General features: G+C 43.2%; 3 protein-coding genes and 2 pseudogenes across 14 annotated transcripts in view; 2 read left to right on the top strand and 3 right to left on the bottom strand.

The window, feature by feature from the left end:
* Window positions 1-20,983, bottom strand: part of TPST1 (tyrosylprotein sulfotransferase 1) — a 116,844-nt gene extending 95,861 nt beyond the window's left edge. Inside the window, exon 1 of the mRNA XM_060032189.1 lies at window positions 20,767-20,983. The gene's annotated coding sequence lies outside the window, so the exon portion shown is untranslated. The remainder of the gene's footprint in view (window positions 1-20,766) is intronic.
* Window positions 20,984-59,624: 38,641 nt separating this feature from the next.
* On the bottom strand, window positions 59,625-126,362 carry CRCP (CGRP receptor component). 9 transcript variants are annotated; one of them, XM_060032182.1, is made up of 8 exons: window positions 107,745-107,806; window positions 100,641-100,739; window positions 100,174-100,237; window positions 99,339-99,375; window positions 94,109-94,207; window positions 91,472-91,566; window positions 75,882-75,939; window positions 59,625-70,838 (listed from the first exon to the last, which is right to left on the bottom strand). In XM_060032182.1, the coding sequence occupies exons 5-8, from the start codon at window positions 94,184-94,186 to the stop codon at window positions 70,689-70,691; spliced, it is 381 nt and encodes a 126-aa protein (XP_059888165.1). In that variant the 5' UTR covers window positions 94,187-94,207; window positions 99,339-99,375; window positions 100,174-100,237; window positions 100,641-100,739; window positions 107,745-107,806; the 3' UTR covers window positions 59,625-70,688. The 9 variants fall into 9 exon arrangements, with proteins under 9 accessions (XP_059888165.1, XP_059888163.1, XP_059888164.1 ...); XM_060032180.1 differs by lacking the exons at window positions 100,174-100,237; window positions 100,641-100,739; window positions 107,745-107,806 and adding exons at window positions 121,005-121,239; window positions 126,233-126,362; XM_060032181.1 differs by lacking the exon at window positions 100,641-100,739 and having other exon boundaries at window positions 107,745-107,815.
* Window positions 79,926-81,437, bottom strand: LOC132438556 (DAZ-associated protein 2-like; annotated as a pseudogene).
* On the top strand, window positions 118,150-127,750 carry ASL (argininosuccinate lyase). 4 transcript variants are annotated; one of them, XM_060032172.1, is made up of 17 exons: window positions 118,150-118,261; window positions 118,374-118,526; window positions 121,649-121,843; window positions 122,159-122,242; window positions 122,451-122,507; window positions 122,654-122,751; window positions 124,188-124,265; window positions 124,353-124,430; window positions 124,828-124,880; window positions 125,248-125,310; window positions 125,500-125,614; window positions 125,757-125,841; window positions 125,954-126,013; window positions 126,254-126,337; window positions 127,131-127,211; window positions 127,374-127,480; window positions 127,563-127,750. In XM_060032172.1, the coding sequence occupies exons 2-17, from the start codon at window positions 118,515-118,517 to the stop codon at window positions 127,705-127,707; spliced, it is 1,395 nt and encodes a 464-aa protein (XP_059888155.1). In that variant the 5' UTR covers window positions 118,150-118,261; window positions 118,374-118,514; the 3' UTR covers window positions 127,708-127,750. The 4 variants fall into 4 exon arrangements, with proteins under 4 accessions (XP_059888155.1, XP_059888154.1, XP_059888153.1 ...); XM_060032171.1 differs by having other exon boundaries at window positions 118,162-118,261; window positions 118,472-118,526; XM_060032173.1 differs by lacking the exon at window positions 118,150-118,261 and having other exon boundaries at window positions 118,286-118,386; window positions 118,472-118,526.
* A 13,304-nt stretch (window positions 127,751-141,054) lies between these two features.
* On the top strand, window positions 141,055-141,602 carry LOC132438841 (large ribosomal subunit protein uL6 pseudogene; annotated as a pseudogene).
* Window positions 141,603-144,179: the final 2,577 nt, after the last annotated feature.

Here is a 144,179-nt window from a genome sequence, read left to right as displayed (position 1 = left end):
GCGAACTCTTCAGTCCTGCAGCATGCATGCGGAATCCAGTTCACTGACCAGGGTCTGAACCCGGCCCCTTGCATTGGGAGCAGAGTCTTACCCACTGGACCACCAGGAAGTCCCTCATTACTTTTTCACTAAGTATATGAAGCCTAATTTTCTGTCTTTAGACGTTTCTTAACTTGAAGAATCATAGAGCATGACTGCTAAAAGGGGCCTTTACGTCATTTGGTCCAACGCTCTCATTTTACAGACACAGAAACTGAGGCCCAAGTAGCACATTCTCCTCACCACCTCTCTAAATCTTACCTCCTCTTCAAAGGTCACTCTTCATTTTACTGTGTGTATTTTACTTACTCCCAAAGATTTTAAACTCCTGAAGCTCAGAGACCTTGTCTATGTTCCGTCCCTTACCACAGCATGCTTAACAGAGCACCAGGTCACAGTGTACACTGAGTCTTCAAAATGTAAAAGTAAACTAATCAAACTGAGAAGAAAATGTCTATGGAAGAGAGATGCTGTAGAGCTTGAGGTCTCTACTCAGGCCTCAATACTGATTCTTCTCAAATTCTTGAAAAAAGTAGTCCTATAATTTAAGAAGAAAGTACAGTAAAAGCTTGTCTGACCATTACCCTTATATATTTGACCACTGTCCACAGGCGCATGCACGAATACACAAACACACACCGGCCTCTTTCCAATATCTTAAAGTCCAGGCCACTGTATTTTCAGACAAGTAGTATCAATATTTTCTCAACTGGGACGTTTACAAAGCTGAGGCTGTGCTAGAAGGAAACACTAGAAAGTTCAGTCTCATTTTTATCTGCAGTAGAAGGAAAAAGCACTGAAACACAGCAACAAACATATCTGAAAAATTACTATTAATAAGACTGTTCTTTCCCAGCAAGCCAAATGAAAGACTCCCAGAAATAATGCTCTAGAGAAGAAGAGAATGATGACATTATACTTCCATACTTAGATCTTTGTAAATTTTATAAAGATTTCTAATCAAAAATAGTGTCAGTCAACAAACATGGGAGTGTAAGAGGTTGGTAGTCAGCAGACCATTTTCAACACTCAGCACATATACACAGGCCCAGGCACATGCACTCATGATCACATTCCTTACACCCAGCTTTTATAGTAGGAAAGTAGCCATGTGCTACGTACAAAGAGATGCTGGGTAAATTTCCCAGCAAAAGGTAAATTATAGGAACGTAACAATCCCCTAAATGCTTTCTTTCCGTTATTAATCATTAGCTCCTTGCTTCCCATGCTTATTCATCCAACCAACGTGGCAAATGGCAACACCCAGTGACACTTTGCCTTCTGTCTAAAGTCCAATTTATAGCTGGTTTCTCTATTTGCTTCCAGCTTTTTTAGCAAAAGGAAAAATAACTGTTTCGTGTGCTTGAACTTGCCAATTAATAAGTGTCCAGGGTTTAATTTGAATGACAGCTTTGCATTCAGCAGAAACTTCAAATAAACCCACTGTTGTAAAACCAATCCTTATGTCAGCTCATGGTCAGAGTACCAACATGCGAACATCTTTTCCTAGCCACACCCTGGGGGCTGGCACTAAAACCACTGACAACAAATGTAAGAAAAATACAGTACACACAGCTGACGATCTTTGGGAGTCTGCTGGGACCCATCTTCATAAAGGAGCAGTGTACTGGAATTTTGTTTCCAATAAAACCCCATGGTCAGGAGGGAAAAGAGCTGGTCAAATACTAAGAACTGGACCTAATGCTTAGGACACAATTAGAGACAAGAGCACAAGTTAAACTCAAGCACAACGTTTTTAAAAGTTCAAATTAAATGAAATGATGTCTGGGAATTACTTCAAAAATATCTGAAGGCAGATGTGGCAGGGGGAGGAAGGGTTTATATGAAATCAGATGACTACGAGTTAGTAACTGTTGAAGCTGAGTGATGAGTACTTGAGGGCTCAGTGTAATTTTATGTTTTTGCATATGTTTGAAATTTTTCATAATACAGAGTTAAATGAAATAAAACAAAATAAAAAGTTTAAGTTACTAAGTTCTAACCTTCTCAGACCTATAAATCAGAGGGCCATTGTAGGCTAACCATTCCTGTTCTAGATTCTTCACTCATGTTTGTCGTCTGTTTAAATCATCCATGAGAGGGAGCACAAAGAAAAGAAAAAATAATTTGCTCAAATCATATACTCTCATTCAGTTACTCAATTATGCAAATTTTCCACCAACCTCCTAAGTTTTAGAATTAAAAGTAACTAGAATAGGTAAAGGAGAAAAGAAGATGGCATTGAAATAATGTAAAGGCAGCCTAGTATATTAGTCAGAAGACGTGGGCTCTAGTCTCAAGACCATTTTTTCTTAGCTATATGAAACTAGATAAATCACTGAGCACCAAGTCTCTCATTCATAAAACAGGAATAATGATAATCAAGCTCTTTTCCACATGTAATCAGAGTAGAAATTACAAGAAGACTGCAGAGAAAATGCAAAGATAAAGGAATGCCTGCAAGTCCTCTTTGCTTCCACAGTGCGGCTGTGGCCATCAGGTGGATAACGTGTGAAAGGACTTTTAAAGAACATGGGCCTGTGGCACCCTTCATACACTGGCTCCTGCTCTTCCACCAACTTCATCCCTTGGCACTCCTCCCATGACGCCTGCCCCCTTCAGGACCACCCCTCATTCAAACCAGACACCTTCACACACACCTGGCCTCTGCTCATGCTGCTTCCTCCTGTATCAAGTCCCTTTCTCTCTTTTATACACGCCTCCTCAGGGCTCTTTACTCATCCCCCTCACCCCCCAAATCAATTTTTCCCTCTTCTGTAACCTCAAGCACTTGGTAAAAACACATTGGCTTGCATGTTCATGCACTGTATTGTGGTTAGTGTACCCCACTAAACTATAAGCTCCTTTAAAGCAAACATTTAAAAAAAATAAAAAAAGCACAAATTAAAACCCATTCATCATTCATGCAGTGGGTGCGTTATTATCAAATAAAATATAAAGCAAGGAATTTATAGATGAATCAGCACCTAGTGAAATCTCTCTTAAATCTCCTTAACATGCCTACAGAGTCATCTGAAACAAATAATATCAAAAATGAAAAAGGAACTACAAACAAAACCAAAGTAATCTGGAGGCCATGACAAAATTTTGCAATCCCAGTCATTATTCCAACAGGATTTTTAAATTGAATCTACAAAATTCATAGCAGATGGGAAAAATAGCTTTTCCGAGACTTTGGAAACAGCCAAACAGATATTAAGGTATTAACAAAACAGTCACAAAACGTTAATTTATGGTATTGGGTTCCCTCATCCACACTCCTACACTCATCCTGCTTCATCTATGGCTACCCCCTACTTATTTTCTGATGCCTCACAAATCTGCCTGCAACCAAAACTATGCTAAATCCCAAGACCTGACCATTCAAAGGCCAAGGGACAAATTCTATCTGAATGTTCCACTGGGCCTGTCAAATTCAAAGAACACCAAATGGAACATATCTTCCCTAGTAAATCAATCCTCCTCTTCATTTTCCTCTACTGGTAAATGAACCACTTCCTCCCAAATGCTTAAGCTAAAAATCTGGGAGCATTTATGTAGTTTCTCTCTTAACCTCTCCATACACAACAGGTATAAGTCCTGTCAACTCTTCCTCCTTCATAGCTCTTGAATCAATTCTCCTCCCTTTTCTTCCTCTGCTGGTATGGCTTTAATTCTCATCCTCATCTTATTCTCAAGGATAACTCCATAGCCTACTGACTGGTACTTTCTGACTTCCTTTAATCAGTTCATTCACTATCCTGTTTCAGGAGTGATCTTTTTTTTTTTTTTTTAATTTATTTTATTTATTTATTTTTGGCTGCGTTGGGTCTTCGTTGCTGCGCGCGGCTTTCTCTAGTTGCGGCGAGCAGGGGCTACTCTTCGTTGTGGTGCGCAGGCTCCTCAGTGCAGTGGCTTTTCTTGTTGTGGAGCACAGGCTCTAGGCGCGCGGCCTTCAGTAGTTGTGGCATGTGGGCTCAGTAGTTGTGGCTCTCGGGCTCTAGAGCTCAGGCTTAGTAGTTGTGGAGCACTGGCTCAGCTGCTCTGCGGCACGTGGGATCTTCCCGGACCAGGGATTGAACCTGTGTCCGCTGCACTGGCAGGCAGATTCTTAACCACTACACCACCAGGGAAGCCCCCAAGAGTGATCCATCTAAAATGTAAATATACTTATGACACTCCCCTTCTTAAAACCCTTCAATGACTTTCTACTTCTTTCAAAAAAATCCTTACCATAAGGCCTTTCATGATACAGCCCTTGCCTGCCCCTCAGCCTCTTATTACTCCTCATCAACTCCCCTACACAGACACACACACACACACACACACACACACACTCACTCACTCAAAGCTGCCTTCATCTTCAACAATGTGCAGCATCTCTTACTCACAACTCCCATTCATCCTTCAATATTAGGTTTCAATACTATCTCTTCTAGGAAGCTTTCCTGACAGCTCTCTGTCTCATATGACGCAGTTGTCCTTCCTAGTGCTCTTGTACTTACCCATATCTTATTTCTTCTAATTTGTCTGTTTTTTTCAGTAGATTGTGAACTCCTTGAAAGTAAGGACTTTTGAATGAGTTCATGGATTCTTGATTGCCAATAAGTTAATGTAACTAGATTCTATGAGTGTAATTTGTTGTGAGTTCTTGGAAGGTACTGACTATATCTTATCCTTTTCAGTTTTCCCCATAGCATATAACATAAAATGCTACATGCATATTGAGCACTCAGTAAATATGCAATGAGTGACCCCACTAAAACTTTCTTTCTCACTAAAATCCCAGACAGCTAACTCTTTCCTATAATTAGAATACTGGTCTTTCCTCCTGATTCCAGTGTTAAAATATGGATCGACTATATTCAGAAAGACTAAAGTACAAAGTTCACCTCTTGTTTTTCCCCCCTCTGGCCCTTGCTCTTCGAATCCACCTTCTTTATTGATCAGTCTATTTCATCTGCCTCTATCATTTTACACTCTCATTAATGAATAAATCAGAATCTTATTTTTTTGTACTCCCTTAGACTCACTGCAACAAACCAGGAGTTAAAGTTAACATTTCTGTCCTAGAATCATTTTACACATAAGGAAAGTGAAGCTCAGAAAGAATAAGTAACTTACTTAAGGTATCAATACTTGGCAAATTGTTGACCAAGTTGCAAACCAGGTCTGACTCTAAAAGTATGATGATTATTCCACGGTTGATTCCCAGACATTAGGCTTGGCATGAACAAAAAGCAGTGTAGGCAACATATGGTGCAAATGAAGTGAATTTAAGACTCTGATAGTGTTATAAGGTTTTCATTAGCATATGGTTTAAAAAATGTACCTAGCTTTTGTTTTTTAATACATTTATTTATTTATTTATTTATTTTTAAATTTATGGCTGCGTTGGGTCTTCGTTGCTGTGTGTGAGCTTTCTCTAGTTGCAGTGAGCGGGGGCTACTCTTCATTATGGTGCACAGGCTTCTCATTGCAGTAGTTTCTCTTTGTTGTGGAGCATAGGCTCTAGGTGTGCAGGCTTCGGTAGTTGTGGCACGTGAGCTCAGTAGTTGTGGCTCACAGGCTCTAGAGCACAGGCTCAGTAGTTGTGGTGCACGGGCTTAGTTGCTCCACAGCATGTGGGATCTTCCCGGACCAGGGCTCAAACCCGTGTCCGCTGCATTGGCAGCCAGATTCTTAACCACTGCATCACCAGGTAAGTCCCTGTGGATTTTTGAATTATCCTATTTCGATCATCTTAGATCTAATTAGAATGATAAACGAAAACTCTAAATCCATGTATGCATTCTGCTTTATTTGCATAAATGAACAGCATGCATTTTTGCACACTTTCTGCAAGTCCCTGATGATTTTATCTAGATAGCATTAAGAACGGAGAGCTAAAAAAAAAAAGAAAAAAAAAAGAATGGAGAGCTAGATCTGGTCCTAAGAGATAACAGACATACACGGAAGCTAAAATCTAGCATGTCAAGAAGTAGCTCTACATTTCCTGTGTTTTTTAGCAGTTTAGTTTTGCTTCAGCACAGTCACTCTCACATGTAAATAAGTTCCCACTTCTGTCGTGAGAAATTATGCCTCTGACACAAAGTTACTCAGAGCTGGAATTCTGTGATCTTCTCTATAAAAATCTGGGTATCAAATCTTTGATCAGAAACCACTATTATAACAACCTCTATGGGAAAAGCTGAATTTTGCCTTTATAGTCTCACCTTCCTGCACCTTACAAAGGATTATATAGTATAGTGTGTGTACAACTATGTATTGTTATATTTTTCCAGAGGAGACATTTTCCTTCAGTTCAAAAATAAATGAACAAAATGCAATTCCCAGTAAAATACCTAAAATGTGGAGCATTCTTGCTATGAAACCTTACACTTACACTTGAATTAAACAACCATTTACTGAGCACATAAGTAAGTATGATTCATCATTTGGCTTCAAAGAACTAGCAACTCAGCAGGGGAAAAAGACAATAAACTATGTATGCCTACTATACACACACACACACACACACACACACACACACACACACATATACACACATGATGAAAGTATAAGATCATACAAAAGGTATGAAAAAGAATACAAGTTTTCCAATAAAGGATCACATCCATGGGCTCATAAAAAGCTAAATGAAGAAAATGACATCAGAATGAATCTTAGAAGATAAGCAGGACTCCAACTGTGGGACTGAGGGAAGAAAGAGTATTTTGAGCAGAGAAAATAAGATAATAAGAAGCCTCAAAGTGGAAGAGTACAGCATGTATTCAGAAAATGTTAAGTAATCAGTTTAACCAGAGTGTATGGGAACAAAAGCAAAGAAAACTGGAAAAACAAAAATGTATTATCTCAAAGTTGTCAGTAACCTAAAAAAATGTGCTAAAATCTAATGCATGAAACTCTTCTACTACATAAATGTAAGAAAAGGCTGAAGGAAACACATCCAGCATGGCAGAGTAGGACCTCTAAAAGTCTGATCTTCCATAAAATTAATGAGAACACTGACACAAATGGTCAAAATCAACTTTTTCAGAAATCTGAAAACCAAAGGCTTGCAACAATCTTAAAAACATTTAGTCATGAAAAGCAGCTGGATTTCAGCAAGCAGAGCAAGCTTTATGGCATTTCAATTTGTCCTATTTCCCTCCTTCCAGCTCCATGGAAGCCTGGGAAATCAACAACCTGCAAACACGGTAGGTGGGAATAACAGCAGTCCAGTAGCCACTGAAGGGAGCAGAAGAGGTTAGGCGCTCCCTCTGAAACCACAACTCCAAAGAATTGTATTACTTAACCAGTCTAGCAGTTCACTGGAAAAACTCCATTCTCAGGGCTTATCTTCATTGGACCTGAATCAGAGCACCCTCAATGTAAACAATTCCATCCCCAGGGCTTTTGTTAAAATAACCAGAGACAATTTTTTAATGCCATAGCTGTCTGCAGTGGCAATAACAATTGGGGCAAACAATATATTGATCAAAAAACTTAAAAGGAAAAACTGAGGAATGAGATGTAGAGGGTTTAGAAAAGCTCCAACATATTTTTAGTAATCTAGAAGGCATGCACATGCCCAGGAAAGACCTAGGAAGGCCCTATTCTCTCACTTCTGGCTGACCCTGATATTCTACACAACCAGGAAGTAAAGGCTAAGGCACAATGCAAATTTCTGGTGCATTAAGGGAGCCACAACACACACACACACACACACACACACACACACACACACACACACACACAGTCCCTCAACAAGGTTAGGAGACTTATGGGTTCAAGACATAAGGAAATCTGCCCAATCATTAGCTAACCACTAAGCAAACCAAGCAGAGACTTCAGTGGTTACACAGGACAAAGAGTACAGGGTTTACAGAATTAGTCCAAAAAAGTAACAAAACTAATAGCAACAACAACAAACCCTGGGAGAGAGGGTGATTTTCAGAGTAGCTACATTATATTATTTAAAATGTCCATTTTCAGCAAAAACTATGAGACACACAAAGAAACAAGAGAGTATGACCCAAACACAGGGGAAAAAAGGGCAGTCAACAGAAACTATCCTTAAGGAAGCTCAGATGTTGGACTTACTAGACAAGGACTTTAAATCAGCTTTTGTAACTATGTTCAAAGAACTAAAGGAGGACTTCCCTGGTGGCGCAGTGGTTGAGAGTCTGCCTGCTGATGCAGGGGACACGGGTTCATGCCCCGGTCCAGGAAGATCCCACATGCTGCGGAGCGGCTGGGCCCGTTAGCCATGGCCACTGAGCCTGCGCGTCCGGAGCCTGTGCTCCGCAACGGGAGAGGCCACAACAGTGAGAGGCCCGCGTACCGCAAAAAAAAAAAAAAAAAAAGAACTAAAGGAGATCATGTCTGAAGAATTTAAAGGAATTACGAGAATTTCTCACCAAATAGGGAGTATCAATAGAGATAAAAATTATTCTTTAAAAAAAGAACCAAGCAGAAATTCTGGAGTTAAATAATTAAAATGAAAAATTCACTAGAGGGGCTCAACAGCAGATTTAAGCTAGCTGAAGAATCTGCAGACTTAAAGAGAGATTGATTTTCTAGTCTGAAAAACAGAAAGAAGAATGAACAAAAGTGAATTCAGCCTCAGATCTCTGGGATATCATCAAGCACACCAAAATATGCAGAAGTCCCAGAGGAGACAAAAAGAGGAAAAAATCAAGAGTTACATAAATAAATGGCTGAAAACACCCTAAATTCAGTGAAAAACATTAATCTTAACAACTGAGGAACGAGATAAACACCAAGTAGGATAAATCAAAGAGATATACAGCTAGACACATTATAATCAAACTGTCAGAAGCCAAAAACAGAGGTTATTGAAGGTACCAAGAAAAAAGTGACTCATCGCATTCAAAATCCTCAATAAGATGAAAAGCTGACTTCTCATCAAAACCACAGAGGCCAGAGACAGTGGGATAACATAATCGCAGTGCTAAAAGAAAAGGAAAAAGACTATCAATCAAGAATTCTAAATCCAGCAAAACTATCCTTCAAAAATGAAGGAGAGGGACTTCCCTGGTGGTGCAGTGGCTAGGAATCCACCTGCCAATGCAGGGGACATGGGTTCGATCCGCGGTCCGGGAAGATCCCACATGTCATGGAGCAAATACGCCTGTGTGCCACAACTACTTAGCCTGCACTCTAGAGCCCACATGCCACAACTACTGAAGCCCGTGCACCTAGAGCCTGCACTCCGCAGCCAGAGAAGCCACCACAAGGAGAAGCCTGAGCACGGCAACGAAGAGTAGCTCCCACTTGCCACATCTAGAGAAAGCCCGCGCACAGCAACGAAGATCCAGCACAGCCAAAAAATAAATTAATTAAATTAAATTTTTTAAAGAATCTAAAAAATAAATAAACAAATAATTTAAAAACTAACTATCTCTTTTAAAAAAAAAGAAGAAAGAGAAATTAAGATATCCCCACTAAACAAAACTGAAAGAATTCATCGCTGGAAGGGCTGCTGTACAAGAAATAAAGGGAGTCCTTAATGATGAAATAAAAAGACGCTAGACAGTAACCCAAATCCACATGAAGAAATAAGCACTAATAAAGATAACTACACAGATAAATACAAAAGGCAGTATAAAGATATTTTTGTTCATAACTCTTTTCCTACATGAATTAAATGACAACTGCATAAAGCAATAATTAAATAACTGTTGATGGGATTTTATTATAAAATATGCAGTTTGAATGACAATAAGAACATAAAGAAGGAGGAAATGAACAGAACTCTATTAAAACAAAGTTTTTGCATACTATTGAAATTAAGTTGGTATTAATCCAAAATAGATTGCTCTAAGATACTAACTGTAATCACCAGGAAAATAAAGAAAATTATAATAAAAGAAATAACAAGCTAATTAAAACATATCCTAGAAAATATTTAATACAAAAAGGCAGTAATGGAGGAATAGAGAAACTAAAAAGACATAAAACATATAGAAAACAAATAGTAAAATGGAAAACATAAATCCTAATATACCAGTAATTACATTAAATGTAAATCGATTACACACTCAAGAGGTGAGGATTGGCAGAAGGGACCAAAACGAAAACAAAAAACAATTAAAAAAAATCCAAATATATGATTTCTACAAGACATACTTTAGACTCAAAGACTAAGTGGGCTGAAAGCAAAAGGAGAGAAAAATACACACACATAAACAGTAGCCAAAAGACTCTGGAGTAGCTATACTAGCATCAGATACAATGCACTGTAAGATAAAAATTGTTACTAAAGACAAGGAACATTTTTATAATTACAAGAGGACAAATCTATCAAGAAGATATAACAATTATAAACATATATGCACCTAATAACAGAACCCCCAAATATACGAAGCAACATCTGACAGAATTGAAAGGAGAAATAGACAATTCAACAATAACAGTTGGAGGCTTCAATACTCTAATTTCAATATGGATAACACAACCACACAAAAGATCAGCAAGGAACCAGAAGACTCGAACAACACTACAAACCAACAAAATCTAGCAAACATCTATAAAACAGTCCAAGCAACAATAGCAGAATATACATTGTTTTCAAGTGCACAGGTAACATTCTCTAAAACAGGCCATAAAAGAAGTCTCCGTAAATTTAAAGGATTGAAATCATACAAACTATATTCTCCAACAACAATGGAATGAAATTAGAAAACAATAACGGGAAAATAATTTAAGAAATTTACAAAGATGTGAAAATAAACACCACTCCCCTAAATAACCAATGAGCCAAAAAATCATATGGGAAGTTAGAAGATATTTTGGGGGACATCCCTGGTGGTCCAGTGGTAAAGAATCCACCTCCCAACACAGGGGACACAGGTTCAATCCCTGGTCAGGGAACTAAGATCCCACATGCCATGGGGCAACTAAGCCCACATGTCACAACTACTGAGCTTGTGCACCTCAAGGAGAGAGCCTGCATGCCACAAAACTACAGAGCCCATGTGCCCTGGAGCCTGCATGCCACAACTAGAGAGAAGCCTGCTAGAGAAGACCGTGTACCACAACTAGAGAGAAGCCAACGTGCCACAACAAAAGACCCCGAATGCCTCAATGAAGATCCTGCATGCTGCAACTAAGACCCAACACAGCCAAAACAAAGAAAAATACTTTGCGATAGAAACCAAAACTTATGGGACGTGACAAAAGCAGCAAGAGCCATGCTATGAGAAAATTTATCGCTGTAAACACCTGTATTTAAAAAAAAGATCTCAAGTCAACATGTTACACACCTTAAACGTACACAATCTTATATGTCAATTATATCTGAATTAAAGATTTTTTTTAATTTTAAAAATTAAAAAGATCTCAAATCAACAACCAAACTGTACGCTTTAAGACACTAGAAAAAGAAGAACAAACTAAACCCAAAGCCAGCAGACAGAAGGAAATAATTCGTGAAATAAATACAATAGAGAATAAAAGAATAGAGAAAATCAACAAAACAAAAAGTCGGTTCTTTGAAAAGATCAACAGAATTGACGATCATTTAGTTAGAGTGAACAAGAACAAAAGAGAGAAGACCCAAATTACTAACGCCCAAATTACTGAAATTACTACCAACTTTACATAAGTAAGAATGATTATAAAGGCTTGTATGGAATACTATAAAAATTGTAATATAACAAATTACAAAACCTAGGTGAAATGGACAAATCCCCAGAAGACACAAACTGCTCAAATCAACTCACAAAGAAGTAATTTGAATAAAGCTATAACAAGTAAAGAAATTGAATAAATAATCAAAAACATCCCACAAAGAAAAGCCCAGGACCAGATGGCTTCACAGGTGAATTCTATGAAACATTAAGAATGAACACCAGGGCTTCCCTGGTGGCACAGTGATTGAGAGTCCGCCTGCCGATGCAGGGGACATGGGGTTGTGCCCCGGTCCGGGAGGATCCCACATGCCGCAGAGCGGCTGGGCCCGTGAGCCATGGCCGCTGGGCCTGCGCGTCCGGAGCCTGTGCTCCGCAACGGGAGAGGCCACAACAGTGAGAGGCCCGCGTACCACAAAAAAAAAAAGGAATGAACACCAACCCTTAACAAACTCTTCCAAAATACAGAAGAGATGGGAACACTTCCCAACTCATCCTATGAAGCCAATTTTCCTGATTTCAAAACCAGACGAAGACAATACAAGAAAACTATAAATAAACATTTATTATATAAATGCAAAAATCCTCAACAAAATAGCAGCAAACCAAATCCAACAACATATATAGAGAATCACACATCATGACCAAATGTGGTGTATTCCATGCATGCAAAGTTGCTTCAACATATGAAAATCAATTAATGTCATACAAAAGAGCAAAAACCACATGATCTCAAATAGGCACTGAAAAAAGCATTGGACAAAATCCAACACTCTTTCATGATAAACACAATGAATAAACTAGAAATAGAGAACATCATCAACTTGAAAAAGGACATCTAAGAAAACCCACAGCTAACTTCACATTTAACGATTCCCCCTAATATCAGGAACAAGACAGGATGTACACTCTCACCATTTCTATTCAGTATTATACAGGAGATTCTAGCCAGGGCAGTGAGACAAGAAAAAGAAAAGAAAAACAATCCAGATTGGAAGGAAGAAGTAAGACTATCTCTCTTCAGAGATTATATATCATGTATATATAAAATCCTAATAAGTCACTAAAAAACTATCAGAACTATTAAATTAATTTGGTATGGTTTTAAGGTACATGACTAATATAAAGAATTCAATTATATTTCTATATACTATCAATAAAAATCCAAAAACAAAATTGAGAAAAGAATTCCACTTACAATAGCACCAAAAGAATAAAATATTGGGCTTCCCTGGTGGCACAGTGGTTGAGAGTCCGCCTGCCGATGCGGGGGACACGGGTTCGTGCCCCGGTCCGGGAGGATCCCGCATGCCACGGAGCGTTTGGGCCCGTGAGCCATGGCCACTGAGCCTGTGCGTCTGGAGCCTGTGCGTCTGGAGCCTGTGCTCCGCAACAGGAGAGGCCACAACGGTGAGAGGCCCATGTACCACAAAAAAAAAATAACTAAATAAAATATTAAGAAATACATTTAACCAAAAAATGCAAAACTTGTACACTGAAAACTAGAAAACACTATTGAAGTAAATTAAAGAAGATCTAAATAAGTGAAAAGTCATTACATGCTCATGGATTGGAAGAATAATACAGTTAAGATGGCAATATTCCCCAAACTGATCTACAAGTTCAATGCAATCTCTATCAAAATTCCAACCAGACAAGAGTGCCAAGACAATTCAAAGGGAGAAAGAATAGTATTTTCAACATATGGTGCTAAGACAACTGAATATCTATAGCAAAAAATGAGGTTGGACCCCTATCTCATACCACATACAAAATTCACAAAAGTGGATTAAAGATCTAAATGTAAGAGCTGAAACTATAAAACTCTTGGAAGAAAACATCGGAGTAAGCTTTCATGACCTTGAATCAGGCAATGGTTTCTTAAATATGAAACATAAAGCGCAAGCAACGAAAGAAAAAAAGAAGACAAACTTGACTTAATCAAAATTAAAAACCTTTGTGCCATCAAGAAAGTGAAAAGAGGGCTTCCCTGGTGGCACAGTGGTTAAGAATCCACTTAACCACTGCCAATGCAGGGGACATGGGTTCGAGCCCTGGTCTGGGAAGATCCCACTTGCTGCGGAGCAACTAAGCCTGTGCTCCGCAATAAGAGAAGCCACCGCAATGAGAAGCCCGCGCACCACAACAAAGAGTAGCCCCCGCTCGCCGCAACTAGAGAAAGTCTGCGCACAGCAACAAGACCCAACACAGCCAAAAATAAACGAGTAAAATAAATAAATTTTAAAAAAGAAAGAGAGAAAGAAAGTGAAAAGACACCTACAGAACAGGAGATTTGTATCTGCAAATCATATCTGATAAGGGTCTAGTATCCAGAATATATAAAGAAATCTTACAACTCAACAACAGAAGGACAAATAACTCAATTTAAAAATGGACAAAGGAACAGATATTCCTCCAAAGATATACAAATAGCCAAAAAGCACATGAAAAGATGCTCAACATCATTAGCCATCAGGGAAATGCAATCAAAACCACAATGAGATATTACTTCATACCCATTCAGATAGCTAAAATACGAAGGTCAGATAATAACAAGTCTTGGCAACGAGGTGGAAAAATTGGAACCCTCATTTCTTGCTAATAGAAATGTAAAATAGAGTAGCCATTTTGGAAAACAGTCTGGTAGTTCCTCAAGATATTAGACCTACAGTTCTAGAGTTACCACATGACCCAGCAATTCCACCCATAGGTATAAGAGAAATGAAACATGTCCACGCAAAAACTTGTACACAGATGTTCATAGCGGCATTAGTCATAACAGCCAAAATGTAAAAACAACCCAAACACCCATCAACTGATTAATATATAAATGTGGTCTATGCATAAAATAGAATATTATTCAGCAAGAAAAAGAAATAAAATATTGATACATTCTACAACACGGAAGAACCTTGAAAACATGCAAAGTGAAAGAAATCAGTAACAAAGGACTACATATTGTATGATTACATTTATATGAAATGTCCTGAATAAGCAAATCTATACAGAGAGAAAACAGAGTAGCAGTTGCCTAGGGATGGAGGGGATGACAAGTGGGAGAGTTGGAGGTGACAGGTAAGGAGTGTGCAGTTTCTTGAAAATGTCCTAAAATTGACTGTAGTAAGGGTTGCACAACCCTGTAAATATACTAAAAAAAATTTACACCTTAAATGGGCGAATGTATGGTATGTGAATTATAGCTCAATAAAGCTGCTACCAAAAAAAGAAAGTAGGCTGGGCCCTACGCATTAAACTTTCTAGGGTGACTGCCTACTAAAATAGAAGGCATTTTTTAATTGAAGTGTAACTGACTTACAATTTATATTAATTTCAGGTGTACAACATAGTGAGTCAATATTTTTATACATTACAAAATGATCACTACCATAAGTCTAGTTGCCAGCTGTCACCATACAAAGTTATTACAATATTATTGACTATATTCCCTATGCTGTATATTACACCCCCAAGATTTATTTATTTTATAACTGGAAGTTTATAACTTTTAATCTCTCTCACCTATAAAATAAAAGATTTAAATAGGATCCAGAGTCTCCTAACAAAAATATCAAAACTGTCCAGGACACAATCAAAAGCCACTCATCACACCAAGAACCAGGAAAATCACAACTTGAATGAATAAAGACATTAACATAGACTAACACCAAGATGAATCAGATGTTGGAATTATCTGACAAGAATTTTATAGCAGTCATCATGCTTTAATGAGCAATGAGACATATTCTTGAAACAAAACAAACAAAATAGAAAATATTATCAAAGAAAGAGAAGACAAACAGAAAAAAATCAAATGGAAGTTACAGAACTGAAAAATACAATAACAAAACAAAACCTCACTGGATGGGCTCAACAGCAGAATGAATATGACAGAAGAAAGAAGGAGCAAACTTGAAACTAGAAGTAGAACATTAAGAATTACCCAATCTGAGCACCAGAGGAAAAAAAAAAAGAATGCCTCATGCCCTGTAGGACAGTAACAAAAGACCTAATATTTGTATCATCAGAGTCACAGAAAGAAAAGAGAGTGGGGCTGAAAAGTTATTCTAAGAAATGGCTGAAAATATCCCAAATTTGGCAAATGACATTAACTCACAGTTCAAGAAGCTAACAGAATTCCAAATAGGATATACCCAAAAAAATCCATGCTAAGACGTACCATAATTAAACTTCTGAAAACTGAAGACAAAGAAAAAATCTTTAAAGCAGCCAGGAAGAGAGAATACATTAGCTATAGGGAAACACAAATCCCAATGACAGAAGATTTCTCATCTGAAATCATGGATATCTGAAGGAAGTGGCATTTTTCAAATGCTGAAAGTAAAGACCTGTCAACCACAAATTCTATAAAGAGACATAGCTGACAAAGTCTTAAGAAAACTAAGAAACAGGGAATCCATTGGTTTCCAGTGGTCCAGTGGTTAGGACTCAGCGCTCCCACTGCCAGGGGCTAGGGTTCGACCCCTGGTCGGGGAACTAAGACCCCAAGAGCTGCCCGGCATGGCCAAAAAAAAAAAAAAAAAAAAAACTAAAAACTAAAAAACGGCAAACTACTCTACAGTTTACATCTTAGCTCTGAGGAATTATAAAATATGCTGATATTAATATATGAGCAATTACAAGTTTTTCCTATAACAGTAATTAAATATTTGAGAATTACAGATTTTCCCCCCTCACCATCACCAATGCTATTCACATAGGTAGATGGCTTTAATCCTACTTCCTTAATTCTCTTAGTTAAAAAGAAAGCTCTGGCTTCCCTGGTGGCGCAGTGGTTGAGAGTCCGCCTGTCGATGCAGGGGACACGGGTTCGTGCCCCGGTCCGGGAAGATCCCACATGCCGCGGTGCGGCTGGCCCGTGAGCCATGACCGCTGAGCCTGTGAGTCCGGCCAAAACAGTGAGAGGCCCGCGTACCGCCAAAAAAAAAAAAAAAAAGAAAGAAAGTTCTGCCACTGTTCAAGATCTTTATCAATTGGACAGTTTTTGTTCTAAAGATTCCAAAGCTTATAAGCCTAAAATCAGAGCTATTTGTTTAAAAAAGATATATCTGCTTCAACCATATGAAATAAAATCTATTTTAAATAGTATCTGCTAAAGAGGAAGCCTGAATGAACCTCTATAATACTGTCATAGTTTAACCATCTTAAAAGCCAAAGCATAAGAGCAAATATTTCTCTTAATGCACTCTAATTTATAGAGTGTGTGTGTTTTTAAAACAAGAATGACTGTGCAGGTATGACCAGTGACCTGTTAAGCAGCCAAAAAAGAAACAGCTGGTCAGCTTGCAAAACCGTGAATTCAGTGATCTGTTTTACATTATTTACCAACTGATTCATTCAGCCAATTTTTATCATTTCTAAAATATACCAAGTATTGTGCAAGGCAGTGATGAACAGATAAATAAGGCACTGTGATATTGTGATATTATAAGATTTATTGTAGAATAGAACAGTGTATCAATCTTCATCCCTGGTTCCTAGCATAGAGCTCCTAAGACCCTTAAATTTCTTGATAGGGGTGAGAGGAACATCTTTTGTTATTCATAATAGGGTCCTTTCAACCACATCTGGGAAAATGGGAGCTGGTTGCCAGAGGAATCAACCCCTGACCTCTGGAAGGGGAAAGAAGCTAATAACCAGCGGCCAGTGATTTAATCAAGTATGCCTACGTAATGAAGCCTCCATGAAAATCCTAAATAAAGGGGTTGGGAAAGCTTCCAGGCTGGTGAATACACTGAGGTGCTGGGAGGATGGCGAGCCCAGAAGAGGCATGGAAGCTCATGGAAGCTCCATGCCCCTTCCCACATACCTTGCCCTATGCATCTCTTCCATCTGGCTGTTCCTGAGTTACAGCCTTTATAATACAGTAAATGGGTAAAGGTAAGTAAAGAGCTTTCCTGAGTTCTGTGAGCCATTATAGCAAATTACTGACCTGAGGAGGGAGCTGTGGGAAGCCCCAGTTTATACCCAATTGGTCAGAAGTACAGGTCACAATCTAGGACTTGTGATTGGTCTGAAGTTGGGAGGAGTCGTGCAGGACTGAGTCCTTAATCTGTGGGGTCTGCACTAAATCCAGGTAGCTAGTAATAATTAAGTTGAATTGTAGAATACCCAGTTGTAGCCTGGAGAGTTGGAGAAGTATTTAATGTGAGGGGAAGACCTACATGTTTGGTATCAGAAGTGCTCCGAGTAGTATAAGAAACAGTAGTTTACCTTTAGGCATAATCCCAGACCTCCAGGAACTCCTAGTCATGACAAAAATGGGCCCATGAGAAATAATTTAAATAAAATGTGATAAGTAGTTTAATAGGTACATGTACAAAATATCAGGAAAGTAGGCAACTAACCATGCCAACAAAAGTGACATTTATGCTGATTTATAAAGGATGAGTTAAATGCTATATATAGTTCCTCAGGGTTCTCACTCCCTCTTAGAGCTCTCAAGCCAGTTCTCAGCCCTAGCTGCCTGTTACTGCCACATGAGAAACTTTTTTTTTTCATACACACACACTGTATTTTATTTTTACAAGAGGAGAAACATTTTTTAAATGAAAAGGTCTGGCCCCACACCAGACCAAGAATCAGAATCTCCTGGATGCCTTGATCCCCTCATCCTTAACCTTTAAAAGCTCCCCAGGTGGTTTTAAAGTAGAGCCTGGGTTGAAAACGGCCTACTCTGTTCAGGAAAAACATAACCCAGACCTCAACCAATCTTCTGGCAATGAGGAGAGAAAGAAAAGAATTTCAGGTAGGAACAATAGGATCTATGGTAGACTTAATGATAGGAAAGAAGAGGATTCTAAGGTTTCTAGGGTGAAGACCCTAAAATAGGAAGCTTGTGGATGAGCAAGATGAGGGAAGAGAAAGGAAAAAATAACCAAGTTTGAAGTACCAAGTATCCAAGTATAGTTACCCAATAGACAGACGAAAATACGAAACACCTGAAAGTTCAAGAAAAATGAGGACTGAATATACATCTTTGAAAACCAAAAATATACAGGTGCTACTTAAAGCCATGAAGGGAAGTGTACTCACACAAGGAAATTAGAGGACAGAAAAAAGAACAGAAAGTAAAACCCTAAGGAATACCACATTAATCTGAGGGAAAGCATATCAAGGCAATGTTTTGTTTTTGTTTGTTTTCGTTGGTGAAAACCTGAGCATGTGTGCAGGCTGAGAAAAAGAGAGAGAATATAGAATAGGAAAGATGTCAGTCAGCCTTAGAAAGTAACACCTTCCTCTGGTAAAAGGAAAGGAGATCAGATATCAGAGAGGTATAAGCACACAGAAAAATGACACACCCTTAAGAGTTCAGGGCTGATGCCCACCAATTTCTTCTGTGAAGTAGGAGACAAGATGAGCAATGTAGAGAAGTCAAGAGTAGGACAAGGAAAGGAGAACGGTAGAAACCTACAGACAGCAATTAGGTGTGGGTACATAAAAGGAAGCTGAGGAGTAAGTCAAAGCATCTCCAGACAGTGCAAGTGAAGTTGGGATCCAGAAGTCTAGAACAGCACCAGCGGCTGTTACACACTTTCCTCCAGCCTGCTCTGGAGACCCAAGGAGCAGGAAAAGCCGACTGTTTGATTCATCCAGGCTTGGAAACCATCAGAGCAAATGTGGCAAGAATGGCTTGAGGCCAGTAACACTGCTTTTATAATTTTAAAAAGTCAAACTTATTTTACTCTTTTTAAAAATCGACTATAGTCATTTCCTCTGAGAGCCAGAAAGGGGGACGGGGGTGGCTAATTCCTCTTTCACTCTTAGAGAACTTGTCAGAACTTCCACTCCTAAGCATTTTGGTCCCTTCAACAGTTGATTCCAAGAAATCTGAACCTGATTCCTCCCGGCAGACTCTTAAAGGATGAAAATTCACTGCAGACTGGACTATCCAGCTGGGAGATAAACATGTGAAATACTTCTTACACACAATGCTATTTCAACTAGGAGTTAGGGGCTATTTCTTCCCTAAAAAATAAAGGTTCAGCAAACACCAGACGGGGGGGGGGGGGTTTAAGGGGGCAATTACATTGCAAACATTGTTAAGAATACTTTACAAAGCCAATTATTATAAAACAACACATGGCACAAAGAGAGCAGAATTCAGTTCTTCGGGATGACTGCAGTAAGTAACTGACAATGTAATCTCTATCACACTTGGAGTTCACTAATTCATCCCGCCACCTCCTATACCACTCTTCAGGTAGCGCATCAATTCCCTTTGGATGCTGGACCTCTTGCTACCACCATGTGGAGAGTACAAAGGCCTGGAAGGAGGAAGATGGTAAGACGTGTGAGCACCTACCATGTACCAGGCCTACTGTGTGCCAGACTCTGGGCAATACACTTGACACGTTATGGGTGCAGCTCACTGAAAGACGAACTACGGTGTTAAAACTACAGACCGGGCATTCAGGAGAGTCGCAGTGTGTGAAGGTTTCAGTGTAAAGGAAAAGAAGTGCTAGCGACGGTGGTTGATGGAAGCGAAGGGAGAAGGGGCGAGTTGGGAAAGGAAGGCAACTGGGAGCAAAAGGGCAAAACCCAGGAATACTTGGCATGGGGGTGGGGGGGCGCGAGTGAAATGTCCAGAGGACACCGTATAGGAGGCAAGGATAGGGTGAGACTGAGGAAGGGAAGCCCGGGTATAGGTGAGGGCAAAAGTCCAATCCGGGGGGGCCAGGGCGTCTCATCCCCGGCAGGCGCCCCGAAGGACCGCGGGGTCTGGGAAACGATGCCAGCCCCGCGAGAGAGAGGGAAAGGCGCGGAGGAGGCGGGAGAGGGCGGGAGGCCGACCACGGCGGGGGCGAGCCGGGCTAAAAGGAAGCCCGAGACAGGGAAACGCCGGCGCTGGGGGAAGGGGTGGGCGCCGGGCCGCCGGGCTCTGCGCTGAGGGGGCGGAGCTGGACAACCGCCCGAGGGCAGAGGGGAGATGCAGCGGCCGGCGGCGACTGGGGCCGAGGGATGCCAGGACAGAGGCGGCCGGGACTCGGAGCTAGGTGAGCGGCGGAGGGAGCACAGCGGGGCCGGGGCGACGCTCCGACCCGAGCCGCAGCGAGCGCGGCGTCCCCCTTACCTGGGATGAGTGAGGAGCCGCCGCGCCGCCTCCCCAGCATCCTCGGCTCAGCTGCTTCTCCCACCGCCCTAGGTGAGGGCCATTCCACCCATCCGGGAGCCCGCCCTCACCGCCAGGCGCCAGCTGCTGCCAGCCCGGCTCGGCCGCGCGGAGCTACGCCGACGCGACCCGGGCCCGCGGCCGCCTCAGCAGCGACTCCCCCAGTCGCCGCCTTAGCGCCTGCAGCCGCCCTCCTGGACGGGCGCGGGATCACACACGTGCGGCGATTGGTTGCCCGGCGCCCGGCCGGGGGATATGTCGGACTCTCTGATTCGTGGGCTCCGCTGGCTGCCTTCCCCCCCGAGGGGGGCGGGGCTCGGCCTCCCTCCCGGTCTGACAGGCGCTGAGGGGCGGGGTGGGTCTGACGTCGGGGCCGCCCGGGCGTCCCTGCGTCCCTGCGTGTGCGCGCTCCCCGCGGGGTTCTGGGGCCGCCACCTGTGTGAGCGGGTTGTTGCCGAGCAACGGTGCGCGTGACCTAGCTGGAGGCGAGACGGGGGCAGGTGGCTGTCCACCGTAGCCCCAACCTCCAGCGTGGGTGCCTTTCAGCCTTGAAACCCTGGGACAGGACAGGAGAATGAGCTTTTCCAAGAAATCCTCTCTCTGCTTGTCCTTGCTTCAGAAACCACCTCTGTGCTGTTGCTGGCAGAGGAGCTTTCATCTCATTGAGGTGACCCAAAAATATAAATATCAAATTCACACATTTCATTACACACAAAGTGAGTGATAGATTCTGTCCCCACCACAGGGGCGGGGAACTGATACTTGAAAGAAAGAAGTGAAAACTAGGAAAGGAGAAAAGGGCAAAGAGATGGGGGACATTGGGGAGAGGGCTGAAATTTCACAACTGAAAAATACCCGTTCGTGTTCACAATACCTACAGGTATATCCACACGAGGTTCTGTCAAAGCAATTATTTCAACTCTATGAACATACATTGGAAAAAGCATAGGCTCAGGAATATAACAGCTTTATTCACGATGCCTATCTACCGTCTTGGAATGAGTTTTGTTATCTATAGAAAGAGGTCTGTAGAATATGTACCTCAGAGAGTTGCTGTAAAGATCAAGTGAAGTCCACACAAAAATCTGTACACGAATGTTCATAGCACCGTTATTCATAGTAGCCAATAAAGTGGAAATAACCCAGATGTCCATCAACTGATTAATGGATAAGTAAAATATGGCAAATCCACACAATGGAATATTATTGGGCCATAAAAAGAAGTGAAGTTCCGATACATGCTACAACAGGATGAATCTTGAAAATATCGTGCTAGGTGAAAGAAGCCAGTCACAAAAGACCACATATTATATGAGGCCCTTTATATGAAATGTCCGGAATAGGCAAATCCATAGAAAAAGCAAGTACATTAGTGGATGCCTTGGGCTGAGGAGATTGGGGGGAAATGGAAAGTGATTGCTAATGGCTATGGGGCTTTTGTGGGGGGAGTGATTGATGAAAATCATCTAAAATTGATTGTGGTGATGATTGTGCAATTCTGTGAATATCCAAAAAAATTGAATTGTGTACTTAAAGTAGGTGAATTGTATGGTATGTGAATTATATCTCAATAAGCTGTTATTTTTTAAAAAGAGCAAATAAGGTAACAAACCTCTGAAAGCCCCAGGCTGTGATGCCGCTCTAAGAACCAGGGCTCAGTATATCTAACTGTTTTCTCTTTATTCAATTGGCAAAACCTTGTAAGCAGTTTGACCTGAGGAAATTTAAAGAAATACCCACCACAATATTTTTCTATGGAACATTTAAATCAAATGAAGAAGATGATCTGATTTGACCCAAGCTGCTTTGGTGCGTCAGAAATGATCCACTAGGATTACAAAGCTCACCAAAAGAAAATGAACAACGTCGGCAGGCAGAAAGCAAGAGGAAAGGGAAAGGACACAGCATTCAACAAGGTGATTCTAGATACATCTGCACCCAAAGTCGTTTGTTTAACAAGTCTTTTAACTTTAAGTAAGAGCTGTGTCCCATTCCACTCCCTGCATTCCAGACCCCTTCAGGGAAACAGCTCACCCTGACCTGTGTAATCTTGAAGCCATGGCCAGCACCATGGAGTGTTAATCCCTTAAACACAGCCCCTGCCATCGTCTCTCCACAAGCCAGAAATGCAGCTCTGAGATGACCTCCACAATACCCAGAAAATACTTCACCTATCTACAAGACCTGAAAACAAAAATTTGAGTAGCCAGGTGGGGGCCTGCTGCTGGTATTTCACATATAAACTCTGAGAACAAATTCCAAATGTGAGGAATTCAGTAAGAAGGGGGGACATGAATCCCAGTGAAATCTGGCAGGGAGGTTGACTCCCTGCCCGTCCTGTGGCAGGATGTCTCCCTGAGCAAGACAGCTTCAGGTGGCCCAGGGACCACACTGTCTGTAAAAAAAAACAGCCCCAAACAAGGAGCTGCTTGATCTGAAGCAAAGCTCAGGGTCATATGGGAACAAGTTTTTCTGCTTTCCAAATCTACCCCCAACCCATATATAAGAAAAAAGTCTCCAAAATATACTCTTAAGTGAAAAGAACAATGTTAAAAACAGTATATATAATATGTCCATTTGTATTTTTTTCAAGTACACACACACACACACACACACACACACACACACACCCTTGTAATTTTCAGAGACAATCTCCAAAAGGATGCACAGTAAACTGGCAACAGTGGTTGTTTCTGGGAGGGAAGCTGAAAAACTTGGGTACAGGAGAGGGAAAGACATTTATTTTTCACTATGTATATACTCTTTGGCACTTTTTAAAATGTTGTGCCCTGTGCTTGGGTTACCTATTTAAAATGAATAAATACATAATTTTTTTTAAGAAAAGAACTCTTTTCTGGAAAACTCACTGATCAAGCCTATATGAATATCTGGTTTATGTGACATATGTATTGCTCTGTGTCATTTAGTAAGTCTCACACTGAGTACACATACTCTGAACACTCTGGATCTACTTTCTCTCTCCCCAGCTTTACCTCTTGCAGGTGATCAGCTCAGACTCAGAGAACCTCACCTGAGGGCCTAGACAGCTTCGTCCCCTGGCTGATAGGCAGTTCAAAGGCTCAGAGATTGTTTCTTCCAAACAGGCTGGTAGGCCCAAGGAAAGAGAGGAAGTACACAAGTGCTCACTGACACCCCAGTGAGTACCCGGAAGCCACTGTTGTCTTCTAGTTCAAACTTTGCCTGGCTTCTACTTCAGGGAGTCATCTCCCAGCAAGAAGGCCTGGCTGAGAGTAAGTGAGGACACCTTCCTACAGTCATCTCACCTCCTGGAAGGACAGTCTCCGTGCAACACACCTAAGAATGTTCAGGCTTTGAGGAGAACTGAAGAGGCAGCCCAGCACTCCAGCACTTTTATTTTGGGAGGTTGTTGGCTTTGCTTTGGTTTCTTTTTTTTTTTTTGGTTGCGCCGAATGGCTTGCAGGATCTTAGTTCCCCGACCAGGGATCAAACCTGGGGCCCTGGCAGTGAGAGCGTAGAGTCCTAATCACTGGACTGCCAGGGAATTCCCTGGAAAGACAAAAGTACAGCAGCTCCCCACTCATGGCACTTCCATTCCAGGATCTGGCATGGAGAGAGGATAGTGGTGGAGGTGGAAGGTGGATGGGATGGGGAGGATCTCAGAAATGGAAAATTGGGGAAGAGAATCATGCCACGTTCTACTTTTGTATTCTCTGTCTCAGCCCAAGGGAGCTGGAAATGAGGGCCGGGAGCAAGGGGTTTGGACGCAGATAATGGAGAGGGCAGGCTACCTTTGCCATGAAAGGGAAGGAACAGAGGTCTTTCAGAGAGCATGGACATGGCCTTGGGAGGAAGTGGAGAAGTGGGGACAAAGAGTTGTCAAGGGTAAGGGCAGAAATGGTGATGACAGAAGATGGTTGGTCAGCCTGACCCTCCATGCTGTCCCCAGCACAGGGCCTGGCACTGGTTGAATGAATGGATGGGTGAGTGAATGGATGATTAGCAAAAACTGCAGAGCTAAATAGACATTTCTCCAAAGAAGACATTACAGATGGCCAACAGACACATGAAAAGATTCTCAACATCACTAATTATTAGAGAAATGCAAATCAAGACTACAGTAAGGTACCACCTCACACCGGTCAGAATGGCCATCATTAAAAAGTCTACAAATAACAAATGCTGGAGAGGGTGTGGAGAAAAGGGAACACTCCTACACTGTTGGTGGGAATGTAAGTTGGTGCAGCCATTATGGAAAACAATATGGAGGTTCCTCAGAAAACTAAAAATAGAGTTGCCTTATGATCCAGCAATCCCACTTCTGGGCATATATCCAGGCAAAATTACAATTCAAAAAGAAACATGCATCCCTGTGTTCATAGCAGCACTATTCACAATAGCCAAGACATGGAAGCAACCAAAATGTCCATCAACAGATGAATGGATAAAGAAGATGTGGTACATATATACAATGGAATACTACGCAGCCATAAAAAAGAATGAAATAATGCCATTTGCAACAACGTGGATGGACCTATCATACGAAGTGAAGTAAGTCAGAAAGAGAAAGACAAATATCATATGATATCACTTATATGTGGAATCTAAACTATGACACAAATGAACTTACCTACGAAACAGAAAGGGATGCACAGACATAGAGAACAGACTTGTGGTTGCCAAGGGGAAGGGGGGAGGGGGAGAGATGGAATGGAGTGGGAGTTGGGGGTTAGCAGATGCAAACTATTATATAGAGAATGGATAAACAACAAGGTCCTACTGTACAGCACAGGGAACTATAGTCAATATCCTGTGATAAACCATAATGGAAAAGAATATAAAAAAGAATGTATATATATGTGTAACTGAATCACTTTGCTGTACAGCAGAAATTAGCTCAACGTTGTAAATTAACTATACTTAATTAAAAAAAACAAAAGCTGCTGCTCTCGATAAAGATGAAGGCAGCAGGGCAAAGCAGAGAGAGACACAGGGAAGAGAGTAGGAGGGCACTCAGGGTCCTGCCTGGAAGGGCAGGGAGACTGCAGGTGAGGGCTCCAGAGCCAAAGATCCTTGATGGGGAATTGAGGGTTAAACTTGCACTCAACTTGAAGCGACCCCAGAGCCCTGGCTGACTTGAGACACGATGAAACACTTACCTGCAGGCAGCATCAAAGAGCCCATGAACCGCAGGAGACGCCTCACAATTCTCTTGAAGCTTGTGGGTTAGAGGGATTTGAGACAAAAAGAAAATGGTGATACAATTTAAAGAAAAAGAGGAAAAAATGAGCATGCCTCTTTACTTTCCCCACCCCTAGATCCAGGAAAACTGGCCAGGTCAGACCGCTCAGCCACATCATCATTTTAAAATGAGAATCCAGCCCAGCCTATGAGCAGGCATTTTCCAAATGGTTACAGAATTCCTGCACCTTCCAAAAATACCTCTTCATGCAACTCCCGCCGGGGAGGGAGGGCCACATGCCCAGGCTGGAACCAACCAATTGGGCTTCCTGAGTCCAGAAGTTGCCCCCCCAGGCTCTGCAGACCCCAGATGCAGGAAATGCCCGCTGCTTCACGGGTAAACCTAGCTAGACAGCTACTGGTGCTGAGCCGAACGCTGGGAGCGAAGCTACCTCTGGTTCCACTTACAACAAAGAAGATTATATGACTTCCAGGAGGAGTTGCCAAACCTAGTTATGCAAGTAAACCACCTGTGCAGCTTTGTAAAATAGAAACGGGGCATCAGGTCAGTTTTATGAAGCAGACACTCTGGGAGAAGGATCCCCCCGACTCCCAAGGGAAAGAGATGGGGGTAGCGACTAGGAGGTGGCACTTGGGGAACTTCAGAGAGGCTAGCTGATGACATCCTGTTTCCTGACTTGGGAACTACCCGGTTTGGTCACTTTGTGAAAATTCATCAAACTATACACACAAGTGCACTATTCTGTATGTTTGTTACAATACATTTAAAAAAAAAAAAAAAAAAAAGCTCCCAGGTAAATTCTGCTCCCCTACCAGGCGTCAGAACCACTGAGTTGGAAGTTCAGGATGAGGGGTTTAGGTTACACAAAAGAGAGATGCTGGGTGCTTTTGAGTATTGGCTAGAGTAGCTACAGGGTCTGCCTCCATCTGAGGCAAGTCTCTGACCCTCAGAGGAGAAAAGCTCCAGGGAGGGGAGGGGCCCGGATGGGAGGTGCTCCAGGGAGCAGGCAAACCTTCTCTGCCGGTGGATGCCGACCCATGACACCAGTGCAGACTTTTCCTGGGCCCTGCCTCTTGGACAGAGCTTGCTTAGACCTCCTGTGGTCTAATTCAAGAGGGCCATTTTCTCCTGTGGCTTTGGTTTTCCCTCCCTGGTTAAAGAGGCTGCAGAGGCTACCAGCTTCTTGCCACCCTCCCAGGTCCCTTTCCTAGGTCAAGCAGCTTCTTCGAAGAGCGTGCTACTCCCAGCAGGATCTGGGGGACTCCAGCACTTGGGATTTACCAATGTCCTGCACCAGGCACTGTTCTAGGTGCTGAGGACACAGCAGTGAACAAGTCAGTCCCAGCTGACTTTATTCGGCTTATATTTGTTAACCTAAAACAATGAAAGAGCCAGTTATTTTTATCAGCAAAATGAGTTTATCAAGGAGCAACAAAGAACTGCAATTTGGGACATGCAACTGTTGCAGGAGAATAGGGATGAGAGAATGGTCATATCCCAGGTCTCGGATGAGTCCCTGGGACCGCCAAGGGAGGGTCCTTGGCTTTGCACAGGAAAGAATTTAAGAGCGAGCCATAGTTAAGTGACAGTAAGTTTATTTAGAGAGATACATATTCCATAGACAGAATGTGAAGCGTCTCAAAATGCACAATTTTTAAGAATAAGACAACAATGAAGTCTGCTGCACTGACTGACTCTTCCTTTCATGAATGATTTCTCTGTAGCCGTGCAATACTGTTTGATAGCATGTTACACACAGTAGAACTTCCTCCAAAATTGAAGTCAGTCCTCTCAATCCCTTCCACTGCTTTATCAACTAAGTTTATATAATATTCTAAATCATTTGTTGTCGTTGCAACAGTCTTCACAGCATCTTCATCAGGAGTAGATTCCATCTCAAGAAACTACATTTTTGCTCATACAGAAGCACTTCTTCAAGCATTAAAGTTTTATCATGAGATTGTAGCAATTCAGTCACATCTTCGAGCTCTATTTCTAATTCTAGTTCTCTTGCCATTTCCACCACATCTGCTGTAACTTCCTCCACTGAAGTTTTGAACCCCTCACAGTTATCCATGAGGGTTGGAATCAACTTCTTCTAAACTCCTGTTAATGTTGATATTTTGACCTTTTGCCATGAATCACAAATATTTTTAATGTTCTTAATGGCATTTAGAATGGTGAATCCTTTCCAGAAGGTTTTCAATTTCCTTTGCCCAGATCCATCAGAGGAATCACTATCTATGGCAGCTATGGCTGTATTTCATAAATCATAAGACTTGAAAGTCAAAATTATTCCTTGATCCATGGGCTGCAGAATGAATGTTGTGTTAGCAGGCATGAAAACAACATCAATCTCATTGTCCATTTCCACCAGAGCTCTTGGGTGACCAGGTGCATTGTCAATAAGCAGTAATATTTAGAAAGGAATTCTTTTTTTCTGAGCAGTAGGTCTCGACAGTGGACTTAAAGTAGTCAGTATTTGTAAACAAATGTACTGTCATTCCAGGCTTTGTTGTTCCATTTTATAGAGCAGAGGCAGAGTCAATTTAGCATAATTCTCAAGGGCCCTAGGATTTTCAGAATGGTAAATGAGCATTGGCTTCAACTTCAAGTCACCAGCTGCATTAGCCCCTTACAAGAGAATCAGCCTATCCTTTGAAGTTTGAAGCCAGGTGTTGACTTCTCCTCTCTAGCTATGAAAGTCTCAGATGGCATCTTCTTCCAATAGAAGGCTGTTTTGTCTACATTGAAAAATCTGTTGTTTAGTGTAGCCACCTTCGTTTATGATCTTTGCTAGATCTTCTTGATAACTTGCTGCAGCTTCTACATCAGCACTTGCTCTTCACTTTGCACTTTTATACTATGGAGATGGCTTCTTTCCTTAAACCTCATGAACCAACCTCTGCTAGCTTTAAATTTTTCTTCTGCAGCTTCCTTACCTCTCTCAGCCTTGACAGAACTGAAGAGAGTTAGGGCCTTGCTCTGCATTAGGCTTTGGCTTAAGGGAATGTTGTGGCTAATGTGATTTTCTAACCAAACCAGTAAAACTTCTTCTATAAAGCAGCCGCATAGCACAGGGAGATCAGCTTGGTGCTCTGTGACCACCTAGAGGGGTGGGATAGGGATGGTGGGAGGGAGACGCAAGAGGGAGGGGATATGGGGATATATGTATATGTATAGCTGTTTCACTTTGTTATACAGCTTTGTTATACAGCTGTTTCACTTTGGTAGTTATATACAGAAACTAACACACCATTGTAAAGCAATTACACGCCAATAAAGATGTTTAAAAATAAAGAACTTCCATATCAGCAAAAAGGCTGTTTTGCTTTCTCATCATGTGTGTGTTCACTGGAATAGCAATTTTAATTTCTTTCAAGAACTTTTCCTTTGCATTCACAACTTGGCTAACTGTATGGCTCAAGAGGTTTATCTTGTGGCCTGTCTTGGCCTTCAACATGCCTTCCTCACTAAGCTTAACCACTTCTGGCTTTTGATGTAAAGTGAGAGACATGCAACTCTCCCTTTCCCTTGAACACTAAGAGGTAATGGTAGGGTTATAAATTGGCCTAATTTCTATATTGCTGTGTCTCAGGGAATAGGGAGTCTTGAGAAGAGGGAGAGAGATGGGGGAATGGCTGGTTGGTGAAACAGTCAGAACACATACATTTATTAAGTTTGCCATCATATATGGGTACAGTCCATGGCTCCCAAAACAATTATAATAGTAACATCAGGACTTCCCTGGTAGCACAGTGGTTAAGAATCCGCCTGCCAATGCAGGGGACACGGGTTCGAGCCCTGGGCCGGGAAGATCCCACGTGCCATGGAGCAACTAAGCCTGTGCGCCACAACTACTGAGCCTGCACTCTAGAGCCCGCGAGCCACAACTACTGAGCCCACGTGCCGCAACTACTGGAGCCCCCGCGCTTAGAGCCTGTACTCCACAACAAGAGAAGCCACTGCAATGAGAAGCCTGTGCACGGCAACAAAGAGCAGCCCCCGCTCGCCGCAACTAGAGAAAAGCCCGCACACAGCAATGAACACCCAACGCAGCCAAATTTTAAAAAAGCAACCAGTAACATCAAAGGTCGCAGATCACCATAATGAACATAATAATGAAAAAGTTTGAAATATTACAAGAATTAGCAAAATGTGACACAGAGACATGAAGTGAGCAAATGCTGTTGGAAAAATGGTGCCAATAAACTTGCTCCTTGCAGGGTTGCCACAAACCTTCGATTCGTAAAAAATACACAGTATCTGTGAAGCACAACAAAGCGAAGCACAAAAAAACAGGGTATGCCTGTAATGTGCTGTTTGTCAGTTTAATTCTCAGGCTACAGCCACTGAACCTAAGAAGAGCAGAAGACAAGCACTGCCTTTCCTACACATACTTAACAAAGGCACTCAAGGCAACAAAGACTTGCTCACCACTCAGTGTGCCCCTGTCTCTGCTCTGGTCCTTGCTCATGCATAGCCTTCTACTTGTGTTGTACTCCTCAACCCAGCCAGTGAAAACTCAGTGCAACTCTACCAGTGCAAATTCAGCCAACCTTACATTACACTGAAATGCCAACTCCACTCGCAAGGGTCTCATCTCTGTGACTCTTGTGACCTGTGTCCCAATTTACACCTTTCTTAAGGCCTTTCTCCCATTCTACTTTGTATTCTTGTTCTTTGTGTATTTGTCTGGTTCTCGTCCCTCACCCCCATCAGATAGGAAGCTGCTTAGATGGGGGATGGAATTTTCCCTGCAACACCCAACACTGTTTATGGGCCCATAAGAGGCCTTGGAATGTTTGCTGAGATGGATTAAATTGAATGATGGGACAGCATCTCCCTGAAGAATCAACAGTTCACTTTGTTCTACATCTCTATAGTTCATAAAGCTGTTTTTTTTTAACTTTATTTTGAAATTTTTTAAACTAGAAAAAAATTGGTGAGAATAGTACAATTAACTCCAATATACGTACCCTTACCAAGTGACTGTTGATTCATCAATTGCTAATATTTGCTACAATTGTTTTAATATCTCTCTCTATCCATCTAGCTAGCTAGCTATAATGATCATTATTTTTAGTTATTGAACCATTTGAGAATAAATTACAGACATTGTGTCTTGTGTCACTTTACCCCTAAATACTTCATTGGTACCTCCTAAATATAAGGACATTCTCTTGTACCATGATCCAATGAAGGAAATTTAACATTGATATGATGCTATTTACTATCTACATACACAGTCCCTATTCAAATTCCCCAATTGTCCCAATTATGTCCTTCACAACCATTTTTTTCATTCTCATTGTCTACTGAAAAAAATGTACAACCTAAACGTTGAGAATTATGTTTTATTTGGAGGACTTTCTTTTTTTTAATATTTATTTATTTATTTGGCTGTGCTGGGTCTTCATTGCAGCATGCAGGATCTTTTAGTTGCGGCCTGTGGGATCTAGTTCCCTGACCAGGGATTGAACCCAGGCCCCCTGCATTGGGAGTGCGGAGTCTTAGCTACTGGACCACCAGGAAAGTCCCTCGGAGGACTTTCTGAGCACTCAAGCCCGGGAGTATCCTCGCAGATGGCTCTGAGGGACAGCTCCAAAGAGGTCAGGGAGGATCCAGGTATACAGGCGTTTAGCAACAAAGACCTGGTAGCTGGCATATCAAAAGATTACTGTTGGCAGACCCTCCTGGTCTTGCCGGCTGTTCCCTTGCAGCGTACTTAATAAATCTCGCTTTCTACACTCAAAAAAAAAAAAAAAAAAAAACCTGTTAATTAAAGAAAACAACCAGACATCTGAAGGTAATGAATTTGGTGCTTTTCTATATACGGGAAGATGCAAGAGTCTGGGCTCACTGAAATCATTCCTTTGATAGGCACCTTAGCTATCCAGGGCCAGTATCCAGTTCTTTCCCATCCTGAGTTCCACAGGGCTCACCCTCGGGGGTGCCTGTAATGTGATGGCTTGATGGCTGCAGCATCCTTTGTTTACTGATAGGGCAGGTGACATTTTTGATTCACATCATCTATGTGTTGCATTTAGTTGTATCACTTTAGTCTCTTACAATATCGAACAGTTTCTCCCTCTTTCATTCTTAAGGCATATTAGTTATTTGTAAAATAGCCTTTGACTTGACTTTGCTGTCTCAGGTTATGCATTTGGGGGGGCAGGAAGGCCCCGAGAGTGAGGCTGTGCCTTTCACAGCACACAGCAGCAGGAGGCACACACGAGGTCAGTTTGTCCCATTATTGGTGACGTTGACTTTGATGATCTGGTTAAGGTATCTGCCGGGTTTCTCCACTGAGAAGTTACAGTTTTTCCTTTTGCAATTATAAGCAATCTGCTGAAATGACTTAGCATTTCAGAGACTGTGAAAATATCCTGCTCCCTGTCTGATGATGATTCTTGCCTGGCTCTGATGTGCCTGCCAGTCATTCAAGGGAAGTGGAGTTGGTCGGCGGCCCGGAGCTGAGGCTCTGGACATCACAGAGCCGGGATGGGCAGAGAAGGAGAAGCACTGGGGACAGGAAACTGTGTGGACGGCAGGGCAGGCAGCCTGAGTGCTAATGCTGGGAGCTGAGCTGCAGCTCACTGAGGTGTGGGTGGCAGTCACACCACACCAGGCACCTCAGGGCAGCCTCAAGGGTACTGGCCCCTTCACCAGAATCATGACCTGGAGAGGGACCAGTTTGCAGGAAGCAGGAAGACCATCCTTTCCTCCTTATTCCCTGGTGGCCCCTAGTGCTCAGTGGGGCGGAGGGGGGAATGCCTTAGAAGCATTATTTCCAGAATATTTCCAGGGGGCCCCCAGCGAATCTGAAGGGTTCCAGACCTCTGGGCCTGGCCTGGCCTTCCTTCCCAGCCAGGCTCCCTCACAGCCCCCTGCCTGTTTGCTCCACTCCTTACAAATATCTGCTCTGCTGTTGTACACAACCCTGGGCTGGCAGTCACGGTGGAAAGTAAGGGGTGCACACCCACAGGACACACACAGCCTGGGACAAACTGGCCATGAGTTCTTGTGTGCTGGACAGAAGGTGTATTCATTTTCTGTGGCTGCCGTAACAAATGACCACAAATGGGGGACTTAACACAAAAGGAATTTATTCTTTTACGGTTCTGAAGGTCAGAAGTCTGAAATCGAGGCGTCAGCAGGGCCGGGCTCTTTCTGCAGGCTCCAGGCGAGAATCTTTCCTCGCGTCTTCCAGCTTCTAGTGGCTGCTGGCAATCCTTGGCTTCCTTGGCCGTATCCTCCAGTTTCTGCCACTGCGGTCACATGGCCTCCTCTTCCTCTCTCTTATAAGGAAACTTGTCATTGGATTTGAGGCAGGATCCTAGGGACATCTAGACAATCCCAGATGATCTCACAGTGAGATCCTTAACTTATTTACATCAGCAAAGAGCCTTTTTCCACATAAGGTCACACTCACAGTTTCTGGGAGTTAGTACATATCTTTTGGGGGCCACCAGTCAACTTGCCATGGAAGGAATTCATGTATGCTCTTGTGTATACGTTAGTTTTCCATATATTTCTCTAACAAATTCTATATTGATGATTAGGAGTAGTTAAAATAGTCCCTGATGGCTATTTGGGGCCTACCCAAATATTTCTGTCCTCCCCCTGCCACACATATACACACACACACACGCACATGCACAAAATAACATATCTACACAGAGATGTTTACACATTGTACCCAGGTCCTTGTACAGAAATCTGCATGTATGCTGTATTCATTCATTTGACACATGTTTATTGAGTGCCCACCACGTGCCAGGCCCTGTGCAGGCACTGGAAACACAGCAGTGAACAAGGCAGCAAGCCCACACCTTGTTTACATTCTGGTAAAATATTTACACACACACACACAAAGAGCATAATACGGATGCAGAATCTGCAGGGCTTTTCCATGCCCAGGGCTCCCAGAAGGGCTGAAGTCAGCAATTCTAGGCCACAGGCAGCAGGGGAATGTGAAGGCCCTTAATGCAAATAAAGTCACCAGCAAAGTCATTTTTAAAACAACAAATCCTTGATTAAGTGAAACATTTGTGGGCAGGGGTGAACCCCAACCCCAAAATCTCTGCACTGTTGTGGAGGGGCTCAGAGTTCTGGGGTGTGAGATGGAGGAGTCTGAGCAAAGGGACCAGCTGGGCCTTGAACAGCCAGAGAGGCCTGAACACACGCACATGCTGGATTTGAGGTGGGCTCAAAGTACAAGGTGGGCAGGGCCACTTGGAGGGGAAAGATCCTGACTACAAGAGACACAGCCAGAAGCTGGGGGTCAGCTGTTGGCAATGATGTGCAGGATAAGGTGAGACTGATGACTATATCCTGGCATTATCTATCAAAACCGGCACTCACATTAGTGCAGAGGACGTGTGAAGTGGCAAGCTGGCTAGGCTGATCTACAGACTCCAAAATTCCCTTTCCAGTATGTTCCAGTTAGGGTGGGCTACCAGCGATGCTCTCTCATGAGAGTCAGAGGATGGAAGGAAGGCAGCACCTACTGTACAGCACACAGTTTCTCCCCGTTATTCACTTAATTGTTCATCTTTTCCCCCTGGATCTTCCTTCCTGTGTGCCTGTGAACAAGCTTCCGGCTGTGCCTTTGGAGCTCTAGCCTGCTTTTGACCTTCCCTTCCTTTATTTAGTGAAAACTGTGAGTAGTATGCTGCTAGTTTTTCTTTCTTTCTGACATTTTTTTAAAATGTCACATCTTGAGTGAGTAAGAAGTGGATCATTTCTAGACCAGAGCTTCAGAACAGACCACTATCTTGGCTTTTCTTGGCCCTTTGTATTTTCATATAAATTTAGAATTAGCTTGTCAAGTTCTATTAAAAAACATGTTGAGAAACAGACTCACAAACATAGAAAACAAACTTATGGTTACCAAAGGGGAAATGGGGAGGGGGAGGGATAAATTAGGAGTTTGGGATTAACAGATATACACTACTGTATGTAAAATAGATAACCAACAAGGACCTACTGTATAGCACAGGGAATTATATTCAGTATCTTGTAATAATCTATAATGGAAAAGAGTTGGAAAAAGAATATATATATGTGTGTGTGTGTGTATATATACATATATACACACACACACGTATGTGTAACTGAATCACTTTGCTGTAAACCTGAAACTAACACATTGTAAATCAACTATACTTGAATAAAAAGTTGTCTGTTTTGAAAAAAAAAGAGAAAGTAAAGACCTAAATAAATAGAATATAATCATTTAAAAATTATAAATAAATACATAAATTTTACAAAATAAATAAAAATCATAATTTAAAAATGAAACAAATCCCAAAAAAAGAAGAAAAAAACACGTTGAGATTTTGATAAGGATATGTATAATCTAGAAATCAATTTGGGGAGAACTGATCCTTAAAATATTGTTTTCCAATCTATGAACATGGCATATTTCTCTAGCCTCAGACATAGATCAACGAATACAAAAGAAGATATCAAAATGGTGGGATTGTTGGCTCAGTGGACACCCCACAGGAATGACTGGCTGGCACTGCTCGCCTTTTAGTTGCTGCCCTTGCTCCTTGCTTCCCGCTTCCAGGCTGCCAGGTTTTCATGTGACCTTGTCCGCTGCCCACAGCTGATTGGCTCAAGGGAAGGCACCTGCCTCAAGCTGATCCAATGAATGCCTTCTCCCAGATTTTTTGAACCAGAGACTGATAGAGAATTGAAACAGGCTCTTGTTGGTGTCTGAGGTTGTAAAAATATAGAATTTAGGAGCTCGCTACAATCATGTTTCAGATGATCTGGACTGAAGGATTAGAGGCAGATGCATTGCTGAGAAGAAAGAGTGAAGCTCAGAGAGGCACAGAAACAAGACAGAGAGGCTGGTGGTGTTTGAGTCTCCGACTCCATATAGTTTCTGAGGCCCACTTGCATTCTTGCTCCTGGGTTCCAAGACACCCATGTTCCAAGAGATCCATTGGTTCCAAGGGTCCAGTGTTCCTTAAAGATAAATTCATCTTCAGGCTTAAGCTATTTTGAGTTTCTACCACTCACAACCAAGAGTCCTACCTAATGCAGTTGGGTAGACTGAAAACGGGTATTCTCAAACAGATTCCAGGTAAGTGAGCCTCGGCACCTGGCCTTAACAGGCTCACAATTTGGACTGCAGTCTGGTGCCCTTAGAGAGAACCTTCTGTAGCACAGGCCAGCACTCTTTTCCCCTCCTCTGCAGGAATTCTGCTGCCTCTCTTGGGATAATTAATCAGAGGTGATCGCCCTTATCCTCCTTTTTACACAGGATTTATCTATTCTAAGCACTTGCCTTATTTTTATGTGTGGATGGCAAACTTTGGTTAGAATTTAATTACCATATTTGTCACTATGATCACCCAGATGATCACTTGAGGGCTGTTATAGGCCCAACTGGCAAGTGTCCCATGGGTCAAGATATCAAGAGGCCCCCAAAATAAGATGCAAGCTCCAGATGGGACTTCAGGAGAAATACTAAAAGTCTCCACCACTTCTGCCACTCTTGATAATGACCCTATGCACCATGAGGCAGGGGTTGTTATAGTGACAGGAGAGTCAGCCTCTGAGTTTTCAGGAGATTGGAGGGAAGAATTTTGGAGATACGGTGCTGCAGGGAAAGGGTTTGTCCTATATATACAGACAGTCCTCAACTTTGCTAAATTCAAGACTTAAACAGTCTACACATTCATACATTTCATACACTATACACGGACAGACCTAATGCACTTTTCAGAGCCCGAATTTGCACTTTTATCTCTCATCTGACTCTGGATGATTTCAGGCTAAGTCCTGGGGGTGCTACGTGGCTGCCAAGAGTCCCATTTCAGCATCACCAGTGGTCATCATTCTCAGGACAGCAACTGATGTCGTTATTTAAATATCTAATTGAAGAGAAAAATACTATACAAATGACAGTGCTGGTCAGTGATAAGAAACAAAGGTCTCATGAACTTAACCCAGTCGAGACAGAAGTGGGAATGATGAGCTGAACTAAAATTGGTGACTCTTTAGCTTCAAGTCAGGTGTTTACCACACTGAAACTAGTCAATTGCATGTTTATTTGTGAAGGAAAAAAAAAATTAACTTTTGTAGGACAATAAAAGACCCAGTAGACTGGGAAAATGCATTCTTTTGGACAGGGCCTGAAATGGTGTATGGCCTGCTTCCACGGCCTTGGGAAGCATGATAAAGATAGTCCAGTTTTCTATGATTCTAAAAGGCAGCCTATCGTTGGCATTTTCTAAGTTACTTTGACAGCTCCAAGAAGGTTCTGGTCACTAAACTTTAACAGGGTTGTAAAAATTGTATCACGTTCCAAACTTTCTAAATCAAGATTATATTATTTTTGTTAAAAACAAGACAACAGGCCCAAAATGGAGTCACTTATACTAAGCCCCATGACACCTAAGTGAGACTTAATAATTATAGTTTTGGGGACTTCCCTGGTGGTGCAGTGGTTAAGAATCCACCTGCCAATGCAGGGGACACGGGTTCGAGCCCTGGTCCCGGAAGATCCCACATGCTGTGGAGCAACTAAGCCTGTGTGCCACAACTACTGAGCTTGTGCTCTAGAGCCCGCGAACCAAAACTACTGAGCCCACGCACCACAACTACTGAAGCCCACGTGCTCTAGGGCCCGCATGCCACAACTACTGAGCCCGCGTGCTGCAACTACTGAAGCCTGCGCACCTAGAGCCCATGTTCTGCAACAAGAGAAGCCACCGCAATGAGAAGCCTGTGCACCGCAGTGAAGACCCAACACAGCCAAAAATAAATAAACAAATTATAAACTTATTAGAAAATAATAATAATTATAGTTTTGGCGTCTCCTGGAAATCAAATCTTAAATCAGTCAATGAGGAATTACCTGGTCAGTGAGGTAATCTGCCTGATAGACCCCTTCTCTCCCCTAAAGAAAGGTGACCTTGCTGAAACCAATCCACTTTTTGCTAGTTTAACTTCCTTACCCCCTTCCTTCTGCCAGTAAGTCTTTTATTCTGTACAGCTCCTGGGAGCTCCTTTCTATCTGCTAGATGGGATGCTACCCGATTCAGGAATCATTGAATAAAGCCAATAAGATCTTTAACATTTCCTCAGTTGAATTTCTTAACACCCTGTAACACAAATATCTCTGCAACTGTCAATCTATATCTAGATGATGATAGAGAGATGACAGATACACAGATAGATGATAGATAGGGAACTATTCTCTGAGACTTATAGAACCTTTAATCAATGATGTCTGGGTCTGATTCTCTGGGAGAAAAAGGATCCAGACCTCAAGGACTGAGGATGGGGACTCTAGAATTTCTGAACCGATGAGTTAAAATAGCTTGGGAATGTGCTGTCTGTTGGGGAATAGCCACATGAGAACACATTTTACTCATTAATGCTGATGCAGGCCAGATTGCTTTCCAAGAAAGCCCGCCCTGTCACTTTTTCCAGCCACTCTTGTCCGAGGACACAGAGGAAATTAAGAGAGCCTGGGTATTCTTGGAAGGAATGCTATGCCTGAGCTTGGTGGCCAGAGTTTCAGCAGGGGTGTGTGCAATGCAGGAAGTGATGACAGAAAGAGCAACTCCCTGGGTCCTCCAGGCAAGAGAAGGGGATTCGGCAACTGGCGACTCCCAGAGACAACAGTTCCCCAGGTTTGGAGGCCTGAGAAGATTCCACTCCAGAATTCAAGTATGACCCTATTTCCCCTGTGCTTCTGAAACATGGCCAGGGATCATTTGGTAGCCAATTATTCTCTTTCAAGAGATTCTGCAACTTGGATAGTTGATTTGGAAGGAAGCAGCTAAGTACCCAGTAAAGTTAGCCCAGGGGACCTTAACTGAGAACACATCACCTGGAGAGACGTCTCAAAAGTCATAGGCCCTGAACCCACTGAATCAGAAATCTGGGGCCTAGACCCATGTAGTTTGGGGAAGGTTGTGGAGATTCTAATGCAAGCCCCGAGTTAAGGGCCAGTGCAAGAGAATACTGTGCCAGTAAGGCCAGGCCATGGCCTTGATATTTTTTTTTTCTTTTTATGTTAAAAATGTCAGTTTCGGGACTTCCCTGGCGGTCCAGTGGTTAAGATTCCACACTTCCACTGCAGGAGGCACGGATTTGATCCCTGGTCAGGGAACTAAGATCCCGCATGCCGCCGTGTACTAGACCAGGCTTCCCATTTTAATGAGCATACAAATCACACATCTTGTTCAAGTGCAGATTCTGATTCAGCAGGTCTAGGGTGGGGGCCTGACAATTTACATTTCTAACAAGTTCCCAGGTGATGCTTATGGTACTGGTCCATGGTCCACACTTTGAGTAGCAAGGGGGCTGGGTCAGTGGTTCTTAACCTGGGGCGATTTTGTCATCAACACCCCCAGGGGACATCTGGCAGTGAGAAATGTCTGGATATGTTTTTGCTTGTCAACTGGAAGTGGAGGGTGTTAACCACCTAGCTGGTAGAGGCCAGGGACACTGCTAAACATCCTACAGTGCATGGACAGTGCCCACAGCAAAGAATTATCCAACCAAATTGTCTGTGGCTCTGAGGCTGAGGAACCCTGGGCTAAAACCAAATACAGAATTTATAAGGTTTCTGAAAAGTAGTTACTTTAGTCTTAACTCTTTGCCCCGTCAAAGGTCTGAAAAGGTTGGCAACTGGATTTAAGGAGGAAAATTTGGGGAGAGAATTTTCTGGAAGGAGAGGTGTGTTTGCTTCACATCTAGTGACTGAAGAAAAGGATTCCTCGGAGAACTCACCCAAGTACCCAAGCCTCAAAGATCTGGCTTTAAACATTCCACAAATCCGAAACCAACTCACAGCAGTAGTGCTCAAATAAGAACTTTCCCGTTTCCCTTTTCTCTCTTCCCTTTTTTGTATTCCATGTCCAAGCTAGCTACTCAAAAGTTAACTACTCGGACTCCATTCCCCACTTCAGGCTTCCCACCTGGGTCCCAGATTACAGGCTTCACCCTGAGAATCCTCTCACCTCTTCTTAAGTCCCACCAGGTTTTCGGGGCCTCACTGAAACACTTTCCTTGACCATCCTAGCCTGGGGTGGTCTGGCTTTTTTTTTTCTGTTTTTTCTAGATGCTGTCACAGCACTCTATGTATGCCCCTGTGACCACAGTTCTCTTCGCATTGTATTCTTTAAAAAAAAAAAAACAGCTTTATAGAGATGTAATTCACATTCCATACAATTCACCCATTTAAAGCATACCATTCAATGGTTTTTAGTGTATTCAGATATATGCGCAACCATCACCATAGTCGATTTTAGAACAACTTCAGCACCTCCAAAAACTAAATCCTGTACCTTTAATTATTACCCCTCATCCTCCATCTCCCTCTAGTCCTAAGCAAACATTAATCTACTCTCTGTCTCTATAAATTTCCCTATTATAGACATTTCATACAAATGGAATAATATAATATATGGTCTTTTGTAACTGGCTCCTTTCACTTAGCATAATGTTTTCAAGGTTTATCCATGTTGTAGCACGTATCAGCACTGCATTCCTTTTTATGGCCAAATAACATTTCATTGTATGGGTATGCTACATTTTGTTTATCCATTCCTCACTTGATGGACATTTGGGTTGTTTCCACCTTTTAGCTATTGTGAATAATGCTGCTGTGACATTTGTGTACAAGTTTTTGTGTGGACATATGTCTTCATTTCTCATGGGGATGTATGTAGGAGTGGAATTGCTGGGTCACATGGTAACCCTATGTTCAGTCATTTCAGGACCTGCCAGACTGTTTTCCACGTAGCTGCACCATTTCACACTGCCACCCGCAGTGTCTGAGGTTTCCACTTTCTCCACATCCTCATCAACACTCATGTGTTTTTCTGATTAGCCATCTTGGTCATATGAAGTGGTATCTCACTGTGGTTTTGATTTGCATTTCCTTGGTGGCTAATGATGTTGAACATCTTTTCATGTGCCCTTGGGCCATTTGTATTTCTTCCTTGGAGAAAAGTCTATTCAGATCCTTTTTTGCCTATATTTTAATTGGATTATTTGTTTGTTTCTTTGTTTTTATTATCATTGCACTGTAAGAATTCTTTATATATTCTGCAGACAAGTCACTTATCAGACATAAGATTTGCAAATATTTTCTTTCATTCTGTGGGTTATCTTTTCATTTTCTTGATAGGGAGCAAAGATAGTCCATAGAGGAATCATATGTTGGGCAAAAATATCCAGGTCCTAGTGTCCCTGTCATACGTATCATGGTCTGGGGCTGCCCAGTAAGACCCTGGCCTCAGTGTGAAAGCTGAGGCAGATCGTGAGATGCAGACAGCTGGAGGCTGTCAGCTACCTGCACACCTGGCAGCTGAAGGACACGTTCTTTCTTGAGGGAGATCCAACTATCACATCTCCATGGCTCCCAGCGCCTTTTGTTTCTAAAAGGATAATCCCATAAAATATATTTTCTTTCTCTTTTTTTTTTCTTTTTTTCAGAAGCAAGATGAGGAGAGGCAGTGTTTCTTCAGATAAAAACAGAGTCCTCAGCCTGGGTCCTGCAAGCCAAGAGTGTCTGTAATGTGCCCTGGTGGGGTTCCCGGGATGAAGCAGTGTACCCAAGGGAGTAGCTCCGAGTGGCCCAGGGAGGCCAGATGCTAAACAGACCGGGAGTCCCAAACGTACCAAAGACCCTTGAGCACAGGTCCCTTGGAGCAGAATGTTTGAGAAACCTGCAGGCCTGGATTGTGGGTGAAGACGGAAGAAGACAGACAGACAGAACCAGCGTCAAGGGTGAAGCCAGGTTGTCTCCTAGGTGAGTGAGCCTGGCCTGGGGCCTGTACTCTGGTGGGTAAAAGAGTCCCCACTTAAACAAGACACCATTTCCTGCCTCCTTTCCCACTGCTTCCTCTTATGTCTTCTCATCCTATTCTTCCCTAGTTTCATATCAATACACTGTTCTGTGAATTCATGGGGGTCACTGTGATCCCCCTTCAGAAACGAAGATCCCCTTTCAGGAATGAAGCACAAACTACCTCAGCGCGACCCCCATGGATAAGCCTCAGCCACCTTCAAGAATAGTAGCCTCAGCTGAGGAGAGCCACCTTACCCAAGGTCACATCCTCACCTCAGGCAGCCCTCATCTAAGGACTGACTGACATCAGAGGATAACAGTCAGGCCCTCTCACTCCACCTCCCACTTCAAACCAGCTCTGAAGGTTTGTCCCAGCCTCAGCTAGAAGCAGCTCAGGCTCGGGGCTTCCCTGGTGGTGCTGAGGTTAAGAATCCGCCTGCCAATGCAGGGACACGGGTTCAATCCCTGGTCCAGGAAGATCCCACATGCCACGGAGCAACTAAGCCCGTGTGCCACAACTACTGAGCCTGCGCTCTAGAGCCTGCGAGCCACAACTACTGAGCCCACGTGCCACAGCTACTGAAGCCTGTGTGCCTAGAGCCCGTGCTCCACAAGAGAAGCCACTGCAATGAGAAGCCTGTGCACCACAACGAAGAGTAGCCCCTGCTCGCCGCAACTAGAGAAAGCCTGCGGACAGCAACGAAGACCCAACGCCGCCAAAAATAAAAAATAAATAAACAAATAAATTTATAAAAAAGAAAAAAAGAAGGAGCTCAGGCTCTAACAGAAACATCAGGAGATCCTGGCTATCCCTTCTCTCACTCCATCCTGCTCCACATCAAAGGAATCCCCCATCAGCATAGTTCTCCAGTCTCACAGCTTGGACTGGAATAGTTCATCCAAAGCTCTGGGCGAAGCCAAAAGTCACAATACATAGACGCTTAGAGCAGAAGTCTGTTCAAGGGGATGCTGAACACAAGAACCGGACTAGGTGCTATTTGTGGTGCTCTGCAGATCCAGCAACACAGGAGTGGGTGAGGAGGAAGAGAGAAACATGCCACTCAGATTGTATTGCACTTCTCAGGTTGCTCTTCTGGAAAATTCAGCCCCAGGAAAGCAACCAGCCTTCTAGCTGTAAATCAATTTCAGTTATTTCTTCCTTTCCTCCCTCACTTCCTCTCCCTTTCTCTTTCTTTCTCTCTTCCTCCCTCACACCTTTCCTTCCTTCTCATTCTTTCTTTTTCTTTCTTTCTCTCTCTCTCTTTCTTTCCATTGTTCAAACAATTTTTTCCAAAGATAAAAAAAATACTTATTACAAACACCTTGGAATGCACAACAAAGTACTAAAATGGAAAGACAACTACCAATCAGAGATAATCACTAGTAACATTCTGACAGCTCCTTCTGGCCTTATTAACATACAGTTCTTAAAAATCATAGATGAGGGGGGCTTCCCTGGTGGTGCAGTGGTTGAGAGTCTGCCTGCCGATGCAGGGGACACGGGTTCGTGCCCCGGTCCGGGAGGATCCCACATGCTGCGGAGCGGCTGGGCCCGTGAGACATGGCCGCTGAGCCTGCGCGTCCGGAGCCTGTGCTCCACAACGGGAGAGGCCACAACAGTGAGAGGCCCGCGTACCGCCAAAAAAAAAAAAAAAAAAAAAAAATCATAGATGAGGGACTTCCCTGGCAGTCCAGTGGTTAAGACTCTGCACTTCCACTGCAGGGGCCGCAGTTTCGATCTCTGGTTGGGATCCCGCATGCCGCATGGCACGGCCAGAAAAAAAAAAAAAAAAAAAAGATGAGAACATATTTGAGGTAGACTCTTGCAGCAAAGGATTCCCTCTATCCAAGCCCTTGTCTGATGCCCTCCCACACTGACTCTGGGCTTGGTCATCCTGACTGGCTCTGGCTAACGTTGATGTAAAGGCCTGGATCTAAGTCCTTTTTTCCCTATATATAAATACAAATATATATATACATATTACATATATACATATATATATATGACAAGTATACCCCAAATATTTATTCTCATCTGGGATCACACATTATTACAGGTGTTTTTTTTTTTTTTGGCCGTGCCATGCGGCATCAATGTGGCATTGGTGCTGGTGCAGTAGTGGTCACAGTTGGTTTACATCCCTAGCATCAGTGCCGATGGGCTCAGTGCCCAGCAGTGGGAAGACTGGTTCCCTCATTAGGTCAGTTCTGCAATGTGTCTGGGCACTGTTCCTCGGCGCTCAGTGCCAAGGAGTTCTGAGAGTTCCCCAATGCTGACTGATAAATACCTTTTCTGTGCAGACAAGCTAGAGTGTGTTCTGATGTAACTGAGAATCTTGAATGACACACTGGGAAAAACTAAATTAGGGAAGAGATGTATCCAGAATGAATTGTATGTATTGTCTGGAGTCTAGAGGACCTTGATATTTAACGTGTGGTCCATGTGGACCAGTAGCACCAGCAGCACCTGGGAATTTGTTAGAAATACTTAATCTTACCTCTACTTCAGTCTTGCTGAATCCAAATTTTCATTATAACAAGATCCCCAGGGGATTCGTAAACACAGATTGAGAAGCACCGGTCTAGCAATTCCCAATGCTGCTGCACTTTAAAATCACTTGGGTACCATTTTAAACATTGATGTCCATTTACATCCTACATGACAACAATTGATTCAGGAAAGAGTCATCAGTGGAGCCAAAACCACGGGGCAAAATGTTGTTGGGGAATAGGTTTTCCCACACAGCTCAAAGAATTTCCCCACAGATGACTTACTAGTTATAAAGGGGGAAAAATGACCTTTACGGCAGAGAAATCTGGCAGACAATAGGCAAACAAGTGACACAACTTAACATCACAAATAATTAGTCAAAGTGACAGCATAAGCCTCCTGATAAGAACACGATATCACCTATGTAGAATTTCTGCCAAAAAATGATTAACCTGAATCTCATACTGCGGTGGCAAAAAACAGACAAATCCAAATTGACAATCTGAAGAACAGCTGCTCAGACTCTTCAAAAACTCGTCAAAGGGCTTCCCTGGTGGCGCAGTGGTTAAGAGTCCACCTGCCGATGCAGGGGTCACGGGTTCATGCCCCGGTCTGGGAAGATCCCACATGCCGTGGAGCGGCTGGGCCCGTGAGCCATGGCCACTGAGCCTGCGTGTCCGGAGCCTGTGCTCCGCAATGGAACCTTGTCAAAAAGTTTCACGGGAGTCTAAAAAGACTGAGAACTGTTCTAGATTAAAGGCAACTAAAGAGACATGATAACTAAATGCACTGTATAATCTCTAATTACATACTGACTTGAGGGGGAAAAGGCTATAAAGCACATTTTCAGGACAATTTTGGGGAAATCTGAATATTAGTAGAATTGTATCAATGTTAAATGCTCCAGGTGTGATAATTATAATGTGGTTTGTGAAATTAATTTTCTTAAACTCAGCTAAAATTGGAGTTGGGACAGGCCTGTAGGGGGAGCTCTCATGACCGCCATGCATCATCAATTGCTCCAAACAGGAAGAGACCTCACCTACACCTCCCACCAGAAGGTGCCTCTACACTGCTATCCAGCAGGGAGAAGAAGACTCTTTCTGCCCCATGACAGCCCAGCTAATCAAAGACTAGCAGCCCAACCAATGAGAAGCCACCATACTTTGGACTCCCAGCTTCCTCCAATGGATTCTTTGGTTATCACAGACCCTCTCAACTCCCCACTTTTCCCCATAAAAGCAAGTTCCCCTTCCTTGTTCTCTGGATTTGCCTATGGTGTGCTGTAGTTCACACGTTCCAAATTGGAATTCCTCTGCTATCCCTAAATAAACTCACTTTTGCTGGTAAAATAGCTGGCTATTATATTATTAAAGTTGACATATTTGGTGTCAGAAGTGGGGTCCAAAGGAGGTGGACCTGAGAGATGATGGCTCCCAGAACTGAATGAGGTACCTGAACCAAGCCCTTTATGCTCATTGCTTCCGTGGGTCACCACCTGCTTTCAGTTTGGAGTCTCATCTTGGTTTCCAAGCTCCACTCTTTTTGCATTTTGAGCTCTCGGACTTCATTTGGGATCTGGAAAGGTTTTGTTCTTTCTGGCTCAAGGCTTCATCCTGGGTGAGTACTCAGTTGCTTTCTGGAGCATGGCAGTGAGGTCCTCTTTTGGGGACCAAGCTAACTGGGATATAAGATTTTGTTTTAGTCCTTTTGGAATCTGGGTTAGGACTCTAGCAACTTTCTTGGGTTTCCAGGAGAACTTAAGAAAATGAGACCCTGGCCATCTAAACGCTCTGAGGGCAGCCCTCCTTTGGGAACTCCAGCTGGTTTCATGTTTAAAAACTATGGGCTCCCCACATGCACATTTTTAACTAAGTGGGCTGAGAAAACTAAAGGTAATTCAGAATTACAGTGGCCATTATGGGTAGTTTTCAGTCTTCCCAAACTCATTTTTTTTTATAAGACTAAATTGGAGGTCCATGGTTTTAAAATTAAACAAAACAAATGGTATATTTATTTTTATTGGTACCTGGAAGCTTCCAAATACACACAAAACTCTAAAATTACCTCTTTGCAAGATACCGTTTCTAAATTGGCAGAAACAACCAAAAAAGTAGAAAAGAACAAAATGACTAGGACTTCCTTGGTGTTCCAGTGGTTAAGACTCCGGGCTTCCAATGCGGGGGGTGTGGGTTTGGTGACTGGTTGGGGAGCTAAGATCCCACATCCCACATGCTGCACAGTATGGCGCCCCCCCCAAAAAAAAAAAAAAAGAGAGAGAAAAGAACAAAATGACTTCTGAAACCTCATACTTCTTGTGTTCCCCTCCCCCAGGTTCTTTGTCTCAGGGGCCATCTTGTGTGTCTTCTCTGCCTCCTTTGTCTCAGACTCCACCTTGTGCTCTGGCCCCACCCCCAATGCCACTTTCCTCTTTCCTCTGGGAAAACCAGCCCCTTTAAAATCGAACCCTCTGAGGATCCAAATGCTAAACCACTAGTTACTGTTTCTAAGTTATCTGGAGCAAATAAACAACTAGAAGGAAGGATTTAAATATCAACTGCCCTGGATTTTTGATAATAGGAGAAAAGTTGCTTTCTGTTTGTCTGTCTGTTGAAGCTTTTTGGTAAGTCACCCCACCCTGTTCAGAAGGGGGCACCTTGTTTTAAATAAGTCCAGGGCTTCACTGGTGGCGCAGTGGTTGAGAGTCCGCCTGCCGATGCAGGGGACACGGGTTCGTGCCCCGGTCTGGGAAGATCCCACATGCCGCAGAGCTGCTAGGCCCATGAGCCATGGCCGCTGAGCCTGCGCGTCCGGAGCCTGTGCTCCACAACGGGAGAGGCCACAACAGTGAGAGGCCCGCGTACCGCAAAAAAAAAAAAAAAAAAAAGTCCAACTTACGGAGCACCCTTAAAAGAGAGAACTCCAAACTCTTAGGGAGACAATAAAATGCATTCTTTGATTGGTATGCAGAAGCTTCTAAAAGACAAATTGACTCCACCCATAAACAGCTCTAAAAGCATTCTTACAGCATGCCAGAGACACAATTTGGATCTAACTATTCTTTTGAGTTTGTATCTGAGACACAGCTAAAATTTAAAACAAACCTAGAAGGTCCCTGTTTGCATCTGTCTGTATTTTCATTTGTGTCTATGTGTATATATGTGTTATAGATGTGTGGGTTTTGTTTTTTCCTTTTCTACCTGTAGATGGTATCGCTAAAATTAATTTATAAAAGAGCTCTATTTAATTGGTTTAAAAACAAACAAGCACTTATATGAGTTAAAATATAACAGAGACTGGACCAGGTGCTTTTCAGGTTTACATGATCTGAGATTAATGTTGGTGAATGAAAGCTAGTTTGGGATTTAATTAAAATAGGCATATCTTTGGAGTTATCAACACTGAAAATAATGCAGGCATACCATTTTTATTCTACCTGAGCTTACTGGTCAGATAAGTTCATGTTATCTTTGTTACAAAATTTGTCAGCAAGAAAAAGAACTTGGTATGATAAAAAGTTTTGTGAGTGATCTAAACATGACTGTTGAAAACAAGTAAATTGGATGTGAATGAGATAAAGGTTTATAAGTAATGCTTTTAGGTAGCTTCCCCAAATCTTTTTGGTAACTTGGAATCTTACAGTTTTGCTATGTTAAATGATGGGTAATCATTAAATATCTACATCATTCCCAAGTAAGATAAAATACTGAAACATTACTAAAAATGGGTTCATTCACTTTGGGCTTCCTTTACAAAGGAATTAAAGATAGTTGGATCTATTGGTAAGCATGCCATATTTTGGAAATTTTACTGTGGGGAAAACATGCTTTTAGGAATTATGAAATGTATGCAGAAATTTGTCAATAACAGACCGTTCTAGTGAAGTTACTAGGAATAATAAGGGAAAATAACTCTGTACGCAAGGAAAGAAGAATATGTGCTTTTGGCATTAAAAGGTACGAGGAATGGAAATTTTGTTGAGGGAAAGAAAGTAATTTTGTCCTAAAATAAGGCTGATTGTTTCAGAATAGGAAAGAGGAAAGACAGGACAAAGCTAAATGGAAATAGTAAGTTGTAGAAGATTTGTGGAAAAAGAATCTTTGAAAAAAGAAACTTTATGTGTGGTCAAGCTGGTGAAGATTATAAAGGTTTTGAGACTAAGCTTTAAAATCAGTGGTGTACTTATATAAAACTAAAACAATTTTCTTTCATTTGCTAAAAGAACAAGATTTTCTTGGAATATTGATCTACTCCTGACAAAAAATTGTGAAAGGTTTTTCCTTACCTTTAAGTAATCGGCTTAGAAAACAGAGATTTCTATTTTACCAAAATTATTTCCTGTGCTTCATGTTGTCTTAGTCAAGTCTCTGATTAGTTAAGAAATCTTCTCAATATTAAAAGAGCTAAGTCTCCCTTACAACTATGTAACATTTTCTATTTGTCTTTGAAATCTTTGTTACTTTGATCAAAAAGATAATTAAGTATCATTTTATAATGATCTGTGGTCCTGTTTGTTAAGTTCTGTACCTATTGCTTGTTGAACCTTTGCAAAAATGACATGCCTAATAAGATGAGCTAGTTCAGCACTTTGAGGTAATTTCTAGCACTTACAACCTTGACTAAATATGGACTTTAAACAAGAAATGCCTGAGAGTTCTTCCTACCACCTTTCCTCGTTACTCAAATAGAGACTCAAGAGGTTTCTGATTTGTGTACTTCCCTCCCACATGGGACATAACAACCAGGGAAGATCCTTCCTGGCACCGAGGGACAAACCACTACGTGCAGAGATCCTGACTCTTGATCAGCAATGCTTTCCAGGAAAGATTTTGATCAAAAGGGGGAAATGTGGAAACAATTAAAGAAACCTCAGCTAAAACTGGAGTTGGGACAGGCCTGTAGGGGAAGCTCTCATGCCCCACCACGCATCATTGATTGCTCCAAACAGGAAGAGATATATACCTACATCTCTGACAGGAAGATGCCTCTACTTTACTATCCAGCACAAGAAGAAAACTTCTCTCCACCCATGACAACCCAGGCAATTACAGACTGTAGTAGCCCAACCTGTGAGTACGCTCCATACTTTGACCTACCAGCTTCCTCCAATGGACTCTTTGGTTATCACAAGCCCGTCACAATTCCCTGCTTTTCCCTATAAAAGCAAGTCTCCCTTCCTTATTCTCTGGACTTGCCTGTTGTCCACCATGGTTCACATATCCCAAATTTCAATTCCTCTGCTATTCCCAAATAAACTCACTTTTGCTAGTAAAATAACTGGCTATTATATTTAAATTAGAGTTGACAGGTTATGTATAAGAGTACACTTATTCTTAGGAAATACATACTGAAATATATAAAGCGTCATGATATCTACACTTTATTTTAAATAGTTTAGGGGAAAAATCCATATATAAAAGAGAGAGAAATAAAAACAAAAGTTACAAAATGCCAAATGTCAACATTTGGTAAACTTAGGTCAAGGGTCAGCACATTTCTTCTGTGAAGGGCCAGACAGTAAATATGTTAGGCATTACCGTCTCTGTTGCAATACTCAACTCTGCTATTTTAGTGTGAAAGCAGCCATATGTAAATAAACAGGCGATAAAACACGATATGGGAAATCGTGTACTAATTTTATCTCATTAAGATTAGAAAACAACCATTTCAAAAATTTCCTTCTCTGAAAGGACATGCACCAAAATGTTACCAATGATGACTCCTGAAGGAGCAGGGAGTTGGTGAAAGGGAACTTTATGTTTTACTTTATATATTTTTGTATTGTTTAAATGTTCAAAAGAATGCTTTGGGTTTTTTCTCTTTTTTTTTTTTCATTAAGTTGCTTCTTGGAATAGTCAGCTTTTGCTGCAGTAACAAACAACCCCAAATCTCAGTGGCTTATAACAACAAATATTTGTTTTTCATGTTACATGAGGGCTGAGGATAGGCTGCACTTTGGATCTGTGTACTTTCTCACTCTGGGACCCAGCCCAAAGGAACAGACCTATCTGAAACACACTTTTCTCATAGCAGAGGGCAAAATCACTAGAGACCAAGCCAAACTATGCAATTTTTTGCTTTTAAAGTTTCTGCTCAGACATTATATGAGTCATTCCTGCTCACTTGCCAAAAGCCATAAGAAGTAACATGGCCAAACCTCACAATGGACCACTTAGCAAGAAGGTATATATAATCACCTTGCAGGGAAGGGAAGGAGTAATGGTGAAACAATTATATATCCTACTATAGGTCTGTTGAATTAATTAAATCTACTTGGAGGAAATATATATTTTTTGTTCTTATATATATTTTTTCTATTGACTTTTTTTCTTTTTCTTTTTTTTTTGTGGTACGCGGGCCTCTCTCACTGCTGTGGCCTCTCCTGTTGCGGAGCACAGGCTCCGGATGTGCAGGCTCAGCAGCCATGGCTCACGGGCCTAGTCGCTCCACAGCTTGTGGGATCTTCCCGGACCGGGGCACGAACCCGTGTCCCCGGCATCGGCAGGTGGACTCTCAACCACTGTGCCACCAGGGAAGCCTTTCTTCTCATTTTTTAATTCCCTATTTGAAGACAGAGACAGAAGAGTTCTCAGCAATGCTTTTCAAACTATGGGTGCTAACCCATTAGTGAGTCATGAGATTGCATGGAGGCATAATCAACGTATTTGTTTAAAAGGACAGACTAGAATACAATAGAAGAGAAAATTATAAGAGAACATTGTACATAGTAAAGATAAGGACTGTTTCATAAAACTTTGGTTTCACTTACATATATATGTATATATGTCCATATGCTGATATTAACTGTATATTTTGCTGTGAGTTTTAGTTAAAAAAAATTTTTTTAAAGCCTTGACCCAGAGGACAGGACAGATTGAGAGACTGACTGCTCCCCATTCCCATTTGGACTCAAGGATGCTGACACCAAGGATGAGGCTAACACTAAGGACCACAGGAAAGCCAAGAAGAACTTGGGGCACAAAGCCAGAAATGAACCAAGACATAAACTCAGAAAGCTAATATTTGCTGGACACTGACTCTGCCAGGAATGCATTAGCCCTCTGTGAACACGATTTCATTTGATAACACCCCCGCTAATATCCCAGGAGGTAGTTACTCTGATTATTCACATTTCATAGATGGAAAGATAAGGAAGTTAAGTAATTTCAAGGTCCTGCAACAAGTAAACAGCAGAACCTGGATTCATCTGGCCTAGGGCTTGTACTCCTGCTAGGCACTCACCAACATGGCTTCCAAGAGCAAGGGCCAGGTCACTCAAAGGAGGCTGAAAACCAGAGAGAGTATTAAAGGGCATGTGAGGTGTATGTTCTTGCACAAAAGTATAGACAGGATTCAGCCACTCAGAACAGCCCAATCGTAGTTGTCCTTTACTCAAGATACCTCATGGGGCTGCCCCAACCCTCATTCTCCAAGACATTGTTTATAGCCTTCACCGCTGTTCCCACACTGTCAGTGCCAAGAAAGTTCCTGACGGACTGTAAGGTTCTCTCCCATTCCTGGTAACCAGAGGCTGAGTTAGAGCCCCAAACTGTTCAGGCCTCTTATCCTGGCTCATGTGTGATCCAGGTGGGCTCTGGCCAGAACAACTGCTAGAAGGAGGGCTGGTTGGTGGGCATGGCTGAAAGTTCCAACCTTCTAATCACTTGGTCTTTCTGGTGACCAGCCCCATCCTGAAGCTATCTAGGGGCTCCACGCTATATCATCTCATTAGCATAAACTCAGGTGTGCTCAAAAAAATGGGCTCCTTATGAGTAACTAAAGATAATCCCATCACTCAGGAAATCTCAAGGGTCTCAGGAGCTCTGTGCAAGGAACTGGGAACAAAGACCAAATATATTTCTTATTATATCACACATATATAGTATGCTAACTTTTGCTTGAGAGTGAAGGGAAAATAAGAAAAATATACGTATAACTGATTATCATTACGAAATAAAACACAAGAAGGATAAATCAGGAAACAATGTCATTGGTTACCTACAAGGGGCGGAGGAGAATAGGTGGAAGTGATAGTCCTCTGAGCATACCTTTTTTTATAGATTTGACTTTTGAAAGTATGGTAATATGTCACACATTCAAAAATAAAATTAAATCAATAAGAATGGAAAGGAGGTAAGTTAAAACTGAAAGCAAAGCGAAACAATGGAAATAATCAAATAAGCACCATAACCACACTAAAAAGAAAAGAAGAATCAACTCAAGTAACTTAACACAGTATTTGACTACATACCCTCAACTGGGGGCAGGGGTGTGGCGGGAGGGGGAAGAATTGGAAACAAATCCTGAACTCCTTTTGGTAGGTCTGCTGTTTGTAATGGTGTGGGCAAAGCAATTCAGAAACCATCTTGGATGTAATAAACCACTTTAGATGTAATATAGGATTGAGCAAATATGTTGATACGGTTGGGAGCCAGGATTCTTACTGAGGGAGGGACATATAAATACAGAGTGGGCAAAGCAAGAAATAACTCTGTGAGGAGGTATCAGTGTAAATTCATGATTTCTAAAATACGTATATGCATGTTGATATTATACATATGTATGAATATGCAAATATGTGTATGTATGTACATGTGCATACACAAGCATATATTTCCTAGCTCTGTCCATTGAAAGAGCCAGGAAGCAAAGGCACTCCAGTAGCAATGAGGACACCCAGTTCTCTGAACTTGATCTCTGATACCTTCACCACTACAAGGAGTCATGCTCCTCGCTGAAATGACTGAGTCCAGGCCTGGTACAAGATAGGCTTGGAACCCCACCCAGGAAGTAAGGCAGCACTTTTGAAAAAATGGGGTTTTGAGGGCAGAATGGAAGATGTGGAGGAAGTGCTGGAGTCAGCAAACCCGTTTTTTAACCATTGCGGTAAAGACCGGATTAGGGAAGAATCAGGGGATGCTCAATCTAGGGGGCAATTTTGTTAAGGAAAATTTGCATGGTCTCCCAGCACTGCTTATTCATTGTAAGGGAGAAAACACTAGCAATAATTAATTATATAGTATTTAGGTGTCAAGAGTCATGATGTATTTAACTCACTTTAAGATGGTTTGGGGGAAAAATGCATATTTTTATATTGTGCTGCTTTTATTTTTGCAACTTTTTGTAAGCTTGGAATTATTTCTGGATGGTTAAAAAAACAAAAACAAACAAAACAAAAAAATGCCAGTACACGGGAAGTGTCTGAGAGTCAAGCTCATGAAGAATGCAGTTTTCATCCAAGAGAGGGTTGGGGTCTGACTGAGTAATCACAGCAGATGAGGAGCTGAGCTAGGTGACCCCAGCTGATAGGATACAGAGGCTGAATCCCAGGCAGTGGAGGTGGGTATGGGCCTATTGGAGATGCCCAATTGTAGCTGGAGAGGTGAATGTCCACCACGAAGCCTGATCCAATAAGGCACCTGTGACTAATGCACACACCTGGCCTTGTGTGGCTTAGGCCACTGTCAGCCCTGGAGAATAAGCCTCCCACAGTGGAGATCTCCAGACACAGGTTCAGCATCTCCTATACCAACCTCATGTGATCCTGACCCAGTGGAGCTTGTTCTTGGCTCCATTTCTGACTGTGATCCCTCCTGTGACCTCACCTGCATGTGCTGACTTCTCCCTCCTCCCAGCAGTCAGATCATGGCTTTCCTCTAGGTTTTCTGGCTCAACAGGGTGCCCTCACCCTGACTCCTTGGTTTCCCTATGACTCAGGGCTCTGGCTCCCTGCCCCAGGACTCCACCCTGCCTATGTTCTGTTCCTCCCAGCTAAGGCCCCAGAGGAGGAAAGAGGGGGAGTGTTTAACCCAGAACCTGCCAGGTTACTAAGACCACCTCCCCCACCCCTATCATTGAAAGGACAACTTGGGACTTCTGGTTCTGTGAGCCCAGCTACTGACTCAACCATACCTGCAGAACACTGCAGATACACAGTGACCCAATAAACTGTAAGCAGATCAGTCTGGGTAGCTGGTACTCTATCAGGGGATTGGTTCCTGACTGCAGAACACACCCAGTACGTCACAGCCCATAGCCCTGAAGTCTGCCTGTCCTTCCCCCTCTCAAGGTCGCGGGTGTTTGGGAAACACAAGGAAGGAGCATCAAAAACAGGCTAGCTCAATAGACGTGATGCTTGGAGCCCCAAGTTTCCAGCTAACGCTTGCTTCCCAAGCTCTAGCACATGAGCTCTAGCTCTGGAGCAGACAGTCCTGAGTCTACTCCCATTTCTACTGCTTGCTAGGAGTCCTTACACTGTTATTTCACCTATTCAGCTTCAGTTTCCTCATCTATGACATAGGGATAATGCATGGTAGGCACCTAGCGCAGTATCTGGAACATGGTTGGTGTGCAAAAATAGTAGCCATTGATTCAGGAAAGAATCACTGATAGATGCTTGAATTAGTGAGTGAAAGTCTGATGAGGAAGAGGATATTTACATAATCTTAAAATATCTCTCCATAAATTATTTATTAATTCTAAAAGGGAAAACAATCAAAGGACACTATCAAGAGTGAAAAGATAACACACAAATGGGAGTAAATATTTGCAAATCATATATCTGATAAGGAATTAATACCCAAAATACATAAAGAACTGAACTTCTGCAACTCAACAACAAATACAATTCAAAGGACTCAAATAGACATATATCCAAAGAAGAAACACAAGTGCTCAATAAGCACATGAAAAGATACTCAACATCACTAATCATTAGGGAAATGCAAATCAAAACCACAATGAGATGACGCTTAATACTCCTGAGGATGGCTGTTACTAAAACAAAAGCAGAACTGAAAAACACAAATGTTGGCCAAGGATGTAGAGAAACTGGAATCCAAGTGCACTGCTGGTGGGAATATAAAATGGTGCTGCCACTGTGGAAAAATGGAAAAGCCACTGTGACAGTTCTTCAAAAAGTTAAAAACAGGGAGTTCTCGGGTGGCCTAATGGTTAGGATTCCAGGCTTTCCCTGCCATGGCCTGGGTTCAATCCCTGGTCGGGGGACTGAGATTCTGCAAGCACAGTGCAACCAAAAAAAAAAAAAAAAAAAAAGACACACACACACAAACAACAAAAAAAGTTAAAATAGAATTACTGTATAATCCAGCAATTCCACTTCTAGATATATACTCAAAAGAATTGAAAGCAGGGACTCAGACAGATATTTGTACACCAATGTTCAAAGGCAGAAACAACTGAAGTGTCCATCAATAAATGAATGGATCAACAAAATGTGATATATACATACAATGGAATATTATTCAGTCATAAAAAGGAACAAAATTCTGATACCTACTACAACATGGATGATCTTGAAAACATTATGCTTAGTAGAATAAAGCAGACACTGAAGGACATTAAGTGCTTAGAATAGGCAAATTCATAGAGACAGAAAGTAGAATAGAGGTTACCAGGGGCTAGAGAAAGAGGGGGAATGGGGAATTACTGTTTAATGGGTACAGAGTTTTAGTTTGGGGTGATAAAAAAGTTCTGAAAATATACAGTGGTGATGATTGCACAACACTGTGAATATACTGAATTGTTAAACTAAAAATGGTTAAAATGATAAATTTTATGTTATATGTATATTTTACCACAATTTTTTAAATGTAAGGGGTACTAAGGTCTGAAGCAGTGTGGGTCCCTTTGAACTCTCTAAACTGACTGGCTTCCTTGACAGTGACTCACAGTGAGAAGACACTGTGAGGGATAAAGTCAAAATTGAGCAATACAGGGACAATAGAGAGACAAAGAAAGTCAAAATTGAGCAAAACAGGGACAATAGAGAGACAAAGAAAGAAGAGGTCTAAATCAGGGCCTTAAAGGGCTAGACCATAATATTTTTGGCTTGTAGGCTACACGGTCCATGTTGCAACTCCTCAATTTTGCAGATTTGGCCTGAGAGCAGCCATAAACATATGTAAATGAATGAGCAGGGCTGTGGTCTAATAAAACCTTATTTACAAAAAAACAGGTGGCCTTTGCCAATCCTTGGTCTAAAAAAAAGAGTGGGAGGGGAACAGAGTCAGCAAGCCACCATATTTTTAAATATTATATGAAAACAACAAAAGAGGGACGTTTGTGAAGTTTGTAAAACCATCCTGAACCACACAACTCCTTCTAAAAGTTCCAGAAAAGTAATTTCATATAAAAATAAACAGCAGAAAATTATTGGGGTCAAATTTCATACAAGGTTATTATTAAAAAAAAAAGAGTATAACATTTCTATAAGCTAATGAGCACACCAGAAATACATGCACACGAAACAGCTCAAATTGCAACCTACTATTTTAAAACCAGCTAAAAATTAATAAGAAATGATACATGACATGAATGAACCACAGTAAATAAAGTTACAAAAACTCATAAATAAGAGTTTTACTTTACTCAGAGTAAAAATTAGAAGGGGAAAAAATGAAGACTAAATTAGAAGAAACATAAGACCAAATAAATGCAATTAAAAAAAAATGTCTTAAGGAAAATAGGAGGAAATTTTTTAAAGAAATCATAGAAGAGGGCTTCACTGGTGGTGCAGTGGTTAAGAACTGCCAATGCAGGGGACATGGGTTTGAGCCCAGCTTTGGGAAGATCCCACATGCCGTGGAGCAACTAAGCCCGTGCACCACAACTACTGAGCCTGTACTCTACAGCCTGCGCGCCACAACTACTAAGCCCATGTGCCACAACTACTGAACCCCACATGCCTAGAGCCCATGCTCTGCAACAAGAGAAGCCACCACAATGAGAAGCCTGCACACCACAACGAAGAGTAGAGACCGCTCCCCACACTAGAGAAAGCCCACGTGCAGCAATGAAGACCCAGTGCGGTCAAAAATAAAATAAACAAATTTATTTTTTTAAAAAAAGAAATCATAGAAGAGAGCAAAATGATCTGAATGAAAATGACAAATATGGAAGATAGGCAAAGAACTAATACAGAATATAGAAGTCTCTGAAGCAGAGAAGTGAAGCAAATGAACAGAATAAATATAAAAATCAAGAAAATAGGGCTTCCCTGGTGGCACAGTGGTTGAGAGTCCACCTGCCAATGCAGGGGACACAGGTTCGTGCCCCGGTCCGGGAAGATCCCACATGCCGCGGAGCGGCTGGGCCCGTGAGCCATGGCCGCTGAGCCTGCGCGTCCGGAGCCTGTGCTCCACAACGGGAGAGGCCACGGCAGTGAGAGGCCCGCGTACCGCAAAAAAAAAAAAAAAAAAAAGGGGGGGGGGGCAAAAATCAAGAAAATAGATAAAAAATCAAGGTATATATATCTTGGTATAAAATATGTATAAAATCAAGAAAGTATGTAAAAAAATTCCAGAAATGTTCCCAAATTGAAGAAAAAAATATCTGAAACTATATATACACCATACGCATCTAAGAATACTTGACTCAAACAACCACTGCCAAGACATATTCTAGTAAATTCACCAGACTCTCAGGAGAAAAAAAAAATCCTTTGAGCATCTAGGCAAAAAAAAAGAAAAAAGAAGAAAAGCAAGTGGCTTATACAAGAAACAAAATGAGGATACTGTCAGACTTTTTAACATAAGTGCTTGATGCCAGAAGAAAATAGAGTAACTGAATATTTTAAATTCAAGGAAAAGAAAATGTGACTCAAGGACTTTGTATCCAGGAAAATTGACTTTCAGATATAAAAAGCACATACTATTATCAACATGCAAGAGCTCAGGAGGGGTTTTCTGGAGAATGGCGGGTATGAGCCAAATCTTGAGTTACAACTTGGATACCTGAAGAAGTAATGTAGTATAAGCAGATGGCACAGTATTCACAAAAACATAGGGATAGGAAAACAAAGAATATTTTCAAGGAATGTTCTTTCTTTCACTAACTTTTACTCATCCTTCAAGTCCAAACATTCCTTTCTCAGAGAACCTTTCCTGATTCTACCAGACTAGGTCAGGTTCTCTGTTATAGGCTCTCTTAGCTCATTCTCACTTCTAATTCCAACTGTAGTTATAATGAAATAATGAATTATGAAACTGATCAGTTAGCATCTCTTCCCCTAGAACATAAAGCTTTCTGAAGGCAGGGGCTCCGGATGACAGAGTCACATCGTACCTTCACTGCCTTGCATGGTAGACACTCAAAAACGTGTTCAGTAAATGAATGAGTGGATCCATTCAGCTGGAACAGAGGGTTGTACAGGAGACTAATAAAGTTGGAAATTTTATTGGGAACCAGATTGGGAAGGACCTAGAATGCTAGTGTTAAATGCTTAGATTTTTATATATATTCACATGTTGTTTATCCACTTATCCATCAACAGACATTGGGGTTCTTTCTACTTTTTGGTTATTGAAAATAATACTGCTATGAACATGGGTATACAAATATTTGTTCAAGTTCCTGCTTTCAATTCTCTGGGGTATGTACCCAGAAGTGGAATTGCTGGATCATATGATAACTCCACGTTTAACGTTTTGAGGAACTATCATACTGTCTTCCACAGTGAATGAACCGTTTTACATTCCCACAAACAATGCACAAAGAGTCTAATTCCTCCATATCTTCACCAACACTTGTTATTTTGTTTTATTTTATAATAGCCACCCTAACTGATGTGGATCTCTTAGTGGTTCTGATTTGCATTTCCCTAACGACTAGAAATGTCCAGCATCTTTTTACAAACTTATGGAACATTTGTATATCTCCTTTGGAGAAATGTCTATGACATACTTTTTTCTTAAAATTTTCAATATTTCCAGGCTTTGCAGTTCATCCACAAGTTTTTTCAAATTGTTGCAAATCTCAAAAACATTTTCCAACGTGTTTATTGAAAAAAATCTACATATAAGTGGACCCACACAGTTCAAACTCATGTTGTTCAAGGCCAACTGTAATTTCAACAGCTTTGAATGTATTGACTTGTTTTGTGGCCTAATGTATGGTCTGTTCTGGAGAATGTTCCATGTGCACTTGAGAAAAGTGTATTCTGCTGTTGTTGGGTAGTGTCTGTAAGTCTGTTAGTTCCAGGTGGTAATAGTATTGTTCAGGTCCTTTATTTCCTTATTGATTCTGCCTGGTTGTTCTTGCATTATTGAAAGAGGTACTGAAATTTCCTACTATTATTGTGGAGCTATCTATTTCTCCCTTCAACTGTCAATTTTTATTTCAAATATTTTGGTGGTCTTATTACATACATAAATGTTTTAAACTATTATATTTTCTTGCTGTATTAAACTTTTTATAATATCTTTGTCTCAATCTTTTTAAAGTCTATTTTGTCTTATTAGTATATTCACTCCCACTCTTTTTTGGTTACTATTTGCATGAAATATCTTTTTCGATCCTTTCATTTCCAACCTATTTATGTCCTTAGATCTTAAGTGAGTCTCTTGTAGAGAGCATATAGTTGGGTCATGTTTTTCAAATATATTTTGCCCATCTATGGTTTTTTTTTTAAAGAATTTTTATTTATTTATTTTTGGCTGTGTTGGGTCTTCGTTTCGTGCGAGGGCTTTCTCTAGTTGCGGCAAGTGGGGGGCCACTCTTTATCGCGGTGCAGGGACCACTCTTCATCGCGGTGCCGCAGACCTTTCACTATCGCGGCCTCTCGTTGCGGGGCACAGGCTCCAGATGCGCAGGCTCAGTAGTTGTGGCTCATGGGCCTAGCTGCTCCGCGGCATGTGGGATCTTCCCAGACCAGGGCTCGAACCTGTGTCCCCTGCATTGGCAGGCAGATTCTCAACCACTGTGCGACCAGGGAAGCCCCATCTATGATTTTTGATTGGGAAGTTTAATCCATTTAAAGTAATTACTGATAGGGAAATACAACTTTTGCCATTTTGTTATTTGCTTTCTATATGTTTAATACCCTTTTTGTCTCTCATTTCTTCCATTACTGTCTTCCTTTTTGTTTTGTTGATTTTTTGTGACATGTTTGAATTCCCTTCTCATTTCCTTTTGTGTATATTCTGGATGTTTTCTTTATGCTTATCTTGGTGATTATATATAAAATCCTAAAGTTATAACAATCTATTTTTTATTGATACAAACATCTTAAATCACATATAAAAACACTCTCTTTTACAGCTCTGCCCTCCCCCTTTATGTTACTGATGTCACAAATTACATCTTTATATAATGGGTACCATTTAACATAGATTGATAATTTTTTATGCTTTTCTCTTTTAAATCCTGTGAAAGAATAAAAAATGAAGTTATGAAAAAAATTATAATACTGGTTTTTATATCTGTCCATGTATTTACCTTTACTGAAGATCTTTATATCTTCACATGACTTCGAGTTACTACAGAGTCCTTTCATTTCAACCTGAAGGACTCCCTTGAGCATTTCTTTTAAGGCAGGTCTAGTGGTAATGAATGCCCTCAGCTTTTGTTCAGCTAGGAAACTCATAATTTCTCCCTCAATAAAAGTATTTTTTTGGACTTCCCAGGTGGCGCAGTGGTTAAGAATCCGCCTGCCACTGCAGAGGACAAGGGTTTGATCCCTGGTCCAGGAAGATCCCACATGCCGTGGAGCAACTAAGCCCGTGCACCACAACTACTGAGCCTGCACCCTAGAGCCCGCAAGCCACAAGTACTGAGCCTGTGTGCCACAACTACTGAAGCCCACACACCTAGAGTCCATGCTCTGCAACAACAGAAACCACTGCAATGAGAAGCACTTGCACCACAATGAAGAGTAGACCCTGCTCACTGCAACTAGAGAAAGCCCGTGTGCAGCAATGAAGAGCCAACACAGCCAAATATAAATAAAATTATTTAAAACAAGTATTTTTTGTGTGTGGAAAAGTACAAAATTTACTATCTCAACCATTTTTAAGTGTACAGTTCATTAGCACTAAATACATTTACATTGTTGTGCAATGAATTTCCAGAACTCTTTTCAACTTGCAAGCAAAACTGAAATCTATAACCATTAAACAACAACCGATTATCTCCTCCCCCTGGTCCATGGAAACCACCATTCTATGTTTGTGTTTATGATTTTGACTATATCTCATATAAGTGGAACCATAAAGTATCTGTCATTTTGTGACTGGTTTATTTCACTTAGCATAATATCCCCAAGTTTCATCCATGCTGTAGCATGTGTCAGGTTTTCCTTAATGGCTGAATTATATTCCAGTATATGTACAGATCACATTTTGTTTATCCATTAATCTGTCAATGGACACTTCATTTTGCTGCCACCTTTTGGATAGTGAGAATAATGCTCCTATGAACATGGGTGTACAAATACGTCTTTTAGATCCTGCTTTCAATTCTTTGGGTATATACCCAGAAGTGGAATTGCTGGATTATACAACAATTCTATGCTTATTTTTTTGAGGTCCTGCTATACTGTTTTCTGTATGTTACACCATTTTACATTACCATCAACAGTACATAAGGGTTCCAATCTCTACATCCTCCCCAACACTTGTTATTTTGTTTTGTTTTATAGTAGCTATTCTAATGGGTGTGAGGTGATTCTCTCTCATTTTTGAGGGATAGTTTTGCCAGGTATAGAACTCTCAGTTCAAAGTCTTTTTTTTTTTCTTTCAGCACTTTAAATACATCATCCTGTTCCCTTCTGGCCTCCAAAGTTTTTGCTGAGAAATTAACTGATAATCTTATTGATGATCCCTTGCACGTGACGAGTCACCTTTCTCTTGCTGCTTTCAACATTGTCCTTATTTTTCTATAGTTTGATTACAATGTGTCTTGGTGTGGGTCTTTCTGGATTTATCCTACTTGGATTTTAAACTTCTTTGATTTGTAGATGCATGTCTTCACAAATTTGGGTAGTTTTTGGCCAATATTTCTTCAAATAATCTCTTCCTCTTTCTCTCTTCTTCTGGTACTTGCATATACATATATTGGTCCTCTTGTTGATGTGCTGTTAAGTCCCTAAGGATCTGTTTGTTTTCCTTTTTTGCTCTTGTGCTGATTCTTTCTTCTGCCTTCTCAAATCTGTTGTTGAACCCTCAGTGAAATTTTCAATTAAGTTATTGTATTTTTCAGCTTCAGAATGTTTCCTTTTTTATAATTTGTTACTATTCTCATTTTATTCATATATCATTTTCCTGATTTCCTATAGTTCTTTGTATGTCTTCCTTTAACTCTTTAAGCTTATTTCAGACAGTTGTTTTAAAGTCTTTATTTAGTAAGTCTGATACCTATGTTTCTTCAGGGAAGGTTCCTGCACTTCATTTTCTTCCTTTGAATAGGCCAGGCTATCCTGTTCCTTGCAATTTTTTTGTTGTTGAAAATTGGGCATTTGAAAAAACAACCACCTCTCCTAGCCTTGGCAAACTGGGTCTATGCCAGCAAAATCGTTTACTGATTAGGATATGTTGTGAGCCTTAGGATCAGCCAAAGTAGAAAGCTAAGTCTTCAGATGTGTTCTTAGCATACATCTCACCTGGATCTGTGTACCTTTTGTGATTTCTCTCTATACAAATTGCTTTTATATGTCTTACACAGAGTCTTACTCATTTCTCCTTGGGGCCCTAGATAGTCTATTGTATGTCTCCACCCACAATATCTTGTCTTAGGTGTCCTGTGAGTCTAATTCTACTGATTTTATAAGCAATTATTGTCACTTTCTATTGAGTTCCCCTGCAGAGATCCAATTAGGGGAAACAGAAACTAGTTCTTCAGGCAGCTCCCAGACAAGTTAGAATATTGCAAATAAGGTTTGCTCTGCTCCCTTCAGTTTGAAGGAGGGAACTGAGAAACGGGCTTCTGCCTCCTCCAGAGCAAGATTGCCCAGAGGTGAGGGGACAAGGGTGAGCAAAAATTCCACAAAATTTTCTACCATTTTGAATGTAGCTTTTTCTTGATTGGCCATTCTTGGTTACTGTAGGCCTCTGACTGTTTTCCAGAGCGCGCACAAGCTCACTTTAGCTAGCTTTTGGTTGTTTTTAATGTCTCTGTTGTGGAACAAGAGGTTGGAGCTTCCTAGCTCTCCATTTTGCTCATGTCATATAGATTTTTTATTCTCAATGTCATAGGAAGACTTTCAGTTTTTGAGCTGAGGGTATGATGTAAAGAAAGACTATTTTAGGTATATTAAGTACAGACAGGGTACACAATGGATCAAGAGAAAACAGTGGAAGCATTAATTAACCTGTCTTATCTTGCAAGCCATATGCAACTTGAGGTTTGACTCTATGGCCCAAGGATATAGCACTGAACCTGGCACATACTATGTGCTCAACAAACCTTTGTTGAACCTAAAATTAGAGCTTATGTGACTGAACACAGAATCCTCAAGCCAGCCCCATAGTGTGTGGCAGGTAAGACAGTCAAGACTAAACACACTTTAAGACTTCTGGCATCATGCTAGTGGGTAGAATCTACACCAGGATTCAGCATGCCAGCTCTTGAAGCATCCATGGGAAGAGTGCAGATGTCCTACAGAACACAATGAGGACCTCATGAGGAAGATTATCAGTGGAGAGGGAACCTTCTCCTCCCCACTCTGGAACCATCTAAACAAGGATCAGCAAATTACAGATTACTGCCCAATTCTGTAAGTAGTTGTACTGGAACACAGTCCCACTCATCTATATATTGTCCATGGCTGCTTTCATGCTGTAACCACAGAATTATGTAGTTGTGATGGTAATTTATGACCTGCAAAGGCTAAAATACTATCTGGCCCTTTACAGATGAAGCTTGCTGATCCCTGTTCTAAACAGTAGAGTGAAGTCTAAAGGGGCTAGAGGCTGCTGTGGATTACATAGCATTTAATGAGGGCCTAAAATGACAGATAACTCAGTAGTCCACAGGAACCAACCGATGAAACTTAGTCACTTTCTTTTCAGAGAGAGAATACTTTGCGGGGGGGCGGTGGGGAACAGGGACAGGTTTCAACAAATGGTGCTAGGATAAATGGATATGCAGAAGAATGAAGCTGGACTCCCTCCTCACACCATATACAAAAATAACCTCAAATGGATTGAAGGCCTAAATGTATAAAAGTTTTAGAAGTTACACAGTAGCAAATATTTATGACATTGGTTTAGGCAATGGATTCTTAGATATGAGGCCAAAATTAGAAGCAAAAACAACCAAAAAGAGATATACTGGATTTTATCTAAATTAAAAACTTAGGTGCTCCAAAGGACATCATAAAGAAAGTGAAAAGACAACCCAAAAATGGGAGAAAATAGTTGTATATCATATATCTGTCAAGGGCCTAGTATCTAGATTATATAAAGAAATCTTACAATTCAACAATAAAGACAAACAACCCAATTAAAAATGGGCAAAGGAGAAGAACAAAGCTAGGAGTCTGATGCTACATGACTTTAAGATTTAATACAAAGCTACAATAATCAAGGCAATGTGACATTGGTGAAAGAATAGAAAACAGACCAATAGAACAAAATAGAGCCTAGAAACAGACCCACACAAAGACAATCAACTGATCTTTGCCAAAGGAACAAAAGCAACTGAATGGAGAAAGGATAGTCTTTTCCACAAATGGTGCTGGAGCAACTGAATATTCACATGCAAAAATGAATGTAACGACTTCCCTGGCAGTCCAGTGGTTAAGACTCCACGCAACCACTGCAGGGAGAGCAGGTTTGATCCTGGTAGAGGAACTAAGATCCCACATGCCACAAGGCACAGCACCCTCCCCCCGCCCCAAAAAAAAGAGTGTAGACAAAGGTCTTAGACTTTTTACAAAAATTAACTCAAAATGGATCATAGACTTAAATGTAAAATGCAAAATTATAAAACTCCAAAAGATAACACAGAAGAAAATCTAGGTGACCTTGGGCTTCATGATGACATTTTAGGTACAATATCAAAAGCATGATCCATGAGGGAATTCCCTGGCGGTCCAGCGCTTCCAGTGCAGGGGGAGCGGGTTTGATCCTTGGTCAGAGAACTAAGATCCCACATGCCATGCAGTGAGGCCAAAAAAAAAAAAACAAAACAAAAAACCCATGAACCATGAAAGAAAAAATGGATAGGATGGACTTCATTAAAATTAAAACTTCTGCCCTGTGAAAGATACTGTTAAGAGAATGAAAAGAGAAGCCACAGAGACTGGGAGAAAAATATTTGTAAAACACAATATTTGATAAAGAACTAGTTTCCAAAATATATTTTAAAAACCTCTTAAATCTCAAAAACCTAACGAAAAAATGAGCAAGAGATCGGGACACTTCATCAAAAAAGACAGAGAGATGGCAGATAAACATATGAAAAGATGCTGAACATACGTCTTTAGGGAACTGCAAATTAAAACAACAATGTGACAATATCGCACACCTATTAGAGTGACCAAAATCCAGAACAATGACACCAACAAATTCTGGTGAGGATGTGGAACAAAAGAAACTCTCATTCATGCTGGTGGTGATGCAAACTGGTGCAGCCACTTTGGAAGACAATTTGGCAGTTTCTTATAAAGCTAAACATCCTCTTACCATATGATCCAACTATCACACTCCTTGGTATTTACACGAATGAGTTAAAAACTTCTGTCCACATAAACCTGCACACAAATGTTTATAGCAGCTATTTTTGATAATTGCCAAAACTTGACGGTAACCAAGATTTCCTTCAACAGGTGAATGGATAAACAATCTGGTAGATGCAGACAATGGAATATTATTCAATACTAAAAAGAAATGAACTGTCATGCTATGAAATGACATGGAGTAACCTAAGTGAAAAATCCAACCTGAAAAGGTTACATACTGTATGATTCCAACTATACGACATTCTGAAAAAGGCAAAACTATGAAGACAGTGAGAAGATCAGTGGTTGCCAACAATTTAGAGGAAGGGAGGGAGGGATGAATAGGTGGAACATACGGTATTTTTAGGGCATTGAAAGTATTCTGATGACACTGTAATGATGTCACATATAACATTATATATATATTATATATTTGTCAAAACCCATTCTAGGTATGCATTACTGCACTTTCTGCACTTACATTAGGTTCACAAAGAATGAACCTAATGTAAACTATGGACTTTTAGTAACGATGTACCAATACTGGCTCATCAACTGTAACAAATGCACCACACTAATGCAAGATGTTAATAGGGGAAACTGTGTTGGGAGGGGTGGGGACAAGGGACTATACAGGAACTCTCTGTACTTTCTGCTCAATTTCTCTGTAAACCTAAAACTCCTTGAAAAAACAAAATCTATTAATTTTTTAAGGTGCAAAGCATTTCAATAGGCATTTTTCCAAATAAGATATACAAGTGGCCAATAAGCACATGAAAAGATGCTCAACCTTAGGAGCTACTAGGGAAATACAAATAAAAACCACGAGATAGCACTTCACAAACACTAGGCTGGCTATAATCAACAAGAGGGACAATAACAAGCAAAAGATTGGATTCCATCATTTTTGGCCATGCTGCGCAGCTTGTGGGACCTTAGTTCCCTGACCAGGGATTGAACCCTGGCCATGGCAGTGAAAGCGCCGAGTCCTAACCACTGGACCGCCAGGGAATTCCCTGGATTCCATCTTGGGTTGTTGGTGGAAACATGAAATGGTACATGTACTATGGAAAACAGTTTGGTAGTTCATCAAAAAGTTAAACACAGGGACTTCCCTGGTGGTCCAGTGGTTAAGATTCTGTGCTTCCACTGCAGGGGGCATGGGTTTGAACCCTGGTTGGGGAACTAAGATTCCGCATGCCACAAGGCATGGCCAAAAACTTAATTAAAAAAAAAAAATGTTAAACACAGAGTTACCATACGACCCAACAATTCCACTCCTAGGTACGTATATTCAAGAAAGGTAAACAGTCACAGAAGATTTATATATGAATGTTCACAGCAGCATATTCATAACAGCCGAAGAGTAGACACAACCCAAATGTCTATCAACTGATGAACTGATAAACAAAATGTGGTATATCCATTCAATGAAGTATTATTCAGCCATAAAAAGGAATGGTACAACACATTTGAGCCTTGAAAAAATTATGCTAAATGAAAGAAGTCAGATACAAGAGGCCATATACTGTATGATTCAGTTTACATGAAATGTCCAAAATAGGCAAATACAGACAGACAGAAAGTAGAAAGTAGATTACTGGTTGCCAGGGACTATGGGTAACTGGGAATGACTGCTAACGGATATGGGGCTTCTTTTAGGGGTGATGCAACCATTCTGGAATTAGGTAGTAGTGATGATTGTATAATCTTGTGATTATACTCAAAACCACTGAGTGGTATATTTTAAAATGATAAATTTTATGGTACATGAATTATATCTTTTTTTTTAAGATTTTTTTGATGTGGAACATTTTTCTCTTTTATAAGTCTTTATTAAACTTGTTACAACATTGCTTCTGTTTTATGTTTTGGCCCCTTGGCCACGAGGCACGTGGGACCCCAGCTCCCTGACCAGGGAACAAACCCACACCCCCCGCACTGGAAGGCTAAGTGCAGCTTCCACTGGACTGCCAAGGAAGTCCCTGTGAATTATACCTTTATTTTTAAAATATGTAAAAGGATTTCTGGCCAGTTCTGGGCAGTTTTGCTTCCTTTTATGCCCTTAGTTCATTGTGTAATTAAATAAGATTGACGATCCTTTTCAGGGTATGTGGTCTGTTTTATAGTTTACTGAGAAATGATCCATTTACACAAGCAGTAATAAATTGATTTCAGGGGAGAAAATGATTTAGCAAAGAATATACGGGAGGATTGATCCTCTCATCTCTCATTAGGGTATAAGCTCTTGAGAGCTGGTATGCTTACACAATGACTGATTAGGAAAACAGTACCCATTATTTTATGAACAAGCCTTGAATAAGTGGCAAGTCCTCTGAGGTGGTAGTGGGTCATACAGTAACTTTTAAGCAAAAAGAGGCAAGGAAATTATTTGGATAAACCTCTGAGAGTCAACTTCATCTTTTAAGAGTTCAGCAGTACCTTCTTGAAAGATCAATCCCCTCAGTGCTGCGTCTCCCAGAGTGACTGGACTGGGTGTCAGTCTCCATGTTTGGGACATAACTTAACTATCCACTATACATTTAATAACTTTTGCAGAGGCCAAGGACAACATGGAAATAAAGATTTTTTTTCTTTTTAAAGAATAAAACAGTCACCTGGTCAAAAACTGAAGCCATACAGAAGGACATAAAATGAAAAGCAAGTCTCATAGACTCCCAGCTCTCCTTTCCAGATATGATCCTGGTTAAGTTTCTGTGTAAATTACAACCTTTTATTTCTGAAATGTTGATTACTAATGCTATGGGAATATTACAAAGATCATATTTCTTATAAAGGTTAAGTCTCCTAGAGCCTGTCTGACTCAATCAGAAACTTAATCAGAGGCTAAATTCAGGTCCCAAATAAAGAAACTTAAAATTTTCTTGAAATCCAACACAAAATTTAGATCTAAATAGATTCAACTTAAGAAAAAAATTAAAATTAAAAAAATACATATATATGTTAGCTTTTAAGTCAGATTTCATTTCATTTCTTCCTATCCATGGCAAAACAAACTCTTCAAAGATTTATAAAAATAGCACAAGTTGGCAGTCACCTGCAAACAATTTATTATTAACTAATTAAGCCCTAAATCCATGAGGAAAAAGCACCTAACACACTCAAGGTCAAAATGCAACAAAAATAATACAAGCACATGCATGCTTTGACAAATCAACAGCTCCTGGTAAAATTCCTGATACTCAAAAGAGAGATTTAAAAATAAATGCCCTGGGCCTTTATCACCTTCTGAGATGACCCATACTCTGTCTGTAGAGTGTGTTTCTCTCTAAATAAATCCACTTCTTACCTATCACTTTGTCTCTCACTGAATTCTTTCTGCAATGAAAAATAAAAATAAAAATATAAATGCCCTGTACATGTATGGCTGATTCATTTTGTTGTGCAGTGGAGGCTAACACAACATTGTAAAGCAAACATACTCCAATAAAAATTAATTTAAAAAATATAAAATAAAAAATAAATGCCCTGTTAATTTCAATGTTGCCTGTAAGCAGATCTCAACTGATCTTTAGATGATAAGGTTAAGATGAACATAACTGCCTATTGGCAGGGGTGGTGGGGAGGCTGAAATAACCTGGGAATTCCAAGGGGTGGGAAGTAATCCAATTAACAGAAGCACTGAAAATGTGATCTTACAACATGAGTACCAATTTGAAAAATTAATGTCTATGGGCATTTTCTTCCCCAAATAGGGAGCAGAGTGAATATGGGAAATTAATTTTTAACAATATTCCTAGGATCTAAGGCAACTACATGTCTGGGGCTACTAAACTCTCCAAAGCCTGAATATTAACAAGTTCTTCACATGGTAATTATTCTAATATTTTAAATTCAAAAACTGATGCAACAGTCAACAAATTCAAATTCTTATTAATTAACCTCTAGCTCTTCATATTCCATCCACAAAAAGAGCTACATAACTGTACCCTCTTCATTTTGGGGTTTTTTTTTTGTTTCGAGCCACAATTTGCACCTTGTGGGATCTTAGTTCCTCGACCAGGGATTGATCCCATGCCCTCAGCAGCGAAAGTGCAGAGTCCTAACCACTGGAACCCCAGGGAATTGCCCTTTTTAAAAGATGCAAACAATTTGCCCATTGTGCAAATGAAGCTCACCTGGCTTCAACAGGCAGCGCCTGTCACAGGGCAGGAAACTGAAGGTATTCAGAAAGGCAGGTGACACGGTCATTCAGTCTGGAGTGCCTCTTTTCAACTGGAGTGAGCTGGTGCCCTACCATTTAAGACTAATTAGTGAGCTGTAAACAAAGCCCAGGCCAGCAGAGGAAAGGGGCCTTTAGACCTAATGAAGAGTTGTCCAGGCGTTCTCTTATCTCTGCTGTTCTCAAGGAAAAGATTCCTCTAAGGTGAGCCCAGTTCAGTGGCTCATTTTAACTTAGAGCAACTATTTGCTGCTTCGGGAGTTTTTAGCCATCTAACAGGATTCTCGTAACTCAGCTCTCATCCTAGCAATGCTCTGCATGCCTGCTTGGGAAGCTCCTGGGGAAGAAGATGAAATTAATTAGGATATGGCCCATCAAAGCCAGTGCAAGTATTTTACCAGCTGTGTACAGGGACCTTCCCACAACCATGGCAAAGGCCACAGAAGAAATATTTTTACCACAGAGAGTTCCACAGTATTGTCCTCTTGGACTCACTCTTCCTCTCTTTAGCTCTCTTCCCTGACAACCTCAGCCTATCCACCATGTTTCTTCTTTCAGAGGCACAAGGATTTCTTTTTAGCTTGTTTTTGAGAAAGGCTTATTTTTGTGGTTTACCCAACTAACCAGGAAATCAGGCCTGTTGGGATAGAAGGTAAAACCAAATAAATAATCCTCTGAATGTCTGGGAAATGGCTGCTGGGCCTTTCAACTTCACAAGACACTTGGGCCAGTTGTGCTCTTCTATGCTGGGTCCTCTTCGTCCATTGTCACGTCATCGTTGGTATTTTGCTTCTGCTCAGCCTCTGGCCCCGCAGGGAGGATGCTTGTGACGGTGTGGAGCAGAGCTTCTATCTGCTCCTCTGTCAGCCGTTCTTCACTCTCCTCCACCATCTGCAGAAGGAAAGAAAACCCTCCAGGAGTTACAATGGGGCCTCACAGACAGGGCCCTGCCCATGTTGTTCCTGGTCCCGGCCCAGCCCCTCAGCACAGAGCTCAGGGCCTAGCTCCTGAGCTGCCTGGGGCCTCTAGGTCCTTTCCATCTTGGCCCTACGGGCGAGAGAAGCCAGCTCAAATTCCAGGGTAAGCCGATGTGGCCGCTCCAAACGGGTCAGTGAAAAAAGCGAGTTGCAGGTTAGCATTTTTCCTTAAAAAGCAAAGCCTAACAGTTCTCTACTCACTCATACACACACACGCGGGCGCACACACACACACACACACACACACACACACACACACACGAATACGCTGTTTATGCAAAGAAAACTCACCTCTGGGGAGAGAAATGGCATTTTATATACTTTTGTATATAAGAACAAGCCCATCTGTAACTTATGAATAGTATCAACAACTCATTTGATGACTGCCCGCTATGTGCCAAATGGCCTGTGTATTTTTCTATTCCTCACTACTACCAACACTGACAAGACCCGTCAGGGAGCTCTTGTGCCTGGCACTGCGCCTTGCACTTCACACCCATTATTTCTTTTAAACCTCACAGCAAGTCCAGCAAAGGGCAGAACTACAATCCCAAGCCAGACGTGCCCATCTCTAACACCTACAATCTAACACACACACCGTGGCCTTGGTCATCTCCTGGGAATGCAGGAGTCTGATGAGTGACGGCTGGGAAAAAATCTCCCACCACCCCATCAAAGGTCCACTTAGAGCCCAGTTTCTGACATGGTCCTGGATATCTGAACACACAGATGATATCCACAATTTGTAGCCTCACCTCTAATTCTCAATATGTTAATTAATACAAACATGATGTCATCAACCACCTCTGTAAAAGCAGTATGCAGGCGGTCAAGTTACTTAACCACGCTCACTTGGTGGCGTTAGCCATCTATCACAAATAGCTTTCTCAGTTAAAGGTGTCCAGGGTCCTACCCTGTGGCATAACAATCCCTGAAATCTGGCAACTAAGACCAAAAGGAGTTTCAGAAAGAAATCCTGGCAGATTTGAGTAAAGCATGATGACAAGCTTGGCTCACAATCCTCTAAAGGACTTCAGTCTGACTGCCTAGCTTCACAAACAACAGTACAGAATCTAAAGAAGCCAGGTGACATGCCCAAGATCAAAGTCCTGGCAAACCACTGGTCTCTTCATTCACCTCAGTCCAAAAATGTTTCCACAACTAGAGAATAATCCTGGGTGCTCTAGAGTAAAGATCCAGGTGAACCAATGGGGCTTCTTCCCATCATACTGTGAAATAAAATGACCATATTCTAAAGATTCAAAGGTTCCATGTAACTTCTCTACTGAACAAGAAACAATCCTCAAAAGCCCACTTTTAGCATCAGCCATGTAAAATTACGGTCTGTAAAAGGAAATACTCTAACGTACACCGCCTCCAAAGAATGAAGGAGGAGGAAGGAGGGATATATCTGACTTGATAACTTAATCTTGAGGAAAAAATGATCTCTATTTGGGAGAAAAGTGTCTCCAAGTTTATGAATAACTGGCACACACAGTTGATGATGAACTGTTTCCTCAGGGGAAGAGGGTGAAGGAGACTTAGACTGTTGTTAGACCAGTGACAACCTCCCTCCATTATCTGTGCTCCACAGTGGACCAGGGGTTTTCCTACAATCACTGCCACCAGAGCTTCTCTTCTCAATGATGCTGTACATAAAATGAGGACAATTTACAGACAAGCACATGGAGGCTCCGCATCACAAGGAAAACGTGATCTGTATCTCACAGCAAGCAGTGCAAGGTCTTTTGAGACTTTGAGTCCCAGCTCCTTCTAGAATACCACAGCCTCAAGTAAGAGGTTTCTATCATTTCCTCTCTTAGAGACATTGTATGGCACACCAGAGTCCACTGGTTTGAAAGTTTGGTTGTATGACCTCTGAGGGCTCTTTTAGAAAACCAAACAGAGAGGATTTTGACAGGCCACCTTCTTGCATCCCAATCTCTGGGTCTGACAGATCCAGTTTCAGCTAGGTGTGTTCTTAGCAACAGGGCTGACAAGCTTTACTAATTTTGCCAAAGTTGCCAAGAGCAGAAGCTTTTATCAGCAAACAACCCTCAGGGATAATTAGAGTCGGGAAATTTTCTTTCCCAGTCACAGGAAGAAAACCTGAGCTGTACTAAGCAGAATGAAATATACACAAAAAAGAAACTTGCAGAAACCAAAAACTTACTAACCCCTCTTGGATCGCTAGAGTAAATAATAACTATATTATTCCTCAGCTTTTCTTTCCAACACAGAAGAAACAGAGCCCAAATAAAGAAATGCAAAGCACCGTCTCAACGTTCCCAAACATTAAAGGGTTCAAGTTGTTCTGAATGTAAGGGCAAATGAAATGTAAAAATAAAAGTTTTTGTAGGCAGGTCAACATAAATGATAAATTTTTTATCACAGATGAAGACCACACTGGTTATCAGGCTGTCAGACTGGGCTGCTGCATTCCAAAAATGGTTGCTTCTCACTCTAAGCTGCCAGGCCTAACCTCCTACTTTCCTCAAAACAACGCAAAGTCTAACAACAGCAGACACTTCTAGCTATGTGACCCAGAACGGTTCACTTAACCTCTATATAGTTTGAGTTTTTCTAAAGTAAAACAAAAGTAACGCCTACAGTAAGGACCAAAGGAGAACATAATTTAAGCCATGGAACTATGTAATTCAAGCCTTTTTACAATCACTAAACTACAATAGGCTCAGATGGTAGTGCCGTTCAGGACAGTGGCCTGTGAGGTCAGGGGGTTCACGGTCCTGTCTTTAGGCCAGAGGACTCACAAATGGTCCCAAATGAATATATAGCAGGGCATGGCAGAGGTCACAGAGCTGGTGGCTTCCTCATTTCCTCACACACAGCAGGCAGCTGGCTGTGGATCTGAGGATCACAACAAATCATGGCTGAAGTTGAAATGAAAAAAAGAAGCTTCAGTCTCCAAAAGTGAATCCTGGCAAATGCTGAATATTGGGATTACTTCTGGACCCAGGGAGAATAAGTGGCTGTAAGGTTAACACAGGGAAATTCTCAAGTCCTCTGCACTTTCCACTCTAGGGAAAACCTCATTTATTATCCCTTTCTGGTGAGAAGAGACACTGCTACAAATCTTGGTAAATGATTTGCTAACCCTTTGTAGCCAAATCCCAGGCTAGGAAAAATCTAGCCAAAAAACAGTCCCACTGCTGGGAAATAACACACCCAGTTTTTAACAAGGCCTACCTTCCTGTGGAAAGGAGGGGATGCCACACACACACCTTTCTCCTCACCATGTAGAAGCACATGGCTTGGAGGAACAGAGTAAGGTTTCTGAATCAGATCCACTCAGCCACTCACTAACCAAGACTATGGTGAGGGCATTAAAGGTGACATATACAAAGCCCCTGGCACCAAGTCTGGCATAGAGCAGGCAATCTTAATAGCAGCTAATCTTATCAGGTAATGAGAGCTTTCTACAGACTCTGGGATGAGGTCATGCTAATCCTCCTCATCTCTTCTCTCCATCTGTCATTAAGCCATGAATAACATATGTTGCTGATTAAAGTTGGAGGAGACATGACATGTGATCCTTAAACCAGAAGGACAGGGATTAGTTTCTTGCTGTTTTGTTTTTTCTCTTTTCCAAGCTGAATCTCCAACATAGTCGAAAGCATCAGAATAATGAGGATATAAAAAAAAAAAAAGGATCTCTGCTTAGCCTGAAGCCCAGTTCCCCCAGAAAGGTACTCTTTATAGAAGGAATTCTTCTAATTTAATTTTGGGTGCATTCTGAAGGGGAGAAACAAAATGCTGAGAAGACAGTAAAAGTTTTAGTCAAAAATTAAATACCCCACAATCCTTTTTAAAAAAGGTTTTTTTGTTTTGTTTTGTTTTTAAGCAACTCTAAATATCAGAGGTATTTTTAGCCATTTTCTTCTACATTTTTCTGAAGGAAACTTGACAAAGAGCTAAATACTTCTAAAACTGACTTTGAAAACTGCTTTATTCTCATTTTATTAATTCTTCAGCCAAACTTTTCTTTTACTCGCAGTTGAATGGCCTGCCTAATATTTGGAGCTTAACAGTGCTCTCTGCCCTGTACACGGAAGGAAAGCGCGGCACATGCCAGTACAGCAACCACTGGGTCTGCACCACTGGGCCTCATCTTCACACTCTCCTTATACCATCTCCACCTTTTACTCTGGCTTCCCCAATTCTAAAGCTTTATGCTGTTTGCACGTGTTGAGGTTCCACTGAATGGTTTCATGCGGGGAAACAAGATGATCAAATGTGTGGCTTTAGAAAGTGAACTCTGATCGTGGTGTAGAAGATGGACAGGAGGGGGCTGGACTGGAGGCAGGGAGAACGGTGAGAGGACAGGTGCAAGAGCCGAGCTGAGAAACAATTACAGGAATTAATGCAGTGCAGTATGGAGAGAAGAAAGAACAAGAGGAGGGAGAAGCAAGAGAACCTGGGACTGACTCACTAACTAGGAGATAAAGGGAAGGGAATGACTTCTGGGCTTCTAGCTTGGGACACTGGACCAGGAGCGTAAGAGAGAGCGAGCATGCGGGAAAGTGCACATGCACTCCATTAACCAAGAGAAGATACAGGAAAAGGAGGTTAAAGGGTGGGAGTGGGGGGAGATAAACACCAGAGTCATGTCGAATCTAATGTTTTTACCTGGTTGGCAATAACCTCTACAGGGAAGCAATAGCCAGAAGAGTGTAGGACACTGGGGAGACAAAGAGCTGCCAAGTCATAGCCCCAGACCCGACAGAAGGAATTGAATTTTCTCCAGTCTTTCCCTTTCCCGAAGTCCATACTAACTAGCATCAAATTGGTGAGGTTTCTTTTCACTTACAGAATGGGTGGTCTGGCAGTCTTTTCAAGTAATGGCAGTTCCTGGCTTGTCTGAGCTCAGCCTTTAGGACCCTTTCTACATCTCAGACCCAGAAACTAACCCGCCCAAATTCAAGCCTCCTTCACTCACCAGCTGGATCTCAACAGCAGTCACTGGCCTGTGATTCAACAGCTGAAGCTTTTCAGCTCTGTCAAAAGAAAAGTACAGAGCATTTAAAACTCTCATACCCCTAAGGATTTTGAGTCTTGACCAAGCTGCTTAGAGAACACTTTGTCAGATAACAAATGGAAGAACAACTTGGAACATGGCCCTCAGTTTCTTCAACTGTAAAACAAAAGAATGGGAGTAAGAGAGTCCTATATCAGTGACTCTTACTCAAGGGCACAAATGTGTATTAGAATCCTAATGGTACAGAGGCTTGGATTACAAGAAATGCATCGATAGCAGATAGCACAGGTGTAGTTTTAATAAATTTTATTTGGAAAATGTGAATAATGCTTTCTTAGTCCAAATTATAGAAAGTAAAAGATTGACAAAATCATCTTGGTTGGTCATCACTTAGAAATGGTTGAGAATTCCTTTTTGAGATTAAGATTAAATGTTATTCAGACTTGGCTTGTTATCTTAGTAAACAAAAACAAGGACTCTAAGGGGACAGGAGTTAATACACAGTAGTATAAGACACAGTCTTCTGCCCTCAAAGAGCTTACAATCCAGTTGGGGAAAGAAGACAAATACAAGGAAATTTCAACAAAAGGTTTAAGTAACAGTGAAGATACTCGTTATCATCTGTCACAATTTACAGCTCCTTGCTGAAGGGGTGGTTGAAATGTGTGGACTCTCAAAGATGACAGGACTTGAAAGAAAGTGGCTTCAATTACCACCCTTGTGCAGGTGACAATTTCTACATTTCTCTCTCAATCTGACCCTGGAGCTCCAGCTTCATCTTTCTTTCTTTCTTTTTTTAAAAATTTATTTATTTATTTGTTTGTTTGTTTGCACCAGGTCTTAGTTGCAGCAGGCAGGCTCCTTAGTTGTGGCATGTGAACTCTTAGTTGCGGTACTCATGTGCGATCTAGTTCCCTGACCATGGAACAAACCCAGGCCCCCTGCACTGGGAGCACAGAGTCTTACCCACTGCACCACCAGGGAAGTCCCTCCAACTTCATCTTTCAATTCAATAAACAATTCTGGAATAAAGTGATGAATAAGCCACAATTTCCACAGCCAGGTGTTTGGGGAAGCAGTACCAGATACTCAGTTCTCCCTAAGCCTTGGTTTCACCACCTGTCAAACAGGAATGACAACAATACTTACTGATCTCATAAGGAGATTATGAGGGATGAAAATCTTACCATTTATAGCAGGAGCAGCTACCATTTACTGCATACCTTCCATATAGCAAGCACATTTAACCCTCAAACTTGACATTGAGATGGTAAAGAAATACTTTGTCCAAGGTTACACAGCTAGTAAATGGCAGAGCTGGGACTCTGCGATGAAAGCCCATGTCCATAACCATTCATAGTGTTCATAATGACGACCCACACAGTAATTTCCCCATAAACGGTAGTCACAGTAAAAAGGCGGCTGTAGTTAAACTCCACTCCTCACAGTCCCCCAAACATTCACTCTAGACTTCAGAAAGGAGACGACTCTTGCACTGCGCGCCCTTAAGGATTTTCTAGGCAAAAAGGAAAAGAGGAATGGGCGGTCAGGGAAGGAAGAGTACAAGTAAACACCCAGAAGAACAAAAATTCATGGAGTTTCAGGAAATGGCTGCTAGAGAGGCTGTGGGACACAGGTTGAAAGAGCCATCTGGGACAAGGTCACAAAGGCCTGACTACCAACAGGCCAGATGTTACTCTGTAGACACTGAAGAGCAACTGAAGGAAGCAGTGACTTGCTGGGTCTAGAACACCTGAGAAAATGGAGGCAGAGACACTGTAATACTCAAAAGTTGTGAACCTGGGCAGCAGTAGCAGCAGCAGCAGGAAAGGAAATGAGAGTCTGGACCTGTGAAATGCTCCTGGTCACCTTCAGGTACAGTCAACAGGACCAGACAACTGCCTAGGTTGGGTCGGGGGGTGGGGTGAAGGAAATGCGAGAGTTAAGGCTTACTGTCAGATGTTTAGCCTGTTTGGAAAAAATGTATTAATTGAAAATTTGAATTTGAGTTTGTGGTACTTTTGAAACCACAATGAAGAGGTCTCAGTTGAACAGCCTGTCTAGTTTTAGTTCTAGTTTGGTCTAGAACTAAAGGAAAAGATCAGAGCTGGCTTTATTATCAAGGAGTTATGTGAAACCAAGAGAGTGGAAATCGTAGTCCAGAGACCAGCTGCTGAGTAAATGAAGACCCAGACAGAACACCATAAAACACCTCCATTCAAGGGGCCGGGAGAGAAATCAGCAAAGGAGCAAGGAGTGAAAAGAGAAAAAGAAAACTTAGGAGAGTGGTGTGATGGAAACCAAGAGAGGAAAAGTTCAGGACAGAGGGTATTATCAACAATGTCAAATGCTGAAGAGAGGAAAGTAGGTTGATGGTACAGAAGTCACTGGATTTGCCAAAAAGGAGGGCACTGGTGGCCTGGGCAAGTAGTTCAGTGGAATAACAGTTACGGTGACAACTGGAGTGTGGGGACTGGGGAATAACTGTGGAGGAAATACCTCTTTTTTTCTTTGTACTTCAATTATCATCACTTTATTCAAATCTTCAAAACAGTCTTTATTCTACATTTTTAGTATAAAAAACCCATAAGACAGATGCACCACAGTGCAGCTAAAGACATCCAACACTGAACTTCCACAACGAACATAACATGTAGAGAACACAAAATTTAGGTGAAATGAAATTATAAGATAAAATAAAATCCAATTTCAGAAAACAAAAATCAAAAGATTAAGGATCCTGAAATATTCTTAGCCCTAGTGAGATTTCACTGGACTCAAGTCATTTTGGAGTGAGACATTCACAATATGACTCCATTAACCCAGCTTAGGAATTCTTGGGAGCCATGAGTGGCCACATCAGGCACTCTGACAATAAATTGTAACCAATTTGTGATCTGAAAACTCCCCTTAATTTGGCTCTAAAGTCATCAGGCTTTTCAAAGGCATCCTCCTTGTTGCCCCTCTTATTTTAAACTGTTTCAGTACAGTTTGTATTGATATGCTTTGATATCAGGAAAAGTTGTTTTTCTGGCAACAAAGCAAATTTGGGTTTGGTTCATGTATAAAGAGATGATCTTTAAGGCGGGTCCAAAGGCACTCTCCACTTCTGCCTAAGGAGATCCAAAGTGGAAATAAAGGGGTCTGTGCTTAGGGCACAGAGGGAGTCTCAGAGGATCCTTGTAAAAGACTAGTTAAAAGATGACAAGTGGGGGCTTCCCTGGTGGCGCAGTGGTTGAGAGTCCGCCTGCCGATGCAGGGGACACGGGTTCGTGCCCGGTTCCGGGAAGGTCCCACGTGCCGCGGAGCGGCTGGGCCCGTGAGCCATGGCTGCTGGGCCTGCGCGTCCGGAGCCTATGCTCCGCAGCGGGAGAGGCCACAGCAGTGAAAGGCCCGCGTACCGCAAAAAAAAAAAAAAAAAAAAAAAAAAAAAAAAAATATATATATATATACGACAAGTGGGAGAAGTGCAAGGAGAGAAGGAAATGGGTCTGACTGCTTTCCGTCCTGCACCACTGATTCAATGGAGACTGGTGGGAGGGATGGAAGACTAGGGTAAAGGGTGGGATTAGAGCAAAGGGTGGAAAGGAAAAGGCAGACAACCAATGTGTTTCATTTATAACAAGTAATAAAAATCAAAGAATTACAGGAGATTAAAGACCAATCAGAATAATCTGGCAACTTTAATCAGAAGATCAAAGTTCTCTCCAAACCTAATTTCATGTTTTATTACTAAAAGCAAAGACCAGTATGGTACAGTATTACTCCAGAGAAACTAAAGGAAGGTCCCTAGGGCTGCTTCACTCACATTCATTTTATGAATGGATACACCCCCCTACAACAAAATGCTTCAGGGCGGTAATGCTACTACTATATATATGGTTTCTTAGTAAGTTTGAAAAGTGATTGAAAGTTTGGGCACCAGAAAGACACCTCAACAACATGTGTCTAAACCGCAACTTCAGGTTAATGTGACTAAAGCAGTTATATTGTGAGAAGCTATGTGATGTCTTTCCTGGCACAGAGGTGGCCTTGGTTCCTCACCGGATGGTGTAGTCACCATCTGAGCCACCCATGGAGAAGTTTCTCTTCCACTGAGTTACAAGGACATGGGCTCCCTGCATGACTGCAAGCTGCGCAGTGGGAGGATACCCGGTGCTGTAGGAGGAACCGTGCCAGCAGTAGCCTCAGCTCCAAATCTGGAACCTTCATCACACCCTCCTCCCACCGGCACTGTTGAGCCACCTGGAGATGGGACCAACCAGATACTAAGCCATGGGGACTCTGCAACCTAAAAGGCCAACGGCCACAGACTAGGCCGTGGGAAGATACCGTGAGGTGCCAGGAAAAGCAGCTGACACGGTGGGGACTGTGGCAGCCCCTGAGTGCACAAAGCTCGGATGGCAGACCTCTGAGCAGGCAGGTGAAGCATCAGTACAGGGTGGAACCTGAGGAAGATGCAAGGTCTGAGAGTACACCGGATTCCCAGGAGGCTGCGCAGGGTAGGCTGGCTGTGGTGGATACTGACCCTTGCCGTTCACGGAGGCTGTGGGCCTGGTTCAGCTCAGTGTAATGGACAGAAATGAGCTCTTGACAGGATAGAAGTAAAAAAGGAATTATGGCCTGAGGAGGGCAGGTTCTGAAGGGAAACTGAAGCATGTTTGTCGGCTAAGAACACAAGCAGGTGGAGAGGCTGAAATAACAGGAGAGAAAAGAAAAGACCCTCAAAAAAAACAAAAGTTCAAAGTTTCCATGAAAAGGCTCATGTTTCACTGAGATCACAGCAATGGGGAAAGAAAAAGCAAATTTTAGGAGATGTGAAGGGAAATGAGTTCATTTTGGATAGTTTTCTCAGTGAAGCAAAAGTGAGGTCACCATCTGAGAGGTCTGGACGTGAAGAGGGTTAACAGGACTAAAAGCTGCAGAGAATCGAGTAAGGAGGAGACTAGGAATAAGACTAGGAATAAGCAAGCAGCTTTGAAGGACCAGCTGAGTTGGAAAATATGAATCCTCACTCAAAACAAAATTATTTATTTTAACCACCATCATCTAACAGCATGAATAAAGAATAAAGAGTAGGAAAAGACATGGCTGAATAAATGAACATCTCAGCTACAAATCAATCAAAGCAACAGAACTCAGTTTATTGAACAGTCATTATCCTGCCAGGCTCTGAAATGCTGGAAATGTTCCTACAGTTGCAAAAAGGATAAGTCTTCTACCGACAAAATCATTACAGCTACTCCCTGAAAAACCCCAACCTGGAGTCAAACCAACCAGTCAAGTTCTCTGCTCTGCACCCCCAGGAGCTAAGCCCTGCTGAAGTCAAGTCCCAGAACCACACATACTGCAGGTGCCAGTTCTGGGGGCGGTGGTTACAAACATGCCCCCCGACTTCATAATCAGGCTTATTTTTATCATCTCTACTTTCTCTCCTTCACTTAATTCACTGCACTTTAGCTCCCCCCACAACTGGTCACCAAAACTGTTCTCATTAAAGGGTGCAGGGAGCTCCATGCTGACCACTTTTTTTTTTTTAATTAATTTACTTAGTTTTGGCTGCATTGGGTCTTCATTGCTGCACATGGGTTATTTACAGACCTGGGTCTCAAAGGCAAGTCCTTCTACTCCTGGCAGACATGGCTGTACATCCTAAGGAGATCTCAGGATGAGACCTGGGGCTGCAAGCCAGGCTGCACTTCTTAAGAACAAAGTACCTCAAGCAAAAAAATTTAAATGATTAGAGAACCAATGCCTTGGGGAATTAACATGCTACAGGAAAAGATGACATAGGACTTAGTGTCAAAGTGATTTTAAGCTGAGTCTCAAAACTACCATTTTGCTGAATAAAGCTATTAAGTCAAATAAAACATGGTTCCTCCCAAACCTTCAAGAACTCTAGCAATGGAGGCTTTTAAGGAAATTAATGCAGCTCCAGTTTGTACTACTAGAACCAGACCACTTAAGGGCTATTATCTTGAACCTCTTCTTCCTGAGAGAATGGTAGAGAAAAACTCTATCGGGATAATCAGAAATAAGAATTAAAGAGCACTTCACAGCAGTTTCTGTTATAAATGTGATTCCTGTCTTAAACTGTACTGGCTAGCACAAAATGATCCAGGTCTTGATAGCATATGGCAAGCAGCCCCTTGAGTCACCAGGCACTGAGGCCAAATGAATTCCAGTGGGCTGCAGTAGTTGGCTCCCTCCCAGAGGAGCCGGGCCCAGGGACAGTGAACGAAGCCTGCCGGCCCCCTCTACTGTTGTTTTCAGAACAACACTGCCTGCAGCTTTTGCTTCCTACAGTCATAGATAACCTGTGTGTCAATAAGAACCCTGGCATGTTCATCTGTCCCAGGAATCAACCATTTAATGAAAAGTAAACATTAAAGGGTCAAAAAGGACTTTACAAATCTTCAAATTTAGGATCACAAATGGAAAAAGAGAACAGAAATAAATCCTCCCCTGAATATTACAGTCTACTTGAAATATATATAGATTATGGCCAATCATGAATCAGCTTGCAAGGCAACTGAATAGTAGCCAGGTGCATATTTATAGCAGAAAAGATGTAAGGATTGCGAAGCAAAACACCAGGCAAACAGCTGAGAAGAGGTCTTAAAAATCGACCATTAGGACTTCTGTTGTAGACAAGATGCAGTAAACCCACTAAAGCCTCTTTCTGTTGTTTACAACAACAAACGCAGGACAAAACACAAAAAGCAAAAACCTGGACTCTGAAAACAAAAGTAGGTGGACTGGAAAGGGAAACAAAACTTGAAGAAAGCTAGAACTAGTTGGTGGGACTTCCCTGGTAGTCCAGTGGTTAAGAATCCGCCTTCCAATGCAGGGGACACGGGTTCAATCCCTGGTTGGGGAACTAAGATCCCACATGTTGCCGGGCAACTAAGCCTGCGCACCTCAACTACTGAGCCCGCACGCCTCAACTAGAGAGCCCACGTGCCGCAGCGAAGAACCTTGCACTCTGAAGCCCACATGCCACAACTAGAGAAAAACCCGCATGCCGCAACAAAGTGCCTGCACGCTGCAACGAAGATTCTGTGCTGCAACTAAGACCCGATGCGTTCAAAGATAAATAAAGAAAATAATTTTTTTTTGCTGTACACGGGCCTCTCACTGCCTCTCCCGCCGTGGAGCACAGGCTTCGGACGCACAGGCCCAGCGGCCACGGCCCATGGGCCCAGCCGCTCCGTGGCACGCAGGATCCCCCCGGACTGGGGCACGAACCCGCGTCCCCTGCATCGGCAGGCAGACTCCCAACCACTGTGCCAGCAGGGAAGCCCTAAAATAAATATTTTTTTAAAAAAGAGAAAAGAACTAATTGGTGTGGGGGATGGATGTGAGTTTCTTTCTTTTCCTCCTTTCTCTCATAAGCCCTGATCCTCAGGACTGCCCTTAGCAGTACTGCCCTACAGCAGTAGTTTCACATGGAGCTGAAACTCCAAGAGAAATTCCATCTTTCTGGCCAGAAGATTGGGAAAAGGGGCCCCAGAGATCTGGAGATCTAGGTAAAGCCCACAACTCGAGGGCAGTTCCTCAGGGAGCCCTAGCAGTGGGTATATCCAGGAAGGGAGCCACTGTGGTCCAGAGTGCCAAGGAATATCTTTTTTTCCCCTCTCCTCTTTTTTCCTACCTTCTTTGCCCCAAGGGTGGCACCAGTAACAAATGCAAACAAAGGCAGCTAAAATGATGACAGAAATCTAGTACTTGTGGCAGAGGCCTAAAAAAGGGGGCACATGTGCGCCTGAGAGTCTGGGGGCAATCCCAGAGAGAAGAGCAAGAGAGAGGATTTCCCTAAATTTGAGTACCAATCAGCACAAATCTTAGGTTTAGCCCAAGCTATTCATGTGTAGAACAGCCCCAAACAACAAAGAGCAGAGACCCAGCACAGCAAACACACTGAGAAGTGAACAAGTTAAAACATAACTCCAGTCTCATATGCAAAAAAAATCCAAAGCAGCAGAACAAACAGTTTAAAATCTAAACTGATATTGAAATCCTTGCCATGTAAGCCAAGAGACTTGAGGTGTGAACATAACTGGACGACCACCTGCTAAAAGAAACCAAAAAAAGCAACATTAACCAGAGGCATTTCACAGGATCCAGAGTTCTAAACAATATAATATTCAAAATGTTCAGGATACAATCTAAAATTATCTCAATGAGGGAACTATCACTAATTCTCAAGGGAAAAGTTCATCAACAGATACCAAATCTATCATGACCCAGATGTTGGAATTATCAGACAAAAACTTTAAAGTAGCTATTATTACAACATGAGATATACACAAATTCTTTTTTTTTAAACATTCTTGAAATGAATGGAATAATAAAAGTTCTCAGGAAAGAGACAGAAATTATAAGTAGTAAACAAATGAAAATTTTAGAACTGAAAAATATAGGAAATTTTATAATTCACTATGTAGGCTTAATAACAAAATAGAGTTGACAGAAGAAAAGAGTCTGCGAACATATAGACAGTTCAGTAGAAATTACCCCATTTGAACAACAAAGAGGGAAAAAAATGAACAGAGAGGATTCAGGGAAGATGGCAGAGTAGGAAGAACCAGGAATCTGCCTCCCCACCACCTAGACAACAACCATCTAGACAACTAGACCTAAATGTAAAATGCAAAACTATAAAACTCCCAGGAGATAACACAGGAGAAAACCTAGATGACCTTGCATATGGTAATGACTTTTTAGATATAACACCAAAGACACAATCCACAAAAGAAATAATTGATAAATTGGACTTCGTTAAAATTAAAAATATTTGCTCTATGAAACACAAAGTCAAGAAAACAAGATAAACCACAGACTGAGAGAAAATATTTCCAAAAGACACGTGATAAAGGACGGTTATCCAAAACACAGAAAGAATTCTTAAAACTCAGCAATAAAAAAACAAACAACCAGGGCTTTCCCTGGTGGCGCAGTGGTTGAGAGTACGCCTGCCGAGGCAGGGGACACGGGTTCGTGCCCCGGTCCGGGAAGATCCCACATGCCGCGGAGCAGCTAGGCCCGTGAGCCACGGACGCTGAGCCTGCGCGTCCGGAGCCTGTGCTCCGCAACGGGAGAGGCCACAACAGTGAGAGGCCCACGTACCGCAAAACAAACAAACAAACAAACAAATAACCCAATTTTTAAAATGGGCAAAAGAACTACTTACAATAGCCAGGACATGGAAGCAACCCAAGTGCCCCATCAACAGATGACCGGATTAAAATGTGTGAGTGTATATGTGTGTGTGTGTGTTATTTATGTGTGTGTGTGTGTATATATATATATATATATATATATATATACACACACACACACACACACACACACACACATATACACACAATGGAGTATTAGCTAAAAAAAATGAATGAAACACTGCTATTTGCAGCAACGTGGATGGACCTAGAGAATATTATGTGTAGTGAAATAAGTCAGACAGAGAAAGACAAATACTATACAATATCGCTTATATGCAGAACCTAAAAAAATAATACAGGGACTTCCCTGGCGGTCCAGTGGTTAAGACTCCATGCTTCCACTGCATGTAGGGGGCATGGGTTCGATCCTTGGTTGGGGAACTAAGATCCTGCATGCTGCACGGAATGGCCAAAAAAAATTTTTAATTAAACATAAAAAAATAATACAAATGAATACATATGCAAAACAGACTCACAGATATATAAAACAAACTTGTGGTTACCGAAAGAGAGGGGGAAAGGAGAGGGGACAAATTATGGGTATGGGATTAACAGATACAAATTACTATACATAAAATAGATAAGCATCAAGGATTTACAGAGAAAATAATCTGTATGATACCATAACAGTGGATACACGTCATTACAGATTTGTCCAAATTCAAAGAACTGTTCACCACCACAAGTAAACCCTAATATAAACTATGAACTTTTGGTGTTAATGACGTGTCAATGTAGGTTCACTGATTATAACAAATTTACCACTCTGATGGGGGATGTTGATAATGAGGGATGCTATGGATGTGAGGGGGATGGAACATATGGGAAATCTCTGCACCTTCCCCTTATGTTGCTATAAACCTAAAACTGATCTAAAAACATGAAGTCTTTAAAAAAAAAAAAAAAAATCTGCAAAGGTGCCAGAGTAGGAAGTACCAGAAATCTGTCTCCCCGCCTAGAAAACAACTGTACTCCTGGAATCTGTCTGATATTAACTATTTTGAAACTCTGAAGTCTACTGAAGGCTTGCAACTTCCAGGGGAAGTTCTGGAAGGTAAAAAGCAGTTAATTTTGGTCAATTTTAGATCTTAGCACAGTAGCAGCACCCATCCCCCAACTCCAGGGGCAGGCAGCTGTGCCCACGTTCCTGGAGCAGCTTGTACACAGCTTGTGGAAGCTAGAGAGGGCAAAAAGTACCCTGTCCTCCAAATATCAGGGATCTGTGCTCTAATCACTGACTATAGCTTCTGATCACAGAGGTGCAAGCAAAGGGGCAGCAGCCATTGTTGTTGCGCCTCCCCCTCCAGCTGAAGTGACTTTTAGAATTTAAAGGGCTGGTGTCCCCTTTTCCCCCCCAACCCTTCTTTTTTTTTTTTCTCTCCCTAAAGTTCAGACACTAAAGGCTGGGACTTTCAAAAATAACTGCATATATGGGAAAAAATCAGAGTGACTGTGCATGCCTAGGGAAAGAGGCACACTCAGAAAAGACCTGAGAAGACCTTGGGTTTATACCTCAAGCTGATCTGTAGCACAGAAACAGCCTACAAGGCAAAAATAGCAAACAATAAACAAAAATCAGCAAGCCTAGGGGAAGGAAGAAAATCTGATTTCCAGAGTTACAACATTATTAGATCAAATGTCCAGTTTTCAACAAGAAATCACAAGGTAAACAAAGAAACAGTTAAGTATGGCCCATTCAAAGGAAAAAAATAAATAGAAAACGTCCTTGAAAAAAATCTGATGGCCGGTCTACTAGACAAAGGCTTTAAAACAACCGTCTTAAAGAGGCTCCAAGAATGAGGGGCTTCCCTGGTGGCACAGTGGTTAAGAATCCGCCTGCCAAGGCAGGGGACACAGGTTTGAGCCCTGGTCCGGGAAGATCCCACATGCTGCGGAGCAACTAAGCCAGTGCACCACAACTACTGAGCCTGTGATCTAGAGCCCACAAGACACAATTACTGAAGCCTGTGTGCCTAGAGCCCGTGCTCCACAACAAGAGAAGCCAATGCAATTAGAAGCCCGTGTACCACAACAAAGAGTAGCCCCCGCTCACCACAACTAAAGAAAGCCGCACACAGCAACAGACCCAATGCAGCCAAAAATTAATTAGCTAATTAATTTTTTTAATTAAAAAAAAAGATGCTCCTAGAATTAAAGGAAGATGTGGAGAAAGTAAAGAAAACAATGTATAAACAAAATGGAAATATCAATAAGAGACCCAAACAAACAAACAAAACAAATTCCAGAGCTGGAAAGTACAATGACTGAAATGAAAAACACTAAAGGGATTTGAAGGCAAATATGAACAGGCAGAACAAAGAATCGATGAACTTGAACAGAAAAAAAGAAGATTAAAGAAAAGTGGACAAAGCCTAAGAGGTCTCTGGAGCATCAAGAAGTGGACCAACATATACAGTTTGGGAGTCCCGGAAGGGACTAAGTGTCCATCAAGAGATGAATGGTTAAAGAAGATGTGTGTGTGTGTGTGTGTGTGTGTGTGTGTGTGTGTGTGTGCGTGTGTGTGTGCGTGTGTGCGTGTGTGTGACAGTGGAATATTACTCAGCCATAAAAAAGAATGAAATAATACCATTTGCAGCAACATGGATGGACCAATAGATTATCATACTAAGTGAAGTAGACAGAGAAAGACAAATATCATATTATATCACTTATATGTGGAATCTAAAAAAAAAAAAGATACAAATGAACATTTTTACAAAACAGAAAAAGACTCACAGACATAGAAGACAAACTTGTGGTTACCAAAGGGGAAAGGAGGGAAAAGGTGTGGAGGGATAAATTAGGGATTTAGGATTAACAGACACACTAGTATATATAAAACAGATAAACAACAAGGACCCACTATATAGCACAGGGAACTATATTCAATACCCTGTAATAACCTATAATGGAAAATAGTTCTGCAAAAGAATATATATATATATATATGTATGTATAACTGAATCACTATACTGTATACCTGAAACTAACACAACATTGTAAATCAACCATACTTCAATTAAAAAGTTTCCTTGTCTTTAAACAACAACATAAAAAACAGAGGCTTGGGGACTGCAGAACAATTATCAGAGTTCTAACAGTTGTGTCTTTGGAGTTCTGAAAAGAAAGGAGGAAGGCACTGGGGCAGAAAAAAATATTTAAAGAAACAATGACCCAAAACTTCACAAATTGGGTAAGACACAAAAATTTACATAATCAAGAAGCTCAGCAAAGATAAACTAAAATATATATATATATATATATATATATATATATATATATATATATCATAATCAAATCTTCAAAGACCAAACATAAAGAAAAGTATTGAAAACAGTCAGAGGAAAATAATACATTACATATTGGCATGACCACAGATTTCTCATCAGAAACCATGGCAATCAGAAGACACTGAACTAACATCTTTAACGTGCTGAAAGAAAAGATCATTCAACCCTGTGAAACTATCCTTCAGGAATGAAAGAAAATAACAACATTCTCATTTGAAAGAAAACTGTAGCCAGCAGCCCTGTTCTAAAAGAACGATAGAGGAAGTTCTTCAGGCTGAATGATAAAAAGTAAACATGGAACAGGAATGAATGAAGAGCAAAAGAAATAGCAAAATTCTGGGTAAATATAAAAGACTGTTTTTGTCCTCTTATGTTCTTTAAAATATGTAGAAGTATAGAACGTAAGTAATAAAACACTGCTAAACACTATTTTCAACATATATAGATGTAATAAATATGACAACGGTAACAAAAGGGAGAAGATAAAATAAGAAGTGTTGATGAGGATGTGGAGAAATTAGAACCCTTGTGCACTGTTTGTGGGAATGTAAAATGGAGCAGACACTATGGAAAACAGTATGGCAGTTCCTCAAAAATTTTAAAATAGAATTATCATAAGATCCAGCAAACGTGGCTTCTGGGTATATACTCAAAAGAACTGAATGCTGGGTCTCAAAGAGATATTTGTACATTCATGTTCATAGCAGCATAATTATGTGCAACAGCCGAAAGGTGGAAACAACCCAGGTACACATCAGTTGACAAATGAATAAACAAAATGTCATATATACATGAAATGTAATACTATGCAGACTTCAAAAGGAAGGAAAATCTGACACATACTATAATATCAATGAACCCTGAAGACATAATAAATGAAATAAGCCAGTCACAAAAGAAAAAATACTGTATGATTCTCATATGAGGTACTTAAAGTAGCCAAATTCATGAGACATAAAGCAAATTGGTGGTTACCAGGGCTAGAGGATGCGGAATATGGGGAGTCATTGTTTAATGGCTATAGAGTTTTAGTTTTGCATGATGAAAAACTGTCCTGTGGATGGATGGCAGAGATGTACAACAATTAAATATATCTAATGCCACTGAATCACACACTTAAAAATGGTTAAAATAAAAAGACAACAATATTAAATAATTTTCAGACTTTTTTTTTAAGACAAATACTATATGATTCTAATTACATGAGGTATATAGAATAGTCAAATCCACAGAAACAGAAAACAGAGTGGTGGTGTCAGGGGCTGGGGAGAGCAGGAAATGGGGAGTTGTGTAATTGGTATACAGATTGTTTTGTAACATTTTAAAAGTTCTGGGGACTTCCCTGGTGGCGCAGTGGTGAAGACTCCACTCTCCCAATGCAGGGGGCCCAGGTTCACGGAACTAGATCCCACATGTGTGCCTCAACTAAGAGTTCGCATGCTGCAACTAAGGAGCCTGTGAGCCACAACGAAGGAGCCAGTAAGCCGCAACTAAGGAGCCCGTGAGCTGCAACGAAGGAGCCTGCCTGCTGCAAGAAAGACCCAGTACAACCAAATAAATTAAAAAAAAAAAAAATTCTGGGTATTGGTTACACACAATGTGAACACCATACTTAATATAGATGAACTGAAGGCTTAAAAGTGGTTAAGATGAAAAAAAAAAAAAAGTGGTTAAGATGGTAGGGCTTCCCTGGTGGCGCAGTGGTTAAGAATCCGCCTGCCAATCCAGGAGACTACAGGTTCGAGCCCTGGTCCAGGAAGATCCCACATGCCACAGAGCAACTAAGCCCGTGCACCACAACGACTAAGCCTATGCTCTAGAGCCTGCAAGCCACAACTATTGAGCCCATGTGCCAGAACTACTGAAGTCCGTGCGCCTAGAGCCTGTGCTCCGCAACAAGAGAAGCCACTGCAATGAGAAGCCCGCGCACCGCAACAAAGACCCAATGCAGCCAAAAAAATAAATAAATTTTTTAAAAAATGGTTAAGATGGTAAATTTTATGTTATGTGTATTTTCTCACAAAAATAAAACAAACTGTAAACATACACACAAGCACACATATGCACACATTTGAAAGATGTTTGTCTTCAGAGTTCATTTAGAGAAGAGAGGCAAGGGGAGAAGGGCACTTAGTTTACTGATAGTGTATCAACTGTGCGCCTGAACTAACACCAACTGTTTCCTCCAAAAGAAAATTATTGTTATTCTCAATGAATGACAAAAGCTTTTTGGATTTATCAGCTCTAGTATCAATTCTAAAGACTATGGCTAGTTTTCTTCTCATGGAAACTTTTGATCTAATTCTTAATGTTTTTAATTCCTACAAACTTAACTTATTCAAGAAAGTCACCAAGAAAGTAAATGGGCAGTAGAAGAGCAGACAGAATATTATCAAGCCATTTTTGCCCCAAACACAAATGTCAAATGACTTAATTCATCAACTTTATAAAAAGCCCTTCAATTTGTGAATCCCGTTTTTCAACCAATTTAGTCTGAATGCTGGGAAGGGGTTATGGGAAGATTTTGGGGAAACATTTTTGAGATTAAAAAGCCCACTATATTCTGTTTCTGGCTCTAGAAGGATCCCAGTGTCTAAGCCTCAGTTGTCTCATCTACAGTACCATGACCCTGGGACTTCCCTGGTGGCTCAGTGAGAATCCGCCTGCCAATGCAGGGGACACAGGTTCGATCCCCGATCCAGGAATATCCCACATGCCACGGAGCAGCTAAGCCTGTGCACCACAACTACTGAGGCTGTGCTCTACAGCCCGCGAGCCTAGAGCCCGTGCTCCACAACAAGAGAAGCCACCACAATGAGAAGCCCGCACACAGCAACAAAGACCCAAAGCAGCAATCAATCAATCAATCAATAAATCAATAAATAAATTTATACAATACCATGACCCTACGCCCTGTGTACCGATTACAATTCAAAACCCAACCTAATATAAATACACAGTTGCTGAGGATGACTTTTGTAAGCTATCATTTTCATTATGTGTCAGCCTTTTCCCACTTAAGATTATTTTTACTTACTTGGTTAACTTGTGGCTTTTCACTGCTGTGAGAAATTCTCTCACAATCTCAGGACTCTGGTGCCTGCATGGTGTTTTTGATATGTATTTTAGTGTCTACAAAAAAAAAAAAGGGAAAGGCAAGCATAAGACAAACAACCCCAAATGACAAAAAGAGAAGCCAATGGCTATAATTTAGTATTCTAAAATTTTGCTTCAAAAATCTTTTGTAAAACAAATGCCTTCAGGAGACTCAATCTTCATATAATAGGAATTCCTCAAAAATAAAACCAGTAGCTAGAACAAAAAGATTACTGAAATTTTAGAATAAAGCTTTTCTGATCTTAAAGAAAAAACTCAGTCTGACAACTGTGTTATCATGTATCAATTTTTTATAGACAGGGAACCCGAAGAATAAAATAAATAGCCTTAAGTCCATATATAAATGACCCAATAAATGGATTAGAAGGAACAACTCTTTCTTACAAAGAATTCTAACAATTAAACATAGAATGAGGGAAATAAATCACCACTGGGCAATCGCACCATAGGAATAATTAATGCAGGAAGGATCCACCAATGAATACTAAAATTAATGGGCAAAAGCTTAAGAAGTAGGATATTTGCATAGTCTCAAAGCAGTTTCCCCAAAATATTTATTAATTACTGTGGTAGTTTTAATGTGTGTCCTCAAATTCTTTAATATCCCTCCCTTAAGAGATGAAGCCTATTCCCCTTCCCCTTGTATGTGGGCTGGACTAGGTGACGCTTTGCTAATTAACAGAATATGGAAATGGAAAAACAGTAACTTTACAGGGGAGAAACCAGGCAGACACCACCTTAACCAAGTTATCAAAGTTAACAGCATCAGTAATAAGACACTGATACCATGTACTCTGTATCACGAAATGAGAAGGGCACATTTATTACCAAAGTAACTTTCCTTAAGGCACCAAAAATTAAAAGCAAGAACTTAAGAATTAATAGAGTGGGGACTTCCCTGGTGGCACAGTAGTTAAGAATCTGCCTGCCAGTGCAGGGGACATGGGTTCCATCCCTGGTCAGGGAAGATCCCACGTGCCACGGAGCAACTAAGCCCGTGGTCCACAACTACTGAGCCTGTGCTCTAGAGCCTGTGCTCCACAACTACTGAAGCTTGCGTGCCTAGAGCCCATGCTCCACAACAGGAGAAGCCACTGCAATGAGAGGCCCATGCACCACAACGAAGAGTAGCCCCCGCTCGCTGCAACTAGAGAAAGCCCACGTGCAGCAACAAAGACCCAATGCAGCCAAAAATAAATTAATTAATTAAAATTTTAAAAAAATTAATAGAGTGATAGTGAGCATAAACTAATTAACTGTGTAGTTAAGGGTGCTTGATAGTTTGAAATGTGTATAAAACTAATTACCAACAATCTTTATTTCCTTCTTTGAAAGAGATGAACTATATAATGTGAAAGAACACGAATGAATAAATGAACTGTAGGGTTCTAAACACACAATTAAATGAAAAAAATCAGATGGGAAGCAATGGTGACGAAAGTGTTAAATTCTTTATTTTCCTTAAAAGAGATTATGATACATTAATGCAAGTTTAAAAATGTCTTTGAAAAGAAAAATTAAAAGAGTTAAATCCAAACCTCTTTAAAGACAAAATCAAAATTGAAAGCAAATAACAAGAAAAAACAAAATGACAGATATAGAAATCAAACATTATATAACAAATACAACAGCTTAAGCATAAGATTGGGAGAGAATGCAACAAACTATCAACTAGATATTAAGATTATGAATTACTTTTGATTTCTTCTTTATGCTTTTTTGTACTTTCTAAGTTTTCTACCATAAAAAGTATCACTTTCTCTGTAATAAAGAATTTGGCTTCGCTAAAACGGAGAGTCTGGACTTTGCCCTCAGCTTTTGGGAGGTAATCTCCATGCTCCTGGAACATTATATCTAATAGGAGTATCTTTGTCTGGGGGCCTTATGTCCTAATGGATGGTCTTAACAATGAGACTTAGAGTAGGGGCTTTGGGTCATGCAGGATCAGTAGACCTGGAGGCTAACATGAACTACACAGGCAATCAATCATTCAATCATGCCTAGGTAATGGAGCCCCAATAAAAACTCTGGACACCAAAGCTTGGCCGAGCTTCCTTGGCTGGCAATATTCTGTGTGTATTAACACACACTGATTTCAAGAGAAATGTGCTCTGACTCCACATTAGAGAACAGTGGAAGCTCTGCATTTGGTATTTCTCCTGGCACCTGCCCCATTTGCTTCTTCCCTTGGCCAAATTTAATCTGTATCTTTTCCTTGTAATAACCTGTACCAGTGAACATAATAGCTTTTAGCAAGTTCCGTGAGTACTTCCAGTGAATTATTGAACCTGAGGGTGGTCGTGGGGCTCCCCGACTTGCAATTGGTATTAGAAGTGATGGCAGACTTTTAATTATTCCCTCCTCTGACTTTGCAATTGGTTAACATTCGCAATTGGCCAAACTCTTTCCACTTCTATAAACAGGATAAAAACTGGGTTACAGTAAACCTACTCAAATCAGATAATAGGTAGTCATGATTCAGTGGCCAGTCATCAGCAAGATAAACCAACCCCCTTCAATGGCAGTTTGGGTAGACCTTCCAAAAACCTAGACTTACTTCATACGTGATAGTATTCAAGTTCTGTTGCCCAGAACTGTGTTTATTCTTTCCACTTTCTTTACGCTGCTCTTTCATATCAGTTAGTAACTGGAACACCTAGGAAGAGATATACAAAAGATTTCCATAAATAAATTTGAGAAACGTATCTATTCCAAGGTCAATGATTTTAAAGGATAAAGAGAATAACATCTCTTTTCTTCTCATAAACCCTCCCCGAAACACTTGCATTAGAGCAAATAAGTCCGAGAAGCATGTGACTTGTTAAAAATGCTCTTGGGCTTCCCAGGTGGCACAGTGGTTAAGAATCTGTCTGCCAATTCAGGGGACACAGGTTCGAGCCCTGGTTCGGTAAGATCCCACATGCCATGGAGCAACTAAGCCTCTGCGCCACAACTACTGAGCCTGTGCTCTAGAGCCCACAAGCCACAACTACTGAGCCCACGTGCCACACCTACTGAAGCCCGTGTGCCTAGAGTCCGTGCTCCGCAACAAGAGAAGCCACCACAATGAGAAGCCAGTGCACCGCAATGAAGAGTAGCTCCCACTCACCACAACTAGAGAAAGCCCACACACAGCAAGCAACAAAGACCCAAGGCAGCCCAAATAAATTAATTAATTAAAGTAAATTTAAAAAAAATAAAATAAAATAAAAATGCTCTTTTATCTAAGTCAAATACTGCAAATTCATTTGTTTACATAAACTATTTCAAGTGTTTCCTACCAATACACACCATATAACTGATCTCCTTGGCTCTCAAAAATAATATTCTGAGTATTTGAAAGTAAATTTTCCTATAATATGATCATCTCAATAGATGCAGAAAAAGCAATTGACAAAATTCAACATCTATGATCAAAACTCTAAACAAAGTGGGTATAGAGGAAACATATCTCAACATAATAAAGGCCATACATGATAAGCCCAGAGCTAACATCATACTCCACAGTGAAAAACTAAAAGCTTCTCTAAGATCAGGAATAAGACAACGGTGCCCACTCTTGCCTCTTTTATTCAACATAGTATTGGAAGTCCTAGCCAGGGCAATTAGGCAAGAAAAGGAACAAAATTTAGCCATCCAAATGGGAAAGGAAAAAGTAAAACTGTCACTATTTGCAGATGACATGGTATTATTTATAGAAATCCCTGAAGACTCCACCAAAAAACTGTTAGAATAAATGAATTCAGTAAAGTTGCAGGATACAAAATCAACATATAGGAATCTGTTATGTTTCTATACACTAATAACAAACTATTAAAAGAGAAATTAAGAAAACAATCCTATTTATTATAATTGCAACAAAAAAGATAAAATTAGGAATAAATTTAACCAAGGAGGCAAAAGACCTGTACAGTGGAAACTATAAGACACTGATGAAAGAAACTGAAGAAGACACACATAAATGTTCATGCATTGGAAGAATTAATATTGCTAAAATGTCCATACTACCCAAAGCAAACTACAGGTTCAATGCAATTCTCATCAAAATTCCAACTGCATATTTCACAGAAATAGAACAATCCCAAAATTTGTATGGAATCACAAAAGATCCAGAATAGTCAAAGCAATCTTGAGAAAGAAGAACAAAGTTGGAGGCATCACACTGCCTGGTTTCAAACTACATTACAAAGCTATAGTAATCAAAACAGTATGGTATTGGCCTAAAACAGATGCAGAGATCAATGGAACAGAAATAGAGAGCCCAGATATAAATCCACACATATATGGTCAATTAATTTATGATAAAGGAGCCAAGAATACACAATGGGAAAGAACAGTCTCCTCAATAAATGGTGTTGGGAAAACTGGACAGCCACATGCAAAAGAATGAAACTAGACCACTATATACACCATACACAAAAATTAACTCAAAATGGATTAAAGACTTGATGATGTAAGACCTGAAACCATAAAATTCCTAGAAGAAAACACAGGCAGTAAGCTCCTTGACAGTGGTCTTGGCAATGACTTTTTGGATTTAGCACCAAAAGCTAAGACAACAAAGGCAAAAATAAACAAGTGGGACTACATCAAACTAAAAAGCTGCTGTGCAGCAAAGAAAATCATCAACAAAATGCAACCTACTGAATGGGAGAAAGTATCTGCAAATCATGTAGCTGATAAGGGGTTAATATCCAAAATATATAAATTCATACAACTCCAGAGCAAAACAAACAAACAATCTAATTTAAAAATGGGCATTTTTCCGAAGAATACATACAGATGGCCAACAAGTACATAAAAGATGCTCAACATCACTAATCATCAGGGAAATGCAAATGAAAACCACAATGAGATTACCACCTCACACCTGTTAGAATGGCTATTATTAAAAAGTCAAGAAATAAATATTGAGGAGGATGTGGAGAAAAGGAAATCACTGTGTACTATAGGTGGGAATGTTAATTGGTGCAGCCACTATGGGAAACAGTATGAAGGATCATCAAAAAATTGAAAATAGAAGTACGATATGATTCAGGCATTCCACTTCTGGGTAGCTATCCAAAGAAAACAAAAACAGTAATTTGAAAGGATATATGCACCCCCATATTCACTGCAGCATTATTTACAATAGTCAAGGTAAGGAAATAAACTAAAGTGTCCATTTACAGATGAATGGATAAAGAAATTGTGGCATATATACACAAAGGAATATTATTCAGCCATAAAAAAGAATGAAATCTTGCCATCTGTGACAACATGAATGGAACTTGAGGGCATTATGCTAAGTGAAAGAAGTCAGAGAAAGACAAATACTGTATGGTATCACTTATACGTGGAATCTAAAAAAGAAAAGGAAAAAAAAAAAGGGACTTCCCTGGCAGTCCAGTGGTTAAGACTCCATGCTTCCACTGTAGGGGGCATGGGTTCGATCCCCGGTCAGGGAGCTAAGTCCCCGCATGCCACGCAGCATGGCCAAAAATTAAAACAAAAACAAAAACAAAACCGAAACCAGAAACCAAGCTCATAGATACAGAGAACAAATGGTTGCCAGAGACAGCGGGGGGAGTAAGCAAACTGGATGAAGGTGGTCAGAAGTTACAAACTTCCAGTTATAAACTAAGTAAGTCATGGGGATATAATGTACAGCATGGCAACGTCAGTTAATAATACTGTATTGCATATTTGAAAGTTGCTAAAAGAGTAAATCTTAAAAAGTTCTCAACACAAGAAGAAAAGAATTATGTAACTATATATGGTGAGTGATGTTAAGTAGACTTATTGTGGTAATCATTTTGCAATATATACAAATATCAAAACATTATGTTGTATACTTGAAACTAATATAATGTTGTATGCTGACTGTACCTGAATTTTAAAAAATTTTCCTAAAATATATATATACACATATATATACATATATATTTTTTTTTTAAAGATCTTGCTTCTCGGGCTTCGCTGGTGGAGCAGTGGTTAAGAATCCGCCTGCCAATGTAGGGGACACAGGTTCGAGCCCTGGTCCGGGAAGATCCCACACGTCGCGGAGCAACTAAGCCCGTGCATCACAACTACTGAACCTGCGCTCTAGAGCCCACGAGCCAGTACTACTGAGCCCGTGTGCCACAACTACTGAAACCTGAGTGCCTAGAGCCTGTGCTCCACAACAAGAGAAGCCACTGCAGTAAGAAGCCCACGCACTGCAACAAAGAGTAGCCCCCGCTTACTGCAACTAGAGAAAGCCCGTGTGCAGCAATGAAGACCCAACACAGCCAAAAATAAATAAATTAATCAATTATTTTTAAAAAAGACTTGCTTCTCTAACATGAAAATCTATTTTATTTCCGGAAAAGAAAAATTATGAAGCAAGCGATAAAAGTAGTTTACAAAAAAAAAAAAAAAAAAAAAAGAAAGAAAGAAAAACTGCTATATAACTTTAGAAGTAAATTTTCTTTACAAGGTAGAAACACATGTGTATTAGTGCTAAGAAGGGTCAGGGGAGGAAATCTCTCTCCTGTTTTAGAGATTATACCAGAGAACTGAGAGAAGCATAGGATCATAAACACAGTAACGACTAGATAAAACGCAACCCATCCCCTGCCTGTCATTCCTTTCAGAAATAGGGGCATGAGACCCAATTAATGCAATGTTTCCCCAATGGATAAAACACTACACACCTTGTCCAGAGTCTAAGCTGGAGAAGGAGGTTCCTAAAAGCCAATGGCTTGGGGCTTCCCTGGTGGCGCAGTGGTTGAGAGTCCGCCTGCCAATGCAGGGGACACGGGTTCCTGCCCCGGTCCGGGAAGATCCCACATGCTGCGGAGCGGGCTGGGCCTGTGAGCCATGGCCGCTGAGCCTGCGCATCCGGAGCCTGTGCTCCGCAACGGGAGAGGCCACAACAGTGAGAGGCCCGCATACCACACACACACACACAAAAGCCAACGGCTTGACCAACAACCATTTCCTTCCTATTATGAGCAGCAACCATTTAAGATGAACCTTTAGGAAGAAAAGAATATGGCCCACTGTGTTAAATCTACTACCTTCTACATATATCACAAAATGGAGACTCAAATCTCCTATAAGTCTTCCTGAGTTTAGACTCTGGCATAAGAAAAATGGACAGTGAATATATGAATGGTTTTTTCTATACCTGGAGTCAACCTATCAGATAGTTTTGCTAGTACCAAACAACACCCAGGCAAAATAGAAGGTAGGCAAAACTAATGTTCTCTCCTCCCTCTCACCAACTTCTTTCCTTTCTTTCCCCAGCAACCCAATCCTCAAGCCCCCAAATTCCAAACCTGTTACTTCCTACTAAGTTATTCGTAATGGTGAGTCACTAAACTCTCACTTCCAAAATGAAGGTGTTAATACTTATGAGACCATTATGAGGATCAAAATAATAACTTACAAAAGCATTTTACAGCTAAAGAGTGGTAATTAGGAAAAGGCGTTAAGCATTTTAATGGAAAACTTCTGCAAACAGAAACAGTTCCAAAACTGATGTTTCCATCACAGGAAGGCATCCCAAATGAAGATCTAAAATCTTTGGGATTTGGAGAAGATTGCCTACAGTAAACTAAAGGCTTCCCAGCTTCCCTGAATTACTGTATATAATTTACCAAGCTAAGACTATTCCAAGGTCCACCAGATGGTGCCATCTCTCCTATTTTAAAGTGGCAAATCTAAAGGAATTCAGTCATTTCTAACCAAAACGAACTGAATAATCTTCAGAAGCAAAGGGCAACCGATCAGAGAGGAAAACACAATAGTCCAAAGCTATTTACCTCATAGTTACTGAGCAGCGCAGCGCTGGCATCCTTCCTGCAAAATAAAGTAAATTATCATCAGTCTGGGCTCACACCCCTCTGTGGGAATTAAATATCTACAAAATAATCCCTCTGTCAAGATTCAGTAGCACAGTTCAGAAATTTGGGGACTACAACCTAAGATTGAGAAACGTCCTAAGTCTTACTGGTTTAGCTGGCGATGGACAAATTCAGAGCAAATTCTCCTTTTAACAGGCACAGTATATCACACATCCAACACCAAGTAGGTGATTAAAATACTATACTTATCCCTGGTCCAAGCAGGCAAAAGTTGAGAAGTCAGATATCTAGGGGAAGATAGTTACAGGAAGAACACGGGGGCAAAACCACAGGAGTAGGGGGATGTCAATAAACAGAGGGTGCTAGAATTAACTGGAGAAACAGAGTGCCACCTCATCTCACAGCCATGTCCTCTCTACAGTACCATCTGCCTTCCATCAGCTATTGACATTTTGGGCAGCCAAGTCCTCCTGTTGAATCACCAGAAATGGGATCCTTAACACTAACATCACTACTGGAAATTCCAGCAACATCTGGAATCCTGCCAGATACCCACAAAACTCCCAAGGTGTTCATCTTTTCTATCAACTCAACCACTAGAGTTCAGGTGTTGAGCACTGGCAATGGTCCATCAAGGCAAAACGTCACCTTTCATGTATGAATGAGCACAGCAATGTGACGTGAATTAAATTACAACTGATCCATTCTACAGTATCACATCAGAAAGCACTTATTGTTTTTAACAGTCTGGAGGCAGTACAGTATAATAATTAAGAACATAGTTTTGACCTACTGTATAGTGTACAGCACAGGGAACTAAAGTCAATATCTTGTAATAATCTATAATGGAAAAGAACCTGAAAAAGAATACATATATACATAATATATATATGTATAGCTCAATCACTTTGCTGTATACCTGAAACACTGTAAATCAACTATACTTCAATTTTAAAAGAATACAGTTTTGAAATCAGACAAATCTAGGTTCATATTCCAGCTCTGCCACTTACAAGGTATGTGAGTTTCAGTGAGTTAATTAACCCCCGTTAAGCATCCCCATATAAAACAAAAAATGCACATAACTAGTACCTAGAAATGTAGCCTGGATTCTAAACCCAGCTCCACCAACCAGTAGCTATGTGAATTTGGGCAAGTTATTTAACCTCTCTATGCTTAAATTTTCTCATCTATAAAATGGCAACTGTAGTATCAACCTTGTAACATTGTTACAGGATTGAGTTGAAACATGTAAAGTACCTGGAACACAGTATGTGCTCAATAAATACCATCTATTGTCACTACTGCCTGGGCTACCACCACCACAACCACCGCTTCTTCCTACTTCATAAAGCCGTTCTGAGGATGAAAGAAAAACAAATTTTAAAAGTGTAACACAGTTCTTGGTACTTATTAGGTTCTCCTAAACGAAGGCTATTACTGTTAAAAGATATCACCTCACTTAAATTCTCATTAAAAACCCTGTGATGTAGGAGCTATTATGATTCCTTCTTTCTGGATGCTGAAACTGAGGCTCAGAGATTTAAAAACTTGCTCAAGGGCACACAGTAGAAAGCCTAACTGAAGTGGACAATAACTATGGGATTGTGAAAAATAAAACAGGATTGAACAAATGGAAACCAGTAATGCAGAATCCTAAAACTTCAGGAAGGAGTATGGACTTGACATAATGTACAACAAAGATTACTGTTTGTTCTTAAACTAGGAACGGGGCTATATGATGAAATTGAGGACACAAAATTTCAAAAACATGAGCCAAATAGATGGGTGGTTTCCCCAGTCAATAAATAAAGCAAAACAAGCAGGTGGTTAACGCAGGCTTCAACCAAGGCCTTAGGTCATCAGCACAGTAATGTCAGCACTTAATCAAATCAGCCCATGAAGCTTACCAAATGCTACTGGTCATTCAACAAACAGCCAGGATTTCACAAAAGTGCTGCTTTGCCCAAATGACCACAATGGAACTCAGGTCACAAAGAACACCATACTTAAAAGGAACCTAGGAGACTTCCCTGGTGTCGCAGTGGTTAAGAATCTGCCTGCCAATTCAGGGGACACGGGTTCGAGCCCTGGTCTGGGAAGATCCCACATGCCACAGAGCAACTAAGCCTGTGCACCACAACTACTAAGCCTGCGTTCTACGGCCAGTGAGCCACAACTACTGAGCCAGAGTGCCACAACTACTGAAGGCTGCGCATCTAGAGCCCGTGCTCCGCAACAAGGGAAGCCACCGCAATGAGAAGCCCACGCACTGCAATAAAGAGTAGCCACCACTCGCCGCAACTAGAGAAAGCCTGCGTGCAGCAACAAAGACCCAACGCGGTCAGAAATAAATAAATTAAAATTTTTAAATAAATAAATAAATGGAACCTAACACAGGAAGGATAACGCATAATTAGAGTATGTGATATGGCTCATTTAAAGCTGAAAATGACAGGACTTCCCTGGTGGCACAGGGGTTAAGAATCCGCCTGCCAATGCAGGGGACACAGGTTCAAGCCCTGGTCCAGGAAGATCCCACATGCCACAGAGCAACTAAGCCCGTGCGCCACAACTACTGAAGCCCGCAAACCTAGAGCCCGTGCTCCGCAACAAGAGAAGCCACCACAATGAGAAGCTAATGCACCGCAACAAAGAGTAGCCCCCGCTCACCTCAACTACAGAAAGCCTGCGCACAGCAATGAAGACCCAACACAGCCATAAATAAATAAATAAATAAACAAATAAAATTGAAAATGACTCATCAAACCACATGTCATCTTTGCCTACTTAATCAGGAAGTCACCCCACAAGGCCTCCTCCTATCTTTGCTTGAAACTGAATTACAACTCCCTTCATGCCCTAACATTCAGGGGAACTAAAACATCCCTTCCTGGAACAGGGTGACAAAAATTACATGTTATCTTTCCTCAAGGCCAGTGGATCCATCCCAGGTGCCACGGTGACAACTTCATTTCCAAATCACAGCCCCCCTCTGTCATGTAGATTATTCCATGGCCTGGGAAATCTGTCCTTGTCTCTTCCAAATTACTGCCCCACTGCCCAAGTCAATATTGTTAATTGCAAGAATCCAAAGAACATCTTCTGCCTTTTCTAGAGCCAATACACAAAGAAGGAAAGGAACTCTCTTTCATGTATATTTTCATGAACCTGTGTTTTGGAGCCAGGAGAACAATGGATGTTTAAAAAGTACAGCGTCTTGCATTCTGGTGGGCAGAAGCTGATTTATTCATTGATTCTTTTATTAGGAAGATAAATAATTTTTTTACCCAGCTAAATACTAATGGAGTAAATGCCAAAATATGCTAGGCATTCCTTTATTCAGTTAAATGTCAACGAGTACAGTATCTGCCTTTTCTTGAGTCCTAAATGAACTGTGTGTATTGGGAAATTTTTTTTGAAGGCAGTTTTTATCCTGAAGAAGTTACTGTAACCACCACGAAGTGGCAGGTTGTTGAGAACAGGATATGGCGAGATTTGACAGACATCAACTTAATCAAGTTATCCAATTTAACAGCACCAATAATGATGAGGTGATGCACTGAGAAGGAAACATCCCTTATAGCAATCCTGTCAGAAAATGTAGTTATGAGAATATAATCAGACAAACCCAACCTAAGAAACCTTCTTCAAATCAACTGGCCTAGATTCTTCAAATATCACTATCATTTGTCACGAAGTCAATGTCACAAAAAGAGGCTAAGAAACTGTTCTCAGAGTAAAGGAGATTAAAGAACCTTGACAACTAAATGCAATGTGTGATTCTGGATTGGATCCTGAATCAATTTTTTAAAAAAATCCAGATAAAACATTATCAGGACAATTGGAGAAATTTTAATATAGGTTGCATTTTAATAATAGTGGTAATATCAGCACTAAATTCCCTGGGTGTGATGATGGTATTGCAGTTACACAGGAGAATGTCTTTTTAAGACTGATAAAATGACATCTCTACAACTCTGAACTGGTTCAGTAAAGAGTGTGTGTGGAGAGAGAATGTAGGCATGTGTAACAAAGAGAAGGCAGATATATCAAAAATGTTAACAAATGGTGACCCCAGGTAAAGGATATAAAGGAACTTGAGATGCTCTTTTTGCAACTGTTCCATGGGTTTGAAATTTTTCAAGGTAAAAAGTTGAGAAAAATGGAGATGTAAAACTAAAGAATTCCATGAAGTTAAAAAAAAAATACATTAGTATAACTTGTAATTGAGGACATTCTCCTCCAATGTTTTTTTACTTCATACTCTCCTGTAGGACTTAGAATGGTACTGATTTTACTTACAGATGTTTAAAGCAAATATTCCAAGTGAATTTTAAAGACTGTCTGAATCTATACTTACAGGAAGGCAGTCACTTAATTTCCTTAAGTCATGAATTAGCTGACTGAAGCTGATGTACTATTTGAAATTTAACCTGTAAAATCTGCTTAACTTGCTGAGTCAATTTAATGGACACAAACAACTACTTCAGAAAATCAAATTCTGAATAAACAGAACAAAATGATCTACTGACAGACTTTCCTTAGAGACTCACACATGCACAAAAAAGTCCAAGCAAACAGTGCCTATTAACTGCCACAGAGTTAACTCTTACGAACACAATGACAAACAGAATTGCTCAAATTCTCCTATGTTTAACCTATGTTACTGACTCAAGTCCTGTTCTGAAAAGCTAAACTCTGGTCCAAGAAAACTGAGCAGCCTTCAAAGTCAATGAACAATTTAAACTGTAGCATTCACTTGGGAGCTAGCAAATTATCCTCTTTCCAGTCCTGTTACTGAATTGCTATAAGACCTATTAGCTAACTTCTCTAAACCTCAGTATTTCCAGCTGTAAAAAGAAGGAAATTCTGACACTATCTCAAAAAGATGATGTGGAAGAAACTCCATTTTCTGTAACTATGTATACTAAGTTCAAGAATAAAAGGATGAACACAAAATTTTCCAGGCATATAAATAGTCCCGAGGCATTAGAGAAAGTTAGCCAAACAGCAAATACCTTAGTATACAAATACTTAATTTTGCTATGAATATTTTATATCCTTTTATCCGATGTGATGGTCAAAAAGTTTTTATTTTTAGGGCTTCCCTGGTGGCGCAGTGGTTGAGAGTCCACCTGCCGATGCAGGGGACGTGGGTTCGTGCCCCAGTCCAGGAGGATCCCACATGCTAAAGAGCGGCTGGGCCCGTGAGCCATGGCCGCTGAGCCTGCGTGTCCGGAGCCTGTGCCCTGCAACGGGAGAGGCCACAGCAGTGAGAGGCCCACGTACCGCAAAAAAAAAAAAAGTTTTTATTTTTAAAGTCTATCGTTCAACCAAATAAAGCATAAATATTCCTTACCTTTAAAAAACTTCTAGTGTGTGTCTATCTATATGTATCACTCACACAGTAGGTAGTTACTCAGTGATTGAAGAAAAAAAAGTAGTAAAAACTCAGGGGAGTTTTCCATCCATGCCTCCTCACTGCAGGTCCTGGGAATGCCTAACAAAGGTACAATGTGTTTGCCCTCTCAGAGACCTAGGGGTCTCCTGAAGATCCTAAGGACCACACTCCCAGAGGTCACACCTCATACTGGAGGCCAGGCAAGAACTAGAATTAGGCCTCCAGGGACTTCCCTGGCGGTCCAGCGGTTAGGCCTCCGCCCTTCTGAGGCAGGGAGCACGGGTGCAATCCCTGATCGGGGAACTAAGATCCCACATGCCGCATGCTGGGGCCAAAAAAACACAGAATTAGGTCTCCAGACAGTCTCATTCCAGGGGCCCCCTCCACCCCCAAACCACATGCCTACCTCATAAAACCTCATTTTCCCACAAACTCTAGCCACAAAATTCTTGATGAGTCACTGACTCCTTGGGAGAAGTTGACAGGTTACTATATAGGAGAAAAAACTCTTGATTGAAACCATTTCACTTAGGAAAATCAGAAAATCTATATGCTCAGCAATCAGGAAACTAGCTAAATAATTTATATTAATTTATATTAATTTAATTTATTAAATTAATGAAGTATTGTTATATTACTTCACTCCACAAGTACAGTCAGCCCTCTGTGTCTGTGGATGTGAAACCCACGACTGGGGGTTTAAACCAGCAAATACAGAAGGCCAACTGTGTTTGCCAAAGGGCTACTGTGTGCCAGATGCGCTGCTAAGCACTAGGGGAACAGACACTGGTCCCTGCCTTCATGATACTTACACTCTCAAGAGGGAGACAATACACTAGACATGTAAACATACATCTATTATCAGAACTTGTAATTATTTAAGGGAAAAGTAAACAAAGGTTCTATGAGAGACAAAAAGCAGGACTTATTTTGGATTTACCAAAGAGGAAAAACAACATTGAAAAAGGACACTCAACCTGAGCTGTCAAAAAGATAAGAAGTGGGCAGGACAGGGGGAAAAGTCTACCAGGTAGAGGGAACAGCAATGCAAGGGCTTGGAGAGTTACCAAAATCACTTGACTGCCAGTGGAAAGTGTGTCTCTTTGGGGGAGGGGACAGTGGCAAGAGACAAGGTTGGTGAGTGGGTGAGGTTACATAGGGTCTTGTAGTCCTACTAAGAAATGCAGATATCCTCTAAGCACACAGAAAAGCAATGAAGGGTTTTTACACAGGGGGTGATTTGATCCAATTAATATTTTAATTCACTTTGGCTGCTGTGCAGAAAACAGAATGGAGGGGGCGGGGCAAGAGTGGAAACCAAAGGCTATTGCTTAATCTGGACCAGAGATGATGAACTACAAAATTAGCAGTGGGGATGGTGCTCCATTCAAAATACATTCTGAACGTGGAGATGACAGGACTGGCTGATGGACTTGATTTAGCGGTGAGGAAAGAGGGTTAGATTTCTGGTTTAAGCAACTGGATGGATAAGAGAAAAGGGCTAGAAATATATTCTGGGGAATCATTTGCATACAGATGGGTAAAATGACCAAGGGAATGTGGAGAGAAAAGGTCCCAGGACTGAGCCCTAAAATACTTCAACATTTAGAAGCCCAAGCAAGGAAGGAAGGCAGGGCTAGGAAAGAAGACTGAGAAGTAGTCCTTGATGTACGAGGAAATCCAAGAGAGCACGTCACAAAGCCAAGAGAGTGTCTTGAGTTTCTGTATCAATTGCTGCTAAGGGATCAAGGAAGTTGAGGCCAGAAAATCAACTTCTGAATTTGACAAGATGGAAGGCTCAGGTAACCTACCTAAGACCCATTTCTGTAGACTGGTGAGGATGAAAGCCCAAAAGAATGATTGAGAGAATGAGGGGATAAACAACATTTCTAAGAAGTTTTCTGGTGACAGGAAGCAGAGAGGGAGCAACAGGTGGACATGGATGTAGGGATAGACAAGGGATTTTTCTTTTAAGATAGATAAATTAAAGCTGGTCTGTATGCTGACAGAAAATGCTTAATAAAGAGGGAAAAATTGACAATGACGTCTTGGGCTAGAGTAATATTATGCATGTTTTTCAAATTGCAGATTAAACCCCATTAGTGGATTGCAAAATCAGTTTAGTGGGTCTACACCCTATTTTAATAAAAGAGACTATCAGAGTGTACTGCACACTGCATTGTCTCATGAAGCTTTCGTTTCAGTTACATATACATACAGTGTTTTTTTTAAAGTCTGAAAAACAGTAGTACATGTAGACATTAAACAGGCTAAAGAACATAAAAGAAAGTATCAATATTAAATAATCGGTGGCAAAGAGAACACAATATAGTATGCCTACAAGTTAACGTCAACCGTGCAAAAATCCACATACAGAGTAGCTACAAAAACTTCCATTTGCACCCGGTACAATGAGCAGACACGGAAAAGACGATGTGGAGTTAAAACTGTTAGAATGGCTTTTACTCCCTCCCTACACACACACACAAATAGCTAAATGCTTCTCATCAAACTTGGACAGCACCTGTTCAGAGTTAGGGTTCCAAAGGAGCCCACTGCCCCTAAGCAAAGCTCTACCCCAGCATTTACCCATCTCTCCTCCAAGTACTTCCAGGCCGGACTCAGGGCTTTGTACCTTCGAAGTTCCCGCTCCAACACTGGGCCAGGCTCCCCACCGTGACGCCTGCAACGCTAGTGAGTGGATGAGGGAGGGAACAGGCACCCTGAAAGGCAGCCGAGACAAGTGGCACTCGGCCCCGCGTGCTGGGCACGCGGTGGGCGTGGGGGCGAAGGTTCGGAGGGACAGAGCGAGAGTCCCTTCCTCCCTCGCCTCCCGATCCGTCGCCCTCCCCACCGTGACGAGGGGTCGCCCCAGGCCCATGTCTCCCGGCTCCCAGGGTCTAGCGGTCGCCAGCTGTGGGCGTCGGCCCAAACCCAGCGACGCGCCCCGAGCTGCTTACACTTCCATGTCGACCCCGCCTCTTCGCCTCCGGCCGACAGCACCCGCGAAGCTCCACACAGCCCCGCCGCCGCACCGGGCGTCCACGCCGAGCTCCCTGGGGCCGGCTCCGCGCGCCGCGGTGCACGCCGGGATCGCCGCGCTGCACACCGGGAGCCTGGAGGACCCGGCGGGGCCGCGAGCCCTGCATGTCCCTCTAGCCATCCGAGCCCTGTCCTCTACGCCCAGCTCGACTTCAGACTGTTAAGCGTTTGCAGACAGGATTTAGCTCACGTTTTCGTGGTCTAAGTTATATCTAAGTAGTATGAATAAAGTAAATTTCCAAAGACGTAATCGGATTAGTAGGCCTTTGCGGCATTAAAACCCCACCCCGGGGGCTTCCCTGGTGGCGCAGTGGTTGAGAGTCCGCCTGCCGATGCAGGGGACACGGGTTCGTGCCCCGGTCCGGGAGGATCCCACATGCCGCGGAGCGGCTGGGCCCGGGGGCCATGGCCGCTGAGCCTGCGCGTCCGGAGCCTGTGCTTCGCAACGGGAGAGGCCACAACAGTGAGAGGCCCGCGTACCGCAAAAAAAACCACAGAAAACCGGGAATAGTAACAATGGCAAGGGGTGAGACGGCCCGGGGCCGCTGGAAATGCTCTATTTCAGGACCTGGGTGCTGGGCACGCGGTGTGTTCTGTTTCTAAAAAGTCAGTGAGCTGCACGCTTATGTGCATTTTTCTCTATGTGTGTTATAATTGAATAAAACGTTCTAAAAAGTGGGGGAAAAAAATCTCCGCCTCCCTTCTCCCATTTCCCATTCTTCAGAGCTATTTGGCAGGAAAGTACAAAGAGCTTGAATGACAAGCAGTCTGTGACCTTCCAGCCTTCCTAGGAATTTGTCGAAAGGGAATTATCAGATGCTTGAAGAAAGATCGATGTGTAATGATAATTTTGCTGGGAGACAGCCTAAATACCCAACAATGAGAAATTGATAAATCATGTTTGAACCATACGGTATAATATCAATATATGTGACCATGAGAAACCATGTAGCATAATTTGATATGCTAGGGAAATGCTCAAGATAGGATTTAAAAGATGGAAAATGATGTGGTGTGACTCTAATAACCTAAGGAAAAATAAGCATAGGGAAAAAAATACCTAAGGGTATGGGAGATAGAGCCACCTAATCTACTAAATTTTGTGTTCTTAAAAAAAAAAAAGGTGAAAGGTTGATGTGTATTATTTTCTGGAATTTTGGTATGGTTTGAAATATTTCCTAAAGACTGGAAGGAAATATGCCAAAAATTAACAATGGCAGATGTCTTTTTTCCCCACTTTTTAATAGTTATATCAGATCATTTACTAAACACATTCTCTTTGCAAGGCCCTTGATAAGTGCTTTGCTATTCCGTGATATTAACAGTAATAGTGCAGGCTTTGCAGGCAGCCTGTGATTCTATTTACCTCCATCAATTTCTTAGGGGATGTTTAACCCTGGGAGATTACCTAACTTCTCCTAACCTCAGTTCCCTAATTTGTAAATCATAGATCTATCTGTTAGATACCTAAAATGCCTGGCACATACTTAGTGCTCAACAAATAATAATTACCGTGACAGTACAACCATGATACTCTATGAGGTAGATTCCTTTGTTATTCAAATTTTACTACTGAGGAAACTGAGCCAAGCTTGGAGAGATTATAATTTACCAAAAGTCATTCCTCTAGGAAGTTGTCCAGTAGAGATTCAAACCCAGACAATCTGAACAAATACAGGAGGTGTATTAAATTGTTAATAGTGACTAATGACTGGGACTTCCCTGGTGGCACAGTGGTTGGAAATCTGCCTGCCAGTGCAGGGAACACGGGTTCGAGCCCTGGTCTGGGAAGATCCCACATGCTGCAAAGCAGCTAGGCTCGTGTGCCACAACTACTGAGCCTGCGCTCTAGAGCCCGCAAGCTACAACCACTGAAGCCTGGGCACCTAGAGCCCATGCTCCGCAACAAGAGAAGCCACCGCAATGAGAAGCCCATACTGCAACGAAGAGTAGCCCCTGCTCGCCACTAGAGAAAGCCTGAGCACAGCAACAAAGACCCAACGCAGCCAAAAATAAATAAATACATTTACTTTTTTAAAAAATTGTGCCATGACTGGATAAATGAAATATGCAATATTAATACAATGGAATACTATTTGGCAATAAAAAGGAATAGAGTACTAATACATGCTACAACATGGATGACCCTCAAAAACATGCTAAGTGAAAGAAGCCAGACACACATATTGTATGATTCCATATATATGAAATGTCCAAGAATAGGCAAAAAAATCTAGAGACAGGAAGTGGATTAGTGGTTGCTTAGGGCTGGGAGAGGGGCTAGGGTGGTGATGGAAAGCTGATGGATACTTTCTTTGGAGGGAAACAGAAATATCCTAAAATTAGATTGTGGTAGTGGTTGCACATCCCTGTGAATACACTAAATAACACTGAATTGTACACTTTAAATGGGTGAATTGTATGGTATCCAAATTATATATCAATAAAGCCATTAAAATGTTTTTTACTGGTATTTGCCTGTGGGGATTGCTTGGAAGAGAAGTGAGGGGAATTTTTAACATTTAATTTTACACATTCGGAATTTAAAAATTTTTTTTTTTTTTTTTTTTTTTTTTTTTGCGGTACGCGGGCCTCTCACTGTTGTGGCCCCTCCCGCTGCGGAGCACAGGCTCTGGACGCGCAGGCTCAGCGGCCATGGCTCACGGGCCCAGCCGCTCCGCGGCACATGGGATCTTCCCGGACCGGGGCACAAACCCCGTGTCCCCTGCATCGGCAGGCGGACTCTCAAACACTGCGCCACCAGGGAAGCCCTAAAAATAGTTTTCGATATACATGTTATTTTTAAACTATCGATACAAAAGAAAAAAATTTTTTTTGGCCACGCCTCACAGATTGTGGGATCTTAGTTCCCTGACCAGGAATTGAACCCAGGGCCACGGCAGTGAACATGCCAAGTCCTCATCACTGGACTGCCAGGGAACTCCCTACAAAAATATTTTTAAAACAACTAATTTACTTTAAAAATCAACAAGTAAATAAAATGCCAACCCAGACCCAGCTGGCCTAATTCATGTGGAGAGTCTCCATTGTGTTATTCACTCAGCAAACATGTACTGACGGCCCATTCGGTGGTGATGATACCAATATGAATAATACACACCTCCTACCCTGCCTACCTGACAGCCTAGTTGGGAACGAGCTCTGGACATCAATAACTACGATATGCTGTGTTTAGACGCTATGGAACAGAGGAGGAAATGACTAATGAGGTGGAGAGACGTCCCAAAGCCAGGGGTGTTTGAGTGGGGTGCAGGAAGGAACACACAAGGCCAAGGCTTCAGGGATGGGCTTCCACAGAAGAGAAGCTAGTGCCTTTGAGGACCCCATGATAAAATGGCTAAGCTCCAGGTTCTCCAAGGGATGCTACCCTAAGACTTTGGGGGCCATATGCAGCCACCCAACCTATGGCATGGAGGCAGCCAAGTAGTCAGGAGAGAGGCCCTCCCCCAAGGGAAGGCTGCCCAGAAGGAGCCTGCGCAACAGGTAACCCAGGGAACAAAGCTGGGCCGGTCCATAGCTGAAATTCCTGCCTGGCGTGTCCCCACTCAGGGCCTCCCTGAAACTTTCCTAACTTGAGGCTGCCTAACGAGTCTCTGTTCTTTGCCACCCAAATCACACCACCCTAGAAAATGACTTTTGTTTTCCTTAACAGCTGGCTTTTTAGGCAGAGGTATTAAATACATACAAAGGGCTAGAGAATGAGCAAAGCCCGTGTGCCCCCCAAGTGGAAATGTCCTGTTGAACACTGAAGCTTTTAGGTTTAGAGCTCAGAAGAAAATAAGCAGATAGAGCTTTTGAAAGTATAAGTAGAAATTGAAGCCTTTAAAGTGAAGTTACCCAGGGAGAGTCTAGAATAGTAAGACTTGCATGCTTACCAGCTGCCAGAGAGTTGATCTAAGCTCTTCACATGTGTATACTCATCTAATCCTCACAAAATCCCTATGGGGATGCATGCCAGGCATGGCGTTAGCGGGGTCTCATTCACTTCTCTCGGGAGTCCTCAGAGTTAAGCACTATAATCAGCCCATTTCACAGAGAGGAAAGTGAAGTTCAGAGAGGAGTCAGGAAGTGTCAGAGCCAGGGTTCTCACTGTTCTCTGGCCAACTCCAACCTCACCTCTCCTGTCAACATTAGGGATTCCTCCCTGTTCTGCACTAGACCCTTCCAAGACTCTTTTGCTGTACCAAGGTGGAAATTTTAGGGGAGAGAGGCTGGGCAAGGTTTTCATTCTTCCAAGGCAGGTAAATTCCGTACAGCACTCAGCCCTCAGCTGAAAATGGGTGTGGTCCATTGTCTGAACAGTCATGGACCCCCAAGCTGGCAACGAGAATGGACACAGAAGGTTTCCCTATGGTCAAGGCTCCTCAGACGGATGTTATTGCTGCTTGCACAGAACACAGGCTTCGTGCCCAGACTACTGGTAGTCATTCTCAGCTCTGCCACTTCCTAGCTGGGTGTTTTGGGGCAAGTCACTTAATCTCTCCCAGACTCAGTATTCCCATCAGCAGAATGGGAGTAATTATAGCATTGACCACAAAGGGTGGTTGTGAGGATCTAAGTACATAATCACTATATAATATGTTTTTTTTTTTTGGCAGTACCGCGGGCCTCTCACTGTTGTGACCTCTCCCGTTGCGGAGCACAGGCTCCGGACTCGCAGCCTCAACGGCCATGGCTCACGGGTCCAGCCTCTCCGCAGCATGTGGGATCTTCCCGGACCGGAGCACGAACCAATGTCCCCTGCATCGGCAGGCGGACTCTCAACCACTGCGCCACCAGGGAAGCCCTATAATATGATTAGCATAGTGCCTGGCACACAGAGCTCAACAAATATCAGCTATCGTTGTTGGTTTGTTTCTTGTTTTATTTATATATAGGAAATGCCTCAGGCTGCCTCTAAATTTCTTCCTTTTTTTTCCCTCTGGCAGGAGTCAGAGCTTTGGATTTCTGAGGATGATGCTCAGGAGATGTAATAAGGTAAGAACCTCTCCCTTTCCTCCCTGACTCCCTCTTCTCCTGGGAGCACAGTTATTATTATCAATAATAGCAATGAGGGACTTCCCAGGTAGCGCAGTGGTTAAGAATCCGCCTGCCAATGCAGGGGACACGGGTTCGAGCACTGGTCCGGGAAGATCCCACATGCCGCAGAGCAACTAAGCCTGTGCACCAAAACTACTGAGCCTGCACTCTAGAGCCCGCGAGCCACAACTGCTGAGCCCACGTGCCACAACTACTGAAGCCCGTGCGCCTAGAGCAACTAGAGAAAGCCCGCGTGCAGCCAAAAATTAAAAATAATAATAATAGCAATGAAAGCACATTTATTGAGCCCCGACTGTATACCTGCCAGACCTCGTGTTGAGATTTTACATATATTATTAACTCAGATTCTCACAACAAATCATACAAGCTAGGTATTTTTACTCATTTATTCATTCTATTTTTTTTTCATTTAACAAATACTTATTGTGTTCCTTCAATGTTCTAGGTACCTGGAGTACATTAAAAAATAAAACAGACAGAAATCACTCACATTCTAGTGTGCAGGGACAAGTGCAAATAAACAAATAGATGACAAATACAGTATGTCAGAGAGTGATGGTGCTGTGGAGAAAAATAAAGGTGAGGAGGCGAGAGAGAAGCAGCAGCAAACTGCTCCTTTAAACAAGGTAGTCAAGGAAAGTCCTCACTTTCTGAGAAGGTGACATGTGAGCAGAGACGTGAAGAAGGTGAGGGAGTGACACACACCGAACAGCAAGAAGTACAAAGACCCCATGGCAGGAAACTCCCTGGTGGTCCAGACTCTGCGCTCCCAATGCAGGGGGCCCGGGTTTGATCCCTGGTCGGGGAACTAGATCCCACATGCATGGTGCAACAAAAAAGTTCAACTGAAAAGATCCGCATGCCTCAATGAAGATCCCGAGTGCCACATCTAAGACCCGGCGCAGCCAAATAAATAAATATTTTTACAAAACAACAAGCAAACAAAAAAAAACATGGCAGAAACACCTGTTTGTTTTGGTTTGGTTTGGTTTTTTTTTTTTTTTTGCCTCACCGCATGGCCTGCAGGATCTTAGTTCCTGACCAGGGATCGAACCTGTGCCCCCTGCAGTGGAAGCATGGAGTCTTAACCACTGGACCGCCAGGGAAGTCCCCAGGCCTGGATGTTTGAGGACCACACCGAGCCAGTGTGGCTGGAGTAGAGAGTGAAAAGTCACAGGAGGAGAGGACAGAGACGTAAGGAAGGAGGAAGCGGGGCAGGTCACTGAGTTCTAGGCCACTGGAAGGATGTTGGCTTTCACTCTGAACAGAATGGGGAGCCAAAGGAGTGTTTTGAACAGAGAAGTACCGTGACCTAACTTAGATTTTAAAAGGATCCTCTGCTCCTGTGTTAAGAAGGGACCTTCCAAGGGCAAGGGTAGAAGCAGGGACACCAGAGGAAAGACTGTTGTAACTAAGAGTCAAGGGAAAAGATGATGGTGGCTCAGTCCAGGAAGAAGCAGTGGAAGTGAGAGAAACAGATTCTGGATATAGTTTGAAATAGATCCAACAGGATTACATGACTGATCAGATTCGGGTGTGAGGAAAAACGGGAGTCCAAGGGTTTTGGTCTGAGCAAATAGATGGTTGGTGTTGGCATTTATTGTCATGGGAAACACAAAATGACAATCACAGTCAGGAGTGCGGAGATCAGGGGTTCAGTTTTGAACATGTTGACTTTTAGATATCTTTTAAACGTCTGAGGAAAAAGATCAAATAGCCATTTGGATATAAAAGACTGCCCTGCCCCCATTTTACAGTAAGTGACAGAGTTGGAATTTAAGCCAAGGTAAGTTTGACTCTGCCACCCTTACCTTTTGTGTTAAGTATCTGCCACCAGACTTTTGCTCCTGGCCAAGATAGAGTCAGTTGGGATCTGATTTACCATCACACGTGAAACAACCAAAAAGCAAAATTAAAAAGGCAAAATAGGGACTTCCCTGGTGGTCCAGTGGGTAAGACTCTACACTCCCAATGCAGGGGGCCCAGGTTCGATCCCTGGTCAGGGACCTAGATCCCGCATGCATGCCACAACTAAAGAGTCCACATGCCACAACTAGGAGTCCGCATGTCACAACTAAGAAGCCCACATGCTGTAACTAAGACCCAGCGCAGCTTAAATAAATAATAAAAATTTTTAAAAAGGCAAAATACATGAAACAAAGTTTTTCAATGAAAGACAGTGATTCCTGGGAGACAGGAAACAAAAGAGGTGAGCCCTATAGTAATCCAGCTTACTATTTTGATAAAGTTCCAAGGACATGATGCAGGGAGGAAGAACCGAGGCAGAGTCTGGCAGACCCCCTGAGTTGAGAAAAAAAAGTGGAGCCTAGAGAGACAGAGGACTTTAGAGTTCATCAAAAAGAGTAACAGGGAGAAGAGAACTGTGAAGGTCTACCGAGGGTTCCCTGCGAGTATTCAGTGCATTACTGATTAGTGCACGCATGTGAGGAAACTATCTGAGTTTGGGGAAAGAACCATCCAAAAGGATTAAAAAGAATAGTGCCTATTCCTACCAGCCAGACTGGGAAAACTCATAATTCACTGGGTAGAGTATTCAAGAAGGTCTTTCCTTACTAGTGGGGAATAATTAGCTCTAGACTGTGCATTGCTTCTGACCTAAGAGATAATGAAAAGCAAAACCCAAAAGAATCAAATTGTTTCCAAGTAACTTAACTGCATCTCAGAGAAAAGCTCAAAAAGATTTATAGGAAGACAAAAATATCCAACGCCTAACAAGATAAAGACCTCGTGTCTAGCATCCAAAAATTTCTAGGTATGTAAAAAGACAAGAAAATGTGAACCGTAATGAGGAGAAGGATTAATAAATCAGAGAAGGACGTTAAAAGTTATTATAACTATAATCTAGAGAAATTGGCTCATGCTGATATGGAGGCCAAAAAGTCCCCAAATCTCATCTGCAAGCTGGAGGACCAGGAAAGCCAGTGGTGTAATTCAGTCCAAGTTCAAAGGCCTGAGAACCAGGTATTTACGCAAGGGAAGTGAAAGCATATGTCCACAGAAAGACTTGCACATACAAGTTTTATTTGTAGCAACCACAAATTGGAAGCAAATCAAATGTCCATCAACAGGCAGCTGGATAAATAAATTGTGGTATATCCATAGAATGGAATATTATTTATCAATAAAAAGGAATGAACTATTGACACATGTACTAACATTGATAAATTTCCAAATAATTATGCTGAGTGAGAAAAGACAAATGAAAAAAATATAATAATTTCATATATATAATAATTCCATGTATATATATAGAGAAGATGTAAGCTAATCTATTGTTACAAGCGCAGCAGTGTTTTCTTGGGGATGGATGGGGAGAGGCAGGAGGAGATTATGAAGAGGGCGAAAAGGACAATTTTGGGTATGATGGGTACATTCACTATTTTGATTATGGTGTATTTTCATGGGTGTACATATGTCAAAACATACCAAATTGTACACTTAAATATTTGTATATTATTGTGTATCAATTAAATCTCAATAAAGCTGATACATCCATCGTCTATATGTACATATATGTACACACACACACACATCCATACATATCCAGATTCATGAGGCTTTTAACAGTGAGACTGAGCATTTTTTTACACTTCCCCAACACCCTTTCCAGCCTCAATTCATTTGCCAAAGGGTTTGATCCCTGTATGTTGCTGGGTATTCAGGAGTGTGACCTCATATTTGCAAAGTACCTCTGGCTTTGACACTTGACCTCCCAGGAGGGGATGTCAGGCCTCAAGACACTAGCAGGTAGATCCCAGGGGTTTGCCACAGCACTCTCTCAGTTGTCAGGACCACATGGCTCACAGCTGGTCTCAAGGGCTTCCCTGCCCACCTAGGGGCCTGCTGCAGCCCTGTTCTGGGGCTTTTGTGGGAGAAGACAGGAGAGGTTAGGGGGTCACAGAGATAAAGAGGATGAGGCCTTGCTTCCAAGGAGCCTACAATTGGGTGGGGGAGAAGACCCAGAAACCACAACTACAGTGCTCCCAATTCAGGGAAGGACTGCTAGATGCTTCTCCAGGATCGCATGGGAGCCCAGAGCTGGATACCTGGATCAGCAGGGAGTCTTCCCAACGTTGATGATGCTTCGCTCAAATGCTGACAGATGAATGGGAGTAGCAAGACAGACAGTGAGGGAAGGCATTCCAGGCACAGGGAGGAGCATTTAGGAAACCTTGCAACAGCCTGATGCATTCTAGGAACTCCAAGTAATTCCACTCTTGAGTGAGGGCTAAAAACCATCAACCCATGAGGTATCCCAGCTACTGGTCCCTTCTCCCCTCCATTCCATCCTCAGTACTGTTGCCAGAAGTATCTTTCTAAAAAAATTTTGGCTCCCTCAATTTTTAACATCTGTTGGCTCCCTATGACCTATGGGAGGATCATAGGTCCTATCAAGACCAAACCCTCTCGTTTGACATTCAAGGCCCTTTACAATCTTACCCCAACCTACTTCCCACCTCTCCTCCCCACCTCCATTCTAAAGCCCCTGACCCTTTGTTATAGCCACTCTTGGTTTCCTGTTCTACAAGCAGGCCATTCACTTTCTGGCCTCTGGCCTCCCGGACTTTGCCCAGGCTGACCCCCCCACCCCCCACCCCGGCGCAGGGAATGTTCTAATCCCCTTTTTTGCTGAGCTAACTCCCTTTTATTTCCAAGACTCAACTCAGGGGACATCTCCCCCAGAATGTGGAACTTCCAGGGCAGAAGTTCTAGGGCCCCTAAGGCCAGAACCCAGGCTGTCTATTTTGTTGAATAATTAGTTAATTAATCGTGTCAGGGAACCCTTCCCTGAGTACCCCAAGATGGACGCCCCACTCTGCGCTGCCCTCTGTGCCCCCTGCACACCTTATCCACGCTTTGTTAGAGCTTCTTGAGGCAAGCATCATTTCTTATGCTCATTTCCTTTCCTTCAGTGTCTAACTCTGTACCTACCACATAGGAGGTGCGGGTACGTGTTTGTTGAATGAACGAATGATCGGGCGTGGCTTTTCACCTTGTGTCTCCTGTGAGCCCGCCAGGCCTGCTCCAGTGTCTTTACCTCTATCCCTAGCCCGGGTCTCCCTCCAGTGCCCGGAGCAGTCTGCAGTCTTGAGCACTGCCGCCCTGGGGGTAGGGGACCCTCACAGTCGCCTACCGCCTCCCTAGTGCTGCTCAGCCCAAAGCCGCTCCGGAGACGGCTCCGCCCACAGCCGGCGTTGGAGGGCGGAGGCAACGCCCACGGGGCCGGGCTGCCTGGGATTGGTGCGGCCGCCGATAGGAGGCGGGGACAGCGCTGGGCTGCTGTTGACGCTCTCCCGGCCGGAAAAGTCCAGCCCCGCGGCTGTGGAGAGACTCACCGCGCGGCCAGGCGGTGGTAAGTGCTTGGCGGCCGAACGGGCTGGACGGGCGGGACTGACGGGAGGGGAGGACGCAGAGGACCCGCGCGAGCGCTGGCTAGGCGCTGCCCACGTCCGCCTCCGCCACAGGCTGCGCTCCAAAGTCAGTCCCCCAACCCGGAGCCGGCCCCGCCCGAGGGACACCGCCCGGTGGCCGACGAGGTCGTCAGTTCTGCCCTGTCTTCCAGACCCGGAGGACCTAGGCTCCCGGACGGCAAGGAACCGCCCAACATGGCATCGGAGGTGAGTGGGATCTCGAGGACGCCGGTCCTCCAGGCCTCCAAACGAGGGGGAGGGGCGCCCTGGGCGCCAGCCGGGACAGTGACCTGCGCACGCGATCTCCCCGAGCCAGACCTGTCGCCCTCCACCCTCCTGGTAATTGTCCTCGCTGGCTCCAGGCAGTGGGTACGCCCCGGCGCACCTGCCAGAGCCCTAAAGAGAGCTTTGCCCCGACTTCCCGGTATCCCCACCACCATCTGCTCTCCCCGGTCCCTCACCCCTCCCTAGGCAGCCTTTGTGGCAAATGCACCAACCCACACTGCTGGGGAAGGTGGCCCTGACCTGACCGTGATCTAGGCCGGGCGGGAAAGGTGCGGCCCACTCATTCAGCACCCTCACCTCTTCATTCCTTCCTTCCCGCCCCCCACCCCCCGTCCTCCTGTGCCCCTCTCCTACCATAGCAGTTGTCCCTGTGTAGCAGAGTCCACAGGACTCTTGCGTGTGCTAAGAGCCAGGATGTAGGGGACCGTGCCGTGTGGCCCCAGGACCTGGTGGCTTCCTGTCTCATTGGCCTCTCTCCCTCAGAGCCAGAGGACTCCTGGGTTCTCTTTCTGACTTAGTGGCAGGAGTCTGAGGCACAGGTTCCTTTCCCTGGGCCTCAGTTGATTTACCCGGCAGATGGGGATAATATTAGCTGTCTGCCTTCTCTGTAAGGTACTGGATCATGAGGTCATTGCTTTGAACCCTTCAAGTAAAAGGGGCTGTTTGCTTGATGCCAGAGAAGGGAACCCTGGGCCTGGGAAGCAGGAGGTGTGGGTTCCAGTCCCTCCTGGCCCCCATTAGCTGGCAAGTCACTTCCTCTCTGGGCCTCAGTTTTTTTTGAATAAATGGGTTAAGACTGTCTGCCCTACTAGCTTCTGGGTCATGGTGGAGGGCCCGTGTCAGGGCCTGGACTTTGGGGCCAAACAAACTTGGCTTCTGAAGCAGTCACTCGACCTCTCTGAATGTCTTTCCTCATTTGTAAAATAGGGGTAACCTCATAGGAGGGTGTAAGAGCATCTGGAGAATGCCTGGCACAGGGCGAAGCAATAGTAGGTGCTCAATAAATCATGGCTAATGACACTAAGAGGGACAACGCCGGTATTTCCCATGTGTTCTAAATTGGCTGTTGCTCTTTCATCCCAGCCTGAACCAGTGTCCCTGTCCCCTTGCCCCAAAGGGATCCTTCTGGCCCAGATGTACCCTGGCTCACAGCAGTGCCCTCTCCCACCATCTCGCCCCTCTCTCAGTGCCCAGGTGGTGGCACGTCACTCTAACATCCTCCTGGGGTCCTTTTAAGACTGCCAGCAGGGTAGGAGCTTGGCCCCAATGCGGAGTGGGCTGCCTTCAGGAAACCAGGGTGCCAGGCGACCTCTGCTTTCCCCAGGCCGTCCTGTGGGTTGGCACTAATTGGTTTGGCTGCGGCCCCACTTGTTAAATAGTTGTTATTACTAACAACCCACGAAGCGAGTCCAGGGGCCTGCTGGGGGAGGTGATGCCAGGCCCCTGGCTGAAGGGCAGCCTGCCTCCCCATCCTGACTGGCTGGCCCTGGCCCTCTGGCCCCAGTGGTCAGGACCAGGGCCCCACGTGGTGCTTTGCTGGAGATCTAGGCCTGGCGGGGCAGCAGGGGGTAAGGGGCAGGTCCAGCTCAAAAGGCTGAGTGGGGGCAGAGGCTACATCTGCAGGGCAGAGTCCTCTGGCAGCCAAGGCTGCTGGGCACTGAGGGGTCAGCTCACAGCCTGGGGCCAGAGCACCCCCTGGGGCCAGAGCACCCTGGGGCCAGGTCCCGGGGGTGCACACAGGAGTGACGAGTGGAGCTAAGGCACACCCTGACCCTGGCAGCCCTCGGCCCCTCCCTTAGCAATACCTAGAACTTACTGAGTACCAGGCACTGTGCTATGTATGCAGTTAGCTTAATCTAATGGCTTAATCTAACAATTCCATCAGATAGATGCTATTATTATTCCTATTTTATAAAGGGACAACCCTGAAGGTTAGAGAGGTAATATAACACTCCTATGGTCAGGTGGCTAACTGAGGTCTACGACATTGCAGGGAGACAGAGGAGAACATATGTCCCCAGTGGCCACTGTAGACCCCTTCCACAGAAAAGATGCCAGCGAAGTAACATTCCCATCTCCACCCCGGACCACTCTCCTCCTGTCCTTGGCTCACTGGGCACTAGGACTGCCCCTCAGGGGTTCTGCGCTCCCTCCCCCATCTGTCCCATGCCCTGACCTATGCCCTCTTTCAAAACAGAGGTGTCTCTGTCCCATCCCTCTGCCCTTGGCTCCTGGGGGGCAGAGGGTCAGCTAGTGACCTCCTAGAAGGCCAATGATAATGGGTGTGTCTGGGGTGCTCTCCAGAGGAGTGGGGGGTTGGGACCTTAGGCCCCACCCCAAGCTGGGGGAGGGAGATGCAGGTAATTTGAGACTGATGGGGCCCCTCAAGTGCCTCCTCACCTGTTCCTGCAGCAAATGTTCAGAACAGCAGAGCCAGCAGAGAGGTCCTGGTGGCATGTGGGGTTTAGAGCAGGGCTTCGAATTCCGGCTGCCGAGGTGCAGTCCGGGCTCTGCCGCTCTCAGCAAGGGCAAGGTAAAGATCTGCTCTGTGCCCCAGTTTTTCCTCTCTGTAGCAGGATAGTATTGGTACCCAGTTCACAGCGTTGCCGTCTGCGTGACGAGCAAATAATGGTGCCTGGCAGACAGTGAGAATGCGACGTATGTTAGCCAGCATTATTGTCATTATCCCTGGTACATCAGAGCTGGATTCCAGAGTAACTTCTCACTTTGGTCAGTGGCAGGAAGGGTCCCAGAAGTTCTGCTGTGGTCTCAGGGGTGCCTGCCACCATCTCCCTGGAGCAGCGCCCCATGGTGGGAAAGAACCTAACTTCAGTGTCCAGCCAATTTCCCACATTCACTCCCTGAGTGACTCTGGGCAAGTTCCTAACCCTCTCTGAGCCTCAGTTTCCTTATCTGTCCAGTGAGAATAACCCTGCCCGCTGGCTCCCACTGCCGTCAGATCTGATAACTCTCCTGAGGGCCCTTTGTGGGAGGTCCTGTTCTCAAGGGGGGAGGAGACTAATTGATCATGCCCTCCTGGCCAGAGCGGAAAGCTGTGGGGTGGCCGGTTTGTGGGCGCAGTGGACCCCATCATGGAGAAGTTCAACTCGTCCATCACCTATGACCAGCACCTCTGGGAGGTGGACGTGCAGGGCAGCAAGGCCTACAGCCGGGGCCTGCAGAAGGCGGGGATCCTCACCAAGACCGAGATGGACCAGATACTCCAGGGCCTGGACAAGGTACTCTCCACACTCCCAGGCCCAACCCAGCGTCCCTCCCTGTGGTCCCAGGCTTTCACCAAATCCCCGAGCGAGCGCAGGCTGCGGTATCATCCCAAGCCTGTCATCTCCCCTCGTAGTGATCATATGCCTAGAGAGGTGCCCTTTAACCACATGCTGTGCTGACTGTCTCTTCATCCCTTAATGCTCCTGTGGTCCTATGGCTCCTGAGCAAACGTGCTCTTGGTCTGTGATTCTCCTCGGGGGTGGAGCGCTGCCAGGATTCAACTGCTGATGCCACCCTCCTGACCCCTGTGTTGCTGCTATCTGCTACAGGTAGCTGAGGAGTGGGCCCAGGGCACCTTCAAACTAAACCCCAATGATGAGGACATCCACACGGCCAATGAGCGGCGTCTGAAGGTGAGGCCACCCCCACCTCACCCCCCACCCCTGCCCCTCCCCTCTCTGGGCCACTTTGAGCATAAGCACCATCATTCTGTTCCCTTCATCACTGGGACCTCAGAGCAGGAGGCCTTAGCAGAGATCGGGCAGAACCAGGGCACCCCGGGGCAGGGAGGGAGGGCCACAAGCAGGCAGACCCCGACTGCGTGCCTCCCTCCACCCCCAGGAGCTCATCGGTGAAACCGCAGGGAAGCTGCACACAGGACGAAGTCGGAACGACCAGGTGCCGCCAGCCTGCCCGGCTCCCCGCCCTGGGCCTTCCCAACCTCGGGGGGTCCAGACAGCAGAGCTGGGGCTCAGCAGCGGTCCTGGCTCCCCAGGGAGGCAACACATCTGTGGTCCCTGAGTGCCACATCCTCCTCCCAACAGGTGGTCACAGACCTCAGGCTGTGGATGCGGCAGAACTGCTCCACGCTCTCTGCCCTCCTCCGGGAGCTCATCAGAACCATGGTGGATCGGGCAGAGGCGTGAGTGCATGCAACACCAGGTGGCAGAGAGGGGCATGAGGGCATCCAGGGTCTCCGCTCCCCCGAGACAGGCAGCCTGAATGCCAGACCTAGGTGGCAGGGGTGATGAGGGTAGGGGGGCCAGGCTCTGGGGTACAGGGGTACAGTCCAGAACTCCTGGACTGAGTGAGGCAGAGCAGCCAGGAGTGGGGATTTCTTGCAGCATTCCTGACCCCCAGCCAGCCCAGCTTAGCAGGCAGGGGGAGCTCACCCTTTGAGGGTTCACAGGCCAGAGGCTAAGGCACTAGGCAGATGGCCCGAAGCCCGCGGAAAGGGGCCGGCTTGCCCGGGGCAACCAGAGAGTCACTCCTTGGCTTGCCTGTGCCCCATGTCCCCTGTCCCCACACAGCATGGCGGGCAAAGGACAGAGCTGAGGGCTGCCTCCCGCTGGCCTCATCCCAAGCTTTGGCTTCTGTGACATGACTTCTGAGAAGTCTCTATTTGGTGTCAGAGACAGGGTTGACCCCTCCTCTTCCCCAGCTCCCTGTGACCCCTGTTTCACTGACTTCACTGGGGGAAAACAAGGGCCCCCAAACTGTCATCCTCGGGGCAGGGTGGGTGTTGGGAGGATTAGGGACTGACTGCTAATGAGTACAGGGTTTCTTTCCTTTTTTTTTGTCTGTGTTGGGTCTTCATTGGCGCACGCAGTGAGCGGGCTTCTCACTGCTGTGGCTTCGCTTGTTGCGGAGCACGGACTCTAGGCGCGCAGGCTTCAGTAGTTGCAGCACGTGGGCTCAGTAGTTGTGGCGCACGGGCTTAGTTGCTCTGCGACATGTGGGATCTTCCCAGACCAGGGATCGAACCCATGTCCCCTGCATTGGCAGGCGGATTCTTAACCACTGCACCATCAGGGAGGTCCCAGGGTTTCTCTCTTGGGGTGATGGTTGTACACTAAATGTACACTTTAAATGGGTGATTTGTATGTGAATTATATCTCAATAAAGCTGTTTATTTAAAAAAATTAGAACCGTCACTCACAGCACCTGTGCCACTGCCCTGCGTACTTTAAAGTGCCCCCAGCTATTCTGGGCTCCTCTGGAGTTCCTCTCACTGCCAGGTGGTACCTGCCATGCACCTCCCCTCCTGCCCTGGCCCCTACCCAGATCTGCTGCCAAGGTGCAGAGGCCCCAGCTGAAGGGGTAATCTCTACTTCGTCCTACGCTCACCCTCTGGACGCCCCCCAGCCATGGCCCAGTCACAATGCCCCACCTCCCGACCCTTCCCTTACACCATGTTTGTCCCCAGATCACTTGGTCCCTTGTGCAGGCAGATCCTTGGTGAGCCTGCCCTGCTCTTCCCTACAGGGGCCCAGGCCTGCAGGGTCCCAGGGTCCCAGGCAGGCCTCGCCTGAACCTCCTGAGCCCCTCAGGCTCCCTGCCCCTACTTTTCCCCCACAGGGAACGTGACATCCTCTTCCCAGGGTACACACACCTGCAGAGGGCTCAGCCCATCCGCTGGAGCCACTGGATCCTGAGGTGAGCGGGCAGTGAGGGAGGGGCGTGGTGGAGGGGAGGGGCCCAGCCCAGGCTGCCCTGACCCTCCTGCCTCCTGGCTTCCCACAGCCATGCTGTGGCACTGACCAGAGACTCTGAGAGGCTGCTGGAGGTGCAGAAGCGGATCAACGTCCTGCCCCTGGGGAGGTGAGTGAGGCCCAGTGCTCCAAGGATGGGGCTGCTGCCACATACTTAGCATGTTCCTTGGGCTTCAAGAGAAGAGGAGGGGCCAGGAAGGGCAGAGGGGGACAGAAGCCAGGCAGTCAGCCTCCCCAGCCACGGTGGGAGGGAGACCACAAATGGACCCTCAGCTCTCTCTAAGAGGGGGGCGATGAGTGTGTCACAGCCACGCCAGAGCTCTCCAGAGAGCCAGCCAGCTGCTCACATCGTGCCGTTTCCCCCGCGTGGGGACAACTGTCTGGCACCCAAGCCGACCAGGCCGCAGCCCTGGCAACCAGAGCTCAGCACAGGTGTGCGTGCAAGTACATGCCAGGGCCTGCCTGCCGGGAGCCCCGGTCACTCAGAACCCCTCCCATCTCTGCAGCGGGGCCATCGCAGGCAACCCTCTGGGTGTGGACCGGGAGCTGCTCCGAGCAGGTGAGGCACCCTGCCCCTCCTTTCCCAGGAGACCACCCTCAGCACCTGCCAGGTCTCGCAGACACACACTTAGAGAGGGCAGGGGTCCGGGTAAAACCCTGGTCTATTATCTATGGCCAGTGAGGCTAGAGAGGCAAGGGGAGGCCATGGGAGAGGTGCGTGGTGCCGGGGAGACTCAGGGCTCCCGCCTCCCTCCTGGGACCTGTACCAAAGACCTTCCCAACCTCCTGCCCCTCCCTACTCCTCCTCCCTGAGAGGGGGTCATGGGGGGGTGCTGGGCAGCCTGGTTGGGGGGTGGGGGTGGGGAGAAGGCCCCTCCTCGCCCTCCAGCCCAACCCTATTGCCTTCCCCTTCCCGAATCGGCCAGAACTGAAATTTGGGGCCATCACTCTCAACAGCATGGATGCCACCAGTGAGCGAGACTTTGTGGGTGAGTCCTGGGCGCTAGCCCGCCCGCCCTCCAGGGCCAGTCCCCTGCAGTGCGTGCTGCCTTTGTCCCCCCGCCCTGCCTCCTCTCCAGCTTCCTACCACCCCCGTATGGCCCACCGGACCTTCTCCAGGCTGGATGAGGGGCGAGGCCTGGTGACCAGACAGCCTGCTCTCCCTCTCCTCCCACAAGCTGAGTTCCTGTTTTGGGCTTCGCTGTGTATGACCCACCTCAGCAGGATGGCCGAGGATCTCATCCTCTATGGCACCAAAGAATTCAACTTGGTGCAGCTCTCAGACGCCTACAGGTAAGGCTGCGCCTGCCCTCCCCCAGCTCTGCGCCCACCAGCATGGCTTCTTTCCTCCTCACCCCAACCCCCGGGCAGAGCTGCCCAGCAGACCAGCCAAGGGGCACCGGAGCCCCTTCAGCCCCGGCACCTCTGTCTCCAGCACTGGAAGCAGCCTAATGCCCCAGAAGAAAAACCCAGACAGCCTGGAGCTGATCCGGAGCAAGGCGGGGCGAGTGTTTGGGCGGGTAAGCAGGGCAGGGAGTTGGGGCGAGGCCTCTGCGCTGACCCGGAGGGTCCTGAGGGAACGTCCAGGACAGGCTCCGAGGTCCAGCCCCCTGATCCTCCCTGTCCCCTCAGTGTGCTGGGCTCCTGATGACCCTCAAGGGACTTCCGAGCACCTACAACAAGGACTTACAGGTGCGAGGCTGGGGACCCAGTTGCACACACACCGCATACCAATTCTTGGGGTCCTGGCTCATCTGGGCAGGGGCCCCACAGAATTGCCACCTCCTGTCCTGCGCACCCAGCCCTGGGAGTGCTCTCCTCTCCCTTGGTGCGGGGTGTACAAGGTGCTGAGTGTTCCCAGTGGAAGGCAGTGGGAAGGCCTCACTGGGCACCAGGCTACTGGGCCCTTACCTCCTGCCATGTGCCTCCCAGGAGGACAAGGAAGCCGTGTTTGAAGTGTCCAACACCATGAGCGCCGTCATCCAGGTGGCCACTGGCGTCATCTCTACACTGCAGGCAAGACACGTCTCTTCTCCCCGAGGTCCCTAACCTCAGGGCTGGGATGCCAGGAGGGCGATCTTGAGAGGAGGCAAGCGTGGGTGGGTCCAGAGGCCGTGGGGCAGAGGGAGGGGCCATGTGCTTGTTCCTGCCCTGGGAAGAGCGAAGAGACATATTGCAGTAGAATGGAAGTGGGTTAGACTCAAGGAGCCCCATCAGCTGGCCTGGCCAGATTTCTTCTTTAACCATTTACTATGGGAAATTTCAGTATAAACAGTTGAGAGGCTGTGTATCATGAACCCTTATGTACCAACACTCGGCTTAAACAACAATCAACCCATGGCCATTCTTGCTTCAGCTGTCTTTACCCACTACCCCCTCCACCGTTGTTTTTAAGCAAATCCCCCTCATCATTTCATTCCTAAATAGTTCAGGATGTGTCTCTAAAGCAGTGGTTGTCCCGAGATCAGCAGCAGCAGTATCACCTGAGAACTTGACAGACCTGCAATCCTAGGGCCCCCTCCAGACCTGCTGAATCAGAGACTCTGGGTTAGGCCACGGAGATCTGTATTCATTATAAATCCTCCAGGTGATTCTGATGCTAAAGATAAGGAGGCAACCCCAGTAGCACAGCTAATAATTATCAATAATTATGAAATGATGGTTCAAGCAGAGAAAGCAGAAGAGGGTGGGTAAGAGGGGATCTGCCCAAGGCAGGGGACTTCCTGGCTGAGGGGGGGTAGGCCTTAGGCTGGCAGCTCCAGGACCAAGGGCCCCCCAGATTCACACTCGCCTGGCCTGCTGTCCCCAGATTCACCGTGAGAATATGGCACGGGCTCTTAGTCCTGACATGCTGGCAACTGACCTCGCCTACTACCTGGTCCGCAAAGGGGTAAGTGTGGGGCAGCCAGGGTGGAGGGGCAAGGGGACAGGGATGTTCCTCAGGCTGGGGGTGGCGGTGGTCATGGCGCAGGGGGAGGGCCGGCACCCCCAGCAGAACAGGGAGCTCAGGAAGCCTGCGTCAGCACCACTCTCCCGCCCCCCGCGCCCCCAGATGCCATTCCGCCAGGCCCACGAGGCCTCCGGGAAAGCCGTGTTCATGGCCGAGACCAAAGGGGTCGCCCTCAACCAGCTGTCGCTGCAGGAGCTACAGACCATCAGGTGTGCTCCCCTCCCCTCCCCTCCCCTCCCTCTGCTGCCTTCCTCGAGGCCAGCCCAGGCCCACCTCCTCCTTTCCCCCCAGCCCCCTGTTCTCGGGAGACGTGAGCCACGTGTGGGACTACGGACACAGCGTGGAGCAGTACGCAGCCCTGGGGGGCACCGCGCGCTCCAGTGTCGACTGGCAGATTGGGCAGGTGCGAGCTCTCCTAGGGGCACAGCAGGCCTAGAGCCCTCCCCATGCCTCTCCCAAATAAAGTGGGCCCAAGAGGAGGCTGTGTGTGTTTCCTGCCCAGCCTGTCTGCCTCGGTCGGTGGGGATGCAGTTAGGGGCCATAGAGGAAGTGGAGGAACTGGACAAGCATGGCTAGAGTCAGGGATGGGGAAGGGTGGAGGGGATGCGCATCAGAGCCTCCACCCTGCGCAGGCCCCACCCCCTTCACCGTGGGCCTCACAGTGACTTCCTGCCTTGGGTGTCTTGGTGGGACTGGCTTCCTTGGAGCCCTGGTGGGAGCTGACGGGCTGGGTTAACCCAGACAGCCCCGTCCGTCCCCCTTCCTTCCAGTGTCCTTCCTAGGCTGCCCTGCTCACGTTGTCCCCTTGCTTAACCCACCCTTCCCTAGACCATCAGGGTCCTGTACCCTCTGAGGGGAATGGTGTATCTGGTGGTAAAGTCGGTCATCCGGCTAGCATGTGATGCCAGGCACTAGGTGAGCTGCATACACAGGTAAAGAAGACGCTTCCTCCACCCTGAAGAGTAACGTACAAATTCCCAGACACTAACCGTGAGGTGGGGGCCACGGACAGGTGGTGCCAGAGGGGCCTGCCCGTGCTGCGGTCAAGGGAGGGATGGTCTCACTGAGTCTGCAAAGAGCCCGAGGCCAGGCCTAGGACATGGTAAGGATTCCATAACGGTGGTCCCCAGAGCCAGCAGAGATGCAGAGGCCTCGTCTATACAAATCTCACCAAAATCCTGCTAATAAAACACAAATTTCAGACGTTTCTTAACAACAGAGGTAAGCAAGCTAAACACAAAGAAGAATGAGTAGCTCCTCCTGAGCGACTCTGGGAGCAATGAGAAGACTGTAAGCTAACGAGCCAGAACTCCAGCAGTGGGGACACGGCACCCAGTTCCCAAAAGGGTGAAAGCTGTGGGCCACACATGGAATCTTCTAGAGTGGTGGTTCTCAAAGTGTGGTTCCTGATTATTATCATCGTCATCTTCTTCAAACTTGTTAAAAGGAAAATGTTCAGTCCGCACCGAGACCTACTGAATCACATTCCGGGTGGGCCCAGCAGCCTGTGTTAACAAGTCCTTCAGGTGATGCTGACGTGTGCTCAGGTTTGAGAGTCACTGATCTTTAGAACCTTGTTACACAAAGTTGCTGCAGACGAGCAGCATCAGCCTCCCTGGGCCCCCACCCTAACCTACGGATTCAGAATCTGCAGCTTAACAAACTCACCAGGTTATTCGTGTGCACACTTAGAGTCAGAAGTGCTGATCTGTAGATGTGCAACAAGGACTTATTGTATAGCACAGGGAACTATATGCAGTAACTTGTAATATCCTATAATGGAAAAGACTCTGGGAAAAAAAAAAATATATATATATACACACATATATATATACCTGAATCACTTTGCTGTACACCTGAAACTAACACAATATTGTAGATCAACTATACTTCAATTTTTAAAAATAAAAAATTAAAGAAACCCAAAGGGGTCAAACAGAAACAAAATTGTAGGAGTAAAAAAAATAAAAAGTGCTAATCCAGAGAATGCCTAAAATCTAGTCTCTGAAATGAAGGAGGGCCTCACCCATCCAACAGCGGACAGGATTAAAATAACTAATACATTTAGCACACGGAGAATTGGAATAGAGGGAGGCAGGAAGTTGCTGCGATGCCTCCCTCCATCTCTACCGCCTCCACTGAGGGGGCACACCCCAGTCTAAATGGGGACTCTTTCCAGACAATCCTGTTAAAAGTTCCTCCTTAACTGAATTGCAGTCAGCCTCGCTGGGCTTCCCACTCAGGAGCCTGGCCTGACCAGAAGGAATGGCCTGTCCTAGCTCAGGAAGGGCAAGAGTTTGTGCAGCTTTTCTCCCAGACTCTGTCCATACATGACTGAGCTACTCCACTTATCTGCCTCTTTCTGTTCTGCTACAGACTGGCTACATACTTTCCTCTTGTCTACTGTGTTTTTAATCTCAGAAGCTGTTTACACCAAAGCTCAGTGTGACCTTGTATTGATTTCCTATTGCTGTAACAAAGTACCACAAACTTCATGGCTTAAAATAACATAAACACTGTTTTATAATTCTTGAAGTCAGAAGTCTGAAGTGGGTTTTTAAATTTTTTTAATTTATTTTTGGCTGCGTTGGGTCTTCGTTGTTGCATGCAGGCCTTCTCTAGTTGCGGCATGTGGGCTTCTCATTGCGGGGGCTTCTCTTGTTGCGGAGCATGGGCTCTAGGCGCGCAGGCTTCAGTAGCTGCAGCACATGGGCTCAGTAGTTGTGGCTCGAGGGCTCTAGAGCGCAGACTCAGTAGTTGTGGCGCACGGGCTTAGTTGCTCCGCGGCATGTGGGATCTTCCTGGACCAGGGCTCAAACCCATGTCCCCTGCACTGGCAGGTGGATTCTTAACCACTGTGTCACAGGGGAAGTCCCTGAAGTGGGTTTTATTGAGACAAAATCAAACCTCAGCAGGGCCATGCCTCTTCCAGAGACTAGAGAAAAATCTGTTTCCTTGTCTGTTCCAGTTTCTAGAGGCCACATGCATTCCTTGGCTTACGACCCTTCCTCCATTTTCAAGGCCAGCAATGTAAAATTGTCAAATCTCTCTTTGACCCTCTGCTTCCACTGTCACATCTTTTATTTTTTTAATTTATTTTTTATCGATGTGTAGTTGAATTACAATGTTGTGTTAATTACTACTGTACAGCAAAGTGACTCAGTTATACATATATATACATTCTTTCTCTTTTCCATTATGGTTTATCACAGGATATTGAATAGAGTTCCCTGTGCTATACAGTAGGGCCTTGTTGTTTATCCATTCCGTGTATACCAGTTTGCATCTGCTAATCCCAAACTCCCAGTCCAACCCTCTCCCACCCCCTGCCCCCTTGGCAACCACCAGTCTGTTCTCTATGTCCCTGATTCTATTTCTGTTTCATAGATAGGTTCATTTGCATTGTCACATCTTCTGACTGACCTTTCTGCCTCCCTATAAGGACCCTTGTGATTGCATTGGATCCACCTGCATAAACCAAGATAATCTCGTCTCAATATCCTTAACTTAACCACATCTGCAAAGTCCCTATTTATCATGTTAAAGTAACATAGTTACAAGTTCCAAGGATTATTATTCAGCTTACTACATTCTGTCTGGCTCTCAAAGATTTATGTCCATCCCACATGCAACATACATTCACTTGATCCCAAGGTCCCCCAAAGTCTCAACACATTACAGCATCAACTCAAGTTCAAAATTTCATCTAAATCTCATCCGCTCAAAAGTCCCATATCTCATCATCTAAAAGGGTATGACTGAGATTCTGGGTATGATCCATCCCGGGGCAAAATTCCTCTCCATCCATGAACCTGTGATTGTGCTGAGGATTAAATGAATTCACAAACAAAAATTCAAGAAATAAATTATCTACTCACTTTCTAAAGTAAGATGCTGGTTTAGGTACAGTATAACAGTTATAGACATTTCAATTTAAAAAGGAAGAAAATGGGAATTCCCTGGTGGTCCAGTGGTTAAGACTCAGCACTTTCACTACCATGGGCCTGGTTTTGATCCCTGGTTGGGGAACTAAGATCCCACAAGTTGTGTGGCGTGGCCAAAAAATATAAATAAATAAAAGGAAGAAAATGGATAACACAATATTGTAAATCAACTATACTTCAATTAAAAAAAAAAAAAGGAAGAAAATGGAAAGAGAAAAGGAGTCACTGGTTCCAAGCAATTTTGAAATCCAGCCTAGCAAACTCCATTAGGTTTCAAGGCCTGGAAATAATCCTCCAGGGCTCTCAGCTCTACCCTCTGGACCTGCACCTCCGTCCTCACAGTCACCGCTCCTTTTTCTTGAAGAGTAGCACATGTTTGTAGCTGAGTAACATAGAAGCATATTAGCATATTTCCTAATATTTTGAGAGAACTTTTAGAGCTTTCTTTAATTTCCCCCTCTCTTGTTCCTTTTAGTCCTTGCCGGCAGAGTTTTTGCTGATATAACATCCTCAAGAACTTTGTGGGTCTCCTGTGTATGTCACAGGACACTTCACTGGACAAGAGAGTCCTCTTTCCTAGATAATCCCATCTCTGTTCCTGGCTTCTGCTGAAATATCTGGAGGGATCCATGAGTCATGTGCCAAATCTCTTAAAGAGCACTCTTAACAGGATACTCTGGCCTTCTGATCCTTTCCAGGCAGTAGCAAGTTTGTCCAACCACACCCTAGGCTTTCTCTCTAAAGCATGTTTTCCTAACAGTGAGTCTCCTAATTTTAGCATCTTTTGCAATCTAGATAGGCTGAGAATTTCCCAAATCATCAAGTCCTGGTTTCTTCTTGCTTACCAGTTCTTACCTCAATTTATGTCTTTATTCTTGCATTTTATACTCAAAGCTGCAAGGGATGCTGAGGAAGCAAGTACCTGGCAAAAGGGAATGAGGTTGTCTCATTGGCTCTTATACTAAACTTTAAACATCCCTTGGGGATTGGGGCAGGGCCCACTTCACTGCTCCTGTTGTCTTCTGAACAATATTAGGGTCCATAACTAAGGAAGAAGGGAGAGGAGAAATGACTGTTCATTGAGCAGCCAATGGAGTCCAGAGTGGGTGATTACTGTCCTGTTGAAGCACCAAGATTGCACTGACATGTTTGGCAATCACAAAGTTAGTAGACTTCACAGGACCGGGGTCCGGTGTGGAGAGCCCTTCATACAGGGACACAGGGCACGGCTGGAAAGGCAGCCACCCCGTTGCCCATCACGTACCACACGTTTGTGGGGAACCTGTGCTAGATCATTCGTAGACGACCTGCTTCTGGGCCGGGGTTTTGTACGTAGCAGAGCAGCTCCCTTGCTGCCAAACTTTTTTTTTTTAAACTCGTGATTTAAAAAAAAATAAATTTATTTATTTATTTTATTTGAAAATTTTTGGCCGCACTGGGTGTTTCTTCGTTGCTGCAGACGGGCTTTCTCTAGTTGTGGTGAGCGGTGGCTACTCTTCATTGCGGTGCACGGGGCTTCTCACTGCAGTGGCTTCTCTTGTTGCCGACCACGGGCTCTAGGCGCACGGGCTTCAGTAGTTGTGGCTCATGGGCTCTAGAGCACAGGCTCAGTAGTTGTGGCACACAGCCTTATTTGCTCCGCGGCCTGTGGGATCTTCCCGGACCAGGGATCGAACCCGTGTCCCCTGCATCGGCAGGCGGATTCTTAACCACTGCAAAATATCTTTTTGAACTATAGTGTTGTCTGGGTATATGCCCAGGAGTGGGATTGCTGGATCATATGGTAATTCTATTTTTAGTTTTCTGAGGAAACTCCACACTGTTTTCGGTAGTGGGTGCACCAACTTACATTCCCACCAACAGTGTAGGAGGGTTCCCTTTTCTCATACCCTCTCCAGCATTTGTTATTTTATAACAGCTCTATTGAGCCATAATTCACATGCCATAAAACACAACATTTTAAAGTGTTCAGTTTAATGGTTTTTAGTATGTTCACAGAGTTGTATAATCATCACCACAATCAATTTGAGAACATTTCATCATGCTAAAAAGAAGCCCGGGCTTCCCTGGTGGCACAGTGGTTGAGGGTCTACCTACTGATGCAGGGGACGCGGGTTCGTGCCCCGGTCCGGGAGGATCCCACATGTCGCGGAGCAGCTAGGCCCATAAGCCATGGCCGCTGAGCCTGCACGTCTGGAGCCTGTGCTCCGCAGCGGGAGAGGCCACAGCAGTGAGAGGCCCGCGTACCGCAAAAAAAAAAAAAAAGAAGCCCACAAGAAACTTGCCCTTCAAAGGAAGCGCAAAGAAACACAGAACAGGTATGTGTAAATCATATACCTGATATGGGTCTCATATGCAGAATATAAAAAGAACCTTTAAAACTCAATAATAGAAAAGACAAATAACCCAATTAAAAATGGACAAAATATCTGAATAGGCATTTCTCCAAAGAAGATATATAAATGGCCAATAAGCACATGAAAATACGTTCAATATCATTAATCACTAGGGAACAGCAATGCAAAGCCAAAATGAGAAATTACTTTATACCCACTAGGATGTGAGTTAATTTTTGTATATAGTGTGAGGAAAGGTCCCAACTTCATTTCTTCTCCATGTGGATATGCATTTGTCTCATCACCATTTGTTGAGATGACTGTTTGTATCCAATTGAATTGTATTAGCACCCCTGTCAAAAATCAACTGACCAGGAATTCCCTGGCGGTCCAGTGATCAGGACTGGGCACTTTCACTGCCAGGGCCGGGTTTGATCCCTGGTCGGGGTTCTAAGATCCCAAAACCTGTGTGGCACGGACAAAAAAAAAAAAAATCAACTGACCAATATAAGTGAATTGTATGGTATGTGAATTATATACCTCAGTAAAGTTGATACCCTTCCCCAAAATTGATTATTCTTTTATTTTTAACAAATAAGTGTTTTCTACATGCGCCAGATGCTGTGAAGGCACACTAGTCTATTAAAATATTTGTGGGATTCACCTTCTTCCCATTCTTGAAAACTTAACGGTCCTTCCAGCCTACCATGGCTCACCAGCAGCTACCACATTGCCCACGGTAATTCTGCAAAGTCATCAGCTTGTTCTCAGTTACCCTGATCTCTTACCAACTCCTGCGGCCATCTGAATGTACAAGGTTGGGCTTATAAGCTCAGCCAAACATTTAGTTTTTCACTTATTCTTGCTCAACTCTTCCTGCCCTCTTCTGAGGGAAGCTAATCCAAAGATTTCACACCTTCTTCAAGCTCCCAACCTAATCCAAACATCTTCCCCAAACCCCCGGAAACTACTAATCTACTTCCTGTCTCTGTGGACTTGTCTATTTGACTTTCATATAAATGGAGTCACATAGTATATGGCCTTTCGTGCCTGGCTTCTTTCACTTCATTCATCCATGTTGTAGCATGTATCAGAACTTCATTCCTCTTTATGGCTGAATAATACTCCATTGCATGGATATACCACATTCATGAGTTGATGGAAATTTGAATTGTTTATACTTTTTGGCTATTATGAATAGTGCTGCTAAGAACATTCAAGTACAAGTTTAACAAAAAACCTCTTAATAACAAAATCCCCTTCAGTCCTTCCCCTACTTGACCTCTCTGAGGTTCCTGACACTGCTGACCATTCCTTCAAGAAATCTTTTCTTTAAAAAAAAAAAAAAAGTGCACTATGCCACAGTTTTAAAAATAACAACATTAAAAGGATTATATATCATGACCGAGTGGTACTTTCCCCTAGAATGCAAGAATGGTTGAGCATACAAAAATCAGTGTACTATACCACATTAACAGAATGAAGGGGAAAGAAAACCACATGAATATCTCAATTGATGCAGAAAAAGCATTTGTCAAAATTCAACACCCTTTCATGATAAAAATACTCAACAGACTAGGCATAGAAGGAAACTAACTCAATATAATAAAAGCCGTATATGAAAACATATACACAGCAAACATCATACTCAATGGTGAAAGGAAGTTTTTCCTCTAAGATAAAGAACAAGATAAGGATGGCTCACTCTTGCCACTTTTATTCAACATAGTACTGGAAGTCCTAACCAGAGCAATCAGGCAAGAAAAAGAAAGAAAAGTCATTCAAATTGGAAAAGAAGAAATAAAATTATCTCTGTTCACAGATGTTATGATCTTATATGCGGAAAACACTGAAGATTCCACAAAAATCTGTTAAACCTTATAAACAAATTCAGCAAAGTAGCAACCTACAAAGCAACACACAAAAATTCCGTTGCATTTCTATACACTAACAATGAACAAGCCAAAAAAGAAATTAAGAAAATAATTCCATTTATAATAGCACCAAAGAGAATAAAATATTTAAGAATTAACCAAAGAGGCAAAAGATTTATACCATTAAAACTACTGAACATTGCTGAAAGAAATTAAAGACATAAATAAATGAAAAGACATCCCATGTTTGTGAACTCTAAGTGATCTACAGGTTTGATGCAATCTTTCTCAAAATCCCAATGACATAGTTAACAGAAATAGAAAATCCCATCGTAAAATTCATAATGGAATCCCACGGGACCCTGAATAGCCAAGCAATCCTGAAAAAGATGAACAAAGTTGGAGGTCTCAAGCCTTTTGATTTCAAAACTTACTACAAATCTACAGTAATCAAAAGAGTGTGTTGAAAGATCACTGGCATAAAGATAGACATATGGACAATCAATAGAGTCCAGAAATAAACACTTGCAAATATAGTCCAGTGACTTTCAACAAGGGTGTCAAGACCATTCAATGGGCGAAAGACAGTCTTCAATAAACAGTGCTGGGAAAACTGGATATCCATACGCAAAAGAATGAAGTTGGACCCTTACCTAACACTTTATACAAAAATGAACTAAAATTGATCCATGACCTAAATGTAAAATCTAAAACTATAAAACTCTTAGAAGAAAACGTAGGGGAAAAACTGCATTATGTTGGATTTAGCAATGATTTCTTGGATATGACACCAAAGGCACAGGCAACAAGGGAAAAAATAGATTGCACTTGATGAAATTTTAAGAATTTTGTGCATCAACAGGCATAGCAACAGAGTAAAAAGGCAACCCACAGAGAAAATATGGGAGAAAATATTTGCAAATCATATATCTGATGAGTTAATATCCAGAATATATAAAGAACTCCTACAACTCAACCACAGTTAAAACAAACAACCTGATTCAAAAATGGGCAAAGGGGACTTCCCTGATGGTCCAGTGGTTAAGAATCTGCCTTCCAATGCAGGGGATGCGGGTTTGATCCCTGGTTGGGGAACTAAGATCCCACGTGCCACAGGGCAACTAAGCCCTCACGCCACAACTAGAGAGAAGCCTGCATGCGATGTAGAGCCCACGCACCACAACAAAGACCTGACACAGCCAAAAAAAAAAAAAAAAAAGCTAAAATACATTAAACAAAAAATGGGCAAAGGAGTTGGATAGATATTTTTACAAAGACATACAGATTGCCAATAAGAACATGAAAAGATGCTCACCATCACTAATCAATAGAGAAATGTAAATCAAAACTACAGTGAGATACCACATCACACCCATTAGGATGGCTACTATCAAAAAACAGAAAACAGCAAGTGTTGGCAAGGATGTGGAGAAATTGGAGCCCTTGTACACTGCTGGTGGGAAGGTATAAGGACACTAGTCAGGCTTCCCTGGTAGTGCAGTGGTTAAGAATCTACCTGCCAATGCAGGGGACATGGGTTCGAGCACTGGTCGGGGAAGATCCCACATGTCGCAGAGCAACTAAGCCTGTGCACCACAACTACTGAGCCTGCGCTCTAGAGCCTGCAAGCCACAACTACTGAGTCCGTGAGCCACAACTACTGAAGCCCGTGCACCTAGAGCCCGTCCTCCACAACAAGAGAAGCCACCGCAATGAGAAGCCCGCACACTGCAACGAAGAGTAGCCCCCGCTCGCCGCAACTAGAGAAAGCCCGCACGCAGCAACCAAGACCCAACGCAGCCAAAAAAAAAAAAAAAAAAAAGTTGGTTCTTTGAAAAGCTCAACAATGTTAACAAAGTTTTAGCTAGACTTTCTTAGTCTGGTCAGGCTGCTATAACAAAATACCACAAACTGGGTAGCTTATAAACAACGGAAACTTATTTCTCACAGTTTTAGAGACCGGAAGTCCAAGATCAAAGTGCCACGGTGATTAGGTGAGGGGCCTCCTCTAGGTCGCAGACTCTCATTATCTCATGTGTAAGGAGCCAGGGATTTCTCTAGAGCCTCTTTTATAAAGGCACATATCCCATTAGTGAGGGCTTTGCCCTTATGACTTAATCGCCTCCCAAAGGCCCCCAACCCCTAAAACCATCACATTCAGCATTAGGATTTAATAGACGAGTTTTGAGTGGACATAACATTCAGAATATAGCACATACTTAGAAAGGAAAAAGAGAAAGCTGCAAATAACTGAAATCAGAAGTGAAAATGGGGGGCTTCCCTGGTGGCGCAGTGGTTGAGAATCCGCCTGCCACTGCAGGGGACACGGGTTCGAGCCGTGGTCCAGGAAGATCCCACATGCCGTGCAGCAACTAAGCCCGTGCACCACAACTAAACTACTGAGCCTGCGCTCTAGAGCCCACAAGCCATAACTACTGAAGCCCACGTGCCACAACTACTGAAGCCCAGGCACCTAGAGCCCATGCTCCACAACAAGAGAAGCCACCGCAATAAGAAGCCTGCGCACCACAATGAAGAGTAGCACCCAGTCGCCACAACTAGAGAAAAGTCTGCGCACAGCAATGAAGACCCAACACAGCCAAAAACAAACAAACAAACAAATAAATAAATAAATAAAATACAACTAAGAACATAGTCATTAAAAAAAGTGAAAATGGGGACATTATTACTGAGCTTTTTGAGATAAAAAGGGTTTATAAGAGAATATTCTGAACAATAGCACACCAACAAATTAGATAACCTAGAAGAAATGGACGAATTCCTTGAAACACACAAATTACCTAAACCAACTCAAGAAGAAACAGAAAATGGAGAAGAAACAGAAAATCCCAACAGGCCTATAACAAGAGATTGAATCAGTAATCAAAAACCTCCCAACAAAGAAAAGTCCTGGACCAGATGGCTTCACAGGTGAATTCTACCAAACATTTAAAGAAGAGTTAACATTAATTGTTCTTAAACTCTTCCAAAAAACTGAAGAAGGAGCAGTCCCCAGCTCATCCTCTGAGGCCAGCATTACCCTAATACCAAAGCCAGATAATGACATCACAAGAAAATAAGATTACAGACCAATTTCCCACATGAATACAGATGCAAAAATCCTCCATAAGATATTAGCAAATTGAATCCAATAACATATTTAAAGAATTATTCACCATGACCAAGTAGGATTTGTCCCAGGGATTCCAGCGTGGTTAAACATAAGAAAATATGGAAATTCCCTGGCAGTCCATTGGTTAGGACTCTGCTCTCACTGCCAAAGGCCCGGGTTCAATCTCTGGTCAGGGAACTAAAATCCCACCATCTGCGCAGCGCAGGCAAGAAAAAAAAAAGAAAGAAAAAGGAAATTCAATCAATGCGACATATCACATTAGCAGAATGAAGGAAACAAAACTGCATGACTCTCTCAAACGGTGTAGAAGAGGCATTTCACAAATCCAACATCTTTCTATGATAAAAACTCTCAGAAAAGTAGGAATAAAGGGCATAATTCTCAACATGATTAAGGCTATTTATGAAAAACCCACAGCTAACATCATATTGAAAGACTGAAAGCTTTCCCCTTAAGATCAGGAACATGACAAGGATGCCTGCTTTCACTGCTGCTATTCGACACTGTACTGAAGGTTCTAGCCAGAGCAAATACAGTTGACCCTTGAGCAATGTGGAGGTTAGGGACACCAACCGTCTGACCCGTCAGAAACCCACATGTATAACTTTATAGTTGGCCCTCCGTATCAGCGGTTCTGAATCTGCTTGTTAACGTTTTATCTCTTGTTGTGTGTGTGTTTTGCCCCGTCTCACGCTCTCACTATAAGCCAGGTCTCCATTTGGCACTGGACCTTTGTTTCTGTCATCCTTCTACTCCAGCTCAGCCAGAACAATTCCTTCCCCCCCACCCCGGCTCACTTGAGATTGTCCAAGTAGAATCTGGGTTTTGAGGTCTCCCGAGCCATCCTCCTTCTTAGAGTATCTATTTCACACCGCGAGTTGGCACTGCAACAGGTGCTCACTTTCTTTTCTTCAGGATCTTAGTTCCCCAACCAGGGACCGAACCCACGCCCCCTGCAGTGGAAGCTCATAGTCCTGACCACTGGACCGCCAGGGAAGTCCACAGGCGCTCACTTTCAGGTCTTGTCCTAGAATCATACGATTCCCGCCCAATATTTGAGACAAAGGATTGTCATTTTCGCTGGGTAAAGGGACTATGGTGGAAGCAGGGACTTGGTTGACCTTCCCTAAAGGTGAAGTCAGAAGGAGAGGGTCAGTTTGACGAGTTCCCTCCTGAGGGTCGGCACCCAAGCAGAGCTTCCACGTACCACCTTAAGAGATGTCCGTCCTGTGGCTGACCTTGAAGGGCACCCCACCCTCTGCAGTACGCTGGGGCCCCCTAGGCAGTCTTGAGAGCTGGCTGGGCCTGTTGGCAACTGCCTCGTCTTCAGCTCTTGCTCTGATAATGCTCCCTCCTCCGGGCAATGGGACTTTCACCTCTTCTCCACTCTTGCCTCTCTGCATGTCCGCCTCTAAGGTGTCCTTGGGCACTCTTCCTCTGGCAGGCAGCTCTGCAGTCTGCACATGGGGGAGGAGAGGCAGCCCTGACCCACCTTCCAGCCTTTGCACCACAAAGGCGGGCTCAGACCCCACAGCAGGCAGGGCCTGGAGATCAGGGGTCTGGATGGTGAGAACCTCAATAAAAATTCAAAATGTCCCAAATTCCCTGGGTTGTCATTTGTCCTTCTTTTCATTTTGTTTCCCCTAGAATGATCTCTTAAAGAAAGAGTCTCTGGGCTTTCCTTCAGAGAAGGGAGGAGAAAATATAACTTACGGGTTTGCTGTAATGTTCTGCTAATCTTGAAAAACGTGTAAAATCACAGGGCTAAAAGCACTGTTTCTGATGAATTCTGGTATAAAGCAGAATTACAGTGTAAACACATTTAATGTAAAAACATTAAGAGGCAAAAGATCACATATTACATAATTTACATAAAACATCCAGACTAGCCAAATCTGTGGAGACAAAAAATAGATTAGTGGTGGCTTAGGGCTGGGTGGGAGGGATAGAAGGATAGATAACTGAAAGGCACAGGGTTTCTTTTTGAGGTGATGAAAATATTCTGAAATTGATCATAATGATGGTCATACATATACATGAATATACTAAAAATCATTCAATTGTACAATTTAAATGGATAAATTATATGATATGTGAATTATATCTCAATAAAACCGTTTAAACACAACACTGTAAATCAACTATACCCCAAGAAAAAGTTTTTTTAATCTGTTTAAAAAATAAACCTTAAGGGGACTTCCCTGGTGGCCCAGTGGGTAAGACTCTGCACTCCCAATGCAGGGGGCCGGGAGGTTCGATTTCTGGTCGGGGAACTAGATTCCGCATGCACGCCGCAACTAAGAGTCTGCATGCCACAACTAAAGAGTCCACATGCCACAACTAAAGATCCCGAGTGCAGCAACTAAAGAGTCTGCATGCCGCAACTAAGACCTGGTGCAGCCAAAATAAATTCATTCATTCATTCATTCATTCATTTAAAAAAATAAAAACAAAAAAATACCTTAAGATGCTCTCTTTGCTGAATCCACCATGAGAATGAAGCCTATTTTCAGCAACCAGACTGTCGACATTCCAGAAAATGTCAACATCACTGTAGAAGGACACACAATTATTGTGAAGGGCCCCAGAGGAATCCTGCAGAGGGACTACATCAGTATAGAACTCAGCCTCCTTGGAAAGAATAGGAAGGGACTCCAGGTTGACAAACAGTGGAGAAGAGAAAGGAACCGGCTCCAGTTCATGCAGTCCCAAGTCCAATACAACACATGATCAAGGGTGTTCCACTGGGCTTCCATTACAAGAGTACGTCTGTGTATGCTCACTTCCCCACCCACGTCTTTATTCAGGAGAGCAGGTCTCTTGTTGATACTGGAAATTTCTTAGATGAAAAATCTGCAGGGCTCATATGAGGCCAGGCATTGCTTATTCAGTATCTCAAGCCCAGGAAGTGATTTGCACTGACTTTGCATCAAATTCAGCTGCTTTGATTCAGCAAGCCACACAGTTAAAAATACGGGTATCAGAACATTTTGGATGTTATCTATGTCTCTGAAAAAGGAACAAATCATCAGGCTGATGAATAAGATCTAAGAGTTGTCTTGCTATGGAAACAAGAAGATACCAAATGATTCCCAGGACCTCTTTGTGGTATCTTTAAAATGCAGTGAAACTTATCTATTGGAAAAAAAAAAAATGAGAAGTCTCACACTTGTGCTCTGATCAGCTGAGCGTCCTGTGACTTGCTTGTTATACTCAAGGCTGGAACCCTCACATCTTTTCATGGACATTTTGTGTTGATGCACCTCACCACCAGGGGGAGCTTATTCTATCAATATTATCTTCTGTCCTAGATATTAGAAAGTCTTCTGGACGCAGGGTAATTTGGGGGAAGGAGAGGAGTGAATGTGCCAGCAACAATGGTAAATGTACGGAATTCCCTGGCGGCCCAGTGGTTAGGACTTGGCGCTTTCACTGCCAGGGCCCGGGTTCAATCCCTGGTCCGGGAACTAAGATCCTGCAAGCTGTGCCCAAAAAAAAAAAAAGAAGTCAATGTATTTCGGGTGTGTTTCCTTGAGCAAGTCATTTCATCTCTCCTCTCAATTCAGCCTCAATTTCCTCATCTGTAGCAGAGAAAGAATAACTCCATTTGACAGTCTTTCAGAGCTGTAAGAATCTCTTAGCAGAGTGTCTGCTGGTGGGGAGGGGGGGCAGGGGGCTGCTGATACTACTGTTATCAAGCGGTTGGAGTCCAGTGGACACCCTATAGGCCCCAGGTCACCTTTACCCAAGTGATACTCTGAATGCTCTCGCCTATGGCACGAAGCCCACATCACTGTGGTTACGAAAGGACGGTCAGTTGCCAGAGAGTCACAGTTTGGCTCAGGACAGGCAGCCAGGACTCCAGTTCAGGACCCTGACTACAAATGCAGTGACAGCTGCTTATCCTAGGAGCAAGTCCTGTCCCCATCAGGAAACAAAAGAGCTGGCATGTGAGCCAAGCTTAGAAAAATGACCCAGAGAAGACGAGAAAGAACTATGCCGCCTTCAAGACAAGCCTGGGAAGGTATCTCTGGGGCCAAGGAGCAAGTGTACCAGTAGAAGGGCACCCAGGGATGGGGGAGATGCATAGAAAAGTCACTTAGGACAGACTTACAGTCAAATAGCATCATGACTCCATGCTTCAGACATATAATAAAGACGAATAAAATCTAGTCAAGATAAAATCTAGTCAAGATAAAAATAAGGAAGACCTCTTTGTGAACCAGACACAAGCAGAAGTGGTGAAAGGGGAGACACAAGGGCCTGCGCTGGGTCCAGTGAGGGGCTGGTGGCTGGGTGTTTTTCTTTAGCTTCCATGGGGTAGCTGGGAGGAAAAGCACTGGTGTGCACAGCCCCCGCGGAGAGTGCTCAGCCGTAGTAAAGGGGAAGATGAACAGAGCCTCCAGCCTAGCAGCAACATCCCTAGGAAACACCTGGGGAAAGTCTCACGTGTGAGCACAAGGTCAGGAGGTACATGAGGAATGTGTTGATGGAAAGTGAAAAAGGGCAACCACCTAAATCCTCAACAGGAAAACGGGTGAAATCAGTGGTGGTGTATTCACACAATGTAATAGTCTCCAGCCATTAAAATGGATGGGCCTGAGCTACATTTGTCAGCACGGCTAGAGCTGGCCAAAGCACGTGTCCGGCATTCTGGAAAGGAAATGGGCACAGTCGTTTCAGATCGTGAGAAGTGTCAGGGGTAGATCAGGGAGAGGTGAGAAGGTGATGGGAGAGGTGCTAACTTCTATCAGGTGTATCTTTTTCTTTTTTTTTTTGGGCTGTGCTGCCGGCTTGTGGGATCTTAGTTCCCCCGACCAGGGATTGAACCTGCTCCCTCAGCAGTGAAAGTGGGGAGTCCTAATCACTGGACCGCCAGGGAATTCCCTACCAGGTGTATCAGAGAAGAACGTTACATGCCCCTTATTCCTCTGGCTTAGAATTCTCTTTTGCCTTTTTCCTTTCCATTGGGCGGGTATGGCGCTCCCCCGAACTTTCTTTTCTCTAGGTGCTAATGGAAAGCTGGTATTGAGTTTTGAAAATGTTGCAAGAGAAAAGGAATTTCAGGAATTTCCTGTTTCCAAGCAGCAGAGGGTAGACACCATTCCAGGTCATAAAATTGGTTCAAGGACTCTTATCTGAATAAAGTATGGAATTGGGAATAGTTATGAAAGTTCTGCCCAGAACCGAAACTTGTTCTATTTTCTGTTACTAAAAACTGTCCTTGGGAATGACATATTGACATGTGCAATAACATGGAGAATCTCAAAAACATTATACTGAATGAAAGAAACCAGACACAGAAAAGCACCCTGTATCATTCTGTTTATGTGGAGCTCTAGAAAAGCCCAGTCTACTCTATGGTGACACAATGTCAGTCAGTAGTTGCCTGGGGTCAGGGGTGGAGGCAGGACAGACTGGACAGGGTCAGGAGGGAGCTGCCTGGAGTAATGGAACTGTTCTGAATTTTGATAGTGCTGGTAGGCACTCAGGTGTAGACATCTGTCAAGCCTTATCAAACTGTACAGTTAGAATGCGCGTGCACTTCATTATTTGTAAACTATACGTCAAGAGAGTTTGTTTTAAACAATTTAAAAAAAAAGTCCTTGGAAGTATTTCTA

The sequence above is a fragment of the Delphinus delphis genome, chromosome 15 (genome assembly GCF_949987515.2).
Source record: "Delphinus delphis chromosome 15, mDelDel1.2, whole genome shotgun sequence".
Classification (NCBI taxonomy): domain Eukaryota; kingdom Metazoa; phylum Chordata; class Mammalia; order Artiodactyla; family Delphinidae; genus Delphinus; species Delphinus delphis.
Note: the sequence above shows the minus strand (reverse complement) of the source record. Positions and strands in the feature narration are given on the sequence as shown.

Excerpts from the sequence above, each read along its gene's own strand:
- CRCP (XM_060032175.1), bottom strand. The coding sequence starts at position 107,947 with ATGGCTAGAGGGACATGCAGGGCTCGCGGCCCCGCCGGGTCCTCCAGG. Across the intron at positions 94,208-99,338 it reads CGCTGCTCAGTAACTATGAG|GTGTTCCAGTTACTAACTGA; the intron begins GTAAATAGCTTT and ends ATCTCTTCCTAG. Across the intron at positions 70,839-75,881 it reads CTGCTGTTGAGATCCAGCTG|ATGGTGGAGGAGAGTGAAGA; the intron begins GTGAGTGAAGGA and ends TTCCTTCTGCAG.
- ASL (XM_060032172.1), top strand. Across the intron at positions 121,844-122,158 it reads TACTCCAGGGCCTGGACAAG|GTAGCTGAGGAGTGGGCCCA; the intron begins GTACTCTCCACA and ends TATCTGCTACAG. Across the intron at positions 124,266-124,352 it reads TGGAGCCACTGGATCCTGAG|CCATGCTGTGGCACTGACCA; the intron begins GTGAGCGGGCAG and ends GGCTTCCCACAG.